Source organism: Taurulus bubalis, assembly GCF_910589615.1.
Source record: "Taurulus bubalis genome assembly, chromosome: 2".
NCBI lineage: Eukaryota > Metazoa > Chordata > Actinopteri > Perciformes > Cottidae > Taurulus > Taurulus bubalis.
The window spans coordinates 39,333,389-39,477,567 of record NC_136590.1 but is presented as its reverse complement, the minus strand read 5'-3'; the positions used below and the strand labels follow the sequence as shown (position 1 = coordinate 39,477,567).

Here is a 144,179-nt window from a genome sequence, read left to right as displayed (position 1 = left end):
AATTTAGCCGGTCTTCAGTGGCTGTGGGGGATGAGCTCTACGCTGAGAACAACTCCCTCTCTATAGTCTATTAACGGATAAGGCTGGCAATATTCTATAATTTTGTTATTGTCAAAATATCCCATTTACAAAAACAAAACAACAACGACGGCCTTATCTGCCTCGCAATACTTTCCGATTTCCCGACCCCGTCCTTGGCTCTGAGCCTGAAGATATAATTCCTTCCTCTAAGTTCTTAGCAATTGTCAAACAGGAATGAATATTGCGTTAGTTGACTATTTCCAGCAGCGGATTAATACACATGTGATGCACTGGTGAGTATTTCCAGCTGCAGAACACTGTGTGTGGGATTGACTCAGAAAACGACAGTGCCCATATTCATGGAAATGAAGGAACAAGTCATCCACTGTGACTTTTAATGACAATGGCGCTTTGTAGCACAGAGAAATAACATATATCAGGCTTTAACTCCACAAACACTATTTGTCAGCATTGGTTTGTTGGAAATAAAAAATAAAAAATGGTCGTATGGACAGCCTTATCCCTTCTGACTCGCCAACATGTGGCGATGCCGAGCCCATGCACCTCTTTAGCCCGACTGTCTCTCACCTTCCCTTCCACTTCCTCTCTTCCCCGCTCGCCCCGCTGCGCCAGCCCGCTCTGTGCCAAGAATGCTTCACATCTGCCTCTGCAGGGTACAAATTATGACTGCGATGTGGATTTAAGAATGTGCGCCTCTGTAAATATTTGGTTGTGCCTTGGTAAGTCCCGCGGGGGAATGCCACGCCGTATGGCAAAAATAACAAGAGTGTCTCAGTGAGTCTGACAACACCGGCGGGAAGTGAAGCATGGAGAAACAAGGACAGTCATCACTTTTATTAATGTAATTAAATGACCCACAAGGACAAACAAACTACACTGAGCAGTCTGGATTTAGTAGTGAGCATGTCAGGCCCTTTAAGTTGAATTTGTCTGCTGCTTGGTGGTTTAATTAAGTGGTCTGACTCATTGCGTCTCGTCAAAATAACTGTTATCAAGCAGTAATGGATCACTACCCTTTGCAGTACGGTTAGATGGGTTGTTGAATGCATGAATGGGAGAAAGGAATCTAAAATGAAAATTTTTAGTGCTTTCATTCCCTCCATCACGTTTTTTTTTTTTAAGACTTATTTATTTTTCCCCCTTTTCCTGTTTAAGTACTGATTGACATGGTTTACCCATCTGCTGCGTGTTCAATGTGTCTCTAATGTTGAGACAATGCAGCTGGATGATTGGGTTGAAGGGAGAATGAACAGTGAACCGTCTGACAGAGGGAACGTGATTGTGTTTGTAGTCTGAGGCCCATAGAAAGGTGATATGGTTGGAAAGCTGACATTGTTATGGTTCTCACAAACCCATTTACTTTCACTGTGAAATTTTCCACTTTTATAAGCAGTCCTTTGAACATTACATGCTTTTCTCAGTTTTATCTGGCTGTTTAAAATTGGATGATGTGACAGGTAGGGGAATTTCAACTTCAGTTCTTTAATCTTCATACTGGAGCAATTCTGAATATGTAAATGCGTTTAAGATGAAGAACGCTTTGAGCCATTCTTTGGTAAAAGTGGCTGTGAAACAGCGCGCTGTTGCAGGCTTCACACGCTGTACACTAAATTTATTATCCACAAATTATTCTGTGATTGTGTTTTATGAGGTTCTTCTGTCGGGTCTTGAGGGTCTTTGTGGAAATTTACTGCAATGATTTATATCTTTTTTACGCCCAATTCCTGGTTTACCTAAAAGAATGTAAAAAAAAAAAAAAAAGAACTATGCCATCCGAAAACTAAACACAAAGATCAATCTATCTCTCCGTCTCCAGTGTTTATGGGCTTCTGTGGTATCTGATGGTCCCATTCAGTGCGGGCATCACATTCTGACTGACTTCATGTTACTCTTCGTCAGATGAGCAAAGTGTTTCACACTGAAGTATCCGCAAGGTAACGACTCTGCACTGGAATGAGAAAGTAATGTCTGCGTTTCTAAATCTCGTGACAAATAGCATCTTAAATGGTCAATATATGCAATGATTCATTCAGAAAGGGTGAAAATGTTGTTTACAATTTTCGGAGCTTATGCAGCACTTTTGTCTTTGCATCTGGCCCAATTGAGATGTGTATATATTTCCTCTGAAAGTTTTAGAAGAAGACTTTAACAGCCGTGAAATCCTATTTTCTAAATCAGCTTTTTGCTTGCACACCATTTTCTGCCAAAGTTTTGTTCTCAGTGTTCTCAGTAGTTCGACGTGGGCCGGACTCGGTCACGTATTTCAGCCTACCAGTCAGATTTGAGCAAAATTAGAATCAGGCAGTTGTGGTTCATTCGTTTGTGTTCTTTGTCTGTTTAATTTCTGATTAAACCACACCCACGCAGCGCAGATTATCTCTTTTCTTTTAGTATTAGGCGCTTAATAGATCATAGCGAAGGGTATTTCTTTCCAAATGTAACTTAAGTCTTAGTCTGACAATGATAAAGGGGTGCAATGCTAAATTGGCGGAGTGCTCCTTTAAGATAGTGGCGTTTAAGTGGAGACTAAGATCGTATATTATTCCTGCTTTGCCTCTTGTAGTAATTCATTCTTAAAGGAATATTTCACACACAAAATGACTCACCCTGTGTCACCTCAAATTATTTAAGAAAACGTCCTCGTGAATTGAGACTCAACATAAGGAGAAAAGTCCATTGAAACAAGTTCAGTGGTATATTATCTTCATATGTTTGGGAGAGGGTGTTGCAGTTTATGACCACGGCAGTCATTTCTGTCCAGCGTGTCCTTCCTCGCCTCGTCTCTTTGAAGGTGGTGGACTTCCACAAGCTTTCCGGCCAGACGGTCCCAGTCTGTGTGTTGACCACTGGCTCATCAGGACGACCCAGTGACTTCATTTAGTCTAATTACTGAGGAGGCTTGCCAGATGAGCCGACTCTTAGCCAATTCTGTGTGGTTTTTGCCGCCGACACGTGTGACCGGTGACAGATGCAGCTCATTGACTGAAGCGCACTTGGTCGCTTTGACGTGCTTGTTTGTGCGTCTGCTCTTCGGTTGTCTCTCTTTCCCCCGCAGCGACAGAACTGTGGCTACACCCAACGTCACGTCTCATTCATGGTTCATCATTGGTAGAGCTTCTTGTTTCCTAATTAGAGTTTCTCTTTATCTAAATGATCATTCTAGCGTCTGTTACATTCATTGTTAGCCCACTGGGGCTTTGACTCTTATACTCCAACTAATGATCGTTAAATGCTTCGCTGTAATGTTGGCTCTCCAGTAAATGTGAGCCCATTCTAGCATTGCGCTTAATGCAATTTAACTTCTGAACGAGAGCTTAAATTGAGAAGTATTTAGTGTTTGTTTTCTGCATGGCGACGGGCAAATTACAGTCTTCGCTCATTGACAAACAAAGATCTGGCTCATGCTTTCTTTTCCCTTCTGACTGGTTCCTGGTTCAAATTGCCATCAACAGCTGCATCAATACTGCACGTTCGTGCTGGGGATGCAGAGGCGTGCTTCCTGCGCCAGCTGCTACAGTTCAGCAGGCGTTTTTTCTCGGGTATCTTGACATAAGTCTTTCCGTGCAGCCATTAAGGTTTTGTACCTTGCCTCACACGGTTTCCAAAAAGTCGATAGGAGTCGCTGTTCTGAGGCGGCAGTATGAATGTAATCAATGCCGGTTTTCTTACCAGCGTTCACAGCTTTAGGGGGACTTTGCTAAGAAAACACAGGAGTAAATGCACCCTGGGTGTGAAAAGACTCCCCGCTTGTGGCGAATCACACATTAAAGAGACTCAAAACCTGTTTACAAGAGGAGAAGTGTAACACATCGGGATGGGTGAATTATTACCCAGTCACGGTGTTGATTAAATGGCAGTAAAGACAAACTAAACCACCCTTCACTCCTCTGCTTTGCATGGTTTACAGCCCGACCTGACATAAACATCACTGCCGGCCGTCTGCTGCTGCTGCTTCTTATAGAAGAGCAGGATGATAATGATTACTGAACAGTAACACTGCAAACGTGTCTGAGATACAAATAAAATGAACATATTTTTTCGTGCCTGATTCTCTTCCATCACAGAGCGAGTCAAAACCCACCATAGATATGAAGAAAAAAATGAACGATACTGTGCAGTAAAATCAATGGTGATGGCTTTAACGTGAGCTTGTAGACGTTGTAGTCAACTGTAATATTCCATCCATATGCTCCCCTCTTCCCCCCCCCCCTGTTCTCACTATCTACTTCGCTCATTTTCCCACCGGGTGGAGGAGCTATAAATTAAAGTGGGGAATTACTGCTAACTGTTGGAATAAATTAAGGCGCTTTTGCGTCTGTAAACACCGTCTGACTGCGTAATTACACTCCCACTCCCACTGAGATGCCATGGAGAGAGAGGATAAGGAAGGGAATGCAGTTTAGATGGAGAGCTGTGGCAGTGGGTGAGAGACGAGCTGAACGTTCCTGGTCGCTGGATGGGCTCTCCTACAGATTAGGCGGGGGAAAGGTGACTTTGAACATGATCGCAATCACCATATTGGTTATTAGGCCTTAAAGAAATACTGCAAACGGCAGTTTCCTTTTGAAGTTCCGTTCAGTTTTCTCATGGAGACATTTTCTTCTGTAGGAAAATGTGTGGAACATCACGCAGCACTGAAGCTCTCACTCAATCTGCAGCCTAATCGCAGTGCGGCCACGCTAATGGCAAATCACATTTAGCAGCACAATAGTTCACTAGATGGACTGAAAGCCACATTATCCCAAAAGGATCTTAACAGCTGGCTATAAACAAAAGCCAGATACACACGGCCTTCAAGGACAGCAGCGTCATCAGCCTGAGCATATGGCCGGTATTACGAGGACCAGGTAAATTGAATTAACACGTTTTGAAAACATGATATCAACTGCTGGCGAGCCCTGCACTCAAACTTAGTTGTTGACATTAGCCAGTACAACACAACTGGCCTATTATACGGCGGTCCTCTCAGTGCTTTATCAGCATGCAGCAGAATAAATGAAGCACAGACACCACAGAGCTCAGATCACCTTACTGTGTGTTTGAACTGCAGCTGTCGGCCAGCAGAGCCACTGTCATGTCTGGAGCTGCCAGCTTGAGCGGCATTGGACCAGTCGATGACTTGCAGGCATGAGGTGTCACATCTCATGCCACACACACACACACACACACACACACACACACACACACACACACACACACACACACACACACACACACACATTCTTTGACATCCGACTGACAATATAAAAAAAGACGTACAACTGTACTTGGACTTTAACGCCAGTGGCTGGTGACTTCACTTGGACTTGGACACTTGAGCCTTTTTGACTTATTATAACCTACTGGATACCTTCCCCAAAGCTTAAAGATTTTAAATCGATGAAAAAGTGTGCAAGAGTCAATTAGTGTCCCTTCCTTTCTTAAATCAATTGACTCTATACTATTATTTCCCAGCAGGTTGACATATACTGTAATTCCCCAGGTCCACTTTGCTTGAACCAATTCGCAGGGCAAACATATACACAGGAAAAACGGGGGAATAATTTTTCCAGAGTTACTATTATTTTCCTCTAAAGTAGTAATGGTGTGTAATTACTATCCGTAGCCAGTAGAGAAGGAGCAAATATTCAGAATAAAATCTATTGGAGTAAAAAAACGTGACCCCGCCCACCACAGTTGAATCCAATTCTTTTTGAGTTGAATCCAATTCTATCCATGCTGCGTTTATGGCGCGAATGAAGCGAATGCCGGGAATTAACCACATACTGTCGAGCGAGTCAACTCACGAGAGTGTGAACGCAGCATTAGAGTTGAATCCAATTCAATGAATCCAATTCTATAGAATTCTAAATAGAGTTGAATCCAATTAAATGATCATCATGTAGACTTAAATATGAACACTGAATAGAGTAAACAATGCTCTGAATTATTAACTCTGAGGCAAGAGTAGTTTTTAAATTTGAGTAAAATTGAGTCTGACCAATTTACTGTGTAGAGACAGACAACCATTCACACCTACGGGCAAGTTAGAGCCTCCAATTAACATAAGCTGCATGTCTTTGGGAGGAAGCCAGAGAACCCAGAGGGAACCCACGCTGCACGGGGAGAACGTGCAAACTCCACACAGAAGGAAGCATCCGGGACCGGGGATCGAACACCTGGCCCATCTTGCCGTGACAGTGCTAGCCACAAAACCACCATGCAGCCCAGAGACCGTCCTGTGACTTGCAAAACACTAACTTGATCCCACGTCTGCCGGTACGCACGTGATGACGCCGTGGACATGTCTCAGCTCACCTCTGGTGTCACAGTTTGCCAGCACTTTCGATAAGCACCCCGTGACAAATACAAACAAGCCTACTTACTCTTCGCCTACTTAAATCATCTGTCACGACACGTTTTATGACATCTTTGCAGCTTACTGAAATGGCGCCACGAGCACAGGGTGCATTGTAATTATAAGAGCCACTGATCTTTGCTCACAGTTTGGTCTGTTTTGCATCATATTCATCTTTTCGGCTCAGATCACAGGCCTGGCTTGATTGGGGGACATAGAGCGGTTTGTGTATCAGCACACTTTGGTATATATAATAAGGCAAGAAGGGCTCTAGCTGTGCCACACCTAATCACACCGGCGCTTTCATGGGAGGCTCTCAAGCCGACAAGTATTGGTTGTTGATGCACAAATGTAAGCAGCTGGTCCGCTCAGCCAGGCCGGTGGGATTCACACCACTCGGTCCGCGCGCGGCCCGGTTCCTCCCTCGACGACACGCGGCCCACACCACTCTGGGGACCGGAGCAGATGTCCAACCAATTTGAGGACCACTTTGAAAAAAAAACACACACTCTCTCCCCCGGCAGGGGCTCGCACTAAAGAGTGCCACGATTGGACAGACTCATAACCTGCTCAATACGCTGCACGGATCAGAGTGGAGCTCTGATTACAAAAAAATGAATAAATAAAATGCATCAGTGTGACAAAAAGGTAAAGAGACTGAGGCCAGTTAGAGCGGAAATAGGTGGGGACAGACTCCCCAGGGATGTTACTCATTCAAGGATTGATTTCTAGATCCAGACAGACAGATAGATGGTGAAATAGATATAGATAGATAGATAGATAGATAGATAGATAGATAGATAGATAGATAGATAGATAGATAGATAGATAGATAGATAGATAGATAGATGGATAGATAGATAGATAATCTGTATCTTTTTTTGAACAAGTTCACAATACAGTTAAAACGCAGGGAACAGCTGAGAGAGAGAGAAAGAGAGAGGAGAGAGAGGAGAGAAGAGAGAGAGAGAGAGAGAGAGAGAGAGAAAGAGAGAGCGAGAGAGAGACATGGGAAATATGCACCGCGTCTCACTATTATTCAAAGGACACACAGAGGAAAGGCTTTGTCAAATGCGCTCCAGCCTCCTCCTCCCTCCTAAAATCCTCCCCATCCTTTTTTTCTGCCTCAGTCTTTCTCTCCTCTGCTCCTCTTCTCGAGCCTCAGCCGGCAGATTGGAGAGATTTTTGTCTTCTTCTTCTTCTCTCTCTCTCGTTCAGAGAATAAAACACGTTTCAGCGTCTGCGAGGCGCTTCATTCAGCGGAGATAGCGGAGAGACAGCACATTTCTTTGGTTTTTGTTAGCAAATGGTGCACGGATGAGCGAGCACGTAGCGGTCCGGTGACTAATTGCCATAATAAGGCGCACAAGTTCACCAGCGAGTCGGGCACGTTTTTTTAATTTTTTTTTTTTAATTCCTCCGTATTACCATGTAGCCAGTGCCGCAGCGGGGAGATAATCGGGCGGAGGGAGCAGTTACAGAGAGAGGGAGAGAGAGAGTGGGAGAGAGAGAGAGAGAGAGAGAGAGAGAGAGAGAGAGAGAGAGAGAGAGAGGGAGGCAGCACATGATCGCACAGGCTATCCAGTCACTGATCAACTGGAGCATTCATAATTGCGCTGGAGACAACATATGGGAATACAACAAGGCGAGATTGTGGTCACACCTGCGTCTGGAGGACACCGGAGGACCCGTGCGGGCGAGAAAAAGAAACAACCCAAACAATGGGGGGCGGCCAAATGCGAGGGACTTTGCATCAAACAGCCGAGAGAAAGCGTGGCATCCGAAGCACCATCCGGTAGGTGAGCTTTGATTGATGTGCACGGACTGCCAATATGCTGTTCATCATGGGGTCTGGCCGTACGGGGTGGGGGGTGAAATCACCCCATCGGTGATTCGTTGCGCGTGATTGTCCCAACAGGTATTTAGGCTCACGTCTGAGGCTCGCTTCAAGAAATAATCAGATCCGCCTGTGAGACGATGCAATCGCCTCTTTTTTTTGCAAATGCCAAACCACTTGATTGAGGATTCGTGTTTGAGTGAGCAGCATGTCACATCATATGAGCAGTGGATTCTGGTTCGAAGGCCCAGTCGGGATATGAATCCAAACAAAGGAGAGAAGAGACAATATACAAGCTACAGGGATTAGGCAGTGAAGGGCATGTAAGAAAAAAAAAGAAACAAAAAACACACAACATATTGAAGCAACAAGATGTAATACAGTTGCACTTGTAATGTGAATGTATTGATGTCTGATTGATGTGGATTTGAGTTCCAATTAGGTGGAGAAAAATCCAAATAAATGCATTAAAGAATAAGTCTGAATTGACTCAAATGATGATGGTTCTGAATGAAGACTGTAAAGTTGGTGAGTTCTGAATAACCTGAAGGCACCCCACCCCCACTGCCAGGCTCCCATTGACTTATCTGACTTGTGGACGGAATGACTGCATATATTACTCCTGCAGCAGTGCCTCCCACCATGAATGCCCATTAAATTGTCATTAAGTTGGTAAAACAGTTGGATGCAATAGCAGCACAAAGCTGAAATCAACACAACGTGCAGTCAATCAAATGATGTGAATTAGAAACATTGTGACATTTTTTGTGTGACATTAGTACAAAAACCAAGCCACAATAGCTCTTTCAACACATCTGAGGAACCCAGATTTCGAGCACTAATGTCCGATCGTGACGGCATTTGGGGAGCAGATGTCGACTCAACCGCTTTTCCAATGCAACACCTTAATTAGTGCCGTGGGCTGAATATCAGGATGAAGGTAGATCTGGCGCGGGAAACCTCTGACCAGAGCCCACAAGGGGGGTGGGGGGCGCTTCACGGAGGCAAAACCAAACAGGTTGACGAGGACTTGTATGAATAAGGAGCTGCAGAGGCTTGAGACATGCCTGCTGCAATAACTTGGTCCAACCGGTGGGCATGGCACACGGGCGATAGACAAACAGATGGCATCTCCAGAGGAATTCATCTTGTGGAAGTTGGAAGAGATATTCTTGGATGGACTACCCTCCGACTCGCTGGCACCGAGGCCTCCGTCTGGCAGTAATGACGGCAGCCGTGGTGAATGGCCTCGCTGATTACATCGCTCACTTTTATGACTTACCCATACCTTTAAAAAGGAAAAACAAATCTGTAGTTGCACTGCAGCTGTGGTGCCCGATGAGATTTCTCCTGATGCCGATACCGGTATCTAATCGATTTGATTTTAAATGCTGGATTACGTACCGGCGAGTACGTGAGTCTATGCGGCGATCCGTCATTGCGTCATCATATAATTTACTGGCTCATTTGAACGATACGGGATACATACATACATCGTGCCGGATCGGTACTGTGCACGAGCAGCCGTCAACAGAGATGAGAAAGAGACGAGACGGCTCTCTCGTTAGCTACGTCCATCACGAAAAATAATGGAACCCCTGGCCTCCGAAATTGTTGATAAAAGTAGCAAACGAGTGAGCCATCCTGTTTCTCTCTCAATTCCACCAGCAAAACAGCGACGCGTTGAAGACGCGTTGGTATCGTCTGATACGCGAGTTCAGGTATCGGAATCGGGAAGGAAGACATGGTATCGCAATGCCTCTGATGGTGATGCTGCAGCGTGACCCTGAATCGATTAGTGTGGCTTCCTCATACATCAATGAATATAAGAGAAAATTAGATTTTGCTGTGAGATGACCAGGCACAATGCAGCCTCTTCGAGTGCTATTAAATGACTAGTGTGGCCTTAGTCATATGTCATATGTTTGCAGCTACAGCGCGCACAATAGAGTGCAAGGTGTCTGTAGTGTAAGGATCCGTCAGCGTGTTATTTGTTGAGCTACTTCTTATTGACATAGTCTGTGCAGCGGATCTCGGATGGGTTTATGTTGCTGTTGCCTCAGCCCTCTTCTCAGTGTAGGCGTGCATGCTAGTCTCTGTGGCTGCACTGCTGAGCTGCCTCGTTGATTACTTCATTGCATTCCAGCAAAACATTTCAAATCAGTATATTGTGTCGGCTGATTAATGTCGGCGGTAAGCAGCTATGTAATAAGCGGGATAATGTGGAGGGAACCATTCATTATCGGTCTCGGGGCTTACTTTCGATAATGACCACCTCGCTGCGAGCGCGCTTTGCTTGCCAACCTGTAGCGGATCGGAGCTGCCAGTGATAAGTCTCAAATCATCAGTGCTTCTTTCAATTGGCTGTGAATGCGAGGTGAGGTGACTGACAGACATTTGACTTATTCACGTTATTAACGTTATCACTTTGTCCCGACCTTTGGCAGACTACACTTGTTTTTTTCCTTGGAGAAATAATCCAAATGTGCAAGAACAGGCTGCCTTAAATAATTAATTTAAAACAATATGCAGATTAAAAGATCACTTGGATCACAGATAGATGATGCAGTCTCAGCTCGCCCACTGTACTCTTTGCTCACACTTTGAATATGCGAACTTCCTCTCCATAAAACATAACAGCATAGCTATTATTTAGCCATTCATGACAGCCCAGTCATTATGGGAATGACAGCCTTCCCGCTGCCCATCGTTGCCATTACCGCTGAGAAATTGATGGTTTGCAGTGTTTGTGGTGGTCAGTAAGTGGAGACCTGTCAGAGCAGTCTGGAGGTGGACTGACAAGCAAGATTTAAGCAGCTCACGGAAAAAAGATAAGATTGATTTAGACAAAAAGCACATACTTACTCACTATTCACTCATATTGTTAATTGCAAGGTAAGTCAATCCCGCAAAAAACTCAAGTGTTGTGCCATATTGGTATAACTGATTAAGGAGATGCATGAGTACTAATTAGTACCCCTCAGAAATAAAATGAAAAATGAATGAGCGTGTGTTCCAATGATGGGTATACAAATTACTATTTGTTATGAAGTAGAGCCCACCGACATTTATCTGCTCTCACACTTGCATACAGGGGAAATTGGAAGGATCTAAAATTGTGTGAGAAATAAATGATTCTTTATGCAATGAAAGAAAGTGGTTGTTTCTCAGTCTCTTTCAGAGATCTCATTTCTGCCAAATGTCTGTGGGCACACACCTTCTTTCTTTTTTTCAATGGAAATTGTCATATTTTAACTGCATTTTGCATCCAACTGTTTTTGTTGTTTTAATGAAAGCTGTTCTTGAGCCACTTGCCATTTGCAGCAGCAGGAACAGAAACACAGTCTCTCTCCTCTCTTCTCCAGTGCAAGCATTAGAGGGGTGTGGAAGATGGAAAGGAAAGGAAAGGAAAGGAAAGAAAGGGAAGAGAAGGAAAGGGAAGGAAAGGGAAGGAAAAGGAAAGGATGGAAAGGAAAGGAAGGGAAAAGAAAGCAAAGGAAAGCAAAGGAAAGCAAAGGAATGGAAATAGAAGGGAAGGGAAGGCTTGGCCGCTCTGGAACCAGTGAGGTGGTGCTGGTACCCTTGCCACAGGCCTGCGCTGAGCTGGACAGCCTCTATCTTTGGCCAAGACCACAAAATAATTAGTTTGTACATTTGCAGGGTAAACAGCCCGTTGAACCACTGCTGACAAAACTGAGGTTCATTGGAGCCGCGTTAGTCAGCTGGCTGGGAGACAAGAGAGGGGCAGTTTGTGTCTCTCTAGCAGCAGCTAATGAAGCATTTCATAGCCCAGTCTGAGCTCACCCTCCACTCCACAACATCCATCTTTCTCGTTTTCACGCAGCAAATTCTTCCATTCGAAAGGTCATTTACATGTAAATGAAAGTATTGCATCATCTCCTTTGTGTGGCGTTTTGAGCAGCCATTAGTGTATTTTATTGGTGAAGAGTTGGCAACGCTGTCTTTCGTGGGTTTATCCGGACATTTATTGTAAACTTCCTGCCATCCTGTGCAGCAGACGCCGGAGTTTTATGAGCGCTATTTATTTGGCAGAGCGGGAAAGGCGGTATCAGCACATGCACTCCAAACCAAAATCCTTCCAAGGCAAATAAAACACAAACGGACATGAAAACATTTCCGATTGTTCCCTAATTGCTGTTGATTGTTGTAATGCTGATTAAAAGCCAGTATGAACTATGGGTAGCACTTTATAATTACTACACGCTATTGAGTATTAGTTAAGCATGAATAAACACTTAATTCATCATTTATAAAGCATTGTTCCAACATGAATACAACATGTTCATACTTAACTAATACTTAACTAACGACTAGTAACCACCTGAATTAATCATGAATTGCAGTATTAAAACACGTTTATAAAGCACATGTTAATATAGTCCCTAACCATAGTGCATATTTAAATCATTATATGTATAAATAAATGCACGAATACACAACATTTCAATCTTTTTTTTTTATCATTTACTAACACTTTATAAATTATCTTATTAATCATCTATAAGTCCTTAATATACAAATGAGGAATCCATCCTTGATAAAATATTAAAACCCAATCATAAAACGCATAATAGTCAAGCTTAGAATAAAACATTTATAACTGTGTTTATGAATTGCATACTAATGAGGTTTCCTGTTGGAACAATGCTTTATAAATGATTATTTAAGTGTTTACTCATGATTAACTAATGCTAAATAGCATGTAGTTATTATGAAGTGCTACTGAAATATGATATACTAATGAATCAATATTAACCACCAGCAAGATAATACTTTCAACAATATGTGGTCTTTGCTGACTTTTTATGCAAGGTTATTAAGGTATTAAGGTTAAGGTATAACTAGAAAAACCAAACTGTCCTCTATACTGGATTTATTTCTGCAGCTTAGCATGTCATTAAACAGACACCTAAGACAAAATTAGTCTTTTCAGCTGCTGCGATGCATGAAATGGACATTCAAACATGTCATTTTACAGTCGCCGTTTCCAAGAATCAAAATGCAATTTTAGTCAACCACTGAAAGCATGCAAATAGACCATAATGACCCTTAATAATAGCACTTATTACACGATGCATGGTGCTCATTAGTGCCGATGCTCATTTCAGTCACACTCAGTCTGCTTTGACATGAATAGAGACATTTTGTATGTTAGCTTCTCACACACGCACAACTGAGACAAAAGCAGAGTCCATCTTTATTGGAATCGGAGGTTCGTTAACGAGCAAATCAATTCATTAAGATGTCATTGTGAAGAGCAGTAAACACTGAAGCTTGTCAAGCTGTTAAAACCCCCCCAAAAAACATCTGTGTGTCATACCTCTGAATATGAACAACACCCTCCTCTATGCCTGCTCTGCACCTGGTTTGGTATGTTGCTTTTTTTCCCAGTTTGAACTGGTCAGGTTGTTTGTGATCTCTGCAAACAGATTGCATTCTGGGCTCTGAGATTGGGTGGTTTGAAGCCAGATGGGTCGGCCGCTTCCTTCAGCTTCTTGTCGATATTGATAGTGACGTTGGAGCAGCCCGGCTAACATTAGGCTTCCAGGGAGCGGTTTTAGCTCGACTAAACGTGTGTGATGGCAGGGTCGTAGTTCAGTGATTCGCTGACAGGGGTACTCGTACACCAGGGGTTACGTTGCTACGGGTTACGGGAAAGAGTGGCTCAATTTAGATTTTTTTTTGCATCATAGAAGAACAGAGTAGAAATATCTAAAGGTAACGGATATATACAATTAATGGATAAACCGGTTGATATAGATAGCTCAAGGGAACTTTTACATTATTGAAATAAATCCCTCTATTGCGTAATTAACAGAAAACACATTTGGAAACATGAAAGACGGTGAAGGGGTACTTGAGTTGCTCTGGTCGGATGATAACCACCAGTGTCGCTTTCACAACCGGTCCCACGGCACACAGACGCTCCTATGGCTCCCGCCTATCAGATCACAGGCTTTTGGTAAATATACGAGGTCTGTGAGGTTCAAGCTCCTATTCTAATATTGAATCTAAGCCAGTGCAGGTGCAAAGACGAGAGATTGACATGATATCACAAAAAAGAGCCGACAGGAACTGCTCTTCCCCACCCCCCTGCTATGCTTCAGTCTTGCTGTGTGTGCAGTGCATATCTTCCCCTGATTACATCAGCTGTGGTGCTGATATAACCATTTACCGGGGTTCCAGGCTAAAGAAACACGGCTTCCTGCATTCATTTTGTCTTTTTGAGCATTTTTGAATGTCTGCCATTTTTACAGAAGAGAAAAAAGAAAAAAGCTCACGATGTGTCAGTCTTTTCAAAGCAGACGGTTTTAGGCTGCGAGTGACTGAGTAGCGATACTTCGGCCGTGCATGCAGAGTGACCAGTTCATCCGCAGATGAAAGCCCTGCGCCGATGAAAGCCACGAGAGGGTGCGGGGTCGTCGTCATTGCATTGATGTTGTGTATGTGGCTTTACCTTTAAAAGTGGTATCCTGGAGTCTCTGAGTTGAATGTGGAATAACATGAGTTGCAGGAACAGACATCAATAGCTTGAAGCTGCTTGTGAGAGCGTACTGAGCTGGAATGAAATCACAATTCTTCTGTCTCAAAAGAGCCTGTGTTGGCAATATTACTTCCTGCTTCATACATCACACTGCTACGCTGAGAGACTGCTAAAGCAAACATCGCCCTTGCTCAATTTTCTTTCGTGCTTAATTTCAGGAACAGGCTCTGGGTACATTGATGCAGGAGATATAGCGACGGTCATATTCAACGCCGTAAATCAAACCTTCTGCCTTTCCCATTGGACAAATGTTCTTCTGCCGTGTGAACTTAATTTCCTCTCTCCTGTGCATTCTTGGAGCTTCTTTAATCTAAAAAAATACTATATGAACCCACAGTGATATTTTTTCACAATATGATCATAACCGGTTCAATACAACACGGAACTACGGATGTAAAAATAGGGTTTCTCTGAAAATAACAGCATCATCTCTTTGACAATGCAGTCTCATGCAGCCTTGAAAACAATGTTTTATTGCTTAATGTGTAATACCCAGTCTCATGCTCCAAAGAAATAGAAGGTATAGCGTTTCACCTCTACTACTGGGTCCAAGCAATCTAAATTTATAATCATCATGTTATTACAAAAAGACAACTCCTAAATAAAAGCAGGGCAAGATTATGGTGAAAATGACACCGCCATCTTGTTATCTTCCTGTGTGGCGTTGGCCTGTAATCTCCATTAGCAATCTCTGCGTTGACTGTGCCGCTCACCGGAGCTGTATGCTCCGTGTTCTGCATTGATGGTTTCTTTATTGAATTAAATCCAAAGTGACAGAAATGAGAAAATGGACGATATGTTTCGTTTCGTCCTCTTCGGCCCCAGAAGACTAATTCACAGAGTGGCTGAAACGAGACAGCGCGGGCCGAGGCTAGCTGGTTAGCATGCTCATTTCGTTTGTTCTCTCTGCAACACAATGCGTCTGTGATATAACGTCAACGCGGTAGCCTCCTCACATTCTGTTGTTAATATTAGTTCGTTTAAATGTTTTGAACCAAAATTCCTGTCAGATCTTACACTTTGCACCTTTTAACCCTAGAACACTAATGTTACAAATAGTAACACCATCACTAACTTCTGATTTATTTTACCTGATATAATGTACCTTATAAAAAATACTTCTCATCAAAATATATTAAAATACAACAAGACAAGGCAAATTGAAGTACTCTTCTTTTATTTTACCCTATAAAAAAACAGGTATCATGGGGGGACCCTGAAAAAAGGCTCAAAATCGGGTGAAAAATTAGGGATTATTCAATGAAACATGATTAAAAATATAAATAATGTTCCAAAATGTTGTCAACCTCTGTCACTAACGTCGAGTGTATTTTACCCGAACACGTGCCTGCGATTGGAGCAGAGAGACACGCCTACGTTCAATAACGTCAGTGAGCAGCATGAAGCTACACAAGGACACGCAACTCAGACAAAAGCAACACAATGACAATACGTAACCACAATCGCACGGTTAAAAATCCCCCGACGTTAGTGACCTAGGGTCACTAGGGTATGAAATAGTGTTCATGTTGTGTTAATCTAATCTCTTGTTATGTAACGCAGGACATACTGTAAGGTGAACATGCTGACAATTACGATATGTTGAACAATTAGGAAAATCCCAGTGGTGATCGTGAAAACAAAACAGACATTTAGAGAGCTGAGACATTTGAAATCTAAAAGGTAAAACAACTGCAGCTATTGGTGCTTTTGCTTCTCGGTTGAGGCTCTAAATGAGACACGGAGGAGGCTTTCTGAGGCCCAGTAGTATTGACATTTGCAGACACTAAAGCGTTTAAATCCAGCACAAGTCACAGAATGTGTCTCCCAGTGATTTAGTGATCTGTTAAACCCCCTTGTACACTGTAAATCACAGAAATCAGTGTCTTATGAAAAGCCTAAGCATGCATACTCAGTCCCGCTCGTTCGTATTAGAGCTGTATCTGACATTGCATTGACCGAATACACACATGCAGATTCAAAGAATTGTCAGAATCACTGTATAGCTGCAGAATGCAACTCATTGGAAGTCTTTTATATGGGCCACATGTATTAAATATGAATGTTTCCCATGAGGTGGAAAGCGAGCAAGTTGTATCTGCATGTGTCATGCCTGGTTGTGTAACATGAAAGGCTTCGAGAAATCTATTAATCTGTAAATCTGCTGCAGCAGAGAAAAGCATATCAAGTGTCTTCATGTCAAATCCAATGCATGTGCTGATACAGAGGATTTCCAACCCACACATGCTGACACTTTTTCAGAGAAACTAAGCTGAAATTCTCTCTTTGCGCCTGTTGTGACTGTTGCTTGATGGATGTCCCCAAAGTCAGAGAGAAGCCATGACATCAGATTTTGCAAAGCTTGTTGGTTGGTTGGTAAAAGGCTTCATGCGTCATACGAAAAGAAAAAAAAACGTTTCTTAAATGCACTGCTCATTTTTCGGACTTTCTCCTGGCATTTGTCGAGTAGTGTGGTTGCGTTTGGATCCTAATGAGGACAGCGCACCTCTTACAACGTGATTGACTCCACTTACGTGCAGTGCAGCCTGTGCTCTTCGCCGAAGTGCGACGCCAAATGTGGCATCAATCACATCACTTTTCTCGCTCATATTGATGGATTTCTATCCCCATGCAGAGTATGCATGAAATACCACATTGTTGTGTGCGGTTGGTGTCGTGTTAAACCCAAGGGTGCACTCATGTGGACTAATGCACTAAGAATCACCATGTTGCGGTAATTTTGCCATTAACATGAAAAATGCTCGGTCATATTTCCTTTCCATGTACGTCTCTCTCCCTCTCTCTCTCTCTCTCTCCCTTCAGCATTCTTTCCTCCTTCCTCTCTCTCATGTCGACCTCTCTTCTTTCGGGGCTGCCATGTTTTTTGTTATCATCAGAGAGACAAATGAGAAACAAGAGAGGAAGAAAGCCTCCGGGCTCGTGTCCTCACATCATCACCACTCCCTTTATTCTCCCCCCCTCTCATTCTCAATCCTCCATCTTTCTGCCGTCCTGAGTGACAGCTGGCAGCCAGTAGGGTACAGTGGGCATGTCAAGCCAAGTGCAGATATTTGCCAACTGACTTGAGAAAATACACATTTGAATATGACTCACACACACATGCTGTAGCTGTGAATCTCCTATTGTTGCATATTTCGGGATGGCTCAAATGCACACAGCAAACACTGCACTCCCTGCAGCTCCCGGAGCTTTGTGGCTATTAAAACATGCAACAGTACGTTGACAAAAGGCCCGTAAATGAATCCGGAGGGACGGACTCGAGGCAGAGGCCACGCAGGCAGCTGCCATAAAATCAACCATTGAAAGCAGCGGTGCATGGAGAGGAATTGATTAAAATAAAACCCCGACGTCATTATATGGGCTGATTTAAAATTTAGATAGAGGTCTTTTATTAAGATGAAGACGGATCGACCTCCTGAAATCCATTCCCTATATGTTAACATATTATGATGAAGATGTTTGTGTTCATTGCCTCTGGAAAGCTAGTGCGGTTATAGTTTCTTTTTTGTTTTTTACTGGAGCAATAATTAAGCTCCGCTTTGTTGCTGGTGTGGGTTTTTTTTTCTCCCTTTTTCTTTCCCCGAACAAAAAAAAGAAAGGCTGGTGGTTTGCGTTTAAATTTAGGAGCTTCACAGCACACAGCAAAAAGAAGACACCCTGTAATGACTCTGCAATATGTAAACATCACCTATTTATTATACAAACAGCGTGTGCCATCCCGCTCTCCCCTCGGCCAGTGTGTATATATATATCCCAATATATATATATATATATATATATATCTCAAAATATATATATTTATATTTTATATGTCACTTATATTTCTTTTTTAATATACATATATTCCAATATATTTATATATATACAAATATGTAAATAGGATTCTGCTTCACACTACAGAAGCACCGCTGATACTGAGCTGAGTCTTGCATAAATATGAGACTTTCTGACGGAAAGATGGTGTTGAAAACCGGAGGAGCCGGCATTGCAAAGGAGCAGCAGTTATTCTTTCACAATTCCCACCATTTTCTTGTTTTTCAAGAATTCCCCAATGGCATTTTTTTTCATTCCTTCCCTTTAAATGGAAAGTGACATCTGGGTCAGGTTCTCTGGTTGATGTAGACTGAACAGCAGCTCTGGAAATCCAAGATATGATTAGTGTTTTGTGGAGGCTGGATTGCCAAATTTTACAACAATTTGTGGAGGTGCAGAGGTCAGCGGTTGCAAAGAGGAAATTGCAAGACACAAGATTACATTAAGCATACATCGAGAGTAAAAGAAAACAAGATGTGTGCAGTATAACGGTATGATCATACATCATGCATAACACACCCCAGTATCTATGTGTAATCTGGGATTAGTGTAGAAGGAGGGCATGTCCAGGACTTCAAGCAACGCAGAAATGCACAAAATAGAAAGAAGGAACACGAGAAGATACAAAACACAAGGCTCAGACTTGAACCGTAAGGGATAAAGCAAGACAGTCGGTAATGAAAGATCAGGGATTCTGGGATTTGTTGTTTTGCTTTGATGGAGGAAACAGACAGAGGGAGTCTGAGACAGAGACAGAAACACCGGCAACAATAATCTCCTGGAAACGGTTCACAGACATTTTTTATCCAACCTGATATCTGTGTGAATGTTGCTCGTAGCGCCAGTTAAAGGTGTCACCATCCAGCATCCTGACAATGATTATGACCACAATAACAGCTGAGACATTTGTTTAATAACCAGCAACAAACAAACATCATGTGTCTCGGATAAATTGTTTTATGACACAATTCCTGGATTTCTCACATCGTAAAGTGGCGTTTTTTGGGATGTGCATTTTTCATGATTTACTGATATTTTATAGACCAATCCATTCATCTTTTCTAACGAAAACACATCATTAGTAAAGAAAAGAATTCCTAATTGCAGCCCTAATCTTTAGCCTCATCATTAACGTTTTCTGTAGCACAGTATACAGATGTCACATTTCCGTCAAATAGTTTTTCCTCATCCGTTCTTATTTCTGATCTTTTTCCTCAGCCAGCTAACATCCAGAGAAACAAGCAGAGGGCTGTTGTGATCGTTGTGCGCCTTCACTGGTTGAGCTCCGCCATTTAAGTCACACTTGGGTTTCAGTGGTCATTGGGATTCCTTTTTAACGAGCCCACTGATCAATCAACCCCGTAATTCAATCCCTCGGTCAATCATGTTTAAATGAATAATTCACAAACCATGACAGAAAGCTCAGTGAAGTGGCTCACAAGCAGGGCACTAAACATGCCCTATACTGCAATAAAGGTGGGTAAGATCCCAACGTGTAAAAGGAAAAGGAACATTTGTGTAAATCTGTGGCGTGTTGAGACGCTCTGTGAGCTACGTGATCAACGAGTTATCAGAAATCTGCTGTGTCCTTATCAAAAATACAGGCAAAGTACGGCTTCAAGCTTAATTGTCACAGAGAACCGGTTGCCATAGAACAGAAACACGAAAGGCCGAAAGCAGCCAGCTTGGTGCTATGAGTGATTGTTCCTACATGAACACATTTTCTATAACAGTGAAGGCAAAGTTCAGATTACATTTTTTCTCTGTGCACTTTTCACTGGTTTGAAGAGGTTGGGACTCAAAAGGGCGATGTCACATACTTCCATGCACCAATCAGGATTTAGCTAAATTGGAAAATCGGGTTCAAACGTTTGGTCAGTTTGGTTATTCTCAATGAAATCTGACAAACACAAACACAACCACGCAGTCCCGAAGCAGCAGATCAACTAATTCATTATTTCATCTTTTAAGCTCTTGTTGGTGTCTATTATTGATCATACAGTCATTTGTTATTTGATATAAATGACTATAGATGATTATTTAGATGAAAAAAATAAGTAAAACTATTTAGAAAACTGTATAATTTATCTTAATAGCTTAACAATGAGCATGCTGCTTGACTTATTAACTTGCTACATACCGTATAAAACATACATCATTATCATGTATCATATATATTACAACATGGCACACAACTTTGCCTTTAGCACCCCAACGCATTCACATATAACCCTTTCCTGTTTCCTTTCAAAGTGAACATTTCTGCTCACCGCTTTTTTTCAGACCGACGCTCCCTTTGAGAGCTCGCATGCAGCCGGCGACGGTAAAGCAAGCAAAGACATGAATAACTTGCCCGCTCTAAACTTCGCGAAACCAGGACACAATAAGCAATCAGAGCCTGTTGCGCCACCCACACCGGGTCAGATTGCAGCGTCGTATCCGTCGCTCGCGGTGTGCGGAAAGGCCCCGCCAGGGTGCAACAATTAGCAGCCGCCCACACACACGGGGCCCAGATGGACAGGTTTGCCGTTTCTGATTTCCTTCCTCCCCGCCCGAGCCGTCCTCACTCCTCTCTCCTCTCTCCTCGCTCCTCGCTCCGTGCCTTGTGAAATGAAGTGCGATGATCAATGGCGCTGAAACATTTCTCAGAAGGTTTAAAATGGAGTTCTGTGGTCCCCCGCTCTGCCTCCTGAATTTCTTTAACTTCCCCTCTGTGCAGAAAGACAAATGGCCGCCCTTTTATGGTAGAGCCGTAAGCAGTTTGATTGCTAATACTGTAGGTGTTTAATATTTCAGTGGAGAGTTGTTAAATATATAAACACATTAAAGGACATTTTTATAATTGATGAGCTTTTTAGAAAATTACATCAAATCCTTATACAAGTGTATCTGGTTTCTCTGCTTTCTAACTAATACAACGGGAGCGTTTGACCCCTCTGGGAGTGCTTCGTCTGTATTTTTACAGTGTCACAGTTTTCAGTGTCAAAGTCCCAATCAGTCATGTGGCCATGGATCTCTTCCAGCTCTCTCTTTCCCTCTCTCTCTCTCACGCTCTCTGTGGGAATAAAGGAATGAATGGCGAATAATAATAAAACAAAAATGCCAGGAAAACATAAAATGTCTTGACTTTGAGGTTATTGGCTCTGTGACTGGAGAGAAGGTTTATGGCAGGGAGCTTTTCCGAGGTCTAAAAGGAGACAAAGGAAGCTAATCTCACTGAGAACGGTACAATATGCTATATAGTTAATGAAGTATTATGCTGTGGTAAATGAGGTAGAGGCACTGCAGAGAGCCCTATACGCAGTGTGTGCATATATACGTGTGTGTGTGTGTGTGTGTGTGTGTGTTTGTAAAGTACGTGTGTGTGTTTGTGCTTTGTTGAGTGGGGGGCGTTTATCAGGGGGCTGCGTTGGCGATCCGGTGGTGATTGAAGTGAAGCCTTTCAGAGGTTGATTTTAGTGGAAGAGGAAGGACATAGTGAAGGAAAATAAGATCAAAATACAAAATAGAAGGGTAGTGAGAAAATGCAACACATACAGTATAATATGAAAATGATTTGACCATAATGTCACTAACAGGCTGATGTTGGGGAGGTATAATGTTTAACATGTTCACCATCTACGTTTACTGTGTTATGCATGCTAACATTTAGTTATTAGCACAAACACGCTTAGTATTGGACAAATCTGAATTTTGATCTGAGGGGGGAGATTACAAAAGTTATTACAGTTTATCCTGAGGGGGAGATAAAAGTCTCAACCAAATGTCATGCAATAATTGTTGAGAGATATTTTAGTCTGGATCAAAGTGACAGACAGACTCGTGAGACTTGCTTTAGTTCTGAAATGCAAAATCAGTTTATTAAAAAACATTTTTTTATGGTTACTGTTTTTTGTTTTTGAGATGCTTCAAGTACTAATCATTTCCCCAGTCTGTCTCTCTGTCGCTCCTCTCCAGCCACATTTCTAACTCTAACTTCTAACTTTGTCCATTTACCTAGACCAGTACTTCTACCTGAACCTGCCAGGGAAACTATATCACTGAACTGGATATAACGTATAGCATTTAGCAATATTTGAAATAGTTCCCTCAAGAGTTGGTGGAGATGAAAACAAAGCTAAAAGGAGAGTGGCTATTGGACTTCATCAGGTGGACAGAAACATGACTCCAATGAAAGCTAATGTTGCTAGATGTGTCAATAAGCAATTTAAAAAGTGATAATATCTCAGAGTTGTGTCGTATCCACTGTCCCCAAGAGTCCAGACTCAAAGCTTCAATGTCAATCAACACTGGTCGTTCATGTGACGTGTGTTCGCTGTACTGCAGTAAACACACGACTAACTCATGTCTCAGGTGTCTGGAGTAGAAATATCCCTCCAGGTAATACTATTACAGCACAGTATATTTGACCTATCAGAGTTCTGTCACTTTAAAAACAAGATCATAGTGCTGAAGCCATAATTCTTGTGGGGGAATTGAACGTTTATTTAGTTCCGCAAAACGCTGTCAATGTCCGGACACAAGTCAAGGTTGAGTTGCTCTGTAGAAGACAAGGGCATGCTGTTTGAAAGATGACAACTGTATTTTCCTCAGCGGGAGCGCAAATGTCATCAGTCCTAAAAAAAATGTCTGAGCAGCAGTGCTGAGGTCAAAGGTCACGAGAGGCAGCGTTTACAAACAGCTCCCCCCCACCCAGAAACCTAATGATGGTCATCAGGAGGTCAACCGGTCTAACGATGGAGATAAAAACTACACGGACCCCTTCAGGAGCTCTCTGTATCGTTCAAATGGAAAAAACAATAGTACAAACTGCTCAACCCTCTACAATAATTCGATTTAGATTATTTTCAAAATGTCAAATAAAAAATTGCAGTATATTGCTGCCTGCATAGGCACATACAACTGCTGATGACCTGGGACCACGGAGGGACATAAAGAGACTCTATAAAAATGGAGGAAGCCTCAAGAAAATGATGGAAACCATTCCTCACATTATTTTCCTTGTGTTCCTGCCGCTCTCCATTCGTCAAGTCCTGCTCCATCATTTTATGCCTGACTCTGAAAAACCTCATATACAGACAGTATGGGGGCCCTCGGGATATGTCAACATGCAAACGCATTAAATTATTAGACCTCGTTTGCTATGAACTGTGCAGCATACGTGATTGGCTGCAACCTCTTAATATTCATGCAGCGTGACTGTTCCCAACTGATGCTCACAGGATTAATGCAGTCGCATACACATGCAGAACAAGACGAGCAAGGACACATCGTTGACGTATAGCTTTTTAGCGATTAGTGCCATTACGGGCCAGGGCGTAGATGCACACACTGCACAGCACGAGGAACGGTCAAAGGACAAAGTGTGAGATTCTCTCCTGCAGCCTGGTCACATTGACGTGGCCGGTCGGATCAGCTGGGGCTATTTCCGTCTTTTTGGTCCAAGCCCGCTGCAGGCAGGAGAGGTTTGGAACACCGTCCGCTCGAGTGGTCAGGTGAGGGCGACCCATCACGCAAACGGGGAAGAGGAAACATTTAAGGAGGTGAAGGCGCTCACCGGGCTGCAACCCCAGTGAGCTGCAGGCCGCAGGGGTCAAAGCAGCAAACATTGAGAGATTTCTTTTTTGTTTAGTTGTAGACAACATGCTCTGTTGCTCTCTGTCTCTCGTGGGGCTGTACATTTATCGTTAATAAACAGGCCATCCAGACATGAGTCATCTGTGGGGTTGCTCTTTGTTTTTCTGCATGCCCTCTGTCCCTCTTTATTCTCATCCTGCCTAATTTCCTCTCCCTCGCTCACATTTTATTTCCCTCCAGCATTTTGACCTTGTCCCTTATTCCAGCTTGTTTTATTGTGAGACGATCCACGATGTTAGTGAGCGGCTGTGTGTGTGCGTGTGCGTGTGTGAGGGGACAAAAAGGATCTAGAGGTGAGAGAGAGAGAGAAAGAGAGAGAGAGACAGAGAGAGAGAGAGCAGTGAGGTGTCCAGCACTTAAATTGCCTGTTTATTTCCAGTCATTGCATCAATTACACTGATACAGCTCACAAACGAGCACTCAGAGTGTGTGTGTGTGTGTGTGTGTGTGTGTGTGTGTGTGTGTTTGTGATGGGGATGGAACAAAGAAACAATTAAGAACGATATGGAAATGTTTGTGCTGTCGTATGCAGTTTCTGGCTTCATGCGAGTCACACACAACAACAAAAAACACACAGGGGTGCATTTTTTCCCCCCTGTTACCATGAGAGAAGCGGAGGAAACTCACACTGTATTTTGATTGTGACCCGTTTTACAATCAGTGAATGCATGCATAAAGAGCGCAGGTCTGAATGCGTGGAGGAGGCTGCACGGGCGTGTCCGTGAAAGTGTGTGTTACGCGGGGATGGCCTGCCCTGAGATCAGGAGTGTGAGTGCCGGCTCTCCGTGGAAGAGGGGCGTGTCTGTGACAGGCTGCAGTGATTAGTGGAGCTCAACGGGCAGAATTTATCAGACTCAGCCGAGGCCATGAACCATTTCGGTCTGCAACTCTGCAATTTGTCTCCCACTTCGCGTCATATAACAGCCTCAATGCGGCTCGCTTGTGCACGTTTGCAACATGCACGGTTGTCCTGCCTTGTGGATTTCTGAGTGTCCTCCTATGGGGAGGGATATTCGAATTCATGAATGGGGAGATGCAAATCACCCGTTTGCATGACTAGGTGTTTTATAGTATCACTGTCGATGCATTTTGATTTATTCCATGAATTTGCTTTAAATGCGTGACAGGGGGCAAAAGGCTTCTGATCTGTGTCTCCAGAGAACAAATCGTCGATGAATGTATTAATCAATTCGTTGGGCTGCAACAAAGGGTTATTTGTCCTATAAGAAGAGGGAACAAATGTACACACATCCAGACAAAAATAGTCAGGTCAACTGAAGGGCACAAAGGAGGCGAGCACACCATTAGGCTCCAAATGGCCAAAAGAAATGTATTGATTCATCAATACAAATATCAAATATTTTCTCGGTTAATTCTTTTGTCTATAATGTCAGTAAAAAAGTCTTACAATTTCTAACATTTTCCAACCGTTACTCCAAAACCTGAATATATTCAGTTTACTGTTTTCATTAAAAAATTACTAAATAAATGTATTATACCATATACATAAATATATACTGTTAGTCGGATCAGTATTATTGATTTGAAGTTGTGTGATTCAGGCCAACTGGCAAATGTTAGTTCAATATTCTCCCCCTTTTAGCTCTGCATTTGGGCTCTACCAACTCCTGAGGGAAATATCTGTCTCTTGAGCTGCTAAATGCTGCACTTTGTTCAAATGTGAGTTGCTAAATTAGTCTGTCTGCTGTTTGTTGCTGGGCAGGTAGTGTGCAGTGGGTTTATCAGAGCACTTTCTCTGAAAGCATCAGCCTGCTGCTGCCAAAAAAACGCCACTACGAAAGCGGTGAGAGTGAACCAAAACGGTGATGATGTCGGACAGCTTAACAATTAGCTGAAAGTCCCTTTATAGTTCTGTAACGCCGGGAGGAGCTGCAGGCAATGATCAACCGGATCCCATCGGAAGCTGTACAAATAGCACGGCATTTCTGTACGTCATTATTACGTATTTCAGGTTTTTCGACGGTCATTCAACAAAACGGTCACTGTGAAGTGGTCACAGTTATGTTTGGCAACATAACTATGTAGACTACTACCGTTGGGTTTAGTCAACAAAACCACTGATCTAGGCCGAGAAAAAACGTCACGGTTGGTGCTTTAAGTAAGAAAAATTAGTATGGAAACAACGTAACAGGAAAACACGTCATTAGCTTGGCTTAAAATAAAAAAGAAAGACACTTTGTGTTTGAAAATCCTCCCACTCACCATAAGAAGTCTCTCTCACATTCCACTGGGTCATTTTCTGTAGGTTTATCACAACAACATTGTCACATTGCTCTCATATTGTCGTTCTTAACATAAATTATTGTCTCCAGCCACTTTAATGCATCACTTTGGGCTCGAGAACCTGCGACTGCCATTTCTCGCAATTCCTTTTGAGAAACAGATTCATTTATTAATCAAAACAACAACTGAGAGACAAATTGCAAATGAAAATAATTATTGCTTTCACCACTGTTATGAAGCCATTATGCTTCCCGCGCAAGAAATGTCAAAGTAAATCCATATATTAGAGGAAACTACTTTTAATCAGCCGCTGAGCAGCCAATCATACTGGCCTGGCTCATTACTGTCAAAAGCAGAGAGCATGAAAAACATGGATGACAGATTTAGTGGCCTGCCGCTATCCCTCTGGGGTGCATAGCTTTTATGGTAAGGGAAACAATTCATCACGGGGCAATTCATCAGTGGATAACTTTTAATTAATGCTCAAACGCGTGGACCTTTTTATAACGGCAGCCTCAGCTCGCTCCACCTCACTGGTGTTTCTATCGCCCAGCGTCCCCACTGCCTCCTCTTCTTTTCCCCCTTCGTCCCCAAAGTGTGGTCGGTCTATTTACCCACCCACTTTCACTTCAATACCATCTCTCTATCCCCTCTTTTCTTCTCCACTCTATATTCCCTCCATGTTTACATTAGTTTCACTGGCAATTCCTTGCAGCTCAGCCCCTGCCAATATTTCTGTTGTGGCGAATGCTGCCCTCTATTCCCAGCATTGTATCATCTTAATATCTTTCCCAACCAGCTCATATATTTCCCTTTGTCGTTTTTCTTCTTCTCCTCCTATCCCCTGTCTCCCCTCTCCTCTGCCCCGAGTTAGCAACATCAAGGCTGAGAATGAAAAGAAATGGACGATCAGAGCGCGCGGTGGGAGAGGAGAGTATTGGAAGGGCTCAAAATGGAGCCGGCACCAGCAAATTGGACATAAGCACAGCGTAGATGTAGAAGAGTCCACATAATAGGCGGGGAAAAGGAGAGTCCGACGGATTAATGCTGAATGAAATTAAAAAAGACGAGAGGGAGAACGAGATGAGTAAATTGAGCATTACATACTGCATTACTGTGTCTCTTAATTAACCGTGTAAAAGCTTTCTTATTAGGACTGATGCACTCCTCGGTAAACGAGGGAAGAGAGAATACTCTTTTGGTTGTCATTGAGATGGGCCTCGAGAGGGACAAGCGAAACGGCACAGCGGCGAATGGGAAAAAGCGAGTACATGTTCGGGACAATGATAACCAAAGGTCCGAGCTAACAGCTCATGTGAAATCATCTCACTTAGGAGGCTCTGTCTCAATTATCCGTCATCTTTGTCATCCCGGTCGCCGCTGCCCGCCGCCACCTCCCTGTCTGTGAATAGACATTATGTGCTGCTGCATTGAAAGTCGGATCACATCGCAGGGTATCTGTGTGTCAGAGTAGTGTGTGTGTGTGTGTGTGTGTGAGTGCGCCAAATCAGTTCAGTTTCAGGTTCTGCACCTTAGCTGTCTATCACTATTGAATCACAGCGAGGTATAAACAATTTAAAACACACACACACACACACACACACACACACATTTGATTCTTTATTTATACCAACAGAGAAACAGTAACTCAAAAGGTTCAATAGCAACCGAGATATGTTAGGAAGCCTGATCCTCAGCATTGACACCTCATATGGAGGCAAAAATGGTCATCATACATGATGAGACATCAGCTGTTTTTAACATGATGTGCAGATTGTGACTTTAATGAATAGTTAATGTCTTGAGACATGTGCAGGTATGCTTGCTTCCTGTGAGTAAGCTGAGAAGAGATTGATACAACTTCGATGGTGTGTGTGAAAGAGCAACTAGCAGGTTGAGTGTAGGCTTTACGTTGCAGGGACATCATTATTTGTGATGTATGTGTTTCACAAGATGTAAAGGGCAGACATTTAGAGGAATAAAAAGGCACTTCTGAGCCGTACCCTTAAAAAAACCTCTTTGTTTTAACATTGTGTCAGATGTACTATGTACTATACAGCAGTGTGTGCCGTATAGTGTGTAGTAGTATTATAGTCTCTTATTTACAGTAGTTTTGAATTATTGTGTTTCTGCAGGCTGCACACATGCCAGTACAATGAGTCTGGACATGTTTGGTTGAGCTGCAGGAAATAGCTCCAAAGCCTACTTCTTGAAATTATGAATTTACCTTTTACACAATACACAAACAAGATACAACATGTTCAAATGACAGTTCTAGAAGTGTTGGTTCATGTGTATTCAACTCCAAACAGAGCCAGGCTAGTTTCTCCCTGCCTCAAGTCTTCATGCTTCATGCTCAACTATACACATCCTTCCTCCAGCTCTGTACCTACCCCAGAGACAATTGATATGATCTCACTCTCTAATCCCACTTCCTAATTCTAGGAAAGAAATACACACATTCCCAAAAAATGTTGAACTATTCCATTTTATATATATATATTTATAGTAAACTGGCATGGAAATACTCGTAATTGTACACAGATGGCGTTGAATTGCACCCAAGAAATTAGCTTTTGATTCCTCTTCTGAGAAATATGAATTCAAAGCTTCAACGTTTGAGATGGGTAATGCAGTCAAAGTATCTCAAATCAAGCCTGCATGCACTATATCACCACTTTTTGTCACAGCAACAGGAAACGAGCCCGAGTCCATTATGAAGTTTAGTCTGACAACTGTTATTTGCAGGTTGCTCAGCCGGATCGGAGCTGCAGCAGACCAGATGGGAGACAAAGAGCGTTTATACCAACAACTGCGCCTGAGTCAGCAGATTTTACACGCAGCGTATCTGCAATCGCAGTTGGTTGTCTAAGATCAAACTAAACATCCATCTGGGAAGCAGCCACTGTGCGGGTGTCACTGTGATTGACGGCTCTTGTTAAGGGCAGGATTTCTGAGAGGGGAACAGCGGCTCAGTCTTGTCAAGGTCAATCGAGAGGTGTTTGGCAGGAATCCAATTGGAGATTTCAGCTAGAAATTGGAGATATGCAACCCAACCTGTGTGTCGGAGCTGGGAATCAAAAGGTCAGTTAAGTGTCACGGCAATGACGGGGAGGAATTATGGGACGTGGTGACAGTGTCAAGGGGTTTAGAGCAGAAAGAAGACAGTTTGGCCCTGGCAGACCTCCCTGGAGTGGAAGATGCGGAGCCTCTTTGTGATACCTGCTGCGTAATCTCTGCTTCTGCGCTCCATTCCCACAATATGCCTCTGTGTTTCTTTAGCAGCAATGAGGGCGCTCCTCATATGGCCGTACGACAGCCATTCTGATAATAACACGGTATCTATCCTCTGATGCGTTTGTTTCTAGCTGTCACAGGTGTACACAGTTGCTCTCTCCTCTGATATATAAGTTGAACATAAGTACCTTGCTAACCAGGCCCCATTGCCCCAGCATGTCAGTTTGATTAGACGCAGTATAGCGCCTGGCATGGAGGATTGTTTAATCATAACCCAACCGTAAAACTGATGCTATACTGGAATTAAATCACGGTCGAGGTGCACTGTCTGCCCAACGTGCGGCAGCTGTTGCAGTTGTTTCACTTCCAGTTCAGTGGCGAGATTACATTAACTCAGAGTGCAGATTCTCGTTCATATCTGTGTTAAGTATTCATCTGTCAGAAGTGCACCTCCCCCGGGGCACGGAGGGAGAGACATGAGGAGAAGATGCTGCTGGAGGTGAAAGGGACAGGTGTACAGGTGGTATAAAAAATGGGGAGGTAGTTATTGAGGCTTTGCCTGCCGATCTGGGCCTAATCACCAACACAAATCCACAGTTGTGCAGCAGCAGTGGTTGTGAACATCAGAACTCTCAGCACCCGATCTCAATTAGTGTCAAACAGTGCACTCGTTCTCTGAGTCATACCTGTGTCATATTTGAACACACACCCACGCTGCACACATTTCTATAGTCGGTGTGACTTACACTTTCAGAGCATATCATTATGTCCATCGCAAATAATTGTCCATAAATCTGCTTAGAAATCATAGTCAAATGCCCCTTATAACTTCAGAATTTGCCTGAGAATCATCACATTGTGTTGTTTTCTTCCATATCAAAGTATTCCAGTGATAGCTGTCGGTACACCCGTGGGAGTGTTGCCAACAGGAACAGGTAATAGTACTTTTACTGGGGCCACATTGGTCAGGGGCACAGCGGGGGAGTCTTTGAAAACCTGAGCTTCTTGAATACCTTTTGTACATACCTAGTTGAAATGATCCAACAGGTGCCCTCGAAAGTTTGTTTGTTGGAAAAGATTGGAGCAGAGCTCATTGGAGGCAGCATGTTGAAGAATTTAAGAGGAATAAATATTACGGGAGCAATACCGCTCAGTAGTTTCAGTTCTGTGATCAGATGAGGTTTGTCTTCATGACAAGAGGAGTAAGTTGAACTGACTGGAAGGAAGACGGCACGCTGTCTCGTGTCACAAAGCAGTAGATGTCAGCTGTGAGGAAAGAGACCCGATCGGCATCGATGTGAGGGAAGAGGAAGGTGAGATCAGGGTGGAGGGGGCTGCTGGCACAGTTTCACGGCCTCGTCTGGGAAAAGGTGGCTTTGATGGAAATCGTTCACGTCGAGATATTTTTAGCGGAGATTTATACCATTCTTTTAACAGCTTCATTGAACTTAGTTTATTACACAACCTTCCGGACTATCGCGGTGGTGCAATCATCAACTTAGCGAAAAAGAGGCACAGCTTCACATTTTATGGAAAAGTGATGAGTTTTTAAAGTTTGCTGACTTTATACTTTTATAATTGGCATTAAAACCACATAAACAGCAAGTTCGGTGTATTTTTTTAAACTTTTTTAGAGGGTTTTTGATTAAATTGAGTCCCAAATGCACATCTGATTTATAAAAGAAAAATTGTAATGAAAGTTTGGTAAATGAAGAATAAATCACTAAATCCTCTCACCAAGAGTAGATCATGAAAAGCAATGAACCGGAATACTGTACACAGATCGACATACTATAACAACACACATGACCGTCATGCACAACGATCCTTAATGCCATTACAGTTTCATCAGAAAAATGTAACATCTGGACATCTATGATTGGCAATGATGGTCAGCTGTGCTCCCTTGATGAGTTTTCTCTCGCTCTCTTTCTCCACAGTGAACTGATCTGGAGCCAGTGGTGACGACTGATCGACATCAGAGCTGAACATAAACACACAGGTGAACGAGCTGTTCCTGAAACAAGCGAGAACGCACCTGAGTTTATGAGCGACGCGTCGACAAACGGAATCGTGTTGGGAAGACTAGAGCAAATGGTGCTGCAGCACCTCCTTTCCTGGCAGCCCCACTTCAAAAAGTAAGAATGCATTCAGCTATTCTTGATTTAGACGATGCATTAGATCAAAAATGTTTTTTAACCTAATTCCCAAGTTGTCTCTCTTTCTCCCAATCCAAACAAAGATGGCAGCTGAAATGACGTACCTCCTGGTTTAATTTGGATCAGATTTCAAAATTGTATTAACAGTTGTGCTGGCCTTTTGATATTTCATACAAAAATAATGAGTTAATATTTTGCATGTGTTTTATAATAGGAGCAAGGACATAAGGATGGGAAAACAACTGAAAATGGGTTAAAAATGGAAGTGTAAAATGTAAAATAAATGTTTGTACAAAGAAGAGAATATATGTTTTCATCCAGATGATTAGAAGAGTCTTTTTAGCATTCTGGGGTTGTAACAACCTTCAGGGAAATGGTGCTTAGTGCTGTGACTCAAATGAATGAACTTTGGCTATTTCAATCCCATCTTTTGTGAATTTAACTCTCTCAACCTTTGTATCAGGATGAACATTTCTAAACCATTAGCTGAGCATTAACAGACTCGCTTCTATAAAAGACACAAAATGCTATTTAATTACTGCTTGGAAGTATTGTAACTTGTACTTGTAAAGAAAATTGCCGGTTCACCCCAGAAAGTTAAAAGTTAAAAGAGCAAAAATAAAGAAAGCCAAAGAAGCACTTTGACTATATCTTCTCAAATGGTGTCAGTAATTAAATAAGAAAGAAATTAAGCTGTTAAACAAACTAACACTTATCAACGGTTAAACAGTTGGCAATCGAGCTCGATTATCCCCCTCGTTTTCTCCTTTTGGGCAAGAGGCCAAACAAAGCAATCAGTAAAGGTTGTACTAAAAGCCAGCACCCAATAATAAAATATACAAACTCCATGACTGCTTCAATTAGTTTTACAGCTCCAAAGCCAACACATATTTGTTCACAGGGGCAGCTTTTCCTTTTCCTCCCGCTGTACTGGTTTCTAAATATACACATAATATAGTCCATGATGATGAAGAAATATATAATTATAGGTCATTTTCATAGATTGATCAACAAAAAAATACAATTTGTTCTGTGTTTTGAACCCAGTCTGACCAGATTTCAGCAGTGAAAGTGAGATAATGCAGAGTCGAGTGAAGAGTGCGACGACTCGGGGCTCAGAGAAACTTTTCTTTGAGATCTGAACACTCCCACAGCTGAAGTTTCTTGTTGGATAAACCCACACACACCGGGAAGTTAAAGTCAAGGATCTTTTCTGAGCCCCGGAGGCGGCCTGTATCTATTTATCCACTGTGATTCCTCACATGGTAAAAGACAAACGTATACACACCTCTAAACAAACAAACAAATAAACAAAGGCCTCTATGCATACACAAGTGCCTTTAAACCACAACTACAAGTCCATCATACAAGGAAACGTGTCCTCACATTTACTTCGATTACATTTATTTATTGGCTTTGTAATAATTTTTTTCCAAGTTGCATTGCTGCCGTCGGACAAGATTGTATTTGATAAAAGAGGATTTTAAAAGGATGTTATGTGCCAACATCTGTTTTTTCAATCAGTCAAAGGAAAATAAAGTATTTTTTTGCCTTTAGATTTTCTGTTGGGACGATATAAAGATGGTTTAAAACGGGTTTCAGTCAACATTGCATAATGAGGGAGTTATAGACATAGCATGTGAGAGAGAGAGAGAGAGAGAGAGAGAGAGAGAGAGAGAGAGAGAGAGAGAGAGAGGCTGCACGTATTGAATGATATTGAATAGAATATGCAGAGAAAGATAGATGAAAAGATGATTAAAGTCAAAAGACGTTTTGACATAGTGAATGTAACACAAACAGGTGACAGGCCGGACAAGAGTGAAAGGCAGATGGGATTGTTAAAGGAGGTGTGATGATGAAGCAATCGTTCCAACACACACACACACACATATATATATATATATATATATATATATATATATATATATATATATATATATATATATATATATATTTATATACACACACACGAGTTGAGAAAAATCTTGTCTTCAACCTGAAATTGAGCCCTCAGATGTCCGCGCTGTGTGTACGAAGGCGTGCACAAGCATGTTGTGATTTTGTGAAAAGTACAGTGTGGGATTTGATGTGTAAATTGCGATGCGAAGGGTGTAGATGAGATGTGAAGATCCAAGTAGCCGTCAGGGATGTGAGTAATACAGTAGATTGGGGGCAGCAGGCTGAGAGCATGGCACCAGCATGCGATGGAAACCGGCCTCTAAAAACTGGCCTATGATCTGCTTGTACTTTCTATTTTGGTGGATTCAGAGTAGGATATGAATTGTATTTTGAAATGTTCTCGTGGCCAAGGACAAATTGAATTGAACTGTATCCTCGAGTAGATAGGAGGAATATGCACAGTGCACCGAAGAGAAACCTGAGAAGTTAAACCAATTTTATATTGACACAAGGCAGAGGAAGCGGCGTTGCTACATGTGTCACTGAAAAGCAGCAGATCAATAATGGTGAGCTTCAAAATGATATATATTGTGCGATATTAAACGTTTTTTTAACTATACAACAATCTTGATACGGATCCAGGAGAAATCTTTTGACCATTTACATTGTAAAAATCAACTTGTCAAACTATACAATGGTGACATTGTCACTACATTACCTCATCCTATTTTGCCGTTTCTGTCCTGCAATGTATTGTTACTTAACAGCCCACATATGCTCTAATAAGGATATCAGGCATTGTCACGCCAATGTTGGCCAAAATAGTATTATCCTGATTATCATCAAAACATGCTTGATACTTGTAAAATGACACTTTACTTACTGGAATCACTGAACCCTATGTTTTGTTAAAAAACAGATAGGACACATATATTTTTGGGCATTGTTTTTTTCAAACAATCTTCATGTAAATTAATCATAAATCATCAAGGTCCCCCAGCACAAATAAAGGATTCAATAATAGGAATATTGTCTTTTCTGTTTTACATAATTCCAGATTTTTTTTCAATTAAAGCTTTTTCACTCATTAGGATTTTCAGGATTATGCCAATAATGAAACATTGTGAAGAGTGTTTTTATTGCGATCTGCGATAAAACCCTCTATCAACCCATCTCTAATTTATGTATTTGCGATACGCTAATATCGGCTGATATATCGGTCCTGCTCTATCAAGCACAACCATTAATCGCAGCTTTATTTTGAAAGTTTGTTTTTATTGTTATATTATATTCTATCCTGGAAACCATAATAACCATTATGATGTTAAAATTAAAAAAACATATTTCTTCATCGTTCAATGTGATTACAATGGAAACTCTGTGACAGCGGCCTGCCAGAAACTGAAGATAACACTCTCTGGTTCTTCAAATCAAGAAAGTGCTTTGCATGTTAACTTCATTTAGATACAGAAAACAAAAACAGATCTGACCTAAACTAAAAAGAACCATTGGAGCTCCTCACAGGGGAAAATGAACGCTAACTTTCATTTTTGAATGAATAAATAAAAGGGCAAGAACAGCCACAAATCATTTCAGGCTTTAAAATGCATTAAGAATACATTAAAAACAAATAAAAAGATAAACGATGCAGTCCTCTTCTTAATCTTAAAGCTAGCAGCTGCTGCTGATGCCGATGTGTGTGCATCAGTTGTGTTTACTACATGACAGGGGTGGTTAACAGCAGTGAAGTGATCAGTTTACACCCAAAGGCACAAACATTTTTCACATCATTTCAGCAGCGGTGAGATGGTTTACAGCCGCTCTCAGTTGTTCATAGCTGCTGGACCTCCAGCATGGCTGCCAGACATAACCTGACACCCCTGTAAAGGTGCAGAAAGGTGTTTCATTGATGTTATCCTTTTCTTATCCCTATTGTTTTTTTTCTCATTTTCATCCTTGTCATGTGACTCCGCTGCCTGGGCCTCCCACAGCCCTGTATTTATATTACAACTTGTCAGGGTTGAATTAAAATTTTACCAATTAAGCTAACCAACCTCCCTCCCGCTCTTCTTTTTTCTTCTTCTTGCAAATTATGATAATAAAAAAATCCAATCAGAGTCCGAGCTCAAGCGTGACAACCACAGGCTGACTCCTTGACTTAAACCAGAAGATAAATTTGCTTTTATATGTCCTATTTAAAATGATCAAGTATGTTTTCTCAAAATGGAGACGACTCTTCTTGAGAGTAAACTGGTTCCTTTATTTTCATGCAGCGCCAAGAAGAACCAGGAACATTAAATGCAGTGCAAATGATTTGCAAAGCCAGTGAGGCATTGATCAAAGACTTCATTATGACCACTGACACAGACCGACATAGCTCGGGTTTATTTGCCAGCTAGTCTGCCAAGCTCGTGCTATCTCACTGTAACATCCGCCAGAACAGCAAATCTCCCATTAAATATCAAGACCTTTATTTTAAATTGCTTCATATATGATGTCCAGCGGCATGTAGTTGATTTCCCTTTAATGACCAAATAAAGGCAGGAAAACGTTGCTTGAGAAAATCACGGTCGTTGGATATCAGAAAGGCAACTTTCAAGGTTGAAGGTTGAAGGTTCAGCTTTATTATCATTATACAATACGGGATTGCACAATGAGATGTAGCCCCCTTCAGGCTAAACACACAGAAACTGTAAACACAGATATTCAAATATTTAAATTAGACCAAAATAATAAGATTGGCCATTAAATGGAACAAAATAGCCAATGTGAAAGTTGCATTAACGGGAGAGAATAAAAAGGAATCTAAATTACATTTTATACATGTTTGTGTTAGCATGCTAACATGAGCTAATTAGCACTAAATGCAACGTACAGCAGGCTGATGGGCATGTCATTAGTTTTGCAGGTAAAATTCAACATATTGGATTAGAATTGTGAGATATTTTCGTCTGGAAAGAAGAGGTGTGCCGACCTAAATAACTAATAGTTTTTTGGGTTAAAAAAAAGGCGGTGATTACTAAGCCAAACCTATTTTTGCAAAACTACCCAGCTCACGTAAGTTAAGATGCCTGATCCTGTTATTACATTTTCAACATACCCCCCTCCTTTGTTCTTACCAGTGCACACAATGCAGGACCATATTGCTGCAAGAAAGCCGCGGCCCTTTTGTTAATGCTGAAAGGATTTACCTGTAATGTGGCTGTCTGGAGAAAGAAACACTGAGTCGAAATGATTCAAAGGCGGCAGCAGCTGCAATGGAGAGGACGGAGAATTAGACCGGTGCCACGGCAGAACATATTATAGCGTTGTAAAGATAAAACATGTTGTAGTGCCTTGGCACTATATATCAACTTACTTCAGGGCCCAGTGAGCTGCACCAGCAAACAACCCCCGCCAAGACGGAGGTGCACACCCAACTGTGAATTAGGGGAAGCACTCTCTTGCTGCTGTGCTATCTCTATTACTTAGCTACAGCATATTTTTAAAGGAATGTAGAGTATACTGTAAATTTGTAGGGCCGATATTGATTTGCGTTGTGATTTTTCATATTTATATTGCAATTGGATGAACACACATCACAAAGTGCTTTTTGTACTGTAAGATTTGGCCGAGTTATAGTTAAATGTCTTGAATCCAGATCCAATTTTACATGTGTAATATGTCATTTATTAGGAATAGAATTAAATCTTTGGTTTGTTTGTACATGTAAGTGAAGAATTTAAGCTCTTGATGACATAAATATATATTTTTGTATCTTAATCCCATCACAGCAGAAAATACAGAGGTTTTTCACTCGTGTTATTATAGACTATATGACAAAAAGAAGACAATTTAGTTCATCTGGAAAAACACAAATCTTTATATATGTCACATACGCCGGGTCTTTGTGTCAGCAGCTCAGATGAGAAACTGCTGAGTACAAATCCAATTACTCCTTCATGCCAGGAAATTGGTGCATAAACCAAGAAAAAAAACAAGAAAAAACTGAGTTAGTGTGTGGGTAAAAATCCATTACTTATTCAGCCTTTAACATGTTATTCAATCTGCCTCTATCGCATACTCACGTGGCATTTTTTCAAAGGAGAGAAGATAATACGAGATTTTTAACGGATTGTAATGCACTGGCACATCAAATAATTTACGACTATAACTCATTTTGGGCAACAAACACAAGGGCTCATTTGGTTTGAATGGGATACGCGAGGCGTTGAATACAGATGGCTTTATTCAAAACACTTCATTTGCCATTCTGACTGCAATGTCTGTTTATTTTTAAGTGACAACGAAGATCATGATTTTGCGTATGTGAAAGAAGCAATCTGTGGGGAGGAAAATATTTGATGTTTTCTTTATATACGCTGCAGTGCGTACTTGTGCCTTGTTTGTTTCTTTTTTAGGGATTAAAGTTCATATTTTTTTATCTCCATGTTTTAATATCTTGAAGATTAAAGTACATTATTGCAAAGACATAGTCTCTTAGCTCGAGCATTGGGAGAAATGTGACGTACGCGCAGATAGAAAACCCATCAACCTCTCTGATTAAACAAAATGAATAGGCCATGCTTTTCTGGCCTCTCTCATTTTTTTTCTGTCTCAGATCCCCAGACTTATTCCTGTCATCACCATAACCATCGTGTTTTGCCTCATCCTTTCCACATGTCCAATCTGTAAATCTAAAATGCGATCCATGGGCATGGCATGTAAGATAAGCTGATGGACACTATTATCTTTTCCCTGCCATCAGTAAAGTGGATTTCCTGATACATCTGCAGCCCCTTCGGTCATCCAAAATCCGGTTTTCCAGATTTCCCAGTCCGATCCCTCTGTGGGGGACTTAATGGGGAGATGGGATTCAAAGGTCTTGCTCAAAGCTGCTTTCTGTCACTCTCTCTGGCTCCCTGTTTTTTATATGTAAATCGATCCAGTCTTGGGTTCCAGTATTAGATTGGGGGTTGTTATGTGTGTGCTGTACTCTGCCCGAGGCGACTGGCTGTCTGGCTAACACATTACCCCACATCCACTCTGTGCTCCCCTCTACAGATCACTGAAATATAGACTGCCACCATATAGATTGTCCCCTTATGGGTTAATGTTTGCAATTTGATCGTGCATGGACAGACAAACACACAAGCAAGTCTGAAGCATTCACAAACACAAAGAGCATTGACGTGCGCTCTATGCTTTTACATTATTCTCTAATATTGGGGGGAGAAATGAGCAACCAAAGGACAGAATATCCTGAAATGACTGTCTGCCATTCTTTGTAGCACCTGCTTAATCCAGAGAATCACAGCTCAATATGCTCTATTAATCCCTCCGGCACTCTGCACCACCACATCAATCTCCCACCACATCTATGTTGTTTTTAAAGGGTTGACCCAAATACTCCGGTGTTCAAGACTCTCAGTGCCGAAGCTCCAGGGACTCAGAAGTCATCCATTCTTTAGCACTACTCACCCCTCCACACACACATGTTATACACATTTTCACATTTGTACACATATGTACACGCACCGAAACCATGTAAACATGCACAACAAAATACAGTGTATAGCCTTCTTGGTCACACAAATCGACCAATATGAAACTGCACAATTGAAATATAATATAATATCATAATATCGGAAATATTATCTTTTTAAAGTACAGAAATAATTTTCTCCTCCGGTCTTAGAGTGCACTGTAATGCACTTCGCTGTCAAGAGGATTGAAGTAGATAGGTAGAACATTTTTTGTTTCATGATCAGTGAGTTGGGAGATGACTTAGCTGATGGAGACGGACATAAAACAAACAAGAAATATGATGTAAAGCCAAAACTTGGAAGTAATGCTGTGACAAATCGTGATATTGTTAATAAAGTCACTTTTATATGTATATTTATTTTCTATTGAAGCTATGATACTGAAGTCCCAAGTCCAAAGTCCCAAGCCTGATATGTAATAAAGAAATACCGTATATTTATAGTGCAACGTCTAGGCAAACACATTATCTGCATGATTTCTGTAATAATTTGCCCTGCCAGGGTTATAAATATGGAAATATTTCAACAATATCTGGATAGAACCGGGGAAAGAAGCAAAACATGCTTTGAAGAACCCACAATTATAAGTCACAAATGTTTTATCAAACTAAAAGAAAGTATGTAAACTTAGTAAGTAAGAAACTTTTCAACCTGAGATAGTACATCAAATACGATTTGTCTCTCTGTTGTTGTCAAGGAGTCTGAATAGAAGTATATAAACAGTGAGGCAAAATGAAGCGACACAATCTGCTGCCACAGAAATATAAATTACATTTAGCCAACCTCGACCTCAGACATTAATTTCCCCAAGAATAATGTCCTCTTGCCGAACACATATTGTTTTTTTGAATTTGTCACCGTCATACTTGTCAGTTTTATTGTGATCAGAATGTTGATATTCTAAGAGGCTTTATTTAGAGATTGGTGTCATCTACGCACATCTGTTTTCGTGGAAGTATCTCATAACCCAACATGGGTTGGGTTATGCTAGTTTCTCAGACCATGTTGGGAAGCAAAATTGTGAATATGTGTTCTGGAAGGCAGGTAAGACTGCAGTCATTGAGAGGGTGGAGAGACACGATGATATATATCACAATAACCCTACAATCAAAAGGAAAAGAAATAGTAGAGAGCTAACGAGAGAAACCCTGCCTTCTTTCTTAGCTTCACACAGCTTTCCAATCATACGTAATGTGGGTGTGAATGTGAGATTGACAGTTTTTCGAGATGTGAAGGGAAGGGGGATTGAAGCCATTTCCCTTCCGACAAGCACTACTGAAGAACCATATCACAGCTTCAAGGTGTCGAGATGGGTTTGATAGGTAGACCATTAAGTCCCAATCAAATATATTCTAATGGTGAATAAGATGCTCATAAAATCATGCTCACATCAACTCTCAATGGAGAACAAGTACAATCCTCTATTTGTAAGAAGAATTTGCAAAACATTTGAACTGACAAAGGCTAGACAGTAATTGCTTTTAAATGATCTCTGACCAGCCACGAATGAACAACTGTTCAAGGGTTTGGTGGGGTTTCATTTTCATTCCAAAAATAATGTATTCATGGCACTTGAAAATGAGTGTCAACAAAGTTTGCTCTCATCATCCTCTATATTTTGGAAATGAATAAGCACAGATTAATGTTTGCAAATGTACATTCAGCAAAGTCAACTCCCAGCAGAGTTGTCATTCATTTGGTTTAGGATCGCGCCGTCTGACTTTCCTGGGAATCCTGTAATGTGCACGAGAGCCAACTGGATTTGGCAGATCACCTCGTATTTGTGAGGAAATCAATACTACAGCCTGACTATGCTTGCGGCTGTGTGGGCCTTAACGGTTTGACTAATGGCTCTGGTTATCAAAGACTGCGATGCGCTCAAGTTGTCACTCCAAATTCCAAATATCTGTAGTCAATGATGCACTTACTGTTGTGACATATCTCGCTTCGTCGATAACAACAGAAAATCGTGATGCGTGATCAAGTTCTGAGTACAGCTCATGTGGACTCCCGCAGTGGCTAGAAATAGTTAATTAATTGTCACATCATTTGCATTCTGCTGCACATTAACATCTCCATTACCATTCCATTGTACTTTATTAGTTTGATATTAACTAGATTGAGAAGACGTGATTTGTTTTATTAAATGTTTTAATGCCAAGTGCATCTTTACTGCATGATGAGAACTTAGCTCTTGAAGACGATTGCTCTGAGCTCAAACATGTTGTTCCGTCTTGATTATGAAAAGTATCTTCAGCTCTGTCTGGCTAATGCAGCCATCTGCTGGCAACTACTAATGGAGCTATAGAGCCTCTCAAGATCTCTTAAATAATTCAGAAGCAGAGAATGTTCTCAAGAATTCACATTTATGCACAAGGCTTAATTCTAAATGGATGATTGGATTTGTCAATTCCAGGGTTGCTTTTCCTCAGACTAAATATTCACTCTGCTTTAAACATTCAGTACAAGACACCCTAAAGTTGAGTCTTCCAGCTGTCAGTAATCTTAGATTTCTGTTGCTAATTCAACATAATGATGCTTGGCTATACAGTTATCTTTTAAGTTGTTTTGGGCTGAGAGAAATCCTCACAGATCCAGTCAAACAATCGTGCCATTAATTGCAAGATATCTCTGTAGCTTCTGTTTAGATTTGATCATTGTTGCATGACCGTTGACTCTAATATTGTTTAGACACAAGACAATGAAAGTATAGTATGAAGCTGAACTGAAAATATTATTGAAATCACATTAGTTCTCTGTGATAATACCTAATTAATTTGTGCATCTCTCTCTTTGTAATCTCTCTCTCTCTCTCTCTCTCTCTTTCTCTCTCTCTCTCAGGGTGGAGGTCACAGGATTCCAGCTCACTGCAACGATTTGAGGATTAACAATACACCTTGGAAAGACAGACAGTGCTTATGTTCACCATAATGGCCCCTGTAGGTGTGGCGAAGCTGCGGGCCCGACTCTTTCTGCTGTTTCTTTGCTTGACACTACGTGCCGGCATGCTTCAGTTCACTACAGCCACTATACAAGGGTACATCGGGGACAGGGACATGATATGCCCATCTGTATGCAGGTGCGATGAGGACTTTATCTACTGTAATGATCGTGGCCTGAGCTCCATCCCTTCACTGCCTCCTTCGGCGTCCATCCTCTACCTGCAGAACAATCAGATCAACAACCCGGGTTTGCCCACCTCCTTGGAGAGCCAGCTTGCCATCCGTGTGGTCTACCTGTATGATAATGAGCTGGATGAATTTCCCGTGCACCTGCCACCATCTATTCGTGAACTGCATTTGCAGGACAACAACATACGCACTATTCCTCGTAGTGCGCTGGGTCGGATGCCCTTGCTAGAAAAGCTCCACTTGGACGACAATTCCATTTCCACCGTCAGCATTGAGGACCAGGCGTTTGCCGACAACCCACGGTTGCGCCTACTTTTTCTTTCACGCAACCACCTGTCCAGTATCCCCTCAGGACTGCCTGCCTCACTGGAAGAACTCCGTCTGGATGACAACCGTATCTCCACTATCCCAACCCACGCCTTTCGAGGCCTCGCTTCACTTAGATGTCTTGTCCTGGATGGGAACCTTTTGGCAAACCAGCGCATTGCCGATGACACATTCTCCCGCCTTTCCAACCTAACCGAGTTGTCCCTAGTTCGTAACTCCCTCCAGACCCCACCTGTCAACCTGCCCAGCGCCCATCTGCAGCGCCTGTCTCTACAGGAAAATGCCCTGACTCATATGCCACGTGGTTCCTTGGATGGCATGCACAGGCTGCTGAGGCTGGATCTGTCTGGAAACAACTTGACCACTCTGCCGAGGGGACTGTTCAAAGACCTGGACAGCCTGGGCCAGCTTCTGGTGCGAGGCAATCCTTGGCACTGTGGCTGCAACCTGCGTTGGCTGTATGACTGGCTGCATGCCCGTGGCAACTCCATCACTGTCAGAGGTCTCACTTGCCATGGGCCTGACAGGGTGCGAGACATGGCTTTGATAGACCTGACCAGTGAGATGGAGGAGTGTGAGGTGGTGAGGACAGCAGGGACCAGAGACAGAGTGGGCGGCGGTGGAGTCGATAGCTCTACCACTCACACCCCTCCACAGGGCTCTCTCTTCACCCTCCGCTCAAAGCGACCTGGCTTGGGGCTTCCTGACTCTGGCTTAGACTACACTCTTAGCAGCAGCGGCGTGGGGAAGAGCCTGGCTCTCAACGTGAAGCCTCTCTCTCACAACAGTGTCCGTGTTACCTGGAGCGTGGCCCAGCCCAGCTCCTCCTTCAGGCTAAGCTGGCTCCGACTGGGCACTGGGAATGCCATGGGATCAATCACGGAGACTCTGGTCCGAGGCGACCGTCGAGAGTACCTTCTTACCTCTCTCCAACCACGCTCCAGCTACATCATCTGCATGGTACCCCTCGCGGCCAGTTCAGAAAGCAAAGGGGCGATTTCTGGAGATCCTGACTCTGATGAAGCTCTCGTGTGTGCAAAAGCTGAAACGTCTGACCCCACCCCTTTGGAGGAGGAAGAGGATAAAGACTCAAAGCGTATGACAGTCCTGCCACTGGCAGGGATTATTGGTGGGGCTACCGCCATTATATCTTTGGCTCTTTTTTTTTGCATCTTTTGTTGGTATGGACACAGGACTGGGCATTTGTGCTCTCGTGACCACTACACTCGCAGCAACTCCCGAAAAAAGAAAACCTATGATGATTACATTGAGTCAGGCACAAAGAAGGACACTACCATCTTGGAAATTCGCAGTCCGGGGTTCCAGATGACACCTATGGCGGCTTGCCAGCCAATGCAGCCTAAACCCCTACGAGAGGATTACATCATTCATACCATATTCCCCTCCAATGGCACTGGCCTGTACAAAGGTGACAACCATGTTTCTAATGCAGGACATGGCACCAACCGCGGCTATAGAGAAGGCGAAATCCCAGATATAGACTACTGTTACACATGATGTACTGTACCAGATCCTATTCACAGTGTTATTGGTAAGCTGTATAGATGCACAATTTCCCTTCGCATGGACACTTCTGAAGCACCCCTCTGTGCCTTCTTTTTCTGGTCTCCCATTCCAAAATACCTGCTGTTCACTGCACTGGAAGTACTGTGTGTGATTAACTGGAACTGCAACCATGTGAGAACAGTTCACTGCAGGAAGCAGCAGCCAGTGCCCCAGGTGTAAATGCACAGCTGACTGTTTCTTCCCCATCTTAGTAATGGCCTGTGTATGTTTTCTTTTCCGCTCTTTCCGTGTGACATGTAAGCAAAGAATGTAAACACTGTGGAAAGGTCAAACTCAGCATAGTTGTTCCTCTCTTACACACAGGAGCCACAGCAGTCAATTCAAAATGGATTAAGACATAATGAGATGACATTTTTGTTACTCTTTCCCTGGTCACCAGTCATACACAGTATGTAGTCTTATCAAGTCATTGTTCCGAATGCCTCAACTATATTGATGTGCCCTACCAGCTATCCAAGGAAAGGGCTTTGTAAAGCTGTGAATTGTTCTATTTCAAACGACCCAATAACCACTTGTCTTAAAGTAGGCTTGTTATTACTTTATTCAGTAGTTGGCAGGGTGAATATCTTATCATGGCTGGTCGGCCTTGGTTATACCTCTCGAGATCATTCACCTACGGTCAGTATTGTACTGTTGCATCAGATGAGATGCAGCACAGGCGTGTAGATAATTTACTTAGATACCGACTGGGCTGTGTTTTAAAAATGCTTTGCTCTTTTTATCCGTGGTTTGTTTCGTAATTTTTGTCTCTGTTAAAATTGCTCTTTTTTATTTTCACCCTTACTGATGAAAACCGGCTTTGATGAAGGCAGTGGAATTGTTTCATCTAACCAACAAAACACGGAAAGTGAAGAAAATATCCTGAAGGCTGCCTCCAGGTTGATGTTTTCTTAAATTAAGTGGATTCTTGATATTATGTGATTTGAAAAATTAGACCCCTCCCAAAGACTAGCATGTCGGTCCAGCGAGACAGTAGAGACCAACCTCAACCCCTCTCCTATTTCGTGCCTGTGTGCTTAGCCTGTGACTTCAGTTGGTAAATGTTGGTTACAAAATGCTTCCTCCACATTCTTAAAGGCGTTCACGGAGAATCCAGACTGGACAAATTACTGCTGTGGAGCTTCCCGTGTGAGGCAGACTCTTGTGAGTGAACCTCGAAATGAGGGCGAGAACTGTGGGTGAAACCGAGGAGATTCAAACCGCAACACTGTTGACCTGCACTGTGGAGCAGTGGCCAAGCTGTGGGAGGGTGGATGGACTGTCTAGTTTGAAGGTGGGGTGACTTCTCAGTGAGATGAGTTCAATGATGTTTGTTTTAGCAATGGTAAAAGGCCTCCACTCATTCCACCTCTTTTATTACTAAGCAGCACTAAAAATGTAAATGTATTAGCACTTAGCAGAGGAACAGGGATAAATGTAATGACAGCCACAGTGAGACGGAGGCGAAAGAAACATCTCCAGGCACTGACAAAGATGGAGAATTGATGGCTCTGGTGCAGTGGAGTTCACCCATGCATAAATCTGTTTGTCATAGTCAGCTTCTCCCCTTGGGTTTAATATTGTCCATCAGTTGTTTACCACTGTGTTGCTTCCAAAGGGGAAACCAATTGTGCTTCCTTGACTGTTCTGTCCGCCGGAGATTTACACTGGCATCAGACAATATGTCAGTGGAATGTATATTTTAAAATCACTGGTTTAAACATCTTACTGGCTCGGCTAATTCTGTTTTGGGGAATGTTGATATAGTGTAATTGCTATTTTACAGTGGGTCAATTCAAGACACGTATTTCCTCATCATTTGTATAAATAAAACCATGGCCACAGCCACATAAATATTTTTTTCTGGTGAAATTATAGAAAGTAATGGTGCCATAACTTTGCTTAAAAAAAAGAAATTATGTGAACCTGAGATATGTGTGGAATTTTCTTTACAAATTCATCTTCAGAGGGGATCAATAAAAAGTTTTATAATCTTGTTATTACTGCAACCTGTCATTTCCCCTCATGCCTGAGGGAACTGAATATTTGTAAGATGTTGGTAGAGGATGAAATTATATCCCAAGAAGCCGGCTTTGGGCAAAAATGAGATCTACATGTTGTTTTCATTTGATGAAGGCTCCAATTAGCTCTTGGATAAAACAGTGCCTACTGCAGCCTGAGGCCAGACACTATGAACCAGCTGAGATTTCAAGATGGAGCTGAGAAGAGTCAAAAGGCTGCTGCCCTCAGTGACTTTACGTTTATATTCAGCCTGGGGCTTCACGAGGCTGAACGTGCTTCACTGTAAACGAACAAATTCATTAAAACAGATGAATTTGAGTTATTAGCTTCTACTGACTGTGCATGGGTATCAGCTTGGTACCCTTCTGTTACCTCTGAATTCCTTCCACCTCCGACACAGACACTTTATATTTTAGGACAAGAAAAAGTTGTTTTATTTGCTACACAAGTTAGTACAAATCAGTTAATTAAACAATGCTGGCATTTAAGAGTAACTTGCTTTGGTCAGATGTGTGCTATGTTGCACATTTAACCACACCCAACACCGATGTCACAGTGTACAGCACACCCTGGAGTACATTTGAAAAGTTAAACCACTGGTCATCAAAAACAGGACTTTCACAGGGTGTTGAAAAACCAGGAAACAAATCCTTACATTTGTCTCTCGTTATGAACTGAAATGTGAAAAGTGACCAAACAAATCTGCATACACCCACGAATGTGTAGTGAAAGGGTCCTGTGCCAATATATTCTCTGCTATTGTGCATGACAAAAAAACTAAACATCTCTTAATTACATTATTGCAAACATCGCCTCACATTTCACTCCTTTGCTTGTCAACAGTGATGATTTAGACATTTCAAATCCATTGGCAGCCTCTGTGTACCACAGCTATGTTGTGTTGGGCGGATTCCTAACGTCTGTGATCTGAATTGCGGAAATACAATGTTGGACTCAAGACAGCCCCAAACTGTGAACAAATTGCCATTTTTATATTTCGTTTCATTTCCCTTCCTCAATGTAACTTGAATTCCTTGCCGTCACACAATTGATTGTCATAGAACTGCAACATGCCTGCCATTTTTTACTGCCTATGCCCATGGGAGTGTGGTAGTTCTGTGAGAGTTTTATTGATAATCACCATGGATCAACAATGTAACTGCTGTTGTAAAGCATTGTGAACAGATTGTAACGGCAGTTGAATTCCCCATGCAGAGCAACCGATTGGATTATCCCCTCCTCAACATACTGGAGCTGTGAGTCAATCCAACACAACTTAATTCATTTCAAGGTTGATAGAAATATATAAAGTGTATACCTTTCAGACTCTGAATGAACAGCCAAGAGGAAGCAAAACATCTGAAAAGCACTTAATCACATCTATACTTCTCCAGCATGTCTATGGGCAAGTATGGTTAAGGTCAAATGTGCTTAAATGAAAAAGCATATGCATGCATTTACAGTTTGCAGATATCTAGGGAGCACACTTTTCATACTTTCAGTATTGATTGGGGGTGTAGGAGTGGCCCCTCCAAATTTGGACTGATCCTAGTTTATTGAAATCTGAATGGCTCTGTGCAGAGGTACCTGAGGTGGCAGGTGTCAGCAAGACATCTTAAACATCATCAGATTCTTTGTCTACCACAAAAGAAGTGTTAAAATGAATGCCAATTTTTTGGGCTCATGTCCTCTGGGTGCTCGCATTAAAGGCCTCTCCAGCTCAAATTCCTGGGCTGAATTTGAGTCCCAGTGGGTTTCTGCAGGTATCTCTCCCTTTATGACCAATTTGTTATATTTTAAAGAGGAACTCCACCGATATGAATCTAAATGTGTGAACAGAGTAGTGCTGTATATGTGAGAAAAGTTGTATAAAGCCTCTTGTGCTGCTTGAAGTCTGATAAATTGCCACAAGTTACACACCCTAATCTCCAACCAAAACAGTTGGTGGTCACGTTATATTGTGGGTAATGTAGATTTGACAAAAAAGAAGAACAGAACAGAAATAGACGGTATCTCTGGTTTATTGACATCAATTATTTTTACTGTCAATTGCAAGTCCCGCAATCTTTTAGGAATTCGGTGCTAAATTAGTATTATGACTTTTGAGAAACAGAAACATGAGAACGAATACTCTTACTTATCTCACTAAAAGAGTGTAGGCAAAAAAAGTGTAGGCAAAAAAAGTGTAGGCAAAAAAACAGCCTTATGTAGAGCAACGCCACTTTGGAGATGAAGGCGCTTGTATTCAAAATCAGTTTAATGACAGCCAACGATCAGTATGGAAAAGTGGAGTATGCAAACTGGGATTGCATTAACAAAGTTGGTTATGAAAGATAATTATTTGCCAATTTCAGCTTGTGTCTAAAGGATAGCCCACTCTGGCCTCATGGTCATCATGGAATTGACTTCACTGCCAGCAGCACATATGCCTCTGCTGGTCTTGGATAGCACACTTCACCTCTGAAACACCTTTTGTTCTTGCAGAGATTAAAGAGTATCCTATTGTCATGGTCAGCTGGATCACAACTCAAATAACTGTGACCTGAAGGTTGGGCAGCTATTTCCTGCCTCACTCCTGGACAATTTAAGACCGTTCCCTGTAAATCTCATTGTGCAGCAAAGAAAAAAAGGGGATGGGAATGAAATATGAGCAATACGACATTGGCAATGAGGCCATAAGAGGGGATGTTGCAGAGAAAGAGATTGTGGAGATGTTGGCAATGGAAGTCGTTGAGGACTCACAGCAGATGGGCATGCTTGGTTTCAAGAATGTTTCTCAGATTGCAGTCTGATCGTCTTGGATGAGAGTAATATAATACTGCATGGATTTAAGAAGGAATGCCTTGTCTGAGCCCTGATGATCCCGAGGAGACTGCATTGGCTACACTCAACACAACACAATTGCTAATAGCAGGGAGACAAACTGTATTGGTGGCTATCTGCAAGGAAAGCAACATATTCTTCCCAAACTCAGTGTTAAGTTTCCTTTTGAGAATTCACAGAGCATTCCTGGACCTCAAAGAAGTAGCTGCAACTCCTTTCTTAACATCAGGTTAAGATATTTGTTTTTTAAATCTCTTGTAGCTTCATCTTCACTAAATCAAATCTAAGAACTCAGAGCCTTGAAAGAAGTTGCTTTCCCTTTGTGTGTTGTTATCTGAGCTATTTAGTGCACTGCTCTAATACAGCGGTTACACCTGTCTCGACCAACAGCTTGGCACCCACCCTCCAGTTCTCCCTCACGTAAACACTTCTAGCTCTTTCAGCACGTTTGCCATAGTGTGCACTGCTAGTGCAGTTATCACCGTTAGCTACAAGCTGCTACGGTCCAGGCGCCGCCATGTTGAGAGACAATTGAAATTGTGTGTCATCTTTAATTTGTATGTGTTCATCAGTCAGGATTTCTTGCTTTCAGACCTTTTATTTCTACGAAATGATCTTGGAGTAATACTATGCCAGCCCACACCTATTATTCTTGTTTGTTCCAAGGTCTCAGCGTCCAGGTTTGTCCTGCATACATGTTGCATTGTTTTCTCGTGTTGTTACAATCAAGCTTGCAATCTTTTTTGTAATTAGTTAATATCGAAGAGAAATCAGACAGAGTGTTTGTGTAGGTGTAAAATATTTTTCTTTTTGAGTGAATTGATGCAGAGGATTATCAAATACAAATTTGTTGCAGCACAATCTGCTGTTGGTAACCTGACATCTCTATCAAGTGTGCTATTTATCCTGAAGTGGTAGTAATCACAATGATGTGGCTCAAATTACTGATGTAGTACTCCAGACTAGAATACAATTACATTTTGTAAACCAATTTAGCTTAGCTGTTTTACAATTAGATCAAGGGGATATTACTGACATAGTTGTTCTGGATGGGCTCAATAGTAAATAGACTCTGCAGTAGTCACTTAATAAAACTGATACTGTTAAGGAAAGCTGATGTGTTTGCTGGTATGATTATGCAACTTGGCTATTTGGACCTCTTAGTCTTTCTGTACAAAACACCTGCTGTTACATTCACAGGGATTGGCGCAGCTCCAAGTAGATGTGGACAGGTACCTGTGTGTGAGGGGAAAAAATACATATTTTGTAAAAAGGTTGTGTTGCTGCTATTTGGTTGAATGAGCTGTTGGATAGAACAATCAGCGCCACAATATTCAACCAAGGGCTGAAACGCTTTTACAATGCCTGTAGAGCTTGGAGTTTAACATGTCAAATAATTAATTTAGCATCCTATGTCAATCAGGAATGGGCAGTTGATAACTAAAATGATAATGCGATAAGACAAGTTAGCTGTTAGCGAGCTAATGTTAGCTATGTTTTAGCAAGCTAGATTTGTTAGCTAAGGCATCTGCAAATATAATACTGCATATCTGTCTGATGTGACGCTCCACGATCCACATTCTCCTATAAGACAAGTTTTAGGCTGTCAAAATGCTTTATCTTAACTTACAGACATATAGTTAGCCTCGAGCCAAAAACTGACGTTTGGGCAAAGCTTGCTGCTCAGGTAACGTTCTCCCACTGGATCCCACAGTTTTCCCATTCTTCCTGCCAATGCCGCACGTTTTTTGGTGCAGTAGCTTATAAAAACGTAGTTCTGGGTTGTTTGGAGTCCATCCCACCACACAACAGCTTTTAGGCATTTTTCGGTTTGCTAACGGACGAAAGTGACAAGGAGGCACCTTCCCACAATACAAAGTCCATGGAGGGCGAGGAATTGATTTCCTCTCCGGTGTGCTCAAGACTTAATTGCGCTCTGTCTCTATACTTTATGACCAAATACCTGCAAAACTATTAACACTCAGCCTCAGCTGCAGTGCTAAATAGCTATTGTCTGAGTGCTGCGCCTCCGGATGGCATTATTAGCTGTAACCGCCATATATGAGCAAAGTGCAGTGTGCGGCCCTGAGCTAACCAGCAGGGCACGCTTACAGGAACTAAAATGCTCGAATAACATCAAACACAAGTGGAGAGCAACTTAATTCTCTGCTCAGGTAGACATTACCTGAGAATATCTTTACAGCAAATAATTGTTTGCTGCTATGTTCAGAATGTTGAATATAGCTCCTTTAATGATGGATATTTTATTCAGTTTATCATTGTCCATTAATACATGCTCAACACAGCAAACTGTTGATTTGTAATTATTGCTTTATGATCAGCATTATCTTGAGTTGGGGCTGCACGGTGGTGCAGTGGTTAGCACATAGACTGAATATAACACTGTTGCTTTACAGCTGGAGGGTTCCGGCTTTGAACTCGCTGGTCGGCTTCGGCCGCTCTATGTGTAGTTTGCTCGTAAATTGATAAATGTTAATGTGAGGTGTGAATGTTGACTGTCTTTATGTGTCAGCCCTTTGAAAGTCTGGCAGTCAATCCAGGGTGTACTTTTCTTTACCCTGTATCAGCTAGGATTGGCTTCAGCCTTCTTGCGACCCCAGATACCAAAAGCGGTTACAGATAATCGAGGGATTGATGGATTTTCTAATGTTCTCTCTGGATGCAGTGGTAGTATGTGTCTCCTGTTCTTTTGGTCTTTACATCGATGGATTCCTGAAAAGAAAATCCGGATAACACTGTGGATTCGTGTAGAGTAACCATTGATTTCCTTTGCTATTGTCTCTCTGCTGCCTTCCCTCTGATGGATATTTACACAGCAACCCAGCTGTTGACGTCATTCCAACTCCCATAACCTCCTTATAGACTCAAATGTAAATAACCCCTTCACATACACATTAATTTATAATGTGCTATACACATTTTCAGACACTAAAAATCATCATACTCTCTCGTTTATTAAAACAATATCCAACCTAGCCAATTCAAACTTAACAATGAACAAAGTGTGTGCTAAGATTTTTTGGCAAAATGTGTTTGTCAGGCAACAAAAGGAATAATAGCCTAATCAGATGAAAAGCAAGCTGCAATTTGCTGGTTTTAAGCTTTTCACATTTGGACCAGGAGTGAACAACAGCTCTCATAACTTGCACTGACCCTTGTTAAGAAGCCACTGGCCCATTTTTTTACTTTACAGTTTCGTCTTTGAAAACTCTCAGTGGGTAAACTGTTACCAGACTATGAGTCAGATAAAATGTTATGACAAATTCACTGTGACTACTCATCTTTGTATCAAGAGTTATTTTCTCTCTGCGTCAGATCCCGTGGCATGTTCGCATTTAATCACTTGGGACTTGAGCGGCGCTCTGATATTGTCGACAAGGCCATTGTGATCAAACACCTCAGAGGTAGGTGGTACTGACACATCATTTTAATGGTTCATCTACCTCCGCTCAGACTGAACATAACTATTACACTGTTCAAATCATTGCCACTGTATCCTCTTGGTTTCGGCACCTACCCTTTTCTTGCTAGACTTCTCGAAGAAGAGAAGTAGACATACAGTATGCAAACACATTAACGGGGCTTTAGCATCACAGATGTCATGTTCGTGCTTTGACATTGAATGGTCAAGTGCAATTTAAGCTTGGTTAAACAGGGCCTAACAGACCCAATGAGTGAGGAGAGTCACAGATGGCTCACTGACTCTCAGACAGCTGCTGGACATTACATCAAACCAGAGAGTCTGCAAAACTCTGCAATCTCCTCCTGCCCCGTACAGGAAGGGACGCAACAAAGCTATCAATGCAATGACCTAGGATCAATAGGTTCTATCACTGTTCTTCACCTTCACTCATAAGAAACAATCACAGTGAAGGATCTGCTATACTGGGCTCAAAATGCTGGTCAACAATGTTTCAAGGACAGAAACATCAGACCAGATTTTCACAGTCCCCAGAGGATGAAACATACTGACTTTGGTGATCCCCTGACTGTTCCTGTAGTAGCGTCATCATATGGTCAATTTTTCTGTTTGATTATGACTGAATACCATCATTAATGCCATTCTTATTAGCCTCAGCTAAATAGTGCTAATTAGCAAAATGTTACTGTAGCACGGCAACACACTGAACCAAGATGGTGAAGATGGGTAAACATCACAGCATGTTAGCATTAAGCATACAGCATCACTGTGTACAGCCTCAGTTGCTAGCGTGGCTGTAGACTCTTAGTCTTGTCATAATTGTCGACTAGATGACAGGTGAGAAATTTGCTGATGATACCCTTCACCAGATCAAAAGTCACCCCAGTCTATTCTGTTAATCACAGTTGGGTGGAACCCGCTGTGGAGATCACATTGGGGAGTGTCAATTTAATTTACTGTCTCATAAAGCGGGCCCGTTTGAGACTTAAACGGTGATTGCAGACCATCCAGAGAACCAATAACAGCTGAGTGCTGGAATGGGGAGGGTACCGTCATCCTCTAAACATCTTCACTCCCTCTCAGCCAGAGCACTTTATTCTTGCCTGCATGTTGTCTGTCTTCTTGGACGAAGCGCCACTGCTGCCTCTACTTCATCTGATCCGGGCTGGTATTGTGATGTCCACTGTCTTGATTTCACAGAAAGAACAGAGGCATGTTCCACTCTTCTTCAGTTTTTTTACCTGTAGAACTGGCATCTTCATTTCAAGAAGTCTGGATAATTTCACATTGGGTCGATCTAGTTATGCACTTTGGATTTGAATAAAGCCATGCTGAGACTTCCTCCTAATTGACTGAAAATTTGTATCGACATTTTTTCAGTCTTAAACGGCAGAAGGAACCAATTACAGTAAAAAGGCTGATAGGGAGTGGATACTAGGTGGAATATAGCACCATTTAGCTGATTAATAGAACGTTTGCAGAATTCTCTCCTGGGAAAATGTGCTGCTCAGAGCAATAGTTTACACCAGGCTTCTTTCATAGAACTGATTATTTGGAAAATGCTGGTGTCTTTTCTCTTTCAGCCAATGTGTATGTGTGTGTTTAGAAGCGACTGAGTGGGAGAGAGTCTGGCAGTCAGACAAAAAGCACCTAATATTCAACCATTCATTTTTATTACTTGCTTTTTCTTATTTTGTGCGAAAAATGCAGCCCTTTCTATTTGTTAAGCCAAATGAGACACACATCTTTACATATGCACGACCCGAGGACGCATACATGTCAGTTGTGCAGCAGTGATGCTTCGTGTTTTAACTCCCACTTCCCTCGCCGAGCTCAATGAAGAACAGGGTCTAAGTGCTCCAGACCTCTCAGTCCTTTACAAGATTACAGGGCCCAAAATTAAATAGAAGCATGTGCAAAGGTTGGAGGGCCAGGGAGGAGTCAGACAGGGCCGAGGTAATGTCACCGTGTTGCTGATCTTTATTGGGGGCGACACAGATGGAACCTTCCTCCCTCCAAACAAGCACACACACACACACACAGACACACACACACACACAGACACACACACACACACACACACACACACACACACACACACACACACACACACACACACACACACACACACACACACACACACATACATTTCCCTGTATTGATTAGTTGTGGAGAAAAAGGGTTGAGGTCAGCAGGCATATGTCTGAATTTCTTTCTCTCTGTCTCTCACACTCCATTTATCTCTGTCTGATTCAATGCTCTCCTTCCCCCATCAGGGGGCCGCATGCTTCATCCATAGATCTGCGACTCCCCTCCCCTGACCCGCTCAAACACTCTGCGGTTTCTTTTTGTCCGTCTCTTTGCCCTTCACTTGACATACATAAATCAATCACTCAATCCAATTTCATTCAGAGCAAAGCCTGATGGATTTGCCACTGAGCCGCCATCCCCATAAAGTAACAGTATCCACAGGGTCATTGCATTAGAAATTAAACGATGTGGTTATAACCATGGATTTGATTTTGCTTAATTTTCAGTATTCACGCACGCACGTACAAGAGGAACAACGAAAGACGTACGAACAAATACACAGCAGCCAGAGAGAGAAGCATCTCATGACTCAAGCTCACTGCGAAATGGGGTAAACGCAGTCATTTTCATCCTGGAGACTGGGACCCCCAGAGGGGCACTAGATTGTATCAGGTACTCAAGATGATTATGGAACAAAAATAATACACATTTCTACGAAATAGATGAATAGTGGGGGGTGTTGTTTTCTCCAGATTTTTCTTCTCAGTTGAATGCTGATTGTTTTCACTTGTTTGTTATAGTAACACAACAGGGCTTTACGCGAACCAAACAATGAATTAATTTTTGTTATTGCTTTAACCCTAAAATGGATTCAGCTCAGTCAATGGTGACTCTGTGATATTTTTGCATTCACTGTTTTAATAGATAGATGCACATGAGGTCAAATCCAAGCTGTGTAATTGGTGCACAGTTTACAGTGATTATGTGTCACAAAATCATGTGATTCATATCACCTTGAGATCTATCGACACATACAACATTCTGAAAGGACCACACTGAATTTCATGAACATCTAAAAAAAATAGAATGCTAGTATATATTTTAGTACATTCATGATTTGGTCTGGTCTCATGAAGGCCGTCCATAAACTGGGTGCAGTTTTGAATTTGAAAATTAATTGAAAAACATGATCTGTGCACTTTTGATGTTTGAATGTCCTTGCCTTGAAGAAGGCCTCTGACCGATATCTCGTTTATATAAAAAAAAAGATTTTTCCTCAGATTTGAGTGTGCGGATGCTTTTTTTTCTTCAGTTAGACAGTCAATAGCTCCAGCACTTACAGCAGTAATAAAAGGTTTGGAAATTTTTTTTATTGTATGATTACACATATCTAACTAAACCCCAGTATTGAACAAATACTTTGCCAGCTTGTATCTAAAGATACATTTGTAAACATGACATGACACAATCTACAGAAAACGTTTTTCTCATTGTCTTTTGAGACATCCTGAATCATCAACGCACACTCTGACAAACCGAATGAAACTGCAGGTAGGTACAACGTTTAGAGTTCTTACCGTCTTTTTTCTTGTTTTGTTTTTACAGTGTTGTAAATGCAACATATTTAAAAGATATGACAGATAAAATGTCATAACTCCAGAAGGCAGCAGCCATCTGGATTTTCAGCACCCATCTGATTTGTGGTCAATCCCTTTTACAGTAGCATCAGGGAACAAATTCATTAAACAAGCCATGCCTGAATCTTTACACTTTACCTCACAGATAGAGCTGATAGCTGATCAATAGTTGCCAGACTCAATCAATCAATGCCCCCCCTTCTCCCCCCCCCACACACACACACACTCCCGGCAACCCTCTTCAGGCCCAGCTGCCTCAGCTCCGGGGCTGATTTGTCCTCCAATGCTTCTGTCATTTGTCTTTAGATTTCAGTGCTTTTCAAATGCCCTTTCCTCATGTCCTTACCCCTTGTCAGTGATTTATAATGTGTGTCTGGTCATCACCGAGGACACTACAAGTTCATGCTCATTAGCACAAAGTCATTTCGTCTCATAGTCATCTTTTTCTTCAAAGAAGTTAACGCATTTGCACACGAATCAAGAGTTGTTAAAGTCTGCTGGTTGAAGAGTTGCCATTACAGAAATGTCTTGGAACAAGAGTGGATGAGACTGATTTGCTCCCGCACTGATTGAATCTACTTAATTGTTCAATTTAACTCCATGAAAAGAATAAGAGCAAGTCAATTCATTTGCAAATGTAGTTCTTTTCCACTGCTGTGCAACAATTTTAAGAAGGATTTTACACTCAATGCTTCATTAAACAATCTTTTTTTACTTAATGCAGAATTTGATGCTGTGCCTTAGACTTTGTAAGACGTATGAGTGCAGAACATCTCTGCCTCCTTCCTTTGCACTTCTGGGACTGGGACTGTTTTTCTTTGGCTTTTTCATTTTCCCATTTTACTTCCATCGCCTTCCCCTACAGGCAATTCTCATATGCAGTGGACTGTGAAGGGACAGACAAATGCACCCTCGTTCTCAAATACATGGATGGCCATTTACACACACACACACAACATGCATACTGTAAAGACAAAAAGTCTTTATCATGCATGAAAGGGCAGCGTCGAGCACACATCGATGTCATTAATATGCTTTGTTGTAATGCTTGTAATAGCTGGATTCAGAATTAACATGGTCTCAACTTTTTTAAGCTATACGGCTCTGAATTATTGTAACGCTGTTGATGTATCAATGATGGCCTATAGTTTTCTTTTATGACACATAATTTCCTATATTTGCAGTCCCTTATTGTCTTTTTACAACCATTTGAATGTACTTATATGACATTTGGCAGACACTCTCCGCCAGACCAACTCGAAATGTGTTCATTAAGACAACACTATCAGATCAAATGAAGACACATTTTGCTGCAATCAAATCGTCTAAGTGATCTGCTGCTCATAATGGCATGACAAACTACACTGCTCCTTCATAACATCTGTTCTTCTCTTGTTTTTCACTACTTTTAATTGAGTAATTGCCATAAGGCGCAGGCTTTGGATCATCAGCCCCTGCAATCATTGATTATTTGTTTAGAAGATCCACACATACACAGAGATAACTGATAATGTAAGCAGTATCAGTAATGACTACATTTTGTACTCTGTTCTGCTGATGAAAGGTTAATATCTTGATCGACAGACAGTGCTGATTGGTGAATGATTGAAACCAAACATTCTGTGTACTTTCGGGAATACTTTATTGGCTGTCAGTTTGTACACCATCTGGTGTCTAAACACACTCACTGCAATCTGACACAAACCTGCCAAGTACAAAAAAGCAAGAAAACAAAAACACAAGCAGCCTTTTTTTGCCGCTGTCTAGCAAGAAAAAAAATTAATAATGTCTTACATTAAATGAAAAACTGCAGAGTATTTCATCACATCGATGTCCTCCAAACATAAATCACATTAACCCTCTTTTTGTGCAGAGTGACGGACACTTAAATGTGTATCAATCATAGCGTCCACTAGAATCATGAGAATCTGCAGGGACACATATGGTGTGGATAATGAATAATTCCTTGTAAACAGACTACCTGCCAGTCATACATCTCGCAGACAGGAGATTGTGAGAAACTAGAGAACAAAATATACGCGGCCACATCATTTATCTTCATTCCTATAATTCACAGTGTCAGTGTATGTCTTGGGCAGACAGTTAGGATGCTATTAGACACCTGTGCATTTCAAATAAAGCAGAGTCTCCTCCAGTGCTCTATGATGTGAACAGTTTTTTCATACTGATTAAGGACATGCAGTCAACAAGAGAAGAAGAAGAAAAAACAAAATGGCGTTGTGAAGATGATAAACAAACTTGCTTACACTGTACATGTAACTAATCTATATGTCATATGTCAAACCGAGTTACATGCTATAGTTGTATAACGATCATAATGAGAATTAACTAATTGGAAAAAAATGACGTAATTATATAGCAATCTGGAGGAGCATGCCCTCCGGGTCAGTAGATGGCAGAGTGTGCATCTGGTGGTTTGTTACAGAAAGACACGAAGAAGAAACCGAAGCGGAAGAGACGTGGCACATAAACACAGAGAGGAAGGAAGCAGCTCGCTGCAGTGAAGTTTACCGATGACAGCTTCTGGGGAAGCCTTCTACGTGAATCTGACAAGGAAGCTTCAATGACTGTTGGACAACATTACCTGAAGCGAACGGGACTGGATTAAAGTCTGAGTGACAGGTAACGTGTAGTTATTAATCATTTGCGTTGGAACTTCCTCAACTCGACCAGCTAGCTAGCTAGCTTAGCTTAGCTCGCTCACCTCACCTGACAACTTTCAGCTAAGGGAGCAGCTAATGTTAGCTCAGATACACGTCTGGAAGGAGCTGCCTGGAGGTGATTACACGGTGTTGAAGAAGTTAGAGCAGAACATCGGACTCCTGACCACCGGAATGTGTCACGTTGCGTCACGATAACTTATGTCAACTTCTAATTCACCCCAACAGACGCTGTGTGTGACGTAACTAGCTTGTTAGACATGTTAAACATGTTGGAATGTTGATGACGATAACGTGGCAACGCTTTGACTGCCAACATTGCTGCTGGCCTCATTTGGGATTTGATCCATCAAAAAATTGTGACATGGCAACCAGGGCGATTTAACATGTATAGCCTGCTATATTATGATGACGAGAACCCTGGAAATGCTTCCGAGTAGGCGATGTGGCTTACATGCTCTGTCACAGTGCATTTCGTTTTGTTTTGCAGTATATACATTTTCGGTCAGTTTTTCTGAAAGATCGAGAAACAAAAAAATCAGACCTGAGGGTTTGTGTTTGTCTAAAGTAGGTGCTCTATCAAATTGATTTCATCAAATTAGATACTTGAAAAATACAGGTACTTAATCACACTGATTAGCAGAATGGCCTGATTGGTCAAATGCAATTAGTGTGTGTGTGTGTGTGTGTGTGTGTGTGTGTGTGTGTGTGTGTGTGTGTGTGTGTGTATTTGACCAATCCTTGTTGTTTGACCCCCATGTTAAGCAGTTGTCTAGATCTTGTTTCTTCCCCCTAAGAAACATTAGCAAACTGAGACCTGTACTATCAACAGCTGAATTAGACATGATCATACATGCTTTCATCTCTTTTCGTATTGACTATCGTAATGAACCTTTCTCCTCTCTCAGAAAGTCTGTGATTAACCGGTTGCAGGTAATCCAGAATGCTGCTGCTAGAATACTGACGAGGACAAATAGACGGTCTCACATCACCCCCATACTCGGGTCTCTTCACTTGCTCCGTGTAGAGTATAGGATTAACTTTGACGTCATTTAGAAACCAACTAAAGACATACCTGTTTACACTGGCGTTTGGTTAAATACATGCTTTATGGCCTGCTTTTCATCTGTTTTTATTCATTTATTTTCTTTATTGCTCATATTACTCATGTCGGGAAGCTTAAATATGTCAACAGTGTCTGGGGATATTTCAGGCTGTCACTCAGGGGAAATGGGAAGAGATAAAGTCATGTCAATGTTTGCCTCTATTGTGTTGCCACAGGATGCATCATTTCAGTGGAAACCGTTTAGTTTAATTAACTTTTGCTAGTAAATGAAGACAGAATCTTCTTGCTTCTGGCTTCTCGTGATAAACAGCAGGACAGATTGTAATTTACAGAATGACGACAACAAGGATCCTCAGTCTGTATTTTTGTTGTTTACATTCATAACAAACCTGCTTTGTTTTTACGCAATGCAGCTAATGTGGCTATGGGTCTCTGCAAGTGTCCGAAGAGAAAGGTGACCAATTTGTTCTGCTTTGAACATCGTGTCAATGTGTGCGAGCATTGCCTCGTCTCCAACCACAACAAGGTCAGTGAGTGAATACGTATCACACAATTTATGTTTGGGCAAAACTTGTAGCATCACATGACACTTCTGTATTTTCACTTGGTGCCCTACAGTGTATCGTGCAGTCATATTTGCAATGGCTCCAGGACAGCGATTACAACCCCAACTGTACTCTGTGTAATACTCTACTGAATGCTCAAGACACCGTTAGGCTGGTCTGCTATGGTAAGAGTTTCAGGAAGTTCAACAGCATTTCAATAAACATATTTGTCCACTTCCTGTTAGTGGTGTCTAGAAATGGAAAAACAACATGATGAATAAAATTGTAAAAAAAAAAAAGACACCCCACCATTGTTGCTGTGACGTAAAGCTGTTTTTTTGTTTCCTTCCACAGATGTGTTTCACTGGTCCTGTCTTAATAGCTTGGCCTCTCGGCTGCCCCTCCATACGGCTCCAGCGGGATACCAGTGCCCCACCTGTCAGGGTTCAGTGTTTCCCCCTTCCAACCTTGCCAGCCCAATTGCTGATGTACTGAAAGAACAGCTGTCATCTGTTAACTGGGCTAGAGCCGGTTTAGGGCTGCCGCTGGTAAGGGCCTTTTAATGCTACATTATGATCTCTAGACCATTAGATAGTCTTCCAGTCTCTGTGTTCTACTTGTATTGAAATGTCAAATCATACAGATGTCATTTTGTAAGATATGAATAAGATGTCATGTTCGACTGACAGATTGAAGAGCCCGTTGGGGTCCTTGAGGAGACCACGGCGAATGATGTCACTGACTATACTGACTGGTCAACATTTGACGGTGAGCCTTAATGTTTACTTTTTGGAAAATTACAACTTCTTTTCTAGCTGTTAATTACACACTATCATTTAAGTGGTTTAACCAAACTCTTTTCTTTTTTTCCTTTCCACAGCCCAAGAACAAAGCAACGTTTACCCCAGCCACGCTTATAACACCAGCCTCAACCCACCACCAAATCCTGTCCCACCTCCAGCACAGGAAGATCTCGGAGGTCCTCGTAAAAATGGGGACCCAAATATGCAGGAGCACGCTGTTGTCAACTTCACTAATGACGCTAGCCGTGACACAATTACACTACACACAGGTAAAGTAATGGAAAGCCCTCTGAATCGCTCACTTACTGCTCTTAGTAATGCTCGTCTTTCCTTAAGAGCCCTAAAAGTAAGAAATTATTGTTGGGTCACTGAACATTTAACATTCCGTGTTGCCTTCCATCTTAATAATTCGTTGTTATTCTCCAGCATCGTCACCAAGAAAGATCTACGACACGCGGGACATCGGCCATAGCTCTGTCACACAGATTGACATTGACGATGACAAATACCGACGGCGTCCAACATTAAGTTGGTTTGCTCAAATTCTGAAGTTAGTACCATGACCTGTTGTGGAACTCTGTGTTATTGCGCTGCACTACAAACAAATCACCATGCAAGTGTCACTGTGATCCCAATTTTTTTGTCATTTTTGTTACCATTTCAGAAACCTCACAGGTGGAAAGCGGACAGCTCTGTCCTGGAAGCAGCGGGTCTTCATGCTCCTCGTGGTCGGAGTTCTGGGATTCTTCACGTTGATAATCATCATGGCTAAACTTGGCCGTGCCTCCGCTGGCTCCGACCCAAATTTAGATCCTCTTCTTAACCCCAACATTCGTGTGGGGAAAAACTGATAACAAGCATTGATTCCTTCTTTACCTTCTGTGTTAGACAATATATGCCTGTGTAGAACGAGCTGGAGTGGGACTTTCTAATACGTGGTTAGCCCAGCAGAGGGAGCCGTTTACCAAACTTAAGTGGAAAAGAGAAAGAGACGCTGTACCTTTTGTTTAAGAATGGATGCAATCTCTGGCATCACACGCGACACAGACCATAACAAATCTCACAACATTCACAAGTTTCCTGGGATCCAAGCAAAGCAACCCGCAAACACCCAGGGTGACCAACACCAGGTGCAAATAGAAGCAGGATCCGGCAATTGTTGCTCTAATGCTGAAGAGGGGTAGTATTTATATTTTCAAATCCATCTCTAATTTGTCAGTGATCTTTGTAAGTTGATTTTTATTTTTTAAGTTCAGCAGAAACTAAATAAACGTAGCTGACAGAAAGGTCAGTGTGTATGTGGCCCGCAGCCAAAACGTTCAATAATGTTCACATGTTCATAACCTGACTCCACCTGCTGATTTGATTTGAGCGGCCGCTGAGTGTTTTCTCCTTTTTAGAGAAGATGTGGCCCTCACAACATGGAATCATATATGCCCCACAGAAAATTAATACATAACTATTTATGGGTGTCTGCATTACTTCTGAAATTGAGTGCATTGCTTTTAAATTTGTGATACATACTGTATGTACATTTTCCTGATGTTTTTTGACTGTCTATTAAATGGGAATACTACAGAATGTCAGTATTACAACGGTTTTTCCAAGTCAATGAAACGTGACCATCTACTGCTGTGCATTGGCAAAAATAGAGTGAAGAATTGCTGAGATGCCAGTTGTGTTTTGCATTTTTCAACGAGAATAAATAATACTATGTCATAAACCATTATATGTGCGGGAGCTCAAACAAAAAGGGTGTGTGGTAGCATTGATCTGCTGCTAGACTCTGTTTGCAAAGCAGTGTTTGAACTAAAGTAACAACATTAATGTATGATCACTTAAAACAAAGAACTGGAGGAAAGACGGCAGGTAACCACTCTTACTCACTGTTCTAGTATCTCACCAGGGCAAGACACTGCTAATATGTCTGTCTTCAAATAAAATCAGAATTACATTAAAAGATAATGCATGTTTGTACCTTATTTCGACGGTGGCTGATAAAAGTAAAGATTTAATTCTGATGCATTAAGCTTTCGACCACCTTAGAATAGCTTGCAGGCATCACCGCCTCGTGGGATAAGCTGCATAATGATTCGTTTCTATCAAGTTCATGTTCGTTTTGTGAGCCCAACACGCAGTTCAAACTCCATCAAAATGTATTTGTTGGCAAGTGTTCGGATGGCCAGCATTGTGAAACAACGCCATGGTGAACTTCAGAAGGCAAAGGAGACTGTTGTATTTTTTGTGAAAACCACCAACAAGGAATTAGACAGAAACACATCTCATGCCCAAACATGTATGTGTATGATGTAGGGCTGGGCGATATATCAATGCTATATTGCCAATGTAATATGACACTAGATATCTTTTTAGATTTTGGATATCGTAATGTTGCGTAAGTGACTTCTGGTTTTAAGAGTGCATCTCCTGATGGGACAGAGACCAAGGTCAGGCCTGTGTCCTCTCTGCAAGTCCTACACTCTTCACTATACAGTAGTATTCACTAATCTATCTTATAGGTCACACTCGTCCTCATGCTTTCATCCTCATTAATATAATACAGCAGCTGGCATTTAAAACCTCACAGGTTCACAAACCGATAGTATTTTACAGAGTTCACAGCAAGTGCAAGTGCACGCAGAGGTCATGCAGTATCTCACAAATACTAAAGTATTTTACTGAAAGCATAGCAATAATGTGCACGTGATCATCATCAATCATCACTGGACATCCCATATGATGTAACTTGGTCCCATGCTGTCCTGCCTTGTCATAACCCCCCCCCCCCCCGCCCCCCTCCAAGTGTATACATGTGTTGTGGGTACTCGTCGATACGTCACGTGTGAACGCTAGTTGCCTCATCTAACTTTCCATTGCGTTCGCCAAACAGTCATAGCAGTGTGGGTTTGCCATTGATTGTCGGTGCGTCGGTCTGAGCCACATTGCATTGATGCGGGGAAACGTGCCAGCGGCAATGACTGCTGCAATGATGCTCTGCAAAATGACAAGGAGGATGAAGCAGCTCTGGCACTTATATGCACCACCAAGCTGCGGTTATCTTGTCTGACTTGACATGTAAGAAAGCGGTTGAGGCCGTGAGTGGTCCAGTATAACGTCACATGCCATGTAATGTGTAATTGCCTTTGTCACTCTATTGGAGTTCAATGTGCTTCTCAACTTTGAGTTATTAGATTGCCCATTGCATTGACATAATAGGGACATCCTGATCAATAACGTAACACTCTGTAGTTACGTGCATACTGTAGGAAGCACGGGTCCTCTGCTCTGGTCTCATGATAATAATCACAAGTGGAAAAGAAAAAATATCTCTTTGTGATGAACTGTTTGAGCTTCATAGTTCTTAGCTCAGCCTTTTTTGCCCCAGAGTATTTTCACATGAACGAAGCGACTGTATCATATTCCGACATGTATTTTGTGAATGTTTACAACTTAAGCAACACAAGAGGAGGTGACATCTGACACCCACCTACCGTCATGCCTAAGGTTATACGGGCTCGCTTCAACAGAACATTTTTGCTCTTTTGGATGTTCCACACTAAAGGGACCCCTGTACAAGCTGAGGGATGAATGCTTGAGGCCAGGGTGTTTTGGCTGGTACAGTCACTCAGAGAAATCCATATACCATTATGTGCTCAGGACATCTAACACATTATAATATCACAGAGATTTGCTGAAATTCTCTGAAAAGCCAAACTGTAAACATCATGTTGTAATTGGAGTGGTTTATTAAACAAACAACTAAAACATTCTTCAGCGAATTTGAAGAAATATTTAGGATCCCTTTGATATCTTTCATCTTGCTACCATTGTCCAAATAGTCATGAAATGGAAACAGAATGTTTATTTTTTAAAGAGTGTGAATGTGAATACATTCATGTTTGTATGTATAGTTTATACAAATGTACAGTGTGTGTTGATCATCTGACTGTTGTATTTGAAGTTATACTATACGTACAGTACAGAATGTTACTCTTTCATCTTTGAAATACTTGCATAAGCCGTCATGTGCAGAACAGCGTACAGTGAATTTGATACAGTTCAAAGTAGCTCCGTGCAACAAGTGCCCCCTCTGTCATTGGATGGCACAGGAGTATATATTGATGTGTCCGTGTGTGTTGTGCCTCCCAGTTCAATTAGACGGCGCATCACTGAGAGAGAGTTATTGTGTTTCAATGAACGCCACCGCTTGTCGTATTCACGAGGCTTCTTTGAGGACGTAAGTACAGACGTCGGCTGCATGGTAAAATAATAGAGTTCACCTCTCTGTAGCAGCTTTCTGAACTAGACTTATCTTGCATTAACAACTTAGTGAGTGAAATGTTGCATAGCGCCGCTTATGAGCTGCATTTTGCACAAAAGTCTGCATGTGATTACTTTCAACATTTGATTTTCACTGCCTTAATTAGCTTTCACGAGGGAATTATAATGCATTTATAATGCGTCGTGACTGCACTCAAAAATACACTTCTGAAATCATGTTGTGTCGAAAAACGTTATAGATGTGTCTTATAATTAATACTGTAAGTGCAAGTGTCTTATGGATGCTCCAACTAGAGGTTGACTTACAATACATTATGACTACCTGAACCCCTTCTATGCACACCTCAACAATCTACTGTAATAAGTCATAGTGTGCTATAATAGTCCGGGCAGTTATCACTGAATGTGCTGAGTAAAGTGAAGTAAATATTGATGCCTCTATAATAGCGCATGCTTTATCATAACGTGAATCTCAGGGTGTAAAACCTGTATGATTTATTCAAAGTAATTATACTATCACTTATAATGCAGTAGATTATTTTAAATGCATGCCAATGCATTACTCTTTTCTCACAACCAACAAAGAAACGTTACGATAAATCATATCTTATTACAGATGCATCATTATGTGCTTAACTTTTCTAAACCCATGCAATGATAATTTTTGATACTGCATGCTTTTTTATTCACTATAACTATGAGTGCTTCCTCCAGTTGATTGTTGATGTGTGTATAGGTGAGTTTAGGTTGTCATAATGTATTACAAACCCATCAGTCAACCCATCAAGAGCATCCTTAAGACACAGATGATTCATACTGTTTTATGACTGTTGATATAACGCACCAGAGGGCGTTATGTGTGTTAGTGAGAGTAGTCATGAAACCATATAAATGCACTTAAATAAATCACTTTGAACGCCCTCATAATGCTCTATAGATGTGGTCTTCATGGAAAGTGTTACCATGAGGGTTTTAATACTTTAGTACAAGTGAGAAATGATGTGCAAAAAGCTGACCAGCAATCCTGTTACTGCTAATAATACTGTTGCATTCAGTAGTAGTACTGATCACGTAATAATAGTGTGAATTAAAATGTAAGTATTGCCATGTTTCTAGTTCTGTAGTTGGACAGTAGTCCCGGCACACTGAATGATGTACCATTTCCCCATGCAGGGATCAATATCGTGCCAGTTTTTGTGGACGACTCTCAGCTGCAGGCGGCAGTTGACGGAGAATTACTTCACAACTTTTACATCTTCATCCGGACACCAGAGGCGTCAAAAACCACAAGACTGAAAATGAGCGACCATCAAGAAAAAGACCACAAGCACAGAAAGTCCGCTAACTCTAAATCTCAGCAAATAAAGCACCATCACCAAAATCAAGGTCGTCATCATCGTCCAAAGTTGCATCATCAGTCCGATGACAATGATGGCTATGAGTACGTTTAAAAAAGAAAATTGTGTTAGTTTTTACATTAGAAGGATTAAAGTAGCAGATATGTATTTTTTTGTGTTTTTGATTTGTACATTTGATCTGCTATTACAAAAATAATTACCATTATCGTGAACTATTGGTATCCAATGTGTGTTTAACGCTCGTGTTTCCTCTCTAAAATAGCACCCACTCAACAACGGAGGACAACATCTTCAGTGATCATCCACCCGACCTTCAGCGTCACAGGGATGAAGACAAGACTCCTCTTCCTCACCACTGCCATCAGAAGAAAAACCATCGGCATGTTTCTCTTTCAGAAACTCGCCATAGTTCCTCAACTGGTTCCTCCTCTTCCTCCTCCCCTTCTTCTTCCTCTTCTTCTTCTCCATCAACACCTTCCTCCTCCTCCTCCTCCTCCTCCTCCCCATCCTCTTCCTCTTCTTCTTCTTCATCACCGTCCTCTTCTTCTTTTTCCTCCTCCTCCTCTTCAACGTCTTCCTCGAGCCTGTCCTCTGAGACCAGCAGTAAGGGTTCAGATAGACGTTCACTGAAGAAGCCCCAGCATTCCCAGTCTTGTACCGACATTTCCAGGAAACACAAGTACTTTGAGGAAGAAGACAACGACACGGCTCCGTTGATAGAGAGACGAGGTCGTCAAAACAGGCGCTCTGCCAAGCAGCAGAAAGGCAAATCCTCTCACAACGGCTCCTCTCACGGCACCCTGAAGAACACCCCGAGGACTAAAAGAGGGTCAAGAGATGAAGGAAGTTTCCGCAAAGCCAAATCAATGGAGGCTCTCTCTGGAGCCACAGAGAGAGATTGGCATGGAAATGAAGATGAGATTGAACAGGAGAGGAGGAAAGGTGAAGCCAGGCAGAACTTAATGAAGGAAAAGAAGAAGTTCTCTGCCTTCCTGAATGAGATCACTCGGCAGGTTCTCAGCCCGATGAGACTCACCACCCTTGGGGTTACGAATGCACAGAGACCCTGCAGTCCGGGTCCGGTGTCTGTTAGAGCCTCGAAAAGAGAAACCAGCTGCGAAACCCAGCGGCAGCAGAGGAGTCGCCACGGCAGCGCAGACTCAATGCGCTCCAGGCGCTCCTCCTGCCGCTCTCCCTCTCAATCGCTCCGTCACCGATCCTCAGTCTCCGACCGTCGCCTGAAGAGATGTGACTCGCGGTCTCAAACCTCCCATTCAGCGTCTTGTGAGCACAACCACCATCACCACGGACACCACCACAGTCCTCATCATAAGGATCACCACTATGGCGACCATCACCATGGTGACCATCACCACAAGAACCATGACGGTACATCCCATCGCCATCACTCTGGAGACCATCACCATGGGGACCATAATCATGGAGACCATCACCATGGAGACCACCGCAGCCCAAATCACCAACACGGTGAGCATCAACACCATGGCAACCATCATAGATCTTCTCTTCACCATCACCATGGAGACCACCAAGGCCATGCTCAAAAGCATCAACATGGCAACCAGATTACAACTGATCACCATAAAGGTCACCACACCCCAGCACATCACCATGGAGACCATCACAGTTCAGGTCACCTGCATCACCATGGAGACCACCACAGTGAAGCTCACTTGCATCACCATGGAGACAAGCACAGTCCAGACCGTCAGCATCACCATGGAGACCACCACAGTGAAGCTCACCATGGAGACCACCACAGTGAAGCTCACTTGCATCACCATGGAGACAAGCACAGTCCAGGCCATCAGCATCCCCATGGAGACCACCACAGTGAAGCTCACCTGCATCACCATGGAGACAAGCACAGTCCAGACCGTCAGCATCACCATGGAGACCACCACAGTGAAGCTCACCATGGAGACCACCACAGTGAAGCTCACTTGCATCACCATGGAGACAAGCACAGTCCAGGCCATCAGCATCACCATGGAGACCACCACAGTGAAGCTCACTTGCATCACCATGGAGACAAACACAGTCCAGACCATCAGCATCACCATGGAGACCACCACAGTGAAGCTCACCATGGAGACCACCACAGTGAAGCTCACTTGCATCACCATGGAGACAAGCACAGTCCAGGCCATCAGCATCACCATGGAGACCACCACAGTGAAGCTCACCTGCATCACCATGGAGACAAGCACAGTCCAGGCCATCAGCATCACCATGGAGACCACCACAGTGAAGCTTACCTTCATCACCATGGAGACAAGCACAGTCCAGGCCATCAGCATCACCATGGAGACCACCACAGTGAAGCTCACCTTCATCACCATGGAGACAAGCACAGTCCAGGCCATCAGCATCACCATGGAGACCACCACAGTTCAGACCATAAGCATCACCATGGAGACCATCAGCATCACCATGACGACCATCACAGTTCAGGTCACCTGCATCACCATGGTGACCACCATCAACATCACCATGGTGACCACCATCAGCATCACCATGGAGACCACCACAGTCCCGGCCATCAGCATCACCAGGGAGACCACCATCGCCCTGGCAATCAGCATCACCATGGAGACCATCACCATGGAGATTACTATAGCAAAGGTCGTCACCACGGACATCCACCCGAATCACATTCCAACGAGCCTCCCTCCAAAAACACTGACCTGGACCCCGACACATATTTAAAGAGGCGGTCCTCTGGCGGCCCCCCGTCCCACCCCGGGAAGAAGGAGTCTCCCAGCAACACCAGCAACACCAGCAGCCCCTCCAGTCGTGACGAGGAGCAGACGAGCTTCACGGGCCCATCGCTACATAAAGTACGGCCTTTCTCTTTGAGTTACTCCGTTCATGAAGTCATTATTGGAAAGTCAATAGTGGTCCTTGTTGTACACGCTTGATTAACTGGTTACGTCATAATGTTCCACTCATTTGCTCGTCTATTGATTTAGCCCCGTGTGCGTGTCACAGTGCACACTAGAGTAGTTATTACAGAACAATAGATTTGCAATCATGACCAAACTAATGGTAATCAAGTTGACATTCCCAAGTGATGTTCTTTATTCTTCTTTCAATTTCCAGGTCATCTTTTTCACTTTATTCTTTGGGCATCGTCAATAATATTTCAGATATTTCAGAAGTAACGTTTTTTCCTTTCATGCAGGAAAAGGCACATGAACTTGGTAGAATCATGTAAGTGTGAATTATTTTGGGGTTTTTAACTGGAAATGGTCCAAGTGACAACCATGATTGTGATATTGTACGTAGATTAATTGGAAACACGCATATTATTCTGGATGTGAATAGAAAACACTGACCTGTGTAATTTTATTGAGAGTATTGAGAGCAAACAAAAGAATTAAGAATTATTAAATGAATTCCTCTGACGCTCATGTTTCTCTGCTGTGTATATGTGACAGGGACCTCCAGGGGCAGAATGAAGGTCTGCATCACAGCCTGCTGAAGACAGCAGTGAGGATGGAGTGTTTAGGAGAGGAGTTCATAAGCAGCCAAAAGCTTCTGGAGGCAGAACTTCAGAAGACACGCATTGAGCTGAGCAGCCTCACAGAGAAGTTTAAGAGGTAACGACTGCACAGGCAACACTTTGTGTTCCTCTAATAGAGTTTACTGTACACAATTACACACCCATCATTTGAGTCATCTTCATGTTTACTAAGGAGACTTCACCAATAGGAAGAGATCTGAAAGAATCGAATCAGTATGAACAGCGATCGGCACTATTGTCATCTCTGTTTTAACGCAATTAATACATATATCTTACTTAACCTCATTCGATGTGCATGTATACTGCAATACATTATAACTTATCTCTCTTTGCCTGTGTCTTCTTTCTTCAGACTACATGACAACTGCTCCTCCACACAGCAGACGAATCATCTCCTAGAGCAAAAGCTTCATTCAGTGGTGAGATTGGAAGCATCTCTGTGCTCCTTTTGCGGGAGCATGATTCTCCAGAAACGTGAAAATGATTGTAGAAGCACGTTTTGAGACGCGCAAGAGTCTCTTCTGACTGAGTTATAAAACTTGGCTGATCAGTGACTCCTGGGTGGGGATATTCTGATGTAAATTCCCCACTTCCTGAAGGTTTACCTGTGACAACTGTGCTTCATGTGCTTTCTGTGTCAGGCTCAGAGTATGGAAGGAGAACGTGAGAGGTTGAACCAGCGTATTTCAGCACTGACAGAGCAGATCGCTGATGCAAAATGTGCCAACAGTGAGGAAACATTCAGTGTAAGATCTTTTACTTCCCTCTTAAAGTTGAGGCAAACTAAACTTTTGTGGCTTCACACAGGCATTTGTGAAGACATGACACAAATAGACAATCCAAAACAGGATTCAGCTTCAGTATGATTTTCATTACACATACAGAAACCTTTTCTTTATTCTTTGCGTCATTCAATCAATAAACTGATCCATTTCTAACCTCTACTTACCGTAGGTTACATCAGTGCTAAACAAGACTGAACTTCATTTTCAGTCAGATGATGCCGTTAATCAGATGGTTCCTCCCATCACTCCCCCTCCGGCACAATTCATGGACAGCCATAATAACTACGAAAAGGCCAAAACCGGCGGGCAGGATCAATCTCTGGGGCCAGTTCCAGAGGAGGAGGAATCTGACTGGTCCGAAAAGGGAGACGAGACCCCGCGATTTATACTGAAGGGGTCGAACAGAGGTCCAGTGTGGAGACACTGGGAAGCGGACGTGGACAAAGACAGCGAGTCAGGGGGTGAGGAAATTGCCAGGCAACACTCTCCATGCCCAGTGCAAGGACCTCATCTCCAGTTCACCATTCACAACAAGAACCTGTTCGGCGGCTTGACAGGTGAGGGCACGTACAAGATCACCACAAGTCCGAACCTCGGCTCCGCCATCCTGATCCGGTCAGCTAGCTTGGAGGAAATCCCTCTGGCTCGCCACCATATGCAGAAGGAGCTGCGAGGCACGGAGGCCATGATGGACCTCCACCACCAAGGGCACGAAGCTATCGAGGATTTAGATAATGAGATCATTCATCACTGGAGATCAAGCAGCGACCGGCCGATAGAAAGCAGGACATCGGAGACGGAGAGCAGCCTGGCCGGCCTGGAGACAGCCGAGCGGATGCTCAGTCAGTTCATACGTGGGTCGCAGCCCGCTGAAGGGCGAGGGCGCGGCCGGACAGGAGGGATTTCAGACGAGCTGTTGAAAGGGGAGCGAACACAGCTGTGACAGAAACACGAGTGCACTGCTCACTGTGTCTGAAATCCTCAGTTACTTTGATCTTTATTTAGTCTAAACAGTTCAAAAGAAGCTCTTTTTCAGTGGCTCGGTGGTTCAGCCCCTCTAATTAACATGTGGTTTGAGGAGACTTAACCTTTGAGTCGAAACTGTGAGAAGTACTGTTTTCAATTTGTCTCAAACTTTTCAGACAGCACATTGGGCTCCCTCAGTTGTTGTATTTCAAATCTACACTTAAATAGACACATATTTGCAGTTTTCAACAAGCCCATAAAGCATGAGATGAATAACATAATGTATTTAAACATAAATGATATTTTTTATGTACCTTGAAACATCCTCTACAGCTTAGATTTGGTCGTTTAATGGAAAATGTGAATGTATATTTTTGTTTTATATAAACAGATTCAGGCATTTCCTTACCCGTTTGCTTTATTGCATATAGCAGTATGTATACATATATTGTGTATTTATTGAGTAGGTACCCATGCATTGTTGAATGCATTGTTTAATGCTATTTACAAAAAGTGTTTTGCATAATCTAAAAAAAACATCCCAAAATATTGGAGAAGAAAAGGTTTTTCTGTGTTTTCCTGCTCATCAACTTTCCTGTTGTAAAATAGTCTTAGCATGTACTATATCAACTATTTTATACTTATAAATACAGTTATGAAATAGCTTTAAATATGTGCATATGAAAACTATTGTCCTGTGTTTGTGCAAAACATGTATTCACTCTAATGAACCTACTTGCAATTAAACACATTTCACAAAATTATGTAAATGTAATCCATATAACTCTGTTCATGTAATATTTAATAAACCAAATGAAGAAACAAAAAGGCATGAATTGAACTGCCTACATTTGTTCTACTTAATGGGAGACAGATCTAGGGAGGAATCTTTCTAAAAGAAGTTACAAGGTGATGGGTGAATGACCAGGGACAATGTTAGAAAGAGTGGTCATCAACTACATTTATAGCCTGTCATGTAATAATTATGTTTAATTTAATGACAGGATATATATACATATATATATATATGTATATATATATGTATATATATGTGACTAGACACACCACCTGTTGAGCAGGAAGAACTCACAGAGACTGGAAAGTGTGGGCCCAACTCTCCCTAAAGGAGGTCATTGAGATTTGTAACGGTAAAATGTACCCTACCCTACAGTTGAGTCTTTTAAAGCTGAAATGATGAACATCGTAATACCAGAACTTGTCTATGAAATCATGTATTCCCTGTGCAGAGAAGAGGCACCGTTACACAGAGTCGCTATGAGTCTGGTCAAGGATGCAGTCAGAGTGACATCTTACAAAGGCATTTATATACAGAGATCAAAGGTTTGTGTACAAACTGTGTTAAAATGTACAAGTTTAATTCTACCCATACAATGTTGTGACATGTATCACATAAATAGCCTATGCTAAGCAGACTAACTAGCAGCAGTAAACATGATAAAGGAACTAGAACCAGTGTCAGGGTGGAAAAAAGAGCCTCATCGTGCTGAATTCTGCGGACAACCCAAACAGGAAATAAAGAATATCAAAATAAGATATTATGATCAAATATAGATCAGAATGTATTCATCTGAATACATATCTCATTCTTTTCATCTCAAATTGACAGTTTATGTGTGCATTCGAGGACAAGTGTAGCTCCGTTATTGGCTTATCGTCATATCCATCACCCTGTCAGGTTTAATTTGTTTTGTCGTCCTTGTCCCGCTGCGTGAGTGATGGATGCTGAGCAGACAATGGCCTGGATTCACAGACCGCTTTAATAGGATAGGTAGGCATTAGTGTTAAGACGCTCGCAGCATCCAGGGTTGCCAAATCCAGTGTGCCAAATCCACTGTGTGGCACACTGGATGGTACATAGTGGTCGGTGGGGACAGCTGGACATTTTTTCTGGACTTTTTGGGGAGACAAATAAGGTGAGTTTTGATGCACTAACATTTGTTTAATTTCATTTTTAATTTAATTGGCTTGTGAAGCTGTCAAACTTTATTCTCCGAGGATTTCGCACTAACCTCTCCTGACTTTTTATTTCTTGGGTCCAAGTTTGCTATATGAAAACGATCATCAGTGTGTTTTTAATTGTGCTCGCTCAGTTGCTACCGGTTTATTTTCCAAATTCAGTGTTGAATTTCAGTTTAGTCATCGTGCTGCCTCTGACCTCTCTTTCCTCCTGGCAGAAAACGCCCAGCATCGGCCCTCGTTGCCTCGTGGCTCTCCTTCCCCTACTCCCCCGGTAAGACTCGGATTCCCTCACTGCAACCATGGTGGTGATGAAGATGAAGTTCCCCTTTGAGAAAAGGGTGAAGCTAGCCCAGGGACTGTGGCTCCTCTCCTGGTGTGCCACAGTTGCCGGGGCTTTCACCTTCAGCTTGGGCTGCATCCTCAAGACGGAGCTCCGCAGGAGGGCAGAGGTACTCGAGCTTTACTGAAGCTTATTTCATTTAAATCCAGAGCTTTTGGGGTTTTTAACATGTACTGTGAGTTATCAACACATTGCAACAATCAATAGTGTAGTAACTTATAGTTTAATTGCAAAAGTCAGTAACATGATGTTGCTCAGTGTAACTATAAAGGATGATGTGCCTACTGGGAGGAAAACCAACAGATAACACATTAACCTGTAAACTCTAAGTTGTCCAATAAATACCTACATCGAGGGACAGCGTTTTTGGAAGTTGTAAGGTAGCACAGTTGATTGCACACTAAAGTACTGATTTACATGAATCAGAATCAGAATCAGCTTTATTGGCCATGTATGCATACAAGGAATTTGACTCCAGATTTCTCAAGATACATCCCCATGAATAGACTATATAAATATAAAACAAGAACAACAAAGTAGAATATTAAGTGTAAACAGAATGCACACCGAACAGATGCAAACTTTGCCTGTCTTACTTTTAAACGGTTGGTACACTCTTTTCGGGATAAAACACGGAAATGGGATGACGGGTCTTGAAAGGATTCATTAAATCTCATACGGTCAAAGGAGTGTCCTTGTTAGAGACCAACTAGAGGTAAATACACCTGTGACCCACTTTGGATCCTGACACGTTTAATAAACTCGTCTCTGTCAGTCTTAATCAACCTAATCCCTACTGCTGAAGGCCATCATCACAACTTTGCATTGATAACAAACCTACATAGTTTTTAGCTTATTTGAATGTATTCTATTTCCACATTTACGTAGTTTGAATAATTCATTGATTTGCAGCCTCAAAAACATCAGATTTGCACAACTATGCATGTCCAGCTATGATATTCACGCCATCTCAGGTGTTTTAAAAAAATAAAGTACCAAAATATTTATTTTAATTATAAGAATGTTGTGCATCCGAGGTCATGACAGTATTCTGTTTGCATGGCTGTAAAAAGTGTAAGTGTGAGTATTATGAGCGGGAAAAGAAAATAAAAAAATGACAGACATGCGATAAATTACAGAATATGAAGCTGAGAGAAATGTTCTCGTGTCATGTCCCGATGTATGATGCATTGAAGTTTACTCCACTGATTTTTTTTATTTTGCACTGAAGTACAATCTGTGTAATCAATGTAGTGAAATGCAAGATTCTGTATACTACTTAAAGTGTCTTCCAGACACCAAAATGATCACAAATGCTTCAGTATGCAAGTTTATTCAACTATTGTCTTCTCATTTTCCTATTTGAGAATTTCCAGACTTGTGGTTTGTGCGAAGATCCTCTGCAAAAAACTGTAAAATATGCTAATTTTGCGAACACTTTTGCACTTAATACGTAGTCTCATGCTGTATAACCGTACTAGATAATACTACGTTTAAGAAAGGACAGATAATAATTGCTTTCATATATGTACTTGCACTTGTTCATGTTTTTAACGGTGTACTTATGAATCCTGCCAGCACAATGTAGCCTGAGCGAGAGAATGACAACTGCTAGGTGCCCTTGAGCAACACAGCTGAGCCTCAACGGCTTGAAGTGAGCTGCTCAGTGCTCATTAAACTGTGATTAAACTGTGACTGACTGCAATGCTGCGGATGAAAATTATTAAACATACATGTAGGAGATCTCCCCTTAATAAATAAAGGTTGACGTCTCTCGAACAATCAAGTGTTCATCAACACACATATTGTCAAAACTCAACTAGTTTAAATTCAAGTATGTGAAGTCAGAGACAGTCACAACTAAACACCTATAAATGTCTGGATGTTCACCCTCTAGCAGCAACACATAGCTTCAAAAGCTTTTTAATAACTGTGGGGGTTTAGCAATTGATGTGCAACATGTATTTCCGAGTGAATTTTCGGGTAATTTTAGGCAAAAAGCCACAATACTTCTGTCAGGTACTTTTGTTGAGCGTATTTTCCCACAATTGTTGAAATATTATGCATCATTTGAACAAGGTATGTCCTAGTGTATGTTTCTTTACAGCAAACAAATAGAGTTTTTACTGATAACATTATTGTGTGACTCACTTCCAGGTAATGGATAACTCAGACATACATGTCGTGCCCAATACCCTCATGGTTGTTGGTCTGGCCTCTCTGGGTATCAACTACTTTGCTTCAAAGATCTGCCAGGATGCTCTGGATGCCGGGCGGTTTCCTCGCTGGAAGACCATGCTGAAGCCCTATTTCGCTGTCTCTTGCTTCTTCACTGTCCTCATGCTGCTAGCTGTCATCATGAGCTATGCAATGAAGGGCAGCCTGGAGTCATCCCTGAAGGTTGGCCTGAGGAACGGCATCCGCTTCTACAAGGACACAGACACCCCGGGCCGCTGCTTCCAGAAACAGAACATCGATCGCCTGCAGATGGACTTTCAGTGCTGTGGAAACAACGATTTCAAGGACTGGTTTGAGGTCCAGTGGATCAGCAACCGCTACCTTGACTTCAGCACCAAGGAAGTGAAAGAGTAAGTTGTGCACAATATTGCAAGAATGGAGTGGGTTTCCCATCCTGAGAATGTGTATGGAAAAACAAGGACATCTGATTATTGTACTGTATCTGCAATCTAAAAACACATCTTATCACTTGTTTCCTCAGCCGCATCAAAAGCAACGTGGATGGCCGTTACTTGCTAGATGGAGTCCCGTTCAGTTGCTGCAACCCCAGCTCTCCACGGCCATGCATTCAGTCTCAGCTCACCAACAACTCAGCTCACTATAACTATGAATACCAAACCGAGGAGCTCAATATCTACCTCCGAGGCTGCAGAGAGGCACTGGTCAACTACTACATGGGCCTGATGAACACAATTGGGGCTGGAGTACTGTCAGTCTTCCTCCTACAGGTATACTTTGAAAAGAATCACAGTCATTTTACAGTCATTTCAGGCAGAGTTGTTTGAGCTAAAGGGAGATTTTAAATTTGGAATGGGTCCACATTGGCTTTTTGGGGACTTGTACAGCTACCAATTTGTTATAAAACCACATTCTAACATTGTGTCATGTCTTCAAAAGCACAAGAAATCCAATGTGCTGCAACAACCCACCATCCTGTATATACACTCACAGCATACGCAGGCGAGATGCAAAGTTAAAAATCTTATTTCATTCATGAGAATCCTGACTTGATTTAGAATAAACACCAATTGATTCCTCAATAAATTGGATCCTTGATGATGCTCTCTAATGGAATCTGCTTCTATGTATAACCTGCTCCCCCATCTCTCCACCTTCCTCCCTGCCAGGGCTCTGTGCTGGTGAGCCTGCGCTTCCTACAGACCGCCATGGAGGCAGTGGAGGGGAACGAGAACACAGAGATTGAGACAGAAGGGTACTTGCTGGAGAAATCGGTGAAAGAAACCGTCATGGAGTACATGGAACCTGTGATGAAGTTCTTCCTGCTCACAAACCAGGTGGAGGAGGGCACTCCTGGAAAGGAAGGAGGCGTCTAAGCTACAAATGATGTACACACATGTAAATATTTTTTACACACAGATAATTAGTTATTTGAATTTAAAAGCATTATATTAATCACAAATTTCTACGAATTTAAAAGACTTATAAATGGCATTTTTTATTGTCTGATCACCACCACAGATTAAGTGAATGTTTACGATATCACTTTTCCCATTCACATTCCATATGCTAAACTGATAGCCCCTGTTAATCACATGCTGTACGACATCACAAAAGATTCCCACAGAAGTTAATGTAAACTCATGATTTTTGAGATAATTGTCAATACACCTCCATTTAAAAGAAATTATTTAATGTATTGTTTTCTTTTGTTCTTTTAATGATGAGGCCACTAGACATGAGGCACTATGCTCTGCTGCGCAACAGGACTATGGGGCATAATATAACAGATGTTTTATTAAAGTTGGATGTTATTAAATGCCTTATGTTGTGGGTTCACTTACTGCTTCTTTTTTCTAACAGCATGCAGACATAGAAACACTTAAAATGTCAGATGTCCCCCTCCATAACAGGTTCTCCACGTTGCTAATTTCTCCCTGCCTCTCTTCTCCCTGCCAGTGAAAGGAATAGGATTATGAAGATTGATATTATCAATGTCAGTAATGCAGTGAAAGCCGTCAAGTGTGTCCTCTGTTCGACACCTTTGTTAAAGCTTTTAATCCCCTTTGTTAATACTCAACCTGCTGTCCTTGCAGTTAGACACCTGCGTCAGGTGGATGTAAGATGCAGAGAACTATACCAAGGCTTCTTTTGCTTATACAAAATGATACACATTGTACTGAACAAAAAAATATATTTTCAAATTTGTGTTATTTACCCATGTTCATGGGCGGCTCATTTGATATAAAGATACATATTCTACAGTGTCTCTAGAGACAAAATATTGCTTAAACTCTGGAATCAGTTTCTAATATTAACCGGTGTGAATAGCTTTATTAAAGGTCCTTTTAAAAACATGACAATGTCTTGAGTGATTTTCTGGGGATAGGCAGACCTCCTACGACTCAAAACAAGTACACCATATTTAGGTCTATCACCAATACAGATCTCAGAGGCTTCCCATGTTTTATTATTGCAAAATAGCCAATCTGTTCATCTTAATAGTATTTGATTATCTGGTTTGTAACCGTAATTGCTGTTATTCATGCATCCTTTTTCTGTGAAGGTATACTGATTAGGCTCACCACAAGATGTCCATTATTATTATTATTTATTAGAATTTTGAGGTTGTAGTTTACAACGACCTATGCATGATGATATCGTTAATTGCATGAGCGATAAGCCTAGATGGTATTTCTGTCCACCTGCAGGACAAAACAAACATGGTAATATGGTACAGCAACACCTAGTCCATTGGCTTCGAACAATAGGCCTACCATACATTATTACAAAGACTGGAGAGCACTTCTGTAGATGAGTCTGCTTATTACGTTCTCATAAAAACATGATTTAACTTTGGATTCCAACTTTTGTTTGTGAATCAATTTATCAGCAACAACCCATAACAGAGTTAGAAAACAGGTACATTCAAATGAATCCGCTGCCTGCGTAGGTACAGGCGCGATGACGTCAGTAACTGACAGCCACTATACGCGCTCTCGAATTCAACTGTTTAGTCCACTCATTTATGGGATCGTACCTTTTTGAACTTCTCCCGTGCAATAGCGTTCAAACCGTAAACAGTGGTCCGGTCAGTGTTCTTTCAAACGATCTCCCGACCAGTACTTTGGAGAATTTGCTCTTAGCTGTTTTAATGTCTACTTTATTAACGGAAAAGTGTTTTTTCCAAATCCTCCACGGTGACGTTCCCACCCATTAAAGGGCGGTTCAGAATGAGCGAATCGTTTTCCAGTGTCACGGTTGCAGCTGCCCGTGAAGCTAGTTGTAGACAACTGGCTCCCCGTAACCAGCGGTAAACAGCGAACCGTTGACTTGCTTTGGTATTTAGCCACGGTGTTTTCAAAACTAGCTCCCCAGCGCACAAGCAGCAAAAGGAGGGGGATTTACTATAACGTGCAGGTAGGTGGACAAACGGAGGTATTTGTTTCTCCTTGACTTGCTATACAGTATGTCAGACTGTAGGACAAAACACCTAAAGGGAGCTAACGCTAACTAACTACTAAAAGTGGCAAAAACGTCCTCAACTGATGCCTGAAACGTCCTGTAAAAGTATCACAATAATGTTTAGTGACCCTCTCAATGCGTTGGGAACATTAGCCAGCACGGTGGCTTCCCTTGCATTTTAGCTAAATAAATACATTTAGTGGCTTGAATAGTTCCCTGAGTTATTTCCACCATAGTTTGGGTTTATGTGAGCGTGTAACGACGGGACGCGGATGACGTTAGCTAACCTAGCTAGCTAGCTCTTGTACCAAGGGCCTCGGGATGGTGTCGTGGTGTCTCTGTAATTGCATCCTCTCTGTATTTAGGCCACTGTGTATCAATGCGCTTTGCCCTATTAATTGGCATATAAACGGAGCTTAGTGACGTTGACGGGTTGGGGCCACACGATGAGTGTCGTTCAACAGGGTGAGGTCAACAGTAGTCGGATGGGATGTTCTGCTTGTACAGGGTCTTTTCCAGTCTAACACCACGTGGTGGCGCAAGTGCATCGTGAGTCCTTGACTACATTAGCGTTATTACTTGTTTATTTGAACCATGACTGGATGTTTTTTGAATGTCAGCGAGGACAATAAACACTGCTAATATCTTGTCTAGTGAAGTCACCTCTGTAGCAGTTCTAGTAGGTCTTTCTTTGACTATTGTCAGTATGTGCCAGCTGGATATTTATAACTTTGAGTTTCAGAAATCAGGAAGTTCAGTGTTGACAATGCAAAATGTGTCCCATGATTACACATGTAGATACAAGGAGGAGCACCTCATTGTGACATCTGTTCACCTCACAGCTACCACATATGTGAAGTTTCCATGTTCCTTTCTTTTTTATGAACGTTATGTTGCTGTGACTGCTTTTGAGTTTTGTCATTGTGTTTTCAGAGTAGAGATGGAAGGAGACGACTGCAGTTTTCCTCCAGATTCATCGGATGATCACTCTCAAAGAGGAAGTGTTGCTTCTTCTGCAACGCTTTCCCGTGGTACGGTGAAGCAGATGTTATTGTAACTCAAGGAGGATAAAATCACTTCGCAATAACATGCCGTATTTTATTTATAGCAAATTAACTTGGGACAAAGAAGATGAATTTTGATGTGGTCTTGTTTCACTTTGGCTTACTTTTGTTTTTATTTGTGTTTTGTTTCCCCCCCCCCCCCCCCCCCCACACAGCTCAAGATGTGCTTGTTTACATCTGTGGTGACAGCGCAGTGCACTTATCAGTAGAAGGACTCGGCAGTGTGTCTGTGCAGGAGTTGAGCCGCAGTGTTCGCGATGCTCTCCATATTCCTGAGTCTGCACAGGATGTTTTTGCCTTCTGGCTTTGTTCTCCACTGCTTGGTAAGAACTTTCACCCCCTCACTTTTTACACTCTTAAATGCTGCACATTTTCATCTGGCAATGTGTGTATGTGCTTCTATCTTCAAACGGTATTGTAGTCTGGCTACAAAACGTTACATATTACTCACGCATATATTTTCTCTTTAAATTATTGTACCGTATGCCGATGTTAACGGCGCCTGTCTCACAATAGCAAGCAACACAAGAATCGAGGAGGATATCGGACACATGTCTCTGGGTTACATTTGCCTCTTCCTTGCTCCTCAGAATTGCAGTTGAAGGCAAGGCATCAACCATACAAACTGTGTCGGCAGTGGCAGGACTTGCTGTATCGCTTCACTGAGGCCTCAGAGGAAGACATCTCACAAGGTGAGAGTTTATTTGTGTGCCGCTTTCTTCACATGCATCATGCAACTGCATTATTGTCTGCTTTCTGCAGTAAGCTAATGGCAAAGGCTCAGTAAGTGTGGAAAATTTAATTTAAATTAAGAAGTTTCTTTCCTGTATGTTGGTTTCCACTGCTGAACAGCAGATTATTTGTAAAAATTGTTGACAAAAAGATAAATTCAGGCTCAGTCACTACAGAGGCTTTCTGCTCACTTTGCCTTTTTCTTTAAAAACTCCAACAAAAAAAAGACTACATACTCCTAAGTCTGCACCAGAATAATGCTGTATCCACTAAACCACACATGACATGTGGCTTCTTATTTACTGCATGTAAATGTCAGTTTAAGAGTAACACAGTTAGCTCCAGTACAGTACACTCCCTGCCCTAAGCTTGTTTCTGTCCGTAACCTGGTTTCAAAACACAGTCATGCCAAGCACAGTCATGCCAAGCACAGCCAGTTTCCTTTTCTGCAGCTGTTCCCTGTGGATTTGTAGCTTACTTCTAAATGGTGTGTGCTTAGTAGCTTGCCCAGGGTAGAATTGCTGTCAGATTTGTTTGCTTGAAATAAAGGAAAGGAAAGAGAAGAGAAGATGTTGGTAAGCAGTAAACCGCTGTAACTAAGCAAAATATAACCTGGAACATGTAGGAAATCAAACAACATGAGGAGAAATCACTCAGAGAAAGAGAAGAGATTACACTTAGTGAATATATAATATTCAAATACTATAACTGAACAGTTACCACATTAGTTTCAACAACATATTCATACAGTATAGAGTAGATGTTTTGGGCTCTTTTTGATATTTCAAGCCTTAAACCTTTCACATCTTACATATGTTATTTTGAAGCACTTTTAGGGTGAGGGATGTTCACCATGGGAAAATCTGAGCGTTAAATGTTTGTTTATGTACAATGGTTAAGTTGTATGTTTTTAAATCAAATTACCATCCTCTAATACAGAAGGGGCCATGTAATATAATTATTGTTGATGTTGCTGGTCGGACTAAACAAACAACTGGTTACACTGCTGCAAAGAAAGGAGAAAAAAAACACAACATTGGCAGTTTACATAAATGTTTTGCATTATCATGTCAAGGCTGTTATATTTTTGCTGAATGCATTGGTCTCCCTCCCACAGTACAGGACTATGAGCAGAGGGGTTTTCCACCACCGTGGTTGTCACTGTATCCTCACTCCTCCATTCTAGGCACGCAGCTGAATATCACTCAGTGACGAACTAACGTAAAGCAGATACAGACTTTCTCCTGAACCCTAATCCATCATTGTCCTCTGCTTTTCCCTCAGATGAACCATGTCTCCAGTACCGTCGGAACGTCTTTTATCCTAAATCGAAAGAGCTGCAGGTACCATTAACCCTAATTCTGAGCAAGAACATTCAATAATATTACATGAGTGAAGCTTTAAGAACGGTCCTAAAAATAAACCAACTTAACTTGCAGAAGGCTGAGTGGGTTTTAAGATTGTTGGTTCATGTCTGAACGTTGTAGTTAGTTTTCCTGATGACTGATGGATAGTCGTTGTCGTCTTGACACTCCTGAGCAGATCGATGACGAGGGAGTGCTGAGGCTTCTGTACGAGGAGGCCAGGGGCAACATTCTCTCGGGTCGATACCCCTGCGACCCCGAGCACTGGACGGGTCTCGGAGCCTTGTCTCTCGCGCTCCATGAGGGAACTGGTCTGGACGGCCAACAATGTAGTACTACTATAAGGTACGTTAGAAAGGTTGCTGAAAAGAAATGAACATCAAATTCTGGATGTGGGTTTTGAAATGCTTTTGTAATTTGGAGTTTTATAGATAATCGTGTTGTCGACCCTTCAGTTTCTCTCAACGGAGGAGTTGAACATTTAGGGACATATGCTTATTTGCTCAGATGAAACCACTTGATGCTTGTTTTTTTTGTTGTCTTTTTACCTTTTAGTCAAAGCATGTTTATACAGAGCCTGGGAAGCGACTTGGAGAGGGAAAAATAATTGAAGGTTGGAGGAAAAAAAATGTCCTGTTTTTGTTTTTGTTTTTTTTGTGCAAGATCTCAATAGTTTTACAACATCTCACAAAATATGTTGGATTTTGGCTGCTGAAGCTGTCATGTTTTTGCCAAATGCATGCAATGCACCTTCAGTTTAATACTTTGCACCTTCAGTTGAAATTTGAGTAAGGATGTTGAGTGGAAGTTGGTAGGACTGTGTAGGAATCTCACCATGCGCACCTTCTTTGGTTAATGTAGCCCCTGTGCAGCAGCGGGACATGCTGGGTGAGGGTGAATATAGATCTGTGTGTGTGGTGGTTATTAAACACTCTCTCAGACAGTCACATCACTGGTCTCATAGCTCTGAAACGGCTATGCCGATCACAGTCAAGCGTGACAACAATGGCTCAGCAAAATGAAAAGCTTTCCCTTTTTTAACGACAATGTTTTGTTTGTGGTTGGTGTGCACATCGTTGGTGTTTCCATGTATTGACAAAGAAGTACATTAACCTTTTTTAATTTATTTCCTGTAATGTTTTGTTTTTTTTACACATCTTTGTCGCAAGATCTTGCAAACGTGTTTTTTTCCCCTCCCCCTCCTTGTCCGATCCCGGGCTCGGTGAGTCTAGCGGTTTCCTGCTGCTTCCAGTCTTTCTGCTAAACTAAACTGACCACCTCCTATTTCCCAGTCAGACGTGGGAGTGGTTTAACTGTAATCCCTGATAACTTGAAAGTGAGCCAGATGTGTTTTTCTAGTAAGATAATCAACACACACGGCATTCTTTTCAACACAAGATCCTCCTCGCCGTTCTGCTTAAATGGACTTTTTTAAGTTCACAGTTGACTAGGTAATATTTTTTTTTTTTTTTTTTTATAAATGAAGAAGTGTGTACTGGACCCTGCGGTCAAGTTTGTCAAATCATCAGGATGCCTTGCGTCAGCCAGAATGTAGTAGAACAAAATTGATGCTGTAAAATGCAAAACCCAACTCATGTCCATCAACCCACATATTCTAGAGAGCAGCTGGGAGATTAGGCAGCTTGAAGTACTTCAGCGGGAACATGTTATTTTATGAAAATCTACATGCATTGTGACAAAAGTTCAACAGTGCTGCTTTTGTTTTTTGGGGGCCTTGCGTTTTTCATATTTAACAGTCGTATTATGCCACAGGAGTGTTTTTCAGTTACTTGTTTGATTTTTAAGTACCAAACGCAAGGGCAATATAACGCCTGCAAGGGCAATTTTTGATTGGAGCGCGGTGGACATGGAAATGTATCTTCTTCTTTTTTTTGTAAAGCCTCTTGAGACTTGATTGTGACTAAAGGTCTGATAATTATAGGTCAAGGGCCGGTATATCACACGTGTGACTACACTGTTACTGCGGGGTGTAGTCACTGTTCTCATTTTAGGTTCTCGCATGTCGTAAGTTGCTTACAGTCTTGTTTTAATAAGTTTGTCTGTTGGTTCTACTTCCCTTTAACTATTCATAGCTTCATACTGGAAAGAAATATCGCTTTATTTGGTGTTGAATATTTTTTTTTAATCCAAAAAGACAATTAAAAGTCCACACTAACAAAAATAACCCCATTCAAATTTCAAGGCTAAAAATTGCTTTCTAGATTATTTTTTATTTTTATACGGGAGCGGTAGTAATTGAGACAAGGTCAAAATTCCAGCAACACTTGTACTGTTAAGCACTTTATTGTGAGACCAACACGTTTCAGCTTGTGGCCTTCATGAAACATTACGAAGGACCTTTGAATGGGTGGCATGAAAGGAAAAAATAATGCAAAACAAAGTTACATTGATGCAATCGGTTGTTTCAGCATCCTGTTAATCGTAAAGGCGAATCAAACGGTAGATGTATAAAATAATTTTACCTTAGATTAACCATAGTCTTGCACAGATGAGATGCAGTTAATGCATAATACAAAACGTCGCATCTGTTTCCCACAGAAAGAAGAAGCTGTCTTCTTTTCTGCCTGCACACGTTGCCATGGGGAGTGGAGGTTTGCTCTCCACTCTGAGAGGGAAGTCGAGCCGTCTGACGGGGCTGGAGCACAACCTGATGGAGGAGTACAGGAAGATCAGCACACCTGCTGGAAGCTCTGCTGAGCCCACGCAGCTCCTACGCCAGTACCTCAATACATGCCACGCTCTGCCTTACTACGGGTAAGAATCTGTGCAATGAGCCATTTATACTTAGCATTTTAATTAGCATACCTTTTAATTAGCTTTAACTACGCACACAGGTGCGGTTTCTTCTTCGGGGAGATCGACAAACCAGTGCAGGGAATTCTCCAAAGGGTCAAACGCAAAGCTGTCAACGTCGGGATCTGCCTGGAGGGAGTTTATGTAATGGATGCCAAAGAGAAGGTGAGCACTGCATTGCCTATACTACAACAACAACAACAACACAATGCCGTGTTTCTCACTTTGTGGGCACGTGTAATTGGATAATTGCTGTGCACACCGCAGATGTGTTTACAGCAGTTTTGTGTTGCTCTTCATGAACTTTAACCTGCTTTCTTTGAACATTTTCTCGCAGCACGTGCTGCTCGGCCTTCATTTCAATGAGCTTTCCTGGGACCACAGCTACCCGGAGGAGCAGGGCGACTCGCACATTCTGTGGCTGGAGTTCGATGGAGATGAAGACGGCACTCCTGTCAACAAGTTGCTTAAGATCTACTCAAAACAGGTAAGAATGCATTTGTGAAATGAGACTTTACAACATCATTTGATGAGATTAGATTGAACACAATAAAATCCCCTCACCAACAACAGATGGTGAAGAGATGTTATATAATGATATAGGCAGTAATGCCTCCAGGCCCTAATCCAAGGCTGGTAATCTGACCCTTTGTGTGCCTGGTGTTCAGAACTGGAGCATGGAAAAGGAACACAGCTATTAATTATGTATACACGTCTAATGCTCATTAGTGTTTCCTCTTTTCTTTCATCAACCAGGCAGAGCTGATGAGCGGATTCATTGAGTTCTGCGTGGAGCTGAAGTCGGCGACCGAGGGTGGCGCTGCAGCAGAAATGGACGGTGAGGTGAGTCCGCCTCAGCAGACTGCTGGGCAGGACGGCGGCAACAAGAACGGACGCGGAGAACGGCGCGGGATGCTCCGCAGGCAGAGCAGTGTCGTGTGCAGCCGGGTGCATTCACTTAACACCATCAGCTACGTGGACAACGGTGAGTCTAGTGGTTACCTTTAGTGGTCCAAGTTTACTTGCGTTATAATCTTTTGAGATTGAGCTACTTGTCTAAAAAAGACGATCTCCCTGTAGTAACTTCAGTTGTGTTTCTCCATCGTTGTCTTCCAGGAAAAGAAATCAAGCGCTTGAAGCCAAAAAGAGCCGCGTCCTTCTTCACCCGACAGGCGTCTGCTCCAACATACTCGGCCGTGCAAGTGACGGAGAGTCTGGAGCAGGGTTAGACTCGCTGATCCGCTCTGCCCCGTGCCTCTCGAAGACCAAACCTGAACACTGTATACTGAGAATTAAAGAAAAATAGACTCGGCACAAGTTCGAGACATTTAAGTGATAATATATGAACGTGCAAAGGACCAAGCGAGGGATCCAAGTGTGAGTGACGATATTTATCTTTTGAAGTTGTGTGTGTGTGTATATTAAGAGAGTACAGAAATGTGAAAAGCAAATGATCTTCGCCTTACAGAAATCCATAGACAACAACGCCAATCGATGAGTGTATTCTATCTCATGACAGGTTGTACCTTTCTGCAGCACTCTGGCGCGGTTCTTATTCAAAAATGTTAAACCTCATTAGAGTATAACCACTGCAATACCTTGTTTTACTCGTATCCGGGGTTGGACATCAAGTCCAATATATCCCCATCTCACAAACACTTTGTAAGAGTAACCACAAACTCTTTACCGTCAGCATGACAAACACTTTCAGGCGACGATCTTAAGGGCGGGTTCCCACTATTCTGCTTCTTCAAACTGCCGGTGCCTTGTTCTCACTTAAGAAGAGCAGTGGTAGAAAAGAAGCGAGGGTCGGTGTCACTGATTTGAATGAGTCCGTATGGGTGCACATTATCTGTGTTGTGGAAGTTCCTTGTAAGTACATGCTTTTAAGAGATGATTCATGTTTGAGAATATTTGCGGCTGGCTATCGTGGAGAGAAAGTGCTGTGGGACGTTGTGCTTAAAAAAAAAATCTAATTCCGCTGTGATTTTTCATTTGTAAAAGCGGATTGGCGTGAATGTACAGGATGAAATGGACATTTTACGGCATCCAGTCGTAGAGGATACAATTTATCAAGTCGTCATTGGGGAGCAGGAATTGATTTGCACCAATAAAAGAGTCGAGCACCACCCAAACGCTACAGTACAGCTAGTAAGATGAAGCAATTGAAAGCGCTCGTCTCGCAGTTTCTAGATCATACCAGGCTCTTATTCCTGCCACTGAATGGTTCGCATGTCATGTTCAAAGTTTAACTTTCAACTGGAAAATGGTGACATCCATTTGCAGGTCTTGACTTGACTTAAACTCGCTTGGTTGGACCTGATAAGCAAAGTAAAACTGATGCAATACCGTACTTGTGCAACTTCTGACACGACAGGAAAACGAGAAAAAGAAGATCCTTCCTTTGAAACCGTTATCAGGTTCCTCCGACTGACTCGTGAACAACTGCAACCTACTAAGTTTTGGTTAGTCATAGGAAATTGTTTTGTTCCTCGCAAACGCAATCATGGTTGACATTATTTGAAAAAAGGCGAGGAACACTATCTTTGTAGAAACGTGTTGCTGACTGTTGTTTTCAGCATTTTTTTTCCTTTCGCAATGGGTGATTTTAGTTTTAAAACAGGATCCTTTTCTCCACCGTTAAGGAACATAACTGCTTCAGTTTATCAGAAAAAATAAAGAAATCTATAATTTCTGAGCTCGAGCTTCACTAGACTACGTGCTCTGTGCACACGGCACAGACTACTCTGTTCAATCAGTCTGTACACCAAAGCGAGCCTGTCCAACGTGCTGCATTACCTTAACGCTCCAGAGAAAGACCTCAGCGGCCGAGTCCTCCCAAGTGTCTCTCTGAACTTCACCCTGATGCTGATGCAGGCAGATCCTGTCTTCGCTGTACATCTAACAAACGAGTTCACCTCACTAATGGCCGTTTCGACATCTGCCTTCCACGGATTTGAGATGCGGAGGCGTCATGTATTCTTCCTGATTCTCCTGAGCATGCAAACCGCAGCATATTTTTACTTTTTCTACGCTTGGACTTGTTATATGTCCGCTACCGACTGTAACCTACCTGCAGCAATGCAATATATTGTTGCTAACTTAACACTATGCATGTCACAATGTAGAATAGGCATTCCACATCAGATTACACATCAAGTGATACTGCACTATTGATACTAATATACTTTATGAACCTGTTTTTGTATTGTTTGTTGGCGTTTTATGAGAGAATATTTTGTATTTCATTTTCAAATACTTGTTGGTGTTCGTGCGCGACAATGAAATGAAGAAGTGGGGTCATTGAAAACGTTATCTTCCCATGCGACGACTTTGCAGAAGCATCAAGTGCCTTTTTGTTTGTACTGAGTTGGCATCTGAATGATTGTTTTGGTGCTCGGAAACCAAGAATAGACTGCTTTTGTTATTACTGTGGTTTGAGAGGGAAAAAAGTATTCGTTTTGTAATATATTTCCCACATTTTCCAACCATGCGTTTCATTCTCCCTAGCTTATGTGCATATGTTGATAAACTGGATAACTACACTGGGCTGCTGTTGAACAGTGTTTTGTGGCTCCTCTCAATGGAGTGGTCAGCCTGCCTTCATTAAAATATGTCTGTCTTTTAAGATAAATAAATGGATGCAAAGTGGGCCTGTTTCTCTGTAAATGTTTTTTTTAAAGTGCGTTTAATACTTGCAGCCTAAACGTACCGAAGCCATACGTCATTAACTAACGCTGTTACGTTGTGACTTTTTTTTTATTGAGGCGATATGTTTTGTATCTAAGTTTTGACCCGTTCTGCAGTAAGTGTTGTAAACTGCTGTTGATGTGAGTCCAGCAATGTTACACCTGCCGAAGGTGATGTTACAGAGTTTCAAGTCCCTTGTTGGAAACATTTTGTCCGACCTCCATAGTGATAACTCGGCAACCTATCAAGACAGGAATATTGAGCCCGTCAGTGAAAGGAGACGTATCGTCTTTTCTTACCATTTAGCCAATGACTCCTTACAACGAAAGCAACAACTGTCTCCTGTAACATTTCAACTTGATGGGGTTGGAAAATCATTTTAGTGCTAATTTTGGATGTTGGTTGTATATTGTGGGATTTAAGAGATTTAACTTTGATCGTGGAAATGATTTAACATGCACCTAAAATGTTTGGTATTGCAGATAAATAAGTGAATCAGAAGATTATGTCATTGTTTGTGAATTGTCCATGATGCAATATATAGTCTTTTGTTAGATTTTGAATCTTTGACCAATAAATAAAAATAGTTTCTCTTTAGATAAAAGCTGTATTTTTTTTTTAATGGTTTCTGTTTCTTCTTTTATTGATTCCTCGACAGAATTTCTGCCTCAGGTTTTGGTCTTATAATACATTGTTTTATAACAACCACAATTTAGCATCAGGAATTTATGATGAGTAAGGACGATCAGACTACTAAACTTAACTTTCAGCAGTTTTCAAAGTAGATTTTTTTTTAGCAGATATTCCCCAGCAGATATTTAGCAGATATTCCCAACAGCCACAGGAAAGAACATGGCTGGATTTTGTTTCATTTTTATTTTTTGTAATCTTCATGCAAATGAAATAAAGATGATTATTTATTTTTTGTTTCACATCATGCATACACACAACCAATTACGTTTATGCATTTTATTGAAGCAGTATCACTTCTGACAATCTAGAATAATATCAATATCCGTATCAATTTATTAAAATCTTTATATTTATTCTCAAAATTCAGTTGATTTCTGTGTAAAAATTGACATGCGCAGTAGTGCACTTCCGGACTGTCAAACAATACGTACCGGTTTTTATCTTGACTACGCTTACTCTTTGACGACGTAACACCGGATAGGCTACAAACCCGGAAACGATGACGATTTCAAGCTAGCTGCTTGTGTATCGGGAGTAATATGCCATTTTCCAATTAATTATTTGGGAAAGCGCTCTTATTAAGAGCACGCGACAAGTTAACGTTGTAAGGCAGTAGTTTTCAGTTCCCTCCTTCCAGCTGGACGCCCTCGTCGTCTGTGTTCATTGTCGCTTGTTCGTTTCTCAGCTGGCCAGCGAGCAGTATGGACGGTGAGGCGGACGGCTTGGTGGCGGGCTCCGAGTCGGAGGAGTCCGGCAGGAAGCGCCGGGTGCACGGCATGCTGAAGCTCTACTACGGGATGGACGAGGAGGGAAAGGCCGCGGAGATGGCGAAGTCCCTGGATCCCTGCGACATCAACGGGCCGCATTTTGACCACGAGGTTTTCCTCAACAAGGTGACCACTGCTGTCAAGTCACCTGTTTGCAGTGTGACAACTCACCCAATGGCCTCTGCAGCACCGTGTGCTACTGACGTGTTGTCAATATTAGTGGTTGCTGACACTTCTATGCATTGCTATAGGCCTGGTACCTTTTCTATAGACTGTTGTTAAATGACACAAACTATCATAACAATTACACTTCTTTCTTTTTTTTAGCAGAGGAGTCAATTTAAATAGTTGACATGCAGTCTCTTTCGGTGTGCCAGGGAATATGGACACCTGTTCAAATGCAGACAGTTGTCATTTTATACGATCCCCCCCCCCCAAAAAATCACAAGGCTAAGTGTGAAAATAATTCATGACCAAATGCATGTAACCAGTACTCATTCAACTGACATTACATCTCATGGAAATTGCACAGAAATACATGTACTGGCCATTTTCACCACATGATACACCCAATAACCAGTAAACGCACTGTAACTTTATTATTATTTTCTTGCGGTTGAATAGTTGTGATCAAATGCACAAATGTACAGGCAGTGGACGATAATTTAACACTGCTTTGGTTCAATCAGTTATGAAGAAACCTGCATATATAGCATGTGTATGTGTGTATATATATATATATATATATATATATATTATTTTTTTAATTTACATTTAAGTGTAATTGTGGGTTTTGTCTCCAAATGCAGCTGAGGAGGGAGTGCTCCCTTGCAGAGTTGATGGACCAGGAGACCTGCATGGTCAAGCAGATCCGCTCTTTGGACAGTGACATGCAGACGCTGGTGTACGAAAACTACAACAAGTTCATATCTGCTACAGGTGAGGGGCCAGCTCGCTCCCTGTTAAGTTGCTGCTGAAATGTTGTTGGGTTTCGTTGCCTCGTCCACATGTGGATCGCTGAACCATCCTTGCTTGTTTTTGTTTTTTCCAGACACCATAAGAAAGATGAAGAATGATTTCAAAAAGATGGAGGATGAAATGGATGGCTTGTCTGCCAACATGGCGGCAATCACAGAGTTCAGCGCTTGCATCAGTGGTACTCTGCAAGACCAGCACGCACAGATTACAAAACTCTCAGGTAGGTGTGTGTGTGTGTGTGTGTGTTCTGTGTGTTCTGTGTCAGGCTTGGGGGACTTCAAGGTGATTTATTTCCATATTTTTGTCTTGTCATTCTCCACCCCAGGGGTTCACACTCTGTTAAGGAAGCTGCAGTTTCTGTTTGAACTGCCTGCCAGATTAAATAAGTGTCTGGAGCTGCAGGCCTACGCGCAGGCGGTGAGATCGCACCGCCGTGCTCGCTGTGTGCTGCAGCAGTACAGCCACCTGCCCTCCTTCAAGGGAATTCAGGACGACTGTCACGCCATCATGGACAAGCTGGCACAGGAGCTGCGACAGAAGTTCAGGTGGGAATCTCGACACATACATTCCCATTATGGACTCTTCTCTGAAGAAACATAACACATAGGAGTCACGTTTTAACCATAGAAATAAATATAATAAAAGGAATGAATAAATAACAAATGACAAATCCTCTTTTATTCAAACTTCATTTCGACTATTTCCATTATTTTTGCCCTGATTTCACTCAAACTAATATTGGCATTTTGCTACATTGTATGTTGCGGACATTAATGCTGAAAAGTAATAAAAAAAATAGAGGTTAGAGGTTTTATCGTTATTGAATATTGCACATTTTAATTTCAAAATGTTTAAAGATCACAATCAGAACCATTTATTGCCATGTATGTTTTCACATACAAGGAATTTGTCCTGGCGGGAGGTGCATAACATTAAACAATAAACAGAGTGCAAGAAATGGGAGCATGAAATATACAATTACATCTACAATGAAGTTAAAGTGCACAGACAAAACAGATAACAGTACTTAAGGTGGAATGTGAAATATTTAAATATGAGGTATGGAGATGCATTTATTTCCTGTAGATCAACTCTTTTTACCCGTTTTTTTTTTTGTCTTGAAGGGATGGTGGGTCAAGCGCTAAAGATTTATCCGAGTGTGTGGAGCTGCTGCTACAGCTGGATGAGCCAGCCGAGGAGCTCTGCGATAAATTCCTGAGCCATGCGAGGTCTCGACTCGAGTCGGACCTCCAGGGTCTGGAAGCAGAGATAAGGCCGTACCCGTCCGCCCCAGCCGTGAAAGATGCTTCTGCACGCAGGCTGGCGTCTCCTGCAGCCGCTGGATCTCCGACTGATAACGCCCCTAAACCGAGCGCAATCCCTTCTCCCACCTGCAACACTGACATCCTGGAATTCATCGACAGGGGCTGCAATGAATTTGTCAGCAGCTTGTGCTTAGTGATCACATCCTATCAGGAACTGTTTATCAACCACGCTCAGAAAGGCGAGCTGGTGTCCAAAAACATCCCCCAGATGGCGAGCGGCAAGTTGAACGCCTTCGTGGACGATCTGGCTGCTCGGTATTTCTCGCTCGTGGAGCAGAGGATTCAAGAGGAGAAAGGGGTCGGAGACAACTCCCTCCTGGTCCGCGCGCTCGACCGCTTCCACCGCCGGCTTCAGGCTGTAACCAAACTGCTGCCGGGCTCCGCCGTGCCGAACCAGGGGACGGAGATTGTGATGCGGGCCGCGAAGGAGCGCGTCAAGCAGTACCTCTCGGCCCTGCAGAGCTTCTACATGGACAGCTTGACGGACGTGCGGCAGGCTCTGGCGGCGCCGCGGCTCACTGTGGCCAGCGCGTCAGTAGGCGGAGGTCTTCTCGGGGGAATGGCCTCCGGCAGAGACGCTCCGAACAGCCTGCCGGAGCTGCTCTCCTCCCTGTCGGCCTCTATTCTCAATCAGATTAAGTCGGTGTTGGCGTCGGTGCACCTCTTCACGGCGAAGGACATTGCGTTCTCCAACAAACCGTACTTTAAGGTGAATAGTTGTTTATTTTGCCAGTGTACCAGAATCTTTTTTATTTCCCACTCTACCCCATAGTGAGAGTGACCGCTGTTCCCGTCTGTCTTCTCCTCACAGGGTGAGTTCTGCAGCCAGGGCGTCCGTGAGAGCCTGGTGGTGAGCTTTATAAAGTTTGTGTGCCAGTCTTCTCGGCAGTTTTGCGACAGTGCAGGAGACAAAGGAGGTTCGACTCCTCCGGCCCTTCTGTTGCTGCTGTCTCGCCTCTGCTTGGACTACGAGACCTCTACGATCTCCTACATACTCACTCTCACAGATGAACAGTTCCTCGTGCAGGTAAATGGCCTGTCACCTTATGAACGCAGCGCTGCGGCACGGCACAAAAGGCCAAATTGCACGTATTCTTTGTAGTGTTTCCATAACATGAAATTCCTTGACATATATTTCACTCCTTGAAGGTAACTTATTTGACTAAACCCAGATATTCTCCTTCTCAGCACCACAGTCCTGTGACACCTGTCACAACGTTATGTGCAGAAGCCAGAGAGGCAGCACAGAAACTGTTGAACCATTATGTAAAGGTAGGTAACGGTGTTCACCTCCAACATTCACGTAGTTACCTTTCTCACTGAGGGAAAAGAGAGACATCCATGCAAAAAAATTATCCTCTCACAAATTTGTATAATTTGTTGTGTGTTTTTTTTTTTTTTTTTTTTTTTTTTCAGGTTCAGGGCCTGATTATCTCCCAAATGTTAAGGAAGAGCGTCGAAACGCGAGACTGGGTGAACACCATCGAGCCACGAAATGTCCGCGCCGTGATGAAGAGAGTAGTGGAGGACACCACCTCGATCGACGTGCAGGTCACAGCTCGCTCACAATGTGCAATCATGTGCTCATGTCCACTCGTCATGCTTTCACCACCGTGCATGGGTCCGTCTTATGAACCGTCTCTGCTCTACCACAGGTCGGCCTTTTGTATGAAGAAGGCGTGAGGAAAGCGCACAGCAGTGACTCCAGCAAACGGACGTTCTCCGTCTACAGCAACTCGAGGCAGCAAGCCCGCTACGCCGCCAGCTACACCCCGAGGTAAACGAGGCCGACGAATACACCGACGACGGGACGAAAGGAAGTGGGTTTGTTTTGGTTTAATGACAGTGTTCTAATTTGTTTACCACATAATAGACTCTATCCGGGTGACAACGAACAAGTGAAGTCAAAAACATGGCAATCTAGGCCGTCAAAAGTGTTCTTGAACTAAATCTAAAGCCAAGATGCATCCCTACTCCCAGTGTGTGCGTTCATACGAACAAGACAGACAGCAAATCTGTATCGCATCCTTCACTTTTACTGCAGGGGGGACAATTGTTACTGAGTGGTTATTAATCATAAGAATAAGGTCATTGTTCTAATTGTGGATTCACTCGACTGATCTGCCTGCAGTGCTCCCATGGATACTAATCTACTGAGCAACATACACAAGCTGTTTTCAGAGAGGATTGACATCTTCAGCTCGGTGGAGTTCAACAAGGTGAGTGCGGGTTCTTCGTCACACGGTATAGTGTTGCCTTCAGTGAAAATACTTCTCTCTCACACAGCCCTTCCCTGTCCCCAGGTCTCCGTGATAACGGGAATTATCAAAATCAGTTTAAAGACATTCCTGGAGTGTGTTCGCCTGCGCACCTTCGGCCGTTTCGGGCTGCAGCAGATCCAGGTGGACTGCCACTACCTGCAGATGTACCTGTGGCGATTCGTCTCCGACGAGAATCTGGTGCACTTCCTGCTGGATGAGATAGTGGGGAGCTCCGCCCACCGCTGCCTGGATCCCGCCCCGATGGAGCAGAGTGTGATCGAAGTCATCTGTGAACGGGGTTAAAGCTCCAAGTGCAGCTCAGACAGCTGGTCTTCTCCAAACACCAGATCACTCCAGACAGAATTACAACATGCACTGGAATCGTGCATCCAAATTTAAAGACTCTCTCTTGCATAATTACTGGTAACTGTTCAATGTATTGATCCAGATTCACACTCTTACTGTAAAAGTGTACTTTAACTACTGTAAGAATATCAAGAAATCTTCCAACACTAAAGAAAATCAATTATTGCATTTGAGATGGATCAACATTACATTCCTGGCACTTGCCATACAAAGTGTGCATAAGCCTTGAGTACTTGGGTTTAATATTACAATAGTAAGAATATGATAAAAGAAACCCCTCTCATCTTGCCTATCTGCAAAGATAGAAAGAAATATATTATCCATGATAACAGCAGAACTTTGCAGCACATGTTGTCCTTGAGGGAAACCTGTTTAACGTGAATGCAGAATATGAATGACTAAAGAGAAAAGTTGTGTCCTGTGTAAATCTACTGTATTATTACATTCTTAGTTGTTTTTTTTGCTGAATAATTTGCAATCTGAATGCCATCTGATTATGTAATCCATGTCTAGCATTAAAGTAACGACAGTAGATTTACTGTAACTCTTGCCTTGAGGTGAGTTTATTTTCTGTGCCTCTTTAACAGATAAACGGTACGTTAGGAATGGTTCCCCACTTCCTAACCCACTTACCCCTTTGAGTTCAGCCTACATTTTTTGGACTAATTGTTTGACTTTCATGTATCGTGCATGGTGGTGAATGCTTTTGCTTTGAAAACATCTGTCAACAGTCTGAGCAACACCTGGATCAGCATTGAAAATCGCTTCTGTGTTAATTCCTGCTATTCAGAGACGGTGCCACGGCTGTGTTAAAATGATTAGTTATATAAATTGTGTTTATGTGTAGAAGGTTAGAAGAGGTCCTAGTGACTAATATTAACCAGTCGACATATAAGGATTAGTATTCGAGTGCCTGTTATTGGCTTATACATTTCCTATAAGTCACTATTCCTAAATCATGTAAACAAACAAACATGAAAGATTTCACAACATCTGCAGCCAGTCCTCGCTCGACTCTGCACTGTCGCCACCTGAGGAGCTAATTTGATTGGCCCAGCCGCCTTGGCCCCACCCTCTTCTGATGACAACGGAAGGATCCGATTGGCTCAGAGGCAGCTTCGCGTTGTTCTACGTGTTTCGGGGGCGTTTCCGTCCGCAAGGCTGCTGGTTGGGCTCATTGATTGGAATAATCACCTCAGTCCCATCTCCACCTCCATGCTTTACGCCGGTAAGAGCCTTCACTGTATTTGCTGTGTCCCAAGACACACATATCTATATTACTCTGTAGTTTCCTGCTAAAACCGGTGTTTCTCTCGCGCTCGGATCCGTCCAGACTCCGCAGGTAAAGAGACAGAAACACCGTCTCACGTTTCACAAGAGAGGAACCGACCTGAACTTTGTCTCGGTGCTTTACGACTCCAGGCGCATATTACAACACTGGAATACTAAATAACAGCCTCACTAAATAATGTTACAGAATTTGAAAAAAATGCTTAAGTTAAAGAGTACTTTAATATTTTTTTTTCGGACATAATGGTTTATTGTCTTGCCCTTATTTCTTTATTTTTTTATAATTGTTTTGCCCCGGTCGTCCATGTGTGTTAGAATGTCCCTGAAGGCAGCATTTGTATGTCCTCTTGCTCACATATTAATGACATGTGAGGAGTTGTATTACACTTACCAGTGGTTATAAAACTTACAGTACAAATACAAATACCCTTATGTAAAAGTACTCTGCAACACGTTTAAGTCCTCAATTAAAATTTGTTTCAGAGCAACCAGAAAGTGCACTTACATTATCAAATTTACAAGCCACTGAAAGTGGCAGAATGCCCCCCTTCATAGTGTTAAATATGTTATACTAGTCTGTTATTGTTATTATTTCTGTCGTTATTGATGCGTTATAACATCTGTCACACTATCCTGATAAAATTTTCCTGGACTGTTTGATAACTTCATGTAAATCCTGACAAAGTCTCTGGTGACTGTAGCTGCTAACAAATGTAGTGGCGTTAAATAGTAACATAAATTGGAAATACCGAAGTAATCTCAAATACCTTGTTTGTTTCCGAAGTACAGAACTTGAGCTTTTGTTGCAAATCATCATCAGAAGTCTCTCCTGTCATCTGTTCTGATTGTCTTTGCCATCTAATTACCATTTATTTGACCCCCAAATGTCTTTATTTTGACTGAACTACTTACATGTTTTCACAGGAGACCAATAATGAGGCCAAACAGTCATGCACTCAAACACAGATCCTCACATGACACAGAGAGGGAATTTGGAGGAGCCCTGGGTGAGTCACAGCAGCCCGGCCGCCTCATCCGGACACCATCACACCACGTCCGCCATCATTTCATTTAAGACTGTCACCCTACATAACCCCGGACTCCACACTGTACCGACATTTCATTTTCCTCACGTATTGTATGCTTGTGTGTGACTTGTTCACACTCCTCTTCATTCCACACATGTTTCTCAGTAAACAAAAGCAGATTTTAAGAAAAGTAAACGTCAGTGACTGAACAGCCGGTAAACAAAAGATCATTGATGCTAGTTTACTATTCGTGATTAAGAGACACAGTCGCATTTGTTGTTTTCGTAAAAATCTTAAAATATTCTGCCACAATAGAAAAGATACAATGCAGCTCTAATTAAGAATCTACACAACCACCCAAGTAGGATTTGTCATTGTAGGCATTAAGTGAGAGAACAGATGTATCAAATCGTGTGTGTGTGAGAGTGTGTGAGTGAGATTGTTGAGCTCGCTGCGGACGACAGATGTGACAATAAGGAAGTGAACCGCTTGTGTTGGACCCAAGCCGGCAGCTAAACTAATTGTTTTGCTGCTCAGTTATTCAACATGATTCATTAGTCAAATAAATCACACATTTGCTGAATCATTCTTCTGCATCACATAGTCTCACTTGTCTTCATGTCAGCTTGGCGTCTCACTTTTCCCCGTGATGTCTCCCAGGAGCGTTATGCATCCCCGTCTCTCTCCCGCTGACGGTGCTGTTCCTGATCGGTGTGAGTCGGTCCCCTGAGGCCAGCGTGCTCCAGTGGCCGCCTGCCCTCCCCTCCACGGACCAGCTATGGGACCCTCTGGCCCCGGTGCTTCTGCTGGGCTGGATCGCTCTGCATGCCTTCCTCTACGTGATGCCAATAGGAAAGGTATGACTCGTGACCTTGAGCCGACGATCTGGCTCAAGGTTAAACTCTCATTGAATCCGGCTCCGGTGATGAACAATAAGACCAATAAGAGGCTGTGGGGGAAAGAAATGTTGGGCGTATAGTGGCTTTGATGAAACAGCCAACCCTAGAAGTCACTGTGTTAAAGTGTGTATATATATATATATATATATATATATATATACACTTCTAGGGTTGAATATGAATCAATGGTAAACATTGATTCATGAATGAATGATGTACGGTTAGGTGATAATTAATACTGATAAATGAAACAATAATTATTGTCTCAACTTTGTCTCATTTTTCAGTGTAATTGTGAGGCGAGTTGTGAATATGAATATGAATATGATCATGTAGTGCAATCACTGGGCCTCATCTTCAATGAGCATGTGGGACTGATGTAGATCTTCATGACTCTGCAAGAAAGCGGATATAATAAAAGCGTGCAAGCTGAAAAAAAAGAAAGCAATCATCATAAAGTCAACAAAGCGCTTACTAATGTCAACATCAGTTTTAATTTTGCTAACATTAGCCGCCACAGGTTACACCAGACCTCGAGAGACTGGAGCTGCAAACATGAATTGAGCGTTAATGGTGCGTTTCATTTGTTAGAGGAGGGATTTCAAAGGTTACATGGTCCCACTTTAACGTTTTTGAAGTGGGACACTTGCATATATTTACCATACTATGACATATACTGACAAGGAATAAATATTCTAATAAGCTAATATTGTGATGGATTTCAGCCATATCACCCAGCCTTAGCATTTACCGTATATTATATGCACAATATATAGGCTACATGAAATGCTAAATTGTGATTAGTTGACTTTCAAGCCATATATTGTGTAATATAAGATTTTATTGATCCCCATACAGCACATTATTATGTCCCGATGATGAATGGATACACAGACTATGTATGTGTTCAAATTCAAAATGAGTGTATTTACCTGCAGGTGTCTGAAGGATTAGTGCTGAGGGATGGAACGCGCCTCAAGTATCCCATAAATGGTATCTATATTACTGATCATAAAACACAATGTGTTTTTCTTCTCTGATTCTCTATTTTTACGATGTAATATGTGTTCAAAGTCACAGTTTAAATCTTTTAGTCATATTATCAGCGGGACAACGGAGGATAATTGTGCTCTTGAACATTATTGTCTCAATATTGTAGTAAAATTATGACGGCTATTAATATTTCACAGTTGTGCTTGAGTTATGAGGGCAATTGTTTTTTTATTTCACATTTGTTATGCCTTGCTGTTGTACAATTCACCGTTGGTTTCTTCATGCATCTTTCAGTGTGACCTCGTAAAACACATTCCAGCTGCTGTGACCTTGAGCTCCAGTTTACTTTAGTTACACAATCTGAAGTTCCATCTCTTCCAACTTTTACCTCCTGTTTATCTCTCCCCCCCGGCTACAGCATTTAGCTTTGTTTGTTTCTCTCCCTCAGGTTTTCATGGCCTGTGCGTCAGCTGTGTGCTGCTGATGTTATTGCTGTGGCTCGGGGCTCCTCTGGGCTCTCTGTTCGAGCTGCTGTTGCCTCTAGCAGTGTGCGCAATAGCGGTGTCGTTCCTGTTCTCCGTCTACCTCTACATCCGCTCCTTTTGGGTTCCGTCTCATGCTCTCGCTGTGGGGGGCAACACAGGTGAGAGTGGAGGTTCATCACTGAAGGAAGCGTTCTATTTTAAGTAAAGTGACTGCTGATATAGTGTGCATTTTGCAGGCCTCTTTTATTGTTTGGTGGATCATTTTGGTATTCCTGTGGGTAATTGTGTAACAGCCGAGCTCTTCAGGAGCCTGCGGGGATTTAGTGAACACCCTTTGGAGTAAGCTGACCCCGCTGCACCAGCTGCGCTGCGTGCTCTGCTGCATCTGAAGGCGGGAACCTGAGACCGTCCGGTTTTGCCGTTCAGCGTCTGCTCGCTGATGATTACGCTCATCCCGGTTTTTGAAAAGACAAAAAGAGCAAGGCCACAACAACACGTTGGTTCCACTGCCATGCGATGACCTCGAGGTGGTTCATGAACTACGGTTAGATGTTAAATAGCCACGTGAGTGAATAGGTGGGCTTTGGCTAAAGAGATGGATGGCAACAATATGTTCTGTAGATATATACCTGCAAAACTAATGGTATCCTCAACCTTTACTGTTCCTCTGTCCGCTTACAAACAGCCTAAAGCAACGCATTCACGCTCCGTTTCTCCGATGAAAACTGCACATTAATGTGACAGCGCATTTATCAAACTAAAGAGCTTTCTACTGGTACGATGAGATATACTCTATTTGTCTCGCGTGGTCATTTGTCTTGACAACACACACTCAGCCACGTCACAATGCACTTCCACGCATATAACACACTCGTGCATAAAGGGTAATAAATTACCATAGTTTTTAAATAATAAAACCAGGTCTGTACATGTCATGTGATAGAGCTGTCAGTGTGGACACCAATATTTTTATATGAAGAAACCTGATTTATGGGTTCATTATAAATGAATAAATCATTTCAGTTTGCGTCACATTCACAATAATGTGCTGATTCACTTTTGGAACGGTAAAGTGATCTGTCTTGATCTCTAATAAGTCAAGAATGGTGGCAGCATCTGCAAACAGGTTCCAGCTACTCGCTAATTGATTGACTTCTAATGTATTAATTAAAAGACAGTCTGATTTTAATTTACTTTTCACTTTTTTATGTACTTTATATACTGCACCTGCACACACTGAAAGCACATACTTGCTTAACGTGTCCAGTTTAATTAATTGCAGCATCCATCCCTCTGTCCTGTCTAGGAAATCCTCTGTATGACTTCTTCATCGGACGGGAGCTAAACCCCCGGATTGGAAACTTTGACCTTAAATATTTCTGTGAGCTCAGACCGGGTCTGATTGGCTGGGTGAGTTAACCTGCAGGGGTGAACAATCAATCCAATTTCAATTCCACACATTATTGTATGTTTTGTAATACTGATGAACACTTTTGTTACAAAGGCTGTTGATATATATTGTTATCCTACTTTGAGGTCAAGAATTTAGAAGTTGCCCTTAACCGAGCTTAATTTCCTTACCAACTGCTTAAATATATTTAACTTTATGTGTTAGTGTGAATATTTTCAAACGCATACTTGTAAACTTTACTTAATGCTGACCAAGACCAGCAGGTGGCGATGTTGCTCTCCACTGATCTTCCGGGATAATTAGCAGTCAGAATCAGACACTTTTCTCCCCGGTGACCTGACACAGTGAGACGTCTGTTGGACGGCAGGCATCACCGTCTGTGTTCGAGTCATAATCATGAGACGAAATATAGAAATTTAGAAATTCCAGTGAGAATTTCAAATACAAAATCTTAAGATTACAGCACGTTTCGCTTTATCTTCACTCGTCACAATAAAACAACACGGAGACAGTAGTGGAAACTGTGGAGGTAATGAGTCCTTTATTTACGTTGTTCTCTCTGTATTCGCAGTATAAATAGTGAAACCTTTGCACATGTGAATGTTCTGAAGCCAAGTGCGTAGGAGAGAACAGAAAAAGCTTCCACCGACTGGCTACAGACAGTGTGTGGGAGATGTTTGTTTCCTGTTGAATGTTTAAACCATGTACTTTTAACTTTGAACATCTTGCAATTCCTGAAAATGACAAGTTCATAGTCTTGTAGAGTCCATTAAGTGTGAATTGGCTCTTTTATAAATAGATTATTAAATGCTAAGACAAACTACATTTACATTCATTATCTAGGCATAGATAAATGAACCCTTCCAGTAGGACCCATTGAAAGATGTGTTTGTCATTGCACGCTGAGAGAGAACAACTTGTCTTTATTCAAAGGAAATGTAAAACAATAAATCACACAGTGAAGTGAAGAAGATCCAACTTCACTGATATTATTTGTGAGCTCATTATGGCAAACCGTGAGTTGAGTGATAACTCCAACAGTTTGACTTCTAAACCTCAAAACCACTTTGTTCTCATGACCAACCTGAGAATATTAAATATTAATGACAATTTACAAACATTGCTCTGTGAAGGTAGCATTTTTTTAAATAGGATTATTTGTATTTAATGGTAACATACACTCAGTGATTACTTTAGAAGGAGTAGCTGTTCAAGTCAAACAGCGGTGCCATAATATCTGCCTTTACAAAGCTTATAATATTCAGTTTTTGGTGACATTGTCTGAAATGTGTAACTTACATGATGTGTTTATTGCTGAGGTTGTAGTTAAGTGGTGTCGTACTGGACATGTTCTTGTCCTCCTCCTTTACAAACATGAGAGGGGCAGAATATTAGAAACAGCTCTGAATATAATGTAACGTATAATGTATAATACATATGAATAGAATGAGCACCTCTCTGGCAGTGTTCACAGAAACAACAAAGTATGCATCATAACCGATGTATAATTTATGTATAATTCATGGTGGTGCTGTTGCGTTGCCTTGTTTCATGCGTGTTTGATGTTCCACCTGACGGTAGCTTTTTGTTGTTCTCATCCAATTCATCACACGATAAACTTGGCAGCTGAAAGGTGTGGCCTGACTCGTGATGTTAATCAGTATTCACTTCTCCCAGGTGGTCATAAACCTCGGCATGCTGATGAAGGAGGTGGAGCTCCGCGGTTCCCCGTCACTTGCCATGATACTGGTCAACTGTTTCCAGCTGCTGTACGTGGCCGATGCTCTGTGGAATGAGGTGAGGGGTTGAAAAAGTATTCGTAGAACCTCGTGTGCTCATGGCATAGAAGAAATACAGGAAAATTAAAGAGTTATAATTAACGGTTTAATTAAAGTTCAAATGGTGATACTGTGTACATATACTCAGCTGAGGGTCTCCGAGCTTCTGCTCCACAGACCGTTCCTGTCTCGCTTCAGCTCAAAGACCTCGAACAGGAATCTACAATCTGGTTTTAACATCCCAGCTCATTCGCCTCATTGGTTCAAATCGACGGCATGCGATTGGCTAAAAGTCCCACAGGGGCGGAGTCTCTTTTTGGCGCAGGTTTTGAAAATGGCTCCATAACATTCATGTTTTCCGGTACCTGAAGTCCTCACTCCGCCCTCCTGTGTTTGCTAACGCAATATTTGACCTAGAAGGAATTGTTATTCAGTTCTATATGTTACAACTTATGAGAATCTTACTTCAGCCTACAGTCATCCTTCCCCAGAAACCTTTCATCTCGGCTGGCTCGAATCCCCCTCCAGTTCCTTATCTCGTGTCATAAACCACAGGACGAACCACAGGTGGTCCATTCTCTTTGTTCCTTAAGACCAAATGCTCCTTTGTAAACCCTCAACCACTGTCTGTGTGTAAATGACCTCTGCACTCTGCAGTACAGAGGCCATGTGACCCTCAGCAAACTAGTGACTCTGTGACCTGATAAACAATAATCTATCTTAAGCATTGCAATGTACACATGGACATCATTACACAGTAATAAAGTGACCTTCATATGCATACAATTACAAATCCCTCATAATAATATCCCTTATTAATTATCATATTTCATGCATTGTAATCTACACAAAAACAATTCACTTTACATAGATGTGCAAGTCCAAATGTGACAAACTAAGCTTAAAAAACACTACAGGATCAACAACGTCGGCCATAAAGATTACGCCGTGTACTGTCGGTCCTTATGTCATACATGTGTTACCGTCTCAGTCCTTGCAGACTTTTAATAAGTGTCGCACCGAAGGACGAGTCCAGAGAGATCTTTGTAACTATTATTATTAGATTTCTTTCACTTTATCCCATGCACTTTGGTGTTCTACCAGGAGGCCGTCCTGACTACCATGGACATTGTGCACGATGGTTTTGGCTTCATGCTGGTCTTCGGGGACCTGGCCTGGGTCCCCTTCACATACGGCCTGCAGGCTTCCTTCCTGGTCGTGCACCCGCAGGCCCTCAGTTCACTGGGAGCAGCGACTATAATAGCGCTGAACGGTGAGCGTGTGTGAGCTCTGTGTGATAAGTTGTGTGTGTGTGTGTGTGTCGTGGTTAAAGATGGTCGACGGTAACATTTGTCTCTTTGCCATCAGGTATTGGATATTACATTTTCAGAAAATCCAACTCGCAGAAGAACCAGTTCAGACGAGACCCGACACATTCAAGTGTTGCAAGTCAGTCATTTCTACTCTTCTTTCCCGTATGCTTTCTCGTGAAGTGTCCCAACACATGCTGCGTATATATATAACAGAGGGAAGTGGGTGTTGATCTCTGAAGTGACTTGCACTTCTTGCACTCAGAAATATCTACGCTCTCCTCCCCTTGCAGAACTGGAGACCATCGCCACAGCAACAGGGAAACGTCTGCTGGTGTCTGGCTGGTGGGGGCTCGTCCGTCATCCCAATTACCTCGGCGACCTCCTCATGGCCCTGGCGTGGTCTCTGCCATGCGGTAAGGCGGCGTAAAAGCCTCTGCAAGGCTCGCTTTGCATGCAGGGCCACACCGAGCGCGGAAAGTAGATGAGGTCATAAGATGAGAGAGAAGTGTTTATCGTATCCAGCGATATTTATTTTTAGAAACGAAAATCAAAGCCTTGCTGTTTTAATGTCACAATCTTTTTTTTTCAATTTTTTTTATTGCACACGGATGGTGGACAAAATACCAGAAACACCTTATGTGTCCGACAGTTCAAATGTTAAGTGCGTATCTTTGTTGAGTACCTTAATATAACATCACCCAGTGTACACAAAACAAAACCATATGCTTTACTTTATTCCAGTAGATAAGGACAGTAGCTGTATGAGTCATCTTAAAGCAACATTATGCAATAATTGGTATTTTTGCCATTTGGAGCCCCAATAGCTTTGGAGCGGTACACAACTGTCATAAATACATGGACAGCTGCACACAAGCATTTAATAACAGGCTGAAGGATTTGGAACCGGCAAATGTGACGTGAGAAGCCCGAGAACCATGTTGACTCACGAGGTAGAGTGATATTATATTTTATAACCAAAGTAAATAAAGAAGAATGACAGAGAGTTTTTGCTTTGCTGAAATACTGGCAGTGTTTTCAGAGCACTCACATCGTGTGCTGAGCTCCGTGAGATGGGGTCACACCGATAAGGTCACAGAATCTTTCATAAATAACGTCGGCGGGGATCTGCAATCTTCTGTCGGTGTCATCGTCTTCCTGTTGGCCGTGAGACAGATCCCTACAGCTCACGTCAGGACACTAACAGATAGTTATTAGTTTTCTCAGTTGCAGAGTGTGTTCATGCATCGCTAACAAGAAGGTTTGGATCTTTTTACAGTAACGCTATCGATATCTCGCCGGGAATGACAGGAGGCGCTCTCTTCGGATGCACAGATACTGATATAGGATATCGTGCCAATACTGACTCAAATGGCCAGAAGGGTATCGGTGACAATGGGGCAGATCTATTCAATTATATTCAGTTCCATGTATATACATTATATAGTGGAATTTTGATTTCTAATAATAATAATAATACATTTACAATGTTACCTTAGACATTAAAGAGTGATCCCAGTCTCTTCCACACAGTGAGGCATGCAGCTTATTTATGAAACACTCGGTATCAGTGTTGGCATCGGGACTGAAAAGGTTATTTTAAGCTGCATAATGTTGCTTTTAGGTAAGTTAATTTTGAATAGGTGCTTACTAACGAGTAAATCTTCCACAACGGTGTTATTGGGGCCGGCCATTTGGTTTATATAGCATTTCAATTCTGTAGTTCGTTTCTTTGTTGCCCCTTCTTTCAAACAGATTTAGGCCCCAGTTGGTTTGTCAACAAAAAGAAAAAGAAATCCAGTGCATCAACCAGATACTAAATGCTCATCGCTTTGCCGCTTACTGTGTCGGTCTGTTGTTTGGTGCTGAGCAAATAGTGTGCAGTGGGTGTCGAGAGCTTTTCACTGAAAACAGATGCGGCTGAAAACAACATTATCAGAGCGGTGAGACTGAACCAAAACAATAAAGCTGCAGACTGGAAACTCAGGACAAGGAAGTGGAAGACGCTAAAAAGCTCCGTCGAGCCGACTGTCACATCGTAATTATCTGTGAGTTTGTCCCCTACTAGGTAATATTGGGGTCTATTGTTGAACATTGATTTTAAAGCCATTTTAAATCAGGAACTGCGTGACCACAGTAAGGTGAACAAAGCCTGCCAATCTTTCAGTTATTTTCAGATACTCTGTGTTATCGAGACATTTTGGTGGCGACCAGAAAAGCCTGGTGTTTCCTTCCTGTCCTTATTAGATAATTACACCATGTTTGTGACTGATGCAGAAGCCACGAAGGCAGCAACAATGTGTTCCCTTTGTTCCTCTGTAAGCTGCCTTATGTTCCCTTGAAAACTCCCTCGCTAAAATGGTGTATGTCAGACTTTTGTTCCGGCTGACACATTCTCTGCTCATTATTCAAACTTTATGTGACTCACTGGTGGAGCTGCCTTTGTAATTGAGATGTACTTTAGAATCAGCCTTAATTGCCGTTGCAAAAGTCACAAACGGCTAAATTATGCACTCAAATTATTATTCTTTTAATCATGGCACCGTATTCAAGACATGAAAGATGCACTGACAAAGAGGAACATTCAGACCCCGGCTGAAAGACAATTTTTTTAATTCTAAACCTAAAGAAAATTACCATAGAGGTGAATCATCTGAAACATTATGAGCTTAATCAAACTGGTATTCACTGCAGGGCTCCTGTATGATGCCGATTGAAAAGATAATGTACGTATATGCAGAGGAGGGTGTGCACTTGATTACAGCTTGTTTGACGTCATCTACATCATTCCCAATGAGGTCAATAGTAAAGTCAGTTTTCCTCTGGTGTGATGATGATTTCACGTGTGATTCATAAATATGTTTTCTTTGTCATTATGCTGCTTATAGTCGATGCACTTGTGTCTTTTTTCTGTAGGGTTCTCACATCTTCTGCCGTACTTCTATGTCATATACTTCACCGTCCTGCTGATTCACCGAGAGGCCCGCGATGAGAGACAGTGTCGGATCAAGTACGGACTAGCTTGGGACTCCTACTGTCGGCGTGTCCCCTACAGGATCTTCCCCTATGTCTACTGAGCAGGAAGCAGACAGCTGGAACGAGGCCAAAAGCGGTCCAACACAAACTTAGCAATGACTTGAAATGAAAATCCATTTTCAGTTACACAGACCACATCATATTATCTAGTGTTGCTACTGGGTATCTGCAGGGATCTCATCATTCCAATCAGTCTCGTTTGGTAAGGCTCTGTGGTTCAGTCGCAAAATGATGTTCAATGGATTCTAGTTCATTGATTTGTTTTTATTACTTTTAACACCTCAGAGGAATGTGTATCATTCTGCATACACGTGTCTCTTGTTCCGCATTCCTGTATAAAAGGCTAAAGCTGTAGTACATCTGACAACAGTTATGGCCTTGTGAGTCTTTGCTCGTAAAAAAATTAGATAAGTTCTTATAAGAATGAGAGAATCGTATTTTCATGAGAAAATGTAATCGCAGAAAAATAAAACATATTTTCATGTCAACACCAGTGCCTATTTTATTGAAAAGACACAGGTTCACAGCCTTGTTCAGGGTTCTTACAGAAATTTGTTATATTCATGTCGTTCATTTACGCTGAGTTTGAAATAATTAATATGCTTTTAAAAGAAAGACGCTTCAAAATATGAGCAGGCATACATACAGGTATCTATATAAATGTTTATTCTTTTAATCAAACTATTGTCTCTCATTCATTTGTGTCATTTAAGGTATACTGTATGCTTTGGAATTCTCATTGTTATTGTTAATTCTCATTTTCTCACTTTTTCATGTATACACTGAGATTTCACAAAATGTTTGGTCATAGAAATTTGGAAATCCATTGGTCAAATTGTGTATGCTTGCAGGCTTTGTTTAGTTTTATACAATATCGGTGAATATCGGTCTGTATCAGTGAAATACATTTGAAATGAACAAATAAAAAATACAGAAAACACTTGATCATGTATCTTCATTGCCCTTATTAGACAGACCGCAAATCTCTCTGATCCTAGTGGTCAACACAATAATATTGTGTTAATAGGGGAGAGCTTAAAAGCATCACGAGTAGAATCTGTGTCTTTTCCAGCCCGTGAAGATGGCCGCTACAGCTGTGTCGGTGTAAACCAACGTCTCCCAACCTGTCACCATCATCTTCATTAAACTGATTCCCTTTTGAATTTGCTCTGTTCTAAATTGCTCTGAAAGAACAAACAGTGTAAGGGCTGCATTAGCACAAATCAATGGCCTCAATCATCATTAAAGCACTGCTCCTTCTAGAAGCTTTGACTGGGAGCAGGCTGATTCACTGTGTAGGTGGCTGGGGGCCGTATTGTTAACGGACTGGTGTGTCACCTTGACGAAAGTCTTTCTGAATAGAGACTTACTAAGTAGTAAATCATGCATGATGGTCTGTTATTATGGCATTAACTTGCTTCACATGGCATTTTACAAGTGAAGTTTGTCTCTTTCCCCTTTTAACATATTTAGACCCCTATCTATATTAAGAGGCAATCAAAAATCAAAATGGTCTTTTGCTATTTCTCTCTGGAGGTGTGCACAGACAGGTGACACGGCTCCCTGCTGATGCACACCTTCATTTTACCCTTTAAGCCCATTTACAGCATTGCCCACACAGCACTTAATCTATTTTTTGTTGTTTGTTCATACACTAAGTGCTAATTAGGAATGTGCTTGTATAATATTTTGTGTGTCTACATGAATTAATACATAACATTGTTGCGTTTTATGGCTGTGTGTATATGTGTATTTTTCTTTTGTTGCTCTTGTAACACTTTATGTTTCTTTTGAGAAAAGTGCATGGTATAATGGAATGTTCTGGATATTCTCATATAATTAGTTATTTGAATGTTGAATTGTTTTATACATATATTTTGTGTGTGTGTGTGTGAATATAGTTAGTAAAAAATAAAAAAGTAATGAATTATAATCGCTTTCATTGCTGTAAGCAGCAGAACAGAACTGCTGTTACACTCTGACCTCACACTGGTGTCATGAGGCGTACGGTCGCACCTGGCGAGCAGTTTGTGGACAGTACAAAACTACAATGTACAAACTATTTATAGCATTGTGTGCTAAGTTTAGCATTAGATATATTGTACCTCAGCATGGTGAAAAATAAAATAAACAAAGAAAAGAAAAGTTCTACCTTAATTAATCAGTGGTTTACTAGCCACCCGACCAGCACGCTAAGTGATCCAAATCAAACACACCCAACAGGTGCATGCTGGGTCCATCTATCATGTCTAATGCTTAAATGCTCATGGTGGATCTCCCGGTGGTCTCAGGAACGTTACGTTCAGTGAGTTGCTCGAGGCCTCTTTGTGACCGCAGAGCCTCTCTCAGGTCTGAAAAGCTGAGAGCTAAATCTGTCAGAGAGACTGGGACTGGTTATTAAGGACAGAGAGGTTGAGTGGACTGGTCTTAATGGGACAGAGGGGTTGAGTGGACTGGTTATAGTGGGACCGAGTTAAGTGGACTAGAGTTATTGTGAGGCAGAGATGTTGAGTGGACTGGTTATAGTGGGACAGAGCGGTTGAGTGGACTGGTCTTAATGGGACAGAGAGGTTCAGTGGACTGGTTATAGTGGGACAGAGAGGTTGAGTGGACTGGTCTTAATGGACAGAGATGTTGAGTGGACTGGTTATAGTGGGACAGAGAGGTCGAGTGGACTGGTCTTAATCTGGACAGAGAGGATAAGTGGACTGGTTATAGTGGGACAGAGCGGTTGAGTGGACTGGTCTTAATGGACAGAGATGTTGAGTGGACTGGTTATAGTGGGACAGAGAGGTCGAGTGTGCTGGTCAAAGATATCTCCCACTTTGAGAATGAACAGCAGTGAAGTTGAACATGGGCAGATCAGGACTTTTTCTATGCACATGACAGGTGAGTGCCTTTTTTAGTTTTAAGCATTACACAAACAATAATGTAATGGTACACCAAACCGTGATGATTGTAACTCTCTCCAGAGGAGAAAGCCAACAATGCTGTAATGTAACAGTGAGCATGTGTGCACTATGCGCCATTCTCTGCTTTCTTTATGTGTGTGCTTGTGTCTGCAGTTGCTGTGGAGTTCATATTGTTTATATCCTGTGCTGTTTGCCTTGGTGATGTTTTATACTTCTGTTGATTCTAGGAGTTGTCTATTATATTTATGTGGTGTAAGAATGCTTGCTGCACCTACCGTGGTGTCCATAACTCTTGTTTTTATTCATTCTCAGCCATTTTTAATCATCTGAGTTTTGATTTTTTTCTGGTTAATTCAAAAAAGGTTACAGATTCAATATAAAAAGAAAAGATTCAAAATCCAAGATAAGGATTAGGAACCATTGGACTGCACAGCCAATAGTATCTAAGAATGTAATGCATGATAATATATCAGTCAAGGCCAGGGACATTTTCTGCAGAATGCATACTTTTACTTAGATACTCTTTTACTCATAATACCACCAGGATTCTAAGGAGTACTTTATACATCGTTGTATTGTTTTTTACTTAAGTAAAGGATATAAATATACTCATTTCACCACTCTATTGAGAATGAGACATTGCTCAGAGCAGAAGGAGCAGAAACATCAGATCTAACAGCAACATTAAACATTAAAATTAAACATTAAAATTCTATTTAAAGGACAATTACACCTGTGCTTATATATGCCTGAAAAGTGAATCAGGAATTTGACCATATATCCACAACCACATCCTGAAGTCGTAATTGATCATCAACACCAACATCGCCCAATGGGATTTGTTTCGTTTATAAATAACAGCACTGATTTGGCTTTTTTTGCAAAAACACATTTTGAAGGAAATCCTTTCAATTTGCACATTATTGACAAATTAAATGTCATGTTTTTCTAAATAAGGCCAATAGTTGAAAATTAGTATTTAGTTATAGATGAAAGCGATGGATATTTTTGTAAAGGACACAGCAGCTGACAGTCGGAGTGAGTCACTCACGTCTCTGTCTGGACCGACGATCCACCGTCCAAATAAAAACACAAACAGGTTTGACACATTCTTGGTCACAATCAGCAGCTGTTAAAAAAAAGAAGCTCCTTTTTCATTCTCTGGATAAAAACATGTCTTTTGTGGTAACTAACAGTAAATATATTGCACAGAGTTCCTTTGTGATGAAGGTGGAGATTTTCCCCACAGGACATTCTGTGTATGAAACGATTAAACCAAATCCATTCTGTGTTCGGCGGGAATTTGAGTGTGTCGACCAGATGGGCTTCTCCACTATTTATATTATCCCTCTTTAATGATATCTCTTCTTTTCAAATATTTCACCTTTGAGTTGACGTGCTTTCACTTCTCAGAATCATAGTCTCCTCGTTACCATCATTACCTAAATATACATTACAGCATGTCCTCCCTCGTGTATGCATGTCCGTACAGCCATAATATGCAACATCCCAGAGTGTGTGTGTGTGTGTGTGCGCGCACATGCGTGTGCGCGTGTGTGCGTGTGTGTGTGTGTGTGTGTGTATCCAAATGTGTATGCCAGTTGTGACGTTTCAGGCCCATCAGTTGTAGCCAGTTTCCATGGTAACGTCTCTCTGAGAGCACAGACGTAGGAGAGAGGGGAACGGAGATGAGACCATTATGGTGCTGCAGGGTGCTGCAGGGTGCTGGAGAGGGAAGAGCACGGCATGATGAGTGTGAAACCGAACCAGAAACAGGTGTGTGTGTGTGTGTGTGTGTGTGTGTGTGTGTGCGCGTGCGTGTCGCGGTGTGTATCCTGGTGTCATGCATAAGACGCCTTGTGGTTGCCATCGTCATGACTACGCACATGAACCTGACATACACATGTACAAGATGGAATATGCATTTAAAGAAATGCATCATGCAGCGCTGCCGGTCATGTGCAGCAAGTGGAATTAGTTTTTTCTGCGTTTTAAGCGAGAGCCTCTTGCTGCAAATCAACAGGAATCTCTAATACAATGTAGTTTCCATGGCGACAGCAAATGGACAGGGAATGATGTGTCCTTTTCAAACAGGAAAACGCCAGCGTCCTGTCTGAATCATTATTTGGACGAGCGATAACCCAGCAAACCTCACAGACCCGACAAATGACTCCCTGAGGCGCATTTTCTGCTCTGTCTCTTTTCTCCTTTTGGAAGCAGAAAAAAAAGATATTGTCGCTGAGCATAAAAATGTCAGAAAATGTTTAGCGTAATACAGCTGCAGTGACATTTTCATCAGTAATCTCTCGCTGTGGAGATGTGTGAACTAACTTTTGTTATGCAATCCAATCGGCATGCAGAGCTCTATAATTTAATATGTTAGTATTCTGGAGGCGCAGACAGTAATGAAAGGCTATCATCCTCTCTCTGCCACCTCTCCAGTGGAAGCTCTTCCACATCAGAGAGGCATTTTTAGGCAATTCAGTTATTTTGGTGCTTTATAAGAGTTCGGGTGAATGTCTCTGAGACCACTTCGAAGTGCAGCTGTTTTTTTTGAAAGATTTCGATGCTCCTCTCCTCTCCTCGACTCCGTCTAATGCACCACTCTGCATCCTCGATCTTAAATTGCCCACATCATCCTCACAGTTATATATTTCGGCCCCTGTACATCGCCATGTGTTGGCAGAGCATCACGTCTGCAAAGCTCCATCCCAGATGGCGAAGACACTGACCCTCAACAGACAGGAAGCAAGAAACACGTAGATGATATTTTTGGCATTACTGTTTTATTAGAATACGGCATGAGAATCGCTGTTTATTAACTGTACATCATAGTGTAACCTAATAAATATAAAGTAATCCACCAAATTTACTGCAGCGTACATTGATGATAAATGTATAAAAGACAGATACAAATAGATATACTTAAATACAGTTTTCTAAAATGCTTTGTTTAGAGCAACTACATAATGACATTCAACTGAGCTGTTTTCTCCTCCTTTCCACGTGCTCCTGTGCTTTAATAGTGATTGTCCACATACTCATATTGTTGGCAGAGTTTTGAGGTTTCAGAGTCCTATGATTACTATCATGGGAGCATCATTTGGCACAGTATGTATTCGTCTACTGTGTCTCCAGGAACACTGACAATTCAGTCAATGCTGTTGCTGTAATTTGGTTGAAATTCAAATCACAGAGTCGCTCCCTCGAAACGTTTCATCGGTAAGTGAAATGAAACAGACTGATAGACACAAGAAGTGTGTGTGTGTGTGTGTGTGTGTGTGTGTGTGTGTGTGTGTGTGTGTGTGTGTGTGTGTGTGTGTGTGTGTGTGTGTGTGTGTGATGCAACTACTGCAGCTGCACTGAGCACAACATGTTTTTTCAACTTGAGAATCGTTTGCAGTGAAGCTATTATGGCCTTCGTCTTAACAGGTAAAGCACATGTAATGCGCCGTATGAAGCGGTTACTACAGATTCATTTTGAACACCCTGATGACAGCGATGATCACGTTTTTATACATGTTTTGATTATTTAGAGATTTGTCTTGTTATCAACAATCCTATGAAAAGACCCAAACCAACTATGCATGTGTAGCAAAAACTTCTAGCTCATTCCTCTGTGACATCTCACTGTTAAGATCACATCAATGACTACGTTGAGATGCACACAATATTCAGTTTTTTTGCACATATTCCCGAAAAAGGCGATATTCCTACTAAGCTGTTTACATGGCTCGTGAAAATGAATATCCCAGTAATATTCTCCTTTACGTGTAACTGTGCATACTCTGATTACTCTTTCATTCCTTCAATCACCTTCTTGCGCACATCCAAAAACCTGTTGATATTCAAGTCTATCATAATGTTTAAAATTGGCTTGTCTCACTTTTCTTTTGTGCATGAATCTCTGCAGAGTGTTAGCTAGTTGGTTTGTGTACAACCATGTACATGAGTATACTCTGGATGACCCTAAAACTCAAATAATATCAGCATATCCAGCATTTCTTGATAAAAAAAAAAGCTCCATTCAGAATCAGAACTAATTAGGAGTATCCAAACGTAATATGCTGTTTACATGACCTTGTCAAATTCAAAATAATAGTGGAATATTAGTGCGCATAAACATAGTCATTGAGCCACACTGTCCTTCAACACAAAAATATGTATTAATCCGCTGCTAAAAAGAGTCCCCAAGAAATGCTCTATTTACTCCTCTTTTAGTGACATTTCCTAATAAACTAAAATGTCCAGCTGTATTAGTAAACTATTCCCCAAGTTTTTAAAGATTACACTTAAAGATTACACTATTTTTGGGGCTTCTCAGGAAAGAAAAAGAAAATAATATTTGCACATTGTTTTGGTCTTTTCATGGGATTTATTGACACCAAACAAAAATGTAACTGTCCCAGCCTTATGCTATTGCGCAATTTGTTTTGGTATCCATTGTTGCTTCTATTTGAAATGCAGTTAATATGCTTACATGACTAAAATGTAAAGCAATATTTTGTATGTACGATTAGCCTACTAGTCTTTGTTCTGTATTTAAGTTTCCAGAAGTTATTTTGCCAAAAAAAAATAAATATATATATCCATATCATCACCAATATCAGTGAGCGCATGTTGAGGTGTGAATTTTAAAATAGTTGACATATTTTGAAACTTCTTCAGTAGGCTTTAATAAGACATACTGTTTATATAATTGAGACCCACAGACGTTTCATCACCTCCGTTTACTACGTGTGGAGCTGGCATATGACGAACATCACACTTTGTAGTTCCTGTCTTTTTAAAGATGTTAAAATAACACATTTGAACATCACTAATCTTCTGACAGATCAAACTAATGAACACGTGATAGCAAAGGCAGCAGTAGCTGAGGAAAGGCTGCGCTGTCATCAGCAACATGCACGTGTCATGTCTGTCCCTTCTGAAGCTGTGTGATTGTGTCGACGTATTGAGATGACTCTACACTCCTGAAATACCTCAAACATTGTCAAAGAGTCATCATTGTGTCATCTGCCACTGTTATTACATACACAGAATAACACTGCATCGATATGTCTTATGAATCATATCACATTGCTAGTTTGCTGTTTTTAATTGCTTTTTGTACATAAGATGTATATATTCTACCTCGGATCAGAGCAAAGTTGCTGAGCTAAAATGACTATCGTATAAATGCAGATGAGTGAGATTAAACTGGAAATAGCAATAAGGCGCTCTCTGCTCACTATAAATACAACAGAACTAAGCTAAGTCTATTTTTTCAAGAAGAAAAATACATTTTGCCAAAATGAAATGTGTGTTGCAGAAAGGAAGAGAAAGACAATGCATGACAGTGCCTTATCGTGTAGATTACGACACTGCATCATCATTTGTTTCTTTTCACTTGTCCTAATTGATTTTTCATTTGGCACAATGTTTTTTTTCAGATATAGACGTTTGGCATTAAATGTCTGAGCATGAAGCTCCTTGAAAAGCATGAACCTAGGTTGTAGCATTAAATGTCCTCACAGCAATGGACATACTTATTTTGAATACACATTACTGACCCATACACAGCACTGACCCTTGCAGTCGAACTTATGATTAATTCCTTGTTTTTGTTACAGTGTGACATTGAGATGTTGAGTTGGTCTATGCTTTATCTCACTCTTGATTAAAAGTGCACACACCAATCTGATGTTTCCCTGCCAGGCCCTCTGCAGTACAGTGCTTTACGTTTCTCCCGTACATTTTAACTTGCTTGTTACAGTTTTACATACCGACAACACAATCAAAGCAGTGGTTTAAAAATCAGAGGTGGCCGTCATCGTAAATACACAGAATGATACCAAAACAATCCTGCTTTTAGTACATTTTAAATCAACGAATACAGACAAGTTATTTTGTTTTCCAGCCCCTAAGTGTTAGGAGATTCACAGTGAGTCGAGCGACTGGATCAGTAAGAGCAGCATGGGAAAACACCAGCCCTTCAGAAATATATTATTAATTCGTATAATTGGTCAAAGGCAATACACCTGCCGCGTCCTCTTTGTGTTTCCTTTCAATCCTTCAAAACTTTGTCCAGTCGTCCGACAGCAATATCTGCGTCAAAACGGTTTTATCGAGTTCAGGCCTTTACATTCACATTATCACTCAGATTGGTCTTCTCGTTTTGTCCAAGGTTAGACGGTTGAAAACCCAAGCTAGCGATAGGAAGGATGGAGAGGGGAAGAGTTTATGTCCCCATTTGTTCCTCTGTGTCTTTCTTACAGATACTTCCTTTCATTTCACCAGATATCCGGTGTGTTAGAAGCTCACCAAGGCGTAGACCATGCTTCAGCAGCAAATAGACCGTGGCAACAGATGGAAACATTGGGAGAAAAAAGTAATTGTGCTGCTTTTTTTTGCAATAAGTTCATAAAACATTGCAAGAAATTTGAAAAGCATCACTGAAACCTAATGAAGCGGCACTTCATTGAGAAGATTGTGAATTTGAACTGACCTGTAGAGATAATAGAAGAAAGAGAGCAGATAAAAGCCCATCTTACACCAGGACTCCTTCTGGCAGTAATTGAGAATGTCTGCGTTCATCACACTGACGGGATCGTACATGACCTCTGACCCGTCAGCTGGCCGATGAAGAAACCTGAAAAAGCACAGAAGTTAGACTCACACTGGCACCAGAAGCTTGTAAGAAATATTTTATGGGACTGTACCTCCACAGATGGTAGAAGAGCAGCGGGATATTTAGGCCGAGCGTGACCCACTCTCCAGCACACATGAACATCAGGCAGAACAGCCCGTGGATGGAGTACTCTGGTACCACCAACTAACCGGAACAGACACAGGGAGTCAGACTGCAGGTCTGCATAGAGCCACAGTAATCAGCAATCACACTTCAACAACTGCTGGGAAAACACTGAAGCGCTCATGGGTTGCACATTGTGATTTAACTACAATCTACGAAAGCAGAATCACACTGCGAGGCAAACACTTTCACACAGAGGGTGTTAATGTTACTCATGGCCGCTGCTGTTACGAGTGCAAATATAGTTTCATATGCATGTAGACTGGTTTTAGAAGTTAGTAGAAATTGATGTTGGCTAGTTTGACATAGATGGTTCAGGTTGCTCAGAGAATTAACTTGCTCAGAATAAACATTTGTATTCATTTGAAGTCAAATTGGTCACGTGATTGATTGGTAAGTCCGATATTCACTCTCCTTGTCCCTCGATTTTGGTCTCCACCAACTCCTGAGGAGAATATCCGTCATGAGCTAGTTGCTGTTAGTTGGTGCCGAAATAACAATTTCAATCATTTGTATTGACACAGCAGCCTTTTAACTGCTCGGGTCAACTGTTATAGCCTCCCTTTGACTGACAATATTGTCTATGGGACAGATATGTAACAGCTTATTGATTGGGGCAAAATAACCCTCTGGGCTAGAAAGCATGAACGCAATGTCAGACTGACTAATGAAGTGACCAGGCTAGATTGATCACCTTTCTATTTGAATATTGATTAGGTAACACTGCATCATGTTCTGCATTATGTTTTACCCAAATAAATCCATGATGAAGATGTTAAGTGTACCTCCTTTACATTTAAACAGTTAAAAGGCACTTGCAAATGTTTTTTCCCTACTTAAATTAGTGCCATTTAAATTACTCTGAGTGGAAAATAATGAATCAATAAATCAAACTCTGTAAATCAGTCAATAGCAAACATAATATGTGGAATCAATAGCTAAATATAGGTATACCTCCAATAACAATTTTCCTATTTTTTTAACTTAATATTACATTTTTCAATTCAATTTAATTAAATATATTTGTATATCCCAAACTAATCACAAATTGGCCTCAGAGGGCTTTACAATCTGTAAAACATAGGACATCCTCTGTCCCAGGACCCGCACATCGGAGCAGGAGAAACTCTATTCCTGTGATTGCCTGCTCATTCAATCATAAAAACATTAATCTTTACAATGATGCAAAAATACATTATGGTTCAAATTGTGATCCCAGAGCTAACTTTGTAAAACAATAATGTACTCTGCATAAATATACAGCATGGGCCCCAATAGTGCAGTTAGCGCGCTACCTTCCCTAAAGCTCCTCTTGTATTTTGTTTATTTATTGATTTAATAACTTGAGCCTATTTGAAGTCCTCTGTTGTACCGAATACTGGGAAACATTTTACAGCACAAGAGTGTTCAAAATGGCCTCCACAGCAAGTCACATTTTACATCAGGGGCATTGAGTTTTCTTTCTGAAAGCCTTGAAATGGGAAAAAAAGAGAAAAAAACACCACCAGACACACAAAGTCTCCTTGATGGTAAAACTGTTCTCCATCTCTGTGTGAAACAGCATGCGTCATGGTCCTCACAATGTTAGAAATGCTCATGGTCGTCTGAAGCCTCTCTGTTTTAGACATCCACCACCAGAAGGTATAAACAACTAGTACTTACTCTGCGGAGCAGGTTGCAGATTCTTTCAATGTTGAGAATCCTTTCCCTCTGTGGAAACAAAGAAAGTCTGATTACAGTCTGCATGTTTCTTCATCCACTTCACTAATTATGAATGGTCTATCCATGAAAATAAATCTCAAGGCAGAGATAATACATGCAAAAAAATTGACCTGGTGAGTGTTTTTAAATACCCTGCTTAAATATAGGCGTTATGACTTGGTAAAAGATAAATCTGTACAACACATTGATTATCTCTCGACTTAGCCACTAAAAGATAGACTTAACTAAAGTGAATTAATACAAAATAATGTTCTATCTCTATCATTATATACTTTAAATATATATTTTACATGCAACTAAGTATTACAAAATATATTGTGGGCTTTTGAGATATAGCCAAACTGCTGGAACCGGTTCATCAGCACATAAAGACATTTACATTTGAGCACTAGAAGTCTTCTGTGAGCCACGAGAGAGAACTCAATGATCAGTTTTACAAATTAAAAACATCCATCTTTTACTAGCCAGCAGCGTATAGTCTCTCAGAATGATCTTTTATTTGGGTGCTCATTGATTAGCGAGCAAGACAAATGAGATGTTTTACTTTAGTTTATCGACCTAGATTCCATCAGCAAACAAAAGTAGCAATATTCAGGGACTCAAGCAGACGGATTGTTAATTAAATGGTTTGCTTAATTTACCATGTGAAACAAAAAATAGATATGCATCGTGGATATGTTTAGCATGTGTAAACCATACTGGTGTTCGTTGCCTCTGTATTTACTGAAGCCTAGGCTGGAAAGACTCTCACTCATTTTGTGGCATATTGAGGCGTCTGTCTTAGTTCCAGGATGATAGCTTCCAGTATCGAGACCTCTGTGATGTTTGTTCCCTTTAGCCCAAGCCACAGGCTGCACATTTTAATGAAACTGTGGACATAAATTCAAACTCCCTCCGGTGATCTGAAAGTGGATTTTGCCCTGAATCTACAACATCTGGCCTCCAAGCCAGACACAGCATCACTGTCTATTTGCAGTTGTTGGTGTCGGTCTATGCCGTTTTCTTCCTTTTGCTTGCTTTGTGCAGAGCATCCTTGCCAGCTAAGCTACTATGTAATGTATGGTCTGTAATTGCATTTGAAATTGTTGTCCTGCAGTAACTCTGCTTGCATTTTACAGCATAAAGTCTCCCTGAGACGCCCTAGTAAGTGTCAGGTCATACACTTCACCATGCATTTTGTATTGTTCCAACAAGGGAAACGCGCCTGAATATGAATCAAAGACAGTGGACATTTCACAATATACAGAAGAAATTAAAAAAATACAGGGCAGTGAGTGCTGTCAAGTAGAATAATTAGAATCGTATCACGTAGCTGGTGAGAATAAAAGGATTGATTTCACTGACAAACAGCCTTGTAATTTATTAATGAAATGTCAAAAGCTTGACTTTTGTATTTTGCTATTTCATGGAGAGTTTCATGGAATACACATAAACCTTATTTGGAAACACATGTTTAGTCTCCTCTGTCACAATGTTTTGTAATTTCTTTTTCCTACAAACATTGACTTCTTTTGTTGTTGCTTTTGTTGTAGACAACGGCACACTTTGCTCTCTGCTAACATAAGAAGTTTTTTTTCCCCCAAGGCTGTTGACATGTATGTCTTCTTCTGTTTGTGCAGTTTATTGATTTTGGGAAGGACTGGCAGTCTCACATCCTAGCAGAACATGTTCTTTCTAAACACATCTGACATGCTGACAACTATAGGTTGTTCGTTACAGATTGAAAGAGCGGCTGACGTATGTAGCCTTGAAACGTAGCCTTCCTGTTGCCAGGAAGCTTACATTGTCCACTATTTGTTAGCACTCCATCTTTGCCTGAGGGGAAATATAATACATCCACTTTGAACTGATTAATCACATCAGGATTTATTTCAGAGCTACTGTTTTTGGTTGCATTATCTTGTACAGGTGTTGCAGTTATTGTGTCCACCCCCTTGTAGCTGGCGTGCCTCCACACTCCCACAGTCTGCTTTCACAGTTTCCTCTCCCACTCCTCATCACTCTGTCTTCGCAGTTCAGATGCAGGTTCACATGATTGCTAGAACATTAGCTACCTTGTGAAAAAAGACATTCACAGCTAGCGTCAACTTGCTAAATTAATAACGACAGTCGCTATTGACTCATGATGATGTAATTTTATGGTTTCGCAAAAAAGATTTTCAAATGTGACTTTAGTAACTCGTCTTGTGCTCCGAGGTGAAACCTCGTATCTGCAGTTATTGTTGCGACCGCACAGTATCTCATTATATGAACAGCGTCTTCATTTAAAGGATTAGGCAAACAAGCCTCTGTCTTTAAAGAAGCTTGATTGCTTCAATCTGCATACAAATGAGTGTTCAAGGCAAATACGTATTGGTTCTACAAATGGAAGTTTGGAATGGCAGGAATTCTTGACTAAATGTAGCCGAATAAAAGTCACAAAACCCTAATTTACAGAAAGATGATGGCTTGCTTTTCCAGAAAGATTACAGGCCTTCGGGGCCGTGTGCCGTGCCGTTTCTCATGAAAGGTCATTCTTTATAAACTCAGTCAATATTACAAATTTCCAAAACAGAGGTCAGTAGCAGACCGACAAATTTAAGGTCATCTCCAACGTCTTTGGAGTGAAGCCCTCCATTTGTTCTTCGCATTTACGTGCAGATCATTGAATGCTCCTCTTTGAACTGAAAAGAAGGGTTTTCTGTGTGCACACGAGCGTTTGATGATTCTTGAAAGAAGGGAAGCAGCAGGGTTCTTACCGCTCTTGTGGGATTGCTCTGATCAATGGGGTTTTTGAAGTCTGTGCGAAGCTCATCAAATGCGATGATCTGAAAAATAACAGACATATGAGTTTGTTTTCAATTAGTTAACTTTAGAGCTCTCATGAATGCACATACTGTAATATATGTAAATCGATTAAAGACATAGTTGCTATCTTTTTAACACATTTAATTTAGCTGACGCTTTTATCCAAAGCGACTTACAATAAGTGCAATTCAACCATCAGTACAAACTCAGAACAACAAGAATCAAGAAAGTACAATGTCTTCAATAAAGTGAAACTACAAAGTGCTATCAGTACAACACACAACATTCAGCCTGTTGTACAATACTCTTAGAACCATCCTAGAACCTGCTGCAACATGTACAGCTGCAGCCACACTGTTCACATTGCCCGAGCACACAAGGGGATTAAATGGTGAATGTGTACATATATATAATTACTGACAGCCTTCACACTGTGAGCTCTGGTATGATTCATGTGTAATTATGTAGTTACTTTCTATTTATGGAGCTCCTCTTACATTTGATTACATTATACGTTACATTTATATATACATTTGTATTAAGCCTAATTAGAAACTGTGGGATATCCTTTGAGACATACAGCTTTCAAAAGAACCAATTTATAATGATAAATACATTTATTTTATCATAATCTGGCAGTATTAAAACAATCACTTCACATTCAAAGTCATGTTTGGCAAAAGTACACACATAAAAATGCAAGACTTAAAAAAAAAAGTGCTTTGTTGAGTTTGTGTTTAAAGGATTATGGTCAACTGGAGATTTGGAAATGTATAGAAATGTATTTTGTGTAAAACTAAAGGTCCCTGTAGAGAAAATACTGTCTTTGTGGTTATGCTAGGCTGATAGCTTACTCCGCTCCCTGTGAGGCGAGCATGAGTAATTGCTTTTCTCACCAGCTCCCTGATTAATAGGTCTATAAAAATACTAATAATTCTTAGTGTAAAGGCCACCTGCTGTGCTCATCATCATTTAAGCTTTTAAAACAGCAAACCTCAACTTTGACTGCTCATTGAAAAGCAATAACAAGCAGACATTTCTTGCTGATAAGTGAGTATCTGATTTGTGTTTGTATGACTGACAATATGACAACAGATCCGTTGGAAAGCGTAACAGTCGTGGTGGTAATCTCCCTATCCGTCTAGAAGGCTCCCCCTCGTCTTCCTTCACACTCAGCGCCCGTTGTAAACAGATGCAGTTTCCATGGCGACATGGTGAGCCCCTCAGTGGGCTCCATGGTTACTATAGCTGTGAACAAACCTTCTGATTGGTTGAGCACCAGATAGAATTGGGGTGCTGTACCCGTGGGTGGAGGCAGACTGGGGGAAGGGGTGAACATAATCATAGTTTGATAAGCGTTTCAATCACATGAATGCTGAGCCAGACACACACTTCTACCCGACTCTTTCACTCACACACACACACACACACACATTTCTACCCGACTCTTTCACACACACACACTCACTGACTCATGTGTAGTCTCACCCACTTAGTCAATTGCTACGTTAGTCATTTCAAGTCTCATGTTCATAATGATGTGTTTTGTATTTCACATTATACCTGCCGCCATGGATCCAGCGTTACGGGTGAGGGATCAGAGATTTAGGGTTTGTTCTGTCTGCACATGTGTAAACTAGCAAGCGCAGCGCTCCAGTGCCCAGAGATATCTGTCCAAATTCCACTCAAAATGCCGCAGGCAGACAGACTCACAACAGTCTGGCAGTGAGATTTGTGATCATTGTATTTTGCCGCCTCCCTGTACTCATTTTGTGCAGTTTGCTAAAGCTCTAGCACCTTGTTTGAGGAAACTGTTTATTGTCAGTTTGGTTGCGTTACTGTGAAGGGATGGAGCTGGTTGGAATCTGCCTTTTTGTTGAATGTGTCAGGGTCAGACAAGCTTAGGTTAATTATACTGGTGATAAACCAGTATGTAAGCCGGTCTCTTAGTCGATGAAAAACACAGCCTTTGCAGCTTTGTGTTTAAAATTAAGAGGGAACAAAGTGTAATTTGGTGGCTTTTAAGCAACAATTCAAAATGTCAGTCAGGTACAATTACACTGAGATTCGGCGGACACATTTATGCATCTCATTACTTCTAGAGTACCTAAGCGAGGTGTGCGTTTGCCGTGTTCCTGTCAGTGTTGTACAACGGTGCGTTGGTGGATGCCTGCGTGGGATGGAGCGTGGTCGCTCACAGGCCCTACATGTGTCCTATTTTAGTGTGTGTGTGCATGTGTGTGCGTGTGTGTGTGTGTGCATAGCGCTACTCACCTGCCATATGACAAAGAAGATGAGGGCAGCGCACAGCACTAAGGTGAGCATGTAGCAGAAGGCCGCAAAGGTGAATGCCATGGCATTGCCCGCCATGCTTGATGCCGAGATGGGTCGAGAGAGAGAAAGAGATGACCCCTTGCTCTCTATCTCTCTGAGTATTACTCTCCCTCCTTTTCGCGGAGGTTATTGTCGGTCTCCCCCTCCGAGCAGAGTATGTGTCGTCCAGGTGGGTAGATCACTCAGTTTTGGTAACACTCGTGTCTTTTTGTGTACGGGCCAGCAGGATGTAGGAAGCACTTATACGTCTTTTCACAGCCACAGTTGTCTGTCGTTGGTGCTCCTTTTTTTCAGCCTCTGACCGGCAAGATGTCTGTCTCCTCCTCCTCCTCCTCCATGTAGTTTCTCTTTAGACAAAGCCTACACATTTCTTTTTCTCACAGTAACGAAGCCACAAAGTGTCTGACTGACTGACGCGCTGACAACAGGAGCACAGGATTCTTGTCGATACTAAGAACAGCCCTGTGTTTTAATAACAGTGAGGATTATTGTCTCAGGGGGTTATGGCTTGTGATAGTTCAATAGTTTGTTGTAAGGCTTTCAGTTCATCTGTTGCTCTAAATCAAGAACACCGTTAATGACGCATATTTCTAAGTCACATTTAACACAGTTGTAAACAACCACAGTTTGCAGATTATCTGTGAGTTATCATTTACAGAGACAGTCTCTTGGTATATTACTTATTTTATCACAACATTTTGGGGGAATTATTTATTCACCACCACATGCATCTGATCATTTGCTGAAGATACAAGCTATTGCTTTTGCACATTAGACTTAATTAAGACAGTTATATTGTGACAAAGCAAATTTCTGGTGATTTTGTCATAAATTGTATATTATAAAATAATCAAATAATGAGTACAAATCAGTGAGGCAGCAAATATTGGAATCAGCCTTCAAATTAAACAACTATTCATCATTACAATGCCAATATCACACACCCAAGAGGACAAATACAAGAGCACAATATTGATAATAGTTTGAGTTAGGATGGATCAATATCTTGACCAATCTTAATATCGAGTAGAGAATACCTGTGTCTGGTTGGAGACGTGTCTGCCACTGAACAGTCCACTCTTTCCTCGTCTCTGTCAATTTGGGTCGGCACCATGTCAGAATTCTCTGCTGTGCATCTTTCTCTCAGACGCATCCCTCAGATTTCTCCAAAAACATTGAGGTCTGTCTGCTGAAGCGCAGGATAAATTATACAATTCTGGGTTGGGGGGGAGAGAGGAAATTTAAACAGAATCCTGCAGAACATCTACATGTTGAGTCTCATTTATTCTGACTTAGAAATCTCTTCTGTTCTGAAGCAAAAATCTCCATCGCCCTCAGAAGTCATGAGTTAATTAGTCCACCTGTCTATGGTCTCCCCCTCTTTATTTCCCCTTCTTTCTTCCTTTCTATAGTCCTTTTTTTATCTCTTCCAGAGATTTTGAAAACAGACCTGAATGTATTTCCTGAGTACTGTCTCCGTCTGTCTCTTCCTCTATTTCTTAGACTGTGAAATATTTCTATCACGCTTGATGTTATAACGGTCAACCAATGGCATCGCTCCGTCTCCCTCCCTCTTATTTGCTCTCTCTTTTCTCTCTCTTCCTCTCTCCCTCCTCTCTCTCCTCCTCCTCTGTCCGTCAGTCGCCCTCTCTCTTGCATTTATACATTTCCATAATCGCTTGTTCCCCAGGGAGTGATGAGGGGGCAGGGCAGGCTGCAAATATTTTTCCTTTTGTCTGCATCTCTCTCTCTCTCTCTCTCTCTCTCTCTCTCTCTCTCTCTCTCTCTCTCTCTCTCTCTCTCTCTCTCTCTCTCTCTCTCTCTCTCTCGCCTTCAGTCATCCGTCATTTCATGTACTGTAACTCTGTTTCTTAGAGGGTGCCATTTCACCTGCCGTTTCTTTCAATTCTCCGCTCTATTAGCTATTCACTCAACATCAATTGCACAGTTAAATTTTTTGGCAATTCTCTCTATTTTCCAACTTCAGGTAATTATTGAACAGACTTTATAAACCACAGTTGCCGTCTAATGCACATGATTGACACATCTTTAATTCTTATAGCGTTGAAGCACCTTCAATGTGTTCTGCAAGTGGTTGCTAATTTCTTCAGTCGTATGCTTTGATAAATATCATTAAAAATACATATTAAAGTGGCCATAAAAATATATATATATATTATACTATAAAAAGTCATATGTCAAATAAGTCATGGCATTGTATGTTTATAAAGGTCATTAAAAGGTTGTAGTATTTACTTTATGTCTAAAAAGTTATAGTATAGCTGCATAAAACACTGTTTTAAAGGCAAGGCAAGTTCAACAACATGGCGATTCAAAGTGCTTCACATAAAACCATTAAAAGCATCAAAACATAATGCAGAAGAAAACAGGATTTAAAAACAGTTAAGAACATTCATTAAAATCTAAAACAGTCAAAAAGCAAAATAAAAAATTTAAAAAATTCAATAAAAGTTGCAGTGCAGTTTAAGAAATAAAATGCAGTTGTGAGATGCAGCAATTGAATCTGGTTCAATTAAAGGCAACAGCAAACAGAAATAAAATCCAAGTTAAAACTATCAATCTAAAAAAGTTATAGTCTAATATGTAAAACAGAAAGTTATAAAAGGTGTATACAAAAGAGTATTGAATGTGATGTATGATATATTATCATATGTCAAAAAGCCATAATGTCTTTACCTGATGGCAAAAAGTAAAACAATGTACAATGTCGAAATATAAGAAAAACATAACAGTATACGATGTAAAAATAGCTATTGTAGAGTATATTGAAAATGGTGATAGTATATGTCAAAAAAAGTCAATACAAAGTTATAGTATAGAATAGTATGTTGGAAAGTCAGCATATAGCATGTCATGGAACAATAAACATAAAAAAGTAATAGTATAATTTATTTTTTTACGTTTTTAATTTAGTAGTCTGCATTGCTCTGGGAACAGGCAGCAGGTTTAATTAAGGACCCAGACGCTGCCCAGGCAGATTCATGCCTGCAGTAAATAATTTATAAAAATGAAGAACTTTCAAATCAGTCCAAAAAGTCCAAAAGCCAGCAGGTAACGGGCAGGTAGGCAGGTAAAAGCAGACAAAACTCTACGCGGTAACTTAAGACGAACCGATTAAGGAACACAGGAGAAATAAGGACTTACAAATGAGGAAGTGGGAGCAGGTGAGCAGGAGTCTGGTGATTACGGGGCTGACAAGAGACAGGTGAAAGTAATCAAGGCGGAGCAGACAACCTTCAAAGGCGGGAAAACGCACAAAGTAAAACCAAACGCAGGACAAATGAGGCAGAAAACCTTTTCCCTCACCCAAGGGACCTGGGTGACAGAAAAGGTCAACGTTGATCTGTCATGTAACTGGCATATATAAGTAGTTATTTTAACCCAAACCTAGATCTGTTTTCGGTGAAAACTGAAGTATATACCAGGGCTCTCAAGTTTTTAAGACAGGTAAGAGTGACCCCTCCCCCCCCCTCCCCCCAATTATTATTAGCTTTATTTTCATTGGTTGCTGGATTACATTTCACCCACATACAACAGATACGTTTTTCTGATTGGCTATTCGTGTAGCCCATTATCTTTTTTTTGATTGGCACCTCGCGGCAGAACTCCAGGGGATTCGGGGGAGACGTGCTTGATTCCTCCATGGTGAGGGCAGCGCGACCAGGTCATGTTTGCGCGCTGCGGCACATTAAATAGCGTAGAGTTTTTTTTCAGCGTGAGAAATACGATGTGTGGCGGGAGGGCGTGACTTAAGACCGAAATGCGTGACAGTCACGCTCAATGCGTGACACTTGAGAGCCCTGATATACAAAACAAATTGGAGTAGCCTTTTGGTGAGGTATAGGACCGACTGACTGAGGATATGTTGCATAAACAGCTTGAAAAAAGGTCATTGTATCGTGTGCCAAAAAACATGCAATAAAAGTCATCAAGTAGCACTATGTTTTGAAACATTTTATTCAAGAATTGGGTTGAGCAATTTAAATTCAACCTTTTAAACGCTCCAAGATCGCTTTCCAATGGTTTAACCACACTGACAATTGAAAGGGCAGAAAGAGACAAACATCCCAATGAGCAACAGTTGAATGAGAATAGAAGAAAGACTTTCTGTAGTCTCATTGCTGGCATTAGGCTGTCCACTAGTGGTGATAATGAGTAACTGCATTGTTCGTATTTCCACATTCTTGACCCACTACAAAGGCATGATATGAAATGCTGTGAGTGAAGCCCCAAAACACTTAAACTGATGTCAGGATTATCTCCTGAACACACATGCTGCGATCTGGGCTGATGATTTTTACTTTATTCAAAGCCGCTGGTAAACTACATGAGACAGGCATACGGGGGAAATTGAAATGTTGTTAAATATATGTTAATAAAAGTACAAGATGAAATGTATCTGCTGCTCTATGGAAATGTGGATGGAAAGACCACAGCTTTTTCAGCCTTTAAGACAATTGTGCAGCTCTCAAATTCATGATAATGTTCATGTCAAAGTGAGATTATTTATTTTATCACAAGTCTAACATAAATCTAGTTTGTTCACTAAAAACCTGCTCGTCTAACACAGTTAACATCAAAAAACTTAACAATCATTAATTCAAAATGAAATTCTTCCTATTTTTTAAAATGTGTGAAACCGTTGGACTTACCGCTTCTACAGCAGTGAAGACTGAGGCTTTAAAATCATTTGACACACCTGTCCAAATCTGCATAATATTGCATTGCAATTCCAAGAACATTAACATGTGTGTATTAGTGCAAAATGAAAAGTGACACATTTTAAATTGTCCACAAGATGGCAACATACGAGCAGCAGAAGCAGCAACAGATGGTCATATTAGGCGTCTAACAGCAGCATTTATTTTCAAATGACTCACTTAAGGCAAAATTATACATTTCCACCAAGGGTTTTATTTGCTGCAAATTAAGGCTTTAAGACATTTATGCTAAGCAATTGGAGGGGAAAGCATCCTTATTGATAATTCAGATGAATAACTGCAATAACCCTACTGTTATGTAACATAAGGATCATTTATACCATGAAAAAAAGAGCATTAAAACCTAATGCATGCATTTTAATTTACAGCACTTCACTGTAAAGTTGAGAAGGTCAGACCGCTTAATATTGTGGTTAAGAAGCTGGATACTGTGGTTAATTGTTCACAGATGTTTCCAGCCAAGAAGCTTCAGGAGTTATTTTGTCTAGCAGGATACAGTGTGACCCGACAAGCACTACATCCTCAGGACACAGCAGGAGTATGAAGCCTACATATCTGCATGCCATACAAGCAAACATCTGTAAACGCAAAGAAGTAAACAGCTCACAGGCTTGAAGATGATGGATGTCCTTTTGGTTTGATGAGGAACAATTTAAGACACACACGAGTATGAGTGTGTTTATTGATACCACATGTGTTTGCAATGACCTTTATGCTGGAAGACAACAGAGAATACAAACAGAAAGATGTAGAGTGACATTACAGCAAGCGGTTGGCTGAACACTATTCCATTTTTAACGAAATGATTCCAAGAAAAAAAAAAACACACAAGTGTGTGCCAAAGAAAAGCTCAGCAGGATGTAAAACACGTCCTCAACGTCCATGGATACATAGCAGCTGAACGGTTACTATAGCAACAAAAACACATCCTGTAAAGTTGCTTTTCAACCTTCAAGCAGAAATCAGATTGTGCTCCTCCAAGACGTCAGGGTCGGGGGTTCTCAACCTTTTGTAACTTAATGCCCATTAGATGGCGCTCCAGTGGGCCCTGAACCCGTGATTGAGAATAATTGGTTTGGATAATGCTTGAAGACGTCGACATGTTTTAATAGAGTTTAACTGCTGTTTTGCGATACTTTCTCTGAGGCTGAAGGTATCAGTAGTTGAAACAAAATATGATAATAAAGCATGAACCATGACTGCATTAATTCACATACCATGAGTATTATCACAATGTGTTATCTGCGTTTCACTAAATATATTCCAGGACCTGTCCCTCTCTAAACCACAGTGAACCTCACTACATGACCAAAACAAAGCACAGCTTCTTTTCACAGACGCTGTACCTTCCGTCCCACCAGCTGTGACTAATCAAATTCATATTTAAATGGGAAATGGACTGTATTTGTTCAGCGTTTTTCTCGTCTTCCGACCTCTCAAAGCGCTTTAACGCGACATGTCATCATTCACCCATTCACACCCTGATGGCCGAGGTCACCATGCAAGGTCCCACCTGCCCACCGGGACTATCTAATCATCCGTAGACATTCACACACCGCAGGAGCAGCCTGTGGGAGCAATTTGGGATGAAGCGTCATGCCCAAGGACATTGAAGACCGAAACAGTTTGACGTTGTCAAAGATATGAACATTTATATTGTTTTAAGTTGTGAGGCTTTTGAGAATTTTCTTTGCAATAAGGATACACTTCTGTCATACAGAAATATTTGTGAGAGAAAAATGAAAAGGTGCTGCGTTGTTGTCCAGCCACCTGTTGCCATCGTTACTTGTGGAGTTAATCTCCCTAAGATTCAGAAATGTGTGCTTTAACTTCTCATAAATCTTCATTTCATTGTCTTACTTACGAACACAAAGGTTCTACGGTCAAAGTCAACATAACACCACATGACCAAGCACTAACTTGATGACAAATGGGTTTGACCCACAGAAAGATACAATTCTGACCTATGGATTCTTAAAAGATGATTATTATTTACTCATCAAATAGGAATTAAAAGAATGATAAAAAGCAAAAATAAGATAGTAAATACTCTGAGTAGGGAAACACTTTTGGGGAGACAATTGCATATCGCTTTCATCAATGTTTCATCAATATCATTTTGTATACTTTGATGCAATGAGCAACCAATCAATGGCCAGACAAATGTAGGTAAAAAGGTAAAAGGTCTCGCAGCAAAGTTTCCAGACGGATACCGTCAAATTACCATAGAACTGTAAGACAAACTTGCATGTTATATGTAAAAAATACAGTAATCATAGTATATTATTGTAAACAGGGAAAACAGACATAATGTTGAAATGCATTGAAAACAACTACCTTCCGGGTTAATCCCTCTAAATTGAGGGCATTTATTAGTTACACCAACCCAGTCTGTCTCCAGTATTTATTTTTATTAAACCAATAAAAAGACACAAATCCGCATTCACTACTTTCATCTTCAATCTTGGGTCCAGGGCTGTTTGTTCCCTTCTTGAACTACCTGATGTTCTCATCCTGCGAGACATGAACATAGGATAGTAGCCCGGTAATGAGTACACCTAGTGAAAACAACCCACTTGAAAATGATTGCTTGGCCCGAAAAAGTGCTGTTCAGCGCTCGTTGACCCCAGCTGAGCGAAGAAGAGTTTGGTTATGACGTTAATATATCCAGCTCCTAAAGTAAGCAACCATTGCAGACGGCATCCCCGCACCGGCTGCTGCACAGAACGCAGTTCGCGTCAACGTGTCACGGGTCCAAATTGCACCAAACGCCCAGTATACCCGCCAAGTAATAAATATATCGGATGAACGGTTCTTGAGATATGACACGTACCCACACAAGCGCACACACACACTGATGAGAAGGTGATATGAGGCGACTTGCAGTTAGAAGTGCAACACTAGCATGCTAACAGGGTCCTAGCTTCTTCAACACAATGTGCAACTTATTGATGTTATCTCAACTAAACTTAATTAAGTCAAATATAGGTTTCTGTATTATCTGAATTAATTATAATTACAATGTGTTTGTGTGTCTCCTCTTCTCCACAGGTCTTTTGCTCACGTAGGCAAAGAGTGTAGAAGCAAAGAGACAAGACTCTGGAGCTTTTACCCACACTGGATAGCGCTGTGGTTTCTCTGTCGCCATTTTGGATAAAGAGTGTCTGTATAAAGATAGAGGTCTTACATCCATGGTCGGTGGTCTACTGTGCATCTATTTTGGAGGTCCTTGAGATAAAAAGGTTTATGACTGCTCTCAAAATCCCAAAAGTGCTGCGTGGGGATCTTCTAGCTTTTATTGATGTTGCGTCAGTTGCTCACTTTGTGCTTCTCTAGGAGGAGAGGCAAATGTTTATCTATTTAGTTTGATATGTTATATAACAGTATGCAGATATATATTTTCTTACTGTTAAACCACATGTTAAGCCATTTCGGTAGACACATTAAATACGTGACAATGGAATAGGAATAATGTAGTTTTACTTTCGTACAGCACGTTGCAGGCAAACGTTTTCCTGGCGTCCTTTGATGCCTACGGTAATCACCTTCAGTCCAAAATGGCAGAGGCGTAGTGCTGCTGCTGTGCGCCATTGTTGCAATGGAACCACTAATTACTTTTCACTTCTTATCAATGTTCGTTTTCCTCCTTTACCTGCATTATTTAATGGCCGTCAGGGGTTAAGTCCTCTAGTTGCAAAAATAAGTCTGATTGTATAGAAGTCGATGAGAAAATTACCCTACCATGCACTGGATGTATTACCTCACTGAACATTGTAAAGGTTTCTAGCCAGTGTAAAGAAATCAAGTAGAATGAGACCTTTGAGGACTTGGTAAGAAGCGTGGCAGCAGCATTTTGGACCAATTTTAGGAGATTTAGGGAAGTTTTGCTCAGGCAGGTTAAAAGAGAATTGCAGTAGTCAAGACGGGAGGAAATGAACACATGAATAAACATTTCCAACGCAGCTGGGGACACAATGGGCCTGAGTTTTGCAATGTTCCTCAGCTGGTAGAAACAGGAGTGAACAAAACAAAAACCTGGCCCAAAGAAACCATAAGGAATGGCCTCCAACTTTATATTTCAGCCACAGAAATCCATGTTCAGTTTGTGTTGATGCTGTTTTAGAGGCATTATCTCATGTATATGTTTTAGCATTGAGGTCATAGTTATTAATGGTGTTGTATTAGACTGCATTACGTTCAGAGGTGTTTTCTAACATTCTGTACAGACCACACAAAATTTCAGCCGCTTCACAAATAATGTAATTCAGTACAACACCACCATTAACTGTGACCTGAATAATAAACATATTATTGAATTTACTTTTTACCAACAATGTTACCAAATGCTGAACCTTAAACACTATAAAATGGCCACTGAGTGGATGTTTGCACTGGTTTTCAATGCGTATATACAGTATATCCCTTAATGTTTCTCTCAGTGTTAAAGGAGGTCTGAGGTCCTGTCCATGCAGCTGAATAACAGTATCAGTGAAATATGAAAGATGGATGGTGACATTGTGGGAGCTGACTTGCTTGTGACAGACATATCTGCTAATTTGAACACATTGGAGAATGTGATAATTTGTGTGCATCTAGGGAAGCACCCATCAATACCATGGTTACATTGAGCAGCACCACCTCCTCTCATCAGCTTTTAGGCACCAACATCTGAATCTGCCTCCATTTAGTAATATGCCAATGTTCATTTTCATTTAAAATATGCACATATTGAATCTGATTAAATATGTTTGAGTATGTATCTATGTATTTATTGTGTGTGTAATTAAGGAAATGTTGAGCCTGTGACCCATACATTTGCAACACAAATGGGAGGGTCAATCCCTTGACATTAAAGCTAGGATTGAGACACTAGCAAGAGCATGCCAGATATTTTTAAATGATCCAACGGAAAACCCCATCCCAGTGTTGTCAACTCTTTTGCAATGAAAGTAGAGCAGCACTAACCTTAAAAGTCGGCAAGTCCCTCCCTTCAGGCCTCCCTCTAAAGCCACTGCCCCAAAATGATTATCATGAACATAAACAACGAACATGGCGATGTGACACCCTGTTAGTGCAATGTGTATGTGTGTCTCCTGATTATTCATTCCCTTCACCTGTCATATATATATATATATATATATATATATATATATATATATATATATATATATATATATATATATATTCTCCTGCTTTCCCTTGTCCCCTGCCAGATTGCCTTTGTATCCCTGTGAGCTTGCATCGTCTTGGAGATACTTTAGTGTATGTTTCCACGGTCAGTTTTTCCCCTTGTTTTGTACCCTGTCCAGTAAAATACTTTTAAATTTTTCCTCACTGTGACTTTTCCTCTGCACCTGAGTCTCTGCCCCACCACACCCAGCCATGACAGGCTATTGTTAGCACTCCCAGCTGTCAAGCTAGCACCAGCAGAATGTATGCAGGCAGATAGACGGGCAGGATTTGACTTATTGCAGTCCTGGGACAGCCGCAGATACTGGAGGATTTGACTTTTGACAGGAGGTTTTTTTTTTTGGCAGAGCAAAGTTTTTTTAATAAGATTACCAACCATACCTTTCAGGTGAGTTATGTTTCTAAGTTCTCTGTTCTCCAGTTGTTGCAGGAAATATGTGCTCAAATTCAAGAGGTTAGACTACATATGTATGACTGTATTGGGCACTTATCTGTTGCGCAAGGTGTGTTGGAATGAACAAAGTCAGGTAAGTGTCTTGCTCAGGTGAAGCATCTCCACGGGCAACAGCACAAACATTTCCACACATTTCATCGTGTGATTTTAAGCCGAGTCCTCTTTGCAGGAAAGAAGATAGTGTGCTGCACCTCCTCATGCTGTTTGGGGTGCTTCCCCTCCCCCTGACGTTATGCGTCCTTCAGATCTCAGTCTAATCTCTTTTATTTCTCTCCTAGGTTTGCCATTATCACCGCTTCAGGTGGGTAATCCACAGCCTCCATTCTACGAGTATTGCAGGCAATCATCCACCAATAAAAACTAAATTAATTTCATCCAAATGAAAGCTATACTTTTTTGTTTTGCTGAGTGTAGCTCCAGGGATGGCGATGCAGTACTGTCAGTCAGCAGTTCAACATTTCCAAAGTCAACAACCGGTGGATGCTATTGGATACAAACATTCATGGTACCCAGTGGATTGATGCTAATGATGTCGGTGATCCCCATCAGGTCAGAATTTCCACTTGTCCAATATGTCAGTTAATAACTGAACATTGAAAGGATTGTAAGTACAGTCAGCATAAAATGAAACATGTCATTTGCTCAATGTATGCATGCTAATTGTTAGGGGTGTTGCAATATATAGTATACCAGTATTTAAGAAATTAAATATGAATACCATCTTAACAATACACATTTGATAATTCTGTGTAAATATTAGAGCACCTTGTACACGTATGGTTACAGACTCTCTCTTTATCTTCCTTCACTTGTATTTTGAGTGTAACTCTTCTGCCAAAAAGAAACAAAAGAAACAATAAAGTTAAAGATGGATTCTACTGATGGCATTATTATTGTTTTTATAAATGCCTATAGGCAAGATATCACCATGATATTGTTATTGTGAATTATGTTGGCAACACTATTGGAGTGAAAATATGATACAGCCCTAATTATATGAATATGAATGTTGAAATACTACCTATTTAGAATTATAACAGCCTAAGTTGCCAGTACAGAATAGAATAATAAAGCTTTAACCAATTCTGACAATATAAATACTTTTTTGTAATTAATTAAAGGGTGATCCAGAGATTTAGAATGGCATTTCCATAAAGTTAGGGGACTCATAAGATAAAGATTCATTCGAAAAAGATTTGTCAACATCTGCAGAAAAGGCAGAGAAAGCCTGACTTTTAGCTCCAAACTCCAAAAACAATTCTTCAAGTTTACAATTCCCATGATGCAACTCAATTGTACCCATTAGACATTCCCTGTCTGTTAAATGAGCTCATATTTGAAATGTCATGCCTACAGACTATAATAACAGTACTTTTTCTGCTAAAGTTTTAAAAGTCCAAGGGCGTGTTCTTAAAGTCAGTCCGAGCTCCCATTCTATTCAGAGCGGCGTAAGGAATGTGTGAAACTTGTTTGCATACTATTTGATAAAAACGTTAATGAATCCAATGAATAACGTGGTGGAGGAGTTTGAGTGGCTCAGTGATCCTGGGAGCTATGTTGTCCGGGGCGTCAGCCCCTGGTAGGGTCTCCCAAGGCAAACAGGTCTCGGGGGAGAGCCCAGACTAAGAGCGGTTCAAAAAACCCTGATGAATAGCAGCCCACGGTCTGAAGTTACCTCGCCCGGACAAGGGAAACCGGGGCACCCTCCCGGAGCCAGACCCAGGAGGGGAGCTCGTCGGCGAGCGTCTGGTGGCCGGGCTTTCGCCCATGGGGCCCGGTCGGGCTCAGCCCGAAGAAACAACATGGAGCAGCAGTCACCCCGTGGACCCACCACCCGCGGGGAGAATTATCGGGGTCGGGTGCTATGCAGACCGGGCGGCGGGCCAGGCAGGAGACCTGGGCGAGCCGATCGCCGGCAGCATAGACTAGCTCTAGGGACGTGGAACGTCACCTCGCTAGCGGGGAAAGACCCGGAGCTGGTGCAGGAGGTGGAGCGGTACCAGCTAGATTTAGTTGGGCTCACCTCCACGCACAGCATGGGCTCTGGAACCAAGCTCCTGGAGAAGGGTTGGACTTTGTCCTTTTCTGGAGTTGCCCAGGGTGAGAGGCGCCGGGCGGGAGTGGGGATACTCACGAGCCCCCGGCTGAGCGCCGCTATGTTGGAGTTTTCCCCGGAGAACGAGGGTCGCCTCCCTGCGCCTACGGGTTGCAGGGAGTAAAGCTCTGACTGTTGTTTGTGCTCATGCACCGAACAGCAGTTCAGAGTGTCCGGCCTTCTTGGAGTCGGTGGGAGGGATCCTGGAAAGGGCGCCGCCTGCCGACTCCATAGTTCTCCTGGGAGACTTCAACGCTCACGTGGGCAATGACAGAGAAACCTGGCGGGGCGTGATTGGGAGGAACGGCTTGCCCGATCTGAACCCGAATGTTGTTTTGTTGTTGGACTTCTGTGCTAGCCACAGTTTGTCCATAACGAACACCATGTTCGAGCATAAGGTGTCTCATAAGTGTACCTGGTACCAGAACACCTTAGGCCGAAGATCAATGATCGACTTTGTAGTCGTATCATCTGGCCGTATGTCTTGGACACTCGGGTGAAGAGAGGAGCAGAGCTGTCAACTGATCACCACCTGGTGGTGAGTTGGATCAGATGGCGGGGGAGTCCTGTCCGGGAGGTCTTCAACTCCCACCTCCGGAAGAACTTCTCACAAATCTCGAGGGAGGCAGGGGACATGAAACCCGAGTGGACCATGTTCAAAGCCTCTATTGTGGACGCGGCTGCTCGGAGCTGTGGCCGGAAGGTCATCGGTGCCTGTCGTGGCGGCAACCCGAGAACCCGGTGGTGGACACCGGGGGTGAGGGAAGCCGTCAAACTGAAGAAGGAGGCCTTTTGGGCCTGGCTGGCCCAGGGGTCTCCTGAAGCAGCTGACGGGTACCGGCAGGCCAGAAGGGCTGCAGCTGCGATGGTCGCGGATGCTAAAACTCGGGCATGGGAGGAGTTCGGGGAGGCCATGGAGAAGGACTTTCGGTTGGCCTCAAGGAAGTTCTGGCAAACCATCCGACGGCTCAGGAAGGGAAAGCAGGGGCTACCCCAGGCTGTTCTCAGCGGGGGGGGGGGGGACTGCTGACCCGGACTGGGGACATCGTCGGGCGGTGGAAAGAGCACTTTGAGGAACTCCTAAACCCGGCCAACATGTCCCCCGTAGAGGGGGCAGCGCCGGAAGACTTTGGGGTGGTTTCTCCCATATGCCTGGCAGAGGTCGCTAAGGTAGTCAAAAAGCTCCTTGGTGGCAAGGCGCCAGGGGTGGACGAGATCCGCCGTGAGATGCTGAAAGCGCTGGACATTGTTGGGCTGTCTTGGTTGACACGCCTTTTCAGTGTCGCATGGGGGTCGGGAACAGTGCCCATGGACTGGCAGACCGGGGTGGTGGTTCCCATCTTCAAGTATCTCGGGGTCTTGTTCACGAGTGAGGGTAAGGTGGAGCGGGAGATCGACAGACGGATCGGTGCGGCTGCAGCTGTAAAACAGGCGCTGTACCGGTCCGTCCTGGTGAAGAGGGAGCTGAGCCGGAAGGGTGTTTACTACATTTTTAGCATTAAACAATATATTAAAGAGTAGAGCTGCACTTCCATCAGAGATCAGGATGGTTTCTCCTTTGAATCATCATATAATATCTTTATCGGTAGGTCTGGGATGTTCCAACCCTCACCTATGGTCACGAACTCTGGGTCATGACCGAAAGAACGAGATCTCGGATACAAGCGGCCGAAATGAGCTTCCTCCGCAGGGTGGCCGGGCTCACCCTTAGAGATAGGGTAAGGAGCTCGGACATCAGGGGGGAGCTTGGAGTCGAGTCGCTGCTCCTTCGTGTCGAAAGGAGTCAGCTGAGGTGGTTCGGGCATCTAGTCAGGATGCCTCCTGGACGCTTCCCATTAGAGGTTTTCCAGGCACGTCCAACTGGTAGGAGACCCCGGGGAAGACCGAGGACACGCTGGAGGGATTATATCTCCCGGCTGGCCTTGGAACGCCTCGGGATCCCCCAGAATGAGCTGGAAAGTGTTGCGGGTGAGAGGGAAGCCTGGGTCGGCCTGCTGAACCTGCTGTCACCGCGACCCGACCCCGGATAAGCAGCTGATAATGGATGGATGGAAAAACGTTAAGCAAAGCCAACTGAGTTACATTTCCACTAAATGCTAACCTTAGCTATAGCCTTTGTTTCCTGACTAATCAGAGGCATATTGTTCGTCTCATGTCTCATCATAATCACTGTCATCACACTGACAAGCTCCTGCGTAGAGGCGCTATTTTACATTATGATACATACGTTCTCCTTTCATCCACTTTAGCAGACCGTTAACTCATATAGATATCGTAGTGGCCATTTATCCAATAAATCAAAGAAAATAAACATACATTTTAACATCAATAAATAAAAATCAAAGGGCCACTGACGCACCGTGGGTATGTGAATTACGCAGTCAAAAGAATGTATTGTCCATGCAGGATACGTTTTTCTGATAATTTATTTAACTAAACAAAACAAGCAAACAAACAAACGAACAAAGTAACTCCCCATGCTGCCTCTCCTGTGCTGGTAAAAAAAAACATAGGCCTACCCAGGTGCATGCTGGTCCTGTACCCGCCTACTCCTATAAACCTCAGGTGCCCACAGTGTTACCCAATAACAAACAAATAAACAACCAAAAGACTAAGTAAACCTAGACAACAACTACAAATACTTAGACTAAACTAAAAGCTACCAAAAGAAAAATACATCCAAATATATCAAAAACAATCTAACCTAAATAAGCAAACTAGAATAATTAAACAATACTACTTGTGAGTAAAATAATACTATAAAAAAAATAGCTCCTACAGATATAGAGTGCTCTGTTTCAAACAGTACTCTTATAGTGTAGCCTCAGATTGGGTTTACGAAAGCACCCAACATGTAGGATAACCCTGATGACATCATGACATCATCTGGGTTATTTTGTCAGACTTTATACTGTTAACTGTCTTTAAACTCTGAGTAGTACTCCCCATGATCCGTAGAATGACCTTAATTAATACAAACGGTGTGTGTGGGGGGGGTTTCTGGCACCACCCAAAGGCCAAACTTTACATATTATTTGACTCCGCTTATAGCAGTAGGGATCAGGATGGCAAAGTTGTCTCACCTGCAGTCATCTTGTTTTGCTGGTGTGTAATAAACAACATGAATAATATACCTGTTTAAGCCTCCTTCTTCTCTTTTTTAAAGTCAAGTTTAGTTTCATTTATTTTCCCCTTAATGATAGATCAAGTTCTTCTGCCAGGGAATAATTCAGAGTAAATTCAGAATATATGTATTTTCCTCTACTACGTATCTGTTTAGATTACAACAAAAAACACCAACACACAACAGACCCACAAGCAGCAACATCTGGGATTTCTGAGTCCTTGACTCGAATATCAGATCTTTAGCTTTCAGCTGACAGGAGGTTTATAAGTGATGATGGCTAATCACGAAAATAAACAAATAATGAGAATTCAGGAGTGAAATGGTCCTTCATCCTGGACTCCTGATGCGCAGTCAGGAGGACCAGCCGTGCGTGTAGCGCTGTGTGTGCACGTCTCCTCCCCTGTTTCTGCAGTGTTACTGCTCTTCCTTCTCGCTCATCGTGTCTTGTGCCAAAGCTGCCCACCGCAAGAAGAGTAAGACAAGACTTCCATTTGCATAACACCACACTCGTCTTTCTTGTCTGCCACCATCCCTCTGCTTGATATCCATCTTGTCCTGATCCGCGTACTGTGTGGTTTGCGTCCTCTCAATCCTTCACCATTCATTCACGCCTACTCTCATGTGCAGTCCTGTTTGGTTATTTGCGTTATCCAGCTCAGGCAGAAAAGCAGGGGATTTTTTTTTCTTCACTCTGTTTATTTTTCCGAGAAAAGAACATCCTTAAAGCTTTTTTTTTTAATATAAATTGACAGTTTGGAAGAATTTCGGACTGATACAAGCGGGACGAATGAGGATAGAGTCAGTCATTTCATTTATTATGTTACGCATCAACAATTGCACGTAACGTTAGCCTGGACAAGAGCAAACTGAAAATGTGTCTTTTATTTTTTTTTAAATCACTTGTAGGTTCGCGGAAGGTGTCGCCGCGCAGGAGCGAGGGGGAATCTGATAAAAGCAACTAATCCGGCAGTGTTAAGTTTGCTGAGGTAGGGTACCTGTCAGAGGAAAAGATAGCGAAGAAGCGCCGTAGAAGGCAACGAGTCATTACCAAGACACCAGCGCAACAAGCCAACACCATTACACCAGCGGGCTGTGTGAATGGCACACGGGGTGTCTTCCTCTGTTGAACTGGTGCAGGGTAGCCACACGGAGACCAGGGTCCAGAGGAGATTTAGGGCTTTCCGTGAGTATCTCTGGGGCACCGCTGTGCGCACCAAATGGACCAGTCTTATTTGTGCCTGATTTAACGCGCACTGACGGGATAATCGGCTTTTTTTTTTTGGTGTGTGCATCTGTAGTGTCCAATAATCTAGTCGTCTCTGAACCCATTTGTATTTTAACATTTTGAATTGTCTGTTACAATGTGTGTTTTTACTCCAGTTGCTAAATCTACTGGCCCACATATATGGATTTTAATAAGCTTCTTAAAACTCTCTAATGTGGAATCCTTTCAGGCTAGTTTTCATGGTGATTATAAAACTCTCTCTACAATTTGTTAATTTGAGATTACCTGTCTTTGCAGAGAGCGATATGAAAGATAAGTTCATCTCCTGAGGCCACAACGTACACACTGAGCTGACTCACTGACAACTGCTCCCAGGTGAGTAATGCAGTTCTTAGAATATTGAAAATAGGAGATAAAAAAACAATAAATATATTCCTGCATGAGCATCTTGGGTTTTCACTGTGCTGAGCCCTACAGCTCTCACGGTAGCTGCATGAAAACCAATGGAAGGCTATACATGTTTTATGTATTTTTTGCTTAGCTCTCTGTTAATTGATTATGTTCTTGTTCAACACCTGCTCAAGGAATCCATGTTGTCTGCTAACAGTCAGTTAGGTTTTTTATGTTGTTGTTTTCATTTTCCCTCTGTTTGTTTTTTCACGAGTTTTCATTCCCCAAGATATTAAAAATGACATTTATCAAGAGTCTCATTACAAATTGAGACTGCCACCATTTGAAGAAAAGAAAAAACACACCATCTCTCACAAAACGAGTGCTGGCATCAAAGTGTGACTCATTATGTACAAGTGTTTACTTGCCAACCTGGGACCTCTGCTTAGCAAACAGGAACAAATTTAAATCATCATAAGGATTAAATTATCATAATTTTAATTGGGTAAGAGGTAGTTTTTTTCTCTCCGATTTGGATCATTTTGGAATTTTATTAAAGGTTAAATGAGAAACTTAATGAAATGGAAAAGTGCCATCTTGTTCGGTGTTGCAGTGGTGTAAATCGTGCACGGAGGTGGTTAATCAAGAAAAGAATGGTAAATACCAGCAGTGCAGATAATTGTACTTCTTTAATGGTAGAAATCCAGCAGGATGTTTGGAATCTATTAAATGTCTTTGGTGAGATACAAATTATCAATGTATGGGGGAAACGGTACGCTTGGGAGTTGTGTGAAGTAATAAATCCTGGATTCTTCAGGGAAACACGACAGAGTATCTTGATGTTTCTGTACCTTGTTAGTTTGCTGCTACCTGGTGATTTCAGAGAGGACTGCATATTGATAAACTGTGTATGGCACTACTAGGACAGATGAAAAAAAAAATTGCTGCCTTTATCTCTATTGTGCTGTTTTATTCCTGTATTAGGACCAGTTTGGCGAGCTTGCTTTTACCATAGAAACGTCACCCACTCAAAATTTGTGCTGGGTTGTGTGCCAGACGAAGGCAGTATTATATTGTATTATAGAAAGGAATCAATGATGAAAGTACACAATGGTGTACTCTTGCCTCTAATGTATGTGTATATGTGTATATACTGTGTATATATATATATATATATATATATATATATATATATATATATATATATATATATATATATATATATATATATATATATATATATATGGCAATGAATCCAGGAATTTCTTGAATGTCTTTGTTGAATAATTCTGAAACATTCTTTGAAAACCAGACTGAAGATCACACGTTTCTTGTTGCACTGTGTTGCTCCTTGTTGTTGCAGGAGTCGCTGTCCATGGTGCTGAATTAGATGAGGTTTCACTCTCTCTGTTCAGCAGACATGTGTCGAGTTGCAACATAAAGCTGTTGTTGCACAAACATAATCTGTTTGTCTTTTATTTATAAGGCAACACAAAAAAAAGACAACTTATCTCTGCTTCACCCTGAAACGTTGCCTTGGTGGAAAACGTGCACTCTAGTTATGCAGGTCAAAGTGGAGATTGCAGCTACTCTCTGCTGCATATCAATGAGAGCATGTGCTGTACATACAGCATTGTCAAATCTCTTCTGCTGTAGGTAGGCAGCCTGTTTTTGAGATGGAGATGGGTCTTGCAATTTTAATTAGGAAGCACCAGATTACATTCCTGTGCTTTTTTCCCCTCTCCTCCTCTCTGTTCACATCGATGCATATGTTAATCCTCTGGACAGCATTGATGCTGTACTCCCTGAATTGTTC

General features: G+C 41.7%; 8 protein-coding genes across 9 annotated transcripts; 7 read left to right on the top strand and 1 right to left on the bottom strand.

The window, feature by feature from the left end:
• Positions 1–42,234: 42,234 nt before the first annotated feature.
• Positions 42,235–44,292, top strand: flrt1a (fibronectin leucine rich transmembrane protein 1a; the record flags this gene model as incomplete). The annotated part of the gene is made up of 1 exon (XM_079237449.1): positions 42,235–44,292. One exon carries the CDS (start codon positions 42,235–42,237, stop codon positions 44,290–44,292), a length of 2,058 nt encoding a protein of 685 aa, XP_079093575.1.
• Positions 44,293–58,864: 14,572 nt separating this feature from the next.
• On the top strand, positions 58,865–63,313 carry zfpl1 (zinc finger protein-like 1). The gene is made up of 8 exons (XM_079214555.1): positions 58,865–58,938; positions 60,456–60,568; positions 60,661–60,772; positions 60,942–61,135; positions 61,277–61,355; positions 61,468–61,659; positions 61,817–61,940; positions 62,055–63,313. The coding sequence occupies exons 2-8, from the start codon at positions 60,467–60,469 to the stop codon at positions 62,239–62,241; spliced, it is 990 nt and encodes a 329-aa protein (XP_079070681.1). The 5' UTR covers positions 58,865–58,938; positions 60,456–60,466; the 3' UTR covers positions 62,242–63,313.
• Positions 63,314–65,583: 2,270 nt separating this feature from the next.
• LOC306754002 (uncharacterized protein) lies at positions 65,584–72,304 on the top strand (the record flags this gene model as incomplete). Its single annotated transcript, XM_079237914.1, is given in 9 exon segments — positions 65,584–65,627; positions 66,905–66,968; positions 66,970–67,112; positions 67,292–69,890; positions 70,235–70,263; positions 70,491–70,652; positions 70,929–70,995; positions 71,218–71,322; positions 71,531–72,304. Coding segments are annotated over 9 exon segments (3,987 nt in total).
• A 2,302-nt stretch (positions 72,305–74,606) lies between these two features.
• On the top strand, positions 74,607–78,219 carry rom1a (retinal outer segment membrane protein 1a; the record flags this gene model as incomplete). The annotated part of the gene is made up of 4 exons (XM_079237913.1): positions 74,607–74,756; positions 76,805–77,235; positions 77,367–77,613; positions 78,013–78,219. 4 exons carry the CDS (start codon positions 74,607–74,609, stop codon positions 78,217–78,219), a joined length of 1,035 nt encoding a protein of 344 aa, XP_079094039.1.
• Positions 78,220–81,245: 3,026 nt separating this feature from the next.
• Positions 81,246–87,511, top strand: frmd8 (FERM domain containing 8; the record flags this gene model as incomplete). 2 transcript variants are annotated; one of them, XM_079237596.1, is made up of 10 exons in its annotated part: positions 81,246–81,339; positions 81,528–81,695; positions 81,963–82,064; positions 83,389–83,447; positions 83,647–83,813; positions 86,028–86,243; positions 86,324–86,447; positions 86,620–86,769; positions 87,039–87,267; positions 87,399–87,511. In XM_079237596.1, the coding sequence occupies 10 exons, from the start codon at positions 81,249–81,251 to the stop codon at positions 87,509–87,511; spliced, it is 1,419 nt and encodes a 472-aa protein (XP_079093722.1). The 2 variants fall into 2 exon arrangements, with proteins under 2 accessions (XP_079093722.1, XP_079093721.1); XM_079237595.1 differs by having other exon boundaries at positions 81,249–81,336.
• Positions 87,512–91,366: 3,855 nt separating this feature from the next.
• vps51 (VPS51 subunit of GARP complex) lies at positions 91,367–96,900 on the top strand (the record flags this gene model as incomplete). The annotated part of the gene is made up of 11 exons (XM_079237594.1): positions 91,367–91,558; positions 92,242–92,371; positions 92,484–92,630; positions 92,736–92,955; positions 93,535–94,444; positions 94,547–94,762; positions 94,924–95,007; positions 95,152–95,286; positions 95,391–95,512; positions 95,867–95,954; positions 96,039–96,900. 11 exons carry the CDS (start codon positions 91,367–91,369, stop codon positions 96,297–96,299), a joined length of 2,505 nt encoding a protein of 834 aa, XP_079093720.1. The 3' UTR covers positions 96,300–96,900.
• A 1,686-nt stretch (positions 96,901–98,586) lies between these two features.
• Positions 98,587–109,455, top strand: tm7sf2 (transmembrane 7 superfamily member 2; the record flags this gene model as incomplete). The annotated part of the gene is made up of 10 exons (XM_079237597.1): positions 98,587–98,659; positions 99,341–99,537; positions 100,518–100,572; positions 101,021–101,215; positions 102,364–102,467; positions 104,146–104,265; positions 105,351–105,519; positions 105,615–105,695; positions 105,850–105,972; positions 108,473–109,455. The coding sequence occupies 10 exons, from the start codon at positions 98,587–98,589 to the stop codon at positions 108,631–108,633; spliced, it is 1,278 nt and encodes a 425-aa protein (XP_079093723.1). The 3' UTR covers positions 108,634–109,455.
• Positions 109,456–117,795: 8,340 nt separating this feature from the next.
• cnih2 (cornichon family AMPA receptor auxiliary protein 2) lies at positions 117,796–125,161 on the bottom strand (the record flags this gene model as incomplete). Its single annotated transcript, XM_079237598.1, has 6 exons — positions 117,796–117,823; positions 117,992–118,135; positions 118,206–118,318; positions 119,960–120,007; positions 122,758–122,826; positions 125,081–125,161. The coding sequence occupies 6 exons, from the start codon at positions 125,159–125,161 to the stop codon at positions 117,796–117,798; spliced, it is 483 nt and encodes a 160-aa protein (XP_079093724.1).
• Between the last annotated feature and the right edge of the window lie 19,018 nt (positions 125,162–144,179).

What these genes read in the sequence shown, in the direction of transcription:
- zfpl1 (XM_079214555.1), top strand. Translation starts at nt 60,467, where the DNA reads ATGGGTCTCTGCAAGTGTCCGAAGAGAAAGGTGACCAATTTGTTCTGC. An exon ending in CGTTAGGCTGGTCTGCTATG is followed by an intron (nt 60,773 to 60,941) that starts GTAAGAGTTTCA and finishes TTCCTTCCACAG; the next exon opens with ATGTGTTTCACTGGTCCTGT. An exon ending in CCGGTTTAGGGCTGCCGCTG is followed by an intron (nt 61,136 to 61,276) that starts GTAAGGGCCTTT and finishes TTCGACTGACAG; the next exon opens with ATTGAAGAGCCCGTTGGGGT.